The sequence below is a fragment of the Meriones unguiculatus genome, chromosome 2, assembly GCF_030254825.1.
Source record: "Meriones unguiculatus strain TT.TT164.6M chromosome 2, Bangor_MerUng_6.1, whole genome shotgun sequence".
Taxonomy (NCBI): domain Eukaryota; kingdom Metazoa; phylum Chordata; class Mammalia; order Rodentia; family Muridae; genus Meriones; species Meriones unguiculatus.
Window position 1 is genome coordinate 18496467 of NC_083350.1, and position 144179 is coordinate 18640645.

Genomic DNA, 144179 nt, shown 5'->3' on the forward strand with positions numbered 1-144179 from the left:
TGTGCACCCAAATCTCTTCTCAAAGCTTATCTGTCATTAGCATTCCAGGACACTGTCTCTACAGATTCCAATTCAATATCTTATTCTGTCCTTGCTACTGAAACAAAAAGGTTTAGACTGGGTAAATTATGAGCAACAAATTCATCCCTCACAGTTCTGGGTAACAGCAATTCTAAAATCAAGGTATGGGCAGATTCTGATAAGGGTTAAGCCTCTACTTCCCTGAAAGATGGTCCTTTTATGTGTGTGTCCTTATAGTACGAAAGATGAAATGGGCAAATGATGTGTCCACACAGGGCTCATGAGATGGGGGAGCCAGATCTATAACACCACTTTAGTAAGCTCATTAATTACATCTTCTCACAGAAATCATTTAAACTCTTCCACTGCGGGATATGTCCGCCTGTTTGCTTTGTGCTGTTTAACGCCCAGCTAGTCCTAAAGCAACTTAACTGAAACTGCATGCTGGTAAATTTGCTGAGTGGCTTATAACTTTTTTCTCTCATCACCATATCAAGCCAACATGCTGAGTTTGGTATCATGTGTATTTGGTTGTTTCTATGCTTACTAAAACTATTCAGGTTTCTCTCCATTACTGGAATTTCTTCCCCAGAGAAATGTGCTTCTGTTCTAGAGTAATGCTCATATTTATCCTTTCTCTAAACCAGTCAGCAGCTTCTAAGATAAAACCCATTTAATGCTACCTGTCAAAGCATAATGGAGAAATGTGGTTTAGGACCATCATGGCAGCAACAAAGAGCATGGCAGGGAAGTCTGAAGTAGAGAGACTGGACAAAGGTAATATAGAACAGAGGTCAGTAGAAAAAAAAATACAAACATCCTAAGGAAAATTCTGACAAAACTCACAGAAGAGGATCCTTTCAGAAGATGGGTCAAGGTGACCAGAAATTGCCTGGGAACTCCAGAAGGGTGAGGAACCTGATCAACTAGGGATGACATTATATAGCAAAAGCCGAGGGTGTGGCTCTTGCTAAACTGATATGTCAGAATCCTCTGCTGACAGGGATTATAAAGAATTATGCAAGTGCTCTTTTTTTTTTTTTTTTTTTTTTTTTTTTTTTTTTTTTTAGTGTTTCTTTTTTTTCAATGCAGTTTATTCAGGAACATTGAACAATCCTCAGACCCCGGGGAAAGCCAGCCCACAGCTTAAATAGCCTCTGGGTAGCCAACCCAGGCGTGCCACGGGGGCAATGCAGATAGGTCCACATACATGGAAGCAAGCCAGATCCTCGGCCTTAGCCAAATGTGGAGTTGTTCGTGACAGAGAGCACTCACCATCGGGAAGGTGGAAGGCGGAAACCAGCTCCATCTTTAAGGCATAGCATTCCGCAGCTCTCTACAGTTCCCCCTTTTTGTTTTAGACGCATCAGGCAAGAGTAGAGGTCTGATCTCTGATATTAGAAATAAATTGGAACTTTGTACAGATGTTCATTTAGGTGTCATCCACCCAAAGAGCATCAGACCCGTCCGATACCTTTTTCTCAGAGGCGGGACCTGGGGCATCAACCCGCATGCAATCAGACATGCTCTTCTCTGGGTCCAAAGCGGCTGACCCTGAGTGCAGTGCTTAGCCTCCCATCCTGAGCGTATCATTTTAGCTTTTTATGGTATCCAACCATGCTTGGGGAGAATGTCCTGCTTCAATGGCTGTAAAGGCCTGAATGATCATGGCTGCATCACACTGTTGTGAGACTCTAATCTTGCATATATACCACAGGCAAACCAAGGAGACCAACACCAGAAGGCCTGCTAATACTCCCATGCCCGCCCATTCCTTCAGACGATTCATGGCTGCAGCAATCCATGTTGATAATCCTGTGGCTAGTCCTGCGTCCACTCTGGTAGAATTTACCGTGACAATGGCCACTCTCAGCTGCTCCATTGTAGTATCGAATTCTCCAGTCCAATTACCTAAAATATAGCTCGACAATTGTTTAGACAGATTTGCAACACAGGAAAAATTCTCATGTTGTATGCTAGTGACACAAAGTCCATGAACGCAAATGCTCTTAAAAGAATGTTGAGAATGCAGATTAAATTTTGACCAAAGACACTTCACAGGCTAAAAGCTGTATCTCAGGGTTCCATGTTCCAATTCAAGCCCTCCGAGGCTGCACAAGGCGAGCTGTCTCTCCCACCTATCTTTCACCTCTAATTTGACAGAGTAGTTTCTCACTCACAATGTTGTCTCTTCATTCTCTTAGTTTCTGGCATCTTCCACAGGCAATTCACTTACATATGAATTGTTAAGTGAAGGCCTTCATGCCTCTCCTTAGATGATTCTCTGGCTCAAAAGACTTCAGTATGTTTAACTAGCCGGATGATAACATAACTTTTCTGAACTGTTAGCAAATGTCCTTTAGAATCTTCTTTTCCATGTGTATTTCTAATCTAACCTTTCACTGAAACTCAGATTCATTTCTACAACACAATGTAGATCTTTCACCATCTATTCACGTCAGTGTAAGTATCTGCTAATGTGTGACCCTAATGAGGACATCAGATGTTAGTGGCTAATCACAAGAAGTACAGTATCAGGGCAATGCCTCTCAGCTTAAGGAGATATGAATCCTTACTGCAGCATACATGAGTTTGTCAAACTTTCCTCATGTCTCTTTAAACTTATCCTTAGCATCACTTTTTTCTTACAAAATTGCCTTTGATAACCCAGTAACAAAGTCATATCTAATAGAAGTGTGAATTTCAAATGTAATTCTTATTTTGAATATAGGCTCTAACAGATTGTTCTAAAAGTCAAAGTTATCCTCCTAATAATAATTATAATTTCCCCTCAGCAAGGTCAGTGGTTGTAGTAAGGCTCTTTGGGATCTGCTGGAGAAGGAACAGCCCTAACATGCGTGCTAATGACTCCTGTGCTAGAGTATAATTTGATCATTAAGGCATCAGAGAATTCAGAATATGTAATTAATTACAGGAAATTGATTTTTTATCACTAATAATATGACTCAATTTCTTAGGACAACTAGAGCCTCTAACCCATAGAGATGCACTCACTGAGTTTACTACCGCTAACAGAATGTTCTAAATCATAATTGATATGAGGAGAATAACAGAAGACCATTTTGTCATCACCATGACCACTGACACCCTCAAAAGAACATTTCAGAAACTGAATGCTCATTTACACTGATAGTCACGGCATTCTTTTATTCAGAAAAGGCAGAAAAAGCGTAAGAGCCAGAGGAGATGGAGGACATCCAGAAAACAAGGCCTTCTAATCCAACACAATCAAAGCTCATACAAACTTACAGAGACTGAGGCAGCAAGCACAGATCAGCACCAGGTCCTCTCCCTGTACATAAAGGCTTCCAGTTTAGTGTTTTTCTGAGCATCTGAGTGAGCAGATCTCTGATTCTTGGGCTTTCCCTTGGGTTCTTTTTCTTCTGTTGGTTTTATCTAATTCTGATGTGTTATGTTTTGTTTTTTTCTTACTATATTTATTTCATTATTATTCCTCAGAAGCCTCTTTGTTTTCTAAGGAGACAGAAAGGGATCAGGATGGGAAAGGAGGCAGGGAGAATCAGTGGGAGGATCAGAGGGAGAGAAAACCATAATCAAGATATATTATATGAGAAAAATTAATCTATTTTCAATAAAGTAGAAAAAGTTAAAAATAAAATGAATGATTTTTTTGAAAGTTGCATGACTATCCCATTTCACCCTAAACCATTTAATGCTGATAACCAAACTTTTTTTTTCTTTAGTTCTCACAATTATATAATTTATTCTTTGGGGGGAGCTTTTATTTTTTAATTTATATATTTTTATATTAATTATAGTTTATTCACTTTGTATCCCAGCTGTAGCCCCTTTCCTCATTCCCTCCCAATCCCACCCTGCCTCCCCGATCTCCTCCCATACCCTTTCCTCCATCCCCTGATTAGGAAGGTCCTTCTCCCCTTCCCTCTGATTCTAGCCTATCAGGTCTCATCAGGAGTGGCTACATTGTCCTCCTCTGTGGCCTGGTAATGCTGCTACCACCTCAGGGGGAGGCGATCATAGCAGTTTATTCATCCATATCATTTCTTGGTACCAAGTCTCAATCAAATACAAACTTGTCTCCTCTAAAGATATTTCTGAACCTCTTCCTGACATTACAATTACCCAATTCATTATACTGTTATTTGCCAATGTCAATGTGTTCAGAATAATCATATCAGAAGACTTTTTTTCTCGTGTGTGACACATGCCACGCGTTCCTAATTAAGCACCTGTCTCCAACTGAACATTTGAGGACGGGGCTCTGTCCATACCATGGAACCACCCTTTCAGTAATACCTTCCGAGCATGCTGTTCCTGGAACCACTTATACAGAAAGGAGTAAGTAGGGAAAGTCTTACAGTGTCTATGGTTTCTTGGTACAAAGAGAACACTCATCCTCTGTTCATAACCCATTTGTGAACCAAATATAAGACATGGCAAAAATACAGTGCACAACTGGGCAGTTGTTTCTTTGAGACAGTTTTATACTCAGAAGGAAAATATACAAATTTTTATAGCTATTTTGGTGCTACTTTCATTTCAACTTATTTTTCCATGATTTTTGGACTAATCTTCTGCTCCGATATCTCTATACACATTTTTTGTTTTGCCACCCAACGTGAAACAACTCAAACTCTTCCTTTAAGCTGTCCTAAATGCTCCGTGTTATAATCTCTCCTGTGATTTACCGTGTGCTTTCTCTCTTTGGATGTATTTTTGTTGTGACGTGTCTTAGTTTCAAGAATGTGTCCATTAATAATTCTCAGAAAAATTATGCACAAAAAGCATCTGAAAATGAGACTTGAGTCTTGGTGAATTGAATCTCATAAAAAACTAGTGAAATGAAGTAAGAAGTGAGAACCAGAGTACCAGTTTCTTAGAATACAAATAAAAGTAAACATTAAAATAAAGGCAAGAGTAGAAATCATTTCATGATCTAAAGAGTTAAAAGAAAAACCAAAGAAAACTAACTATAAGTACATACTTTCAATGTTCTCAATAAAATCAAAGATAAGATTTTAATTTATCAGTGGTTTAAGTCAGTTCACAAAAAAAATTATTTTTTTTTACAGTTTATTCATTGGTTCATTTTAATCTTGAGCATAGTCAGGCTTTTGTATATTTGTATTAAAATAGAAACATGACAGGGTATGGTAGAGAAGAAGAGAACAGTAGAGAGATGGGTAAGTGAATAAGGAGAGATGACTAAGACATAGATAGATAGACAGTAGATAGATAGATAGATAAGATAGATAGACAGTAGATAGATAGATAGATAGATAGATAGATAGATAGATAGATAGATAGATTATTGATAGATGATGGATGGATGGTAGGTAGATGAATGGACAGATGGATGGATAAATGGATCGATGGATTGATGTATGACAGACATCATTATGGGATATTCATATGAGACACTTGAAAGAAAGAAGTCTTTGTTAGGATTTAAAATTTTATTAGGATTTTTGCTTCACATGCTTATTGTATCAAACATTAAGTAAGTAAAGTTTTAAAAATTGATAATGAATTGTGTAACTGTGTAACACTGCCGTATAAAAACCTGTACCCCTCCACATCTGCCCTCATTAACATGAGACCATCTCTTTCTTCTCTTTCCTTCTAGAGTTTTCTCTATTCTTCAGCTACATGATTAATAATTTCTGTTAAGTTCTTCTGCTGGTGTCTAGAATTATGAAAGTCTCATGACTGGTACACAAGCCCCTGATCTGAAAATTCAGAGGTTGGTTCAGAAGGTTCAAGAAACTCCATTCATCAGAAGTACCCTTGGAGCAAGTTTCATTTAAACTCAAACATGCATTGTATGACACCATATTTTCTACATTCAGAGAAGATACCCAGGATTAATCAGAAAATGTTACAATATTTGTTATTCAAGTATTTACAAATTAATGCCTCTCTTGGTTGTAAAAATCCAGACTTTCTAATAAAATTTAGGTAAATAGAATTTCCCAATTGGAACTGAACTTTTAACTATTCAAGTCATAAAAGAAGCTGCCAGAATTCTGAAGTTATTCTCAACTGAAAGCCTCAAAGGAATGTAATTGTATTGAGTGGAATCTTTGGCTCCAAAGCCAGAGCGTATAGTCATTTTAAATAACAAACTGGCAGTATTTTCAGGAAATTGATATTTCACAAATAACAAACAGTGCCATTCCCTCCATGAATTGTGGACCAGCTATTATAAATATTGAAATTAGACCATATATCACTATGGCTATCTTCTGTTTAAGCTTCTCTCATCTGGTAACAAATCGAATTATGTTTGTTGTGTAAAGCTACAAGTGAGAGAAACTGCTCTGTCCTTTCTTTTTCTGGATGGAGTTGTTCCAGCATGAGAATATCAGATTTTATGTTGTATTAAGTTAGGTGTTGATGAAGAAAACAACAGAGTCCTGAGATACCAAAAGATGCTACAAATGCAGTCACTGCAGGATTAGCACCAAATGGCGTGTTGTCAGAGTGAGTGAGGGAAAAATCCCCCTAACACATAGAATCAGCACAGATGATCTTGCCAATATTAAGATGGATCTACGTACAGATTTAGTCTGGCCAAATTTTTACCATGATTTTAATTTTCTGAGAGCCTTTATTTATTCATATATCAGCCTTTATTTTGCCATGCAGATGGGTTTGTTTTTTCATCCAATAATCTTGGCAAAAATTAACGTCACTTGTATACATGGAATGATTTTATTAGTTACAGCACCATTTGGAGCTGAAGAGATCACCCAGGAGTTAAGAGAACTTACTCTTCTTGGGGAGGACCTGGGTTGTACTTCTAGCAAGCATATGGTGCTTCATGGCTAATACCAGTTTCAGCAAAACCAAGACCGTATTCTGATGTACCTCGGCTCCTGCATGCACACGGTGCGTGTACATACTTGCAGACATACATATATACACAATAAATAAACAAATAATATTTTTAAAGGTGACAGCATCATGGTAATGTTTACCAATAAAGAAAGAAATAGAGAGCATGCTCAATTGCGCAATTATTTTCCTTTACACTAATAGCATGTTTGCTTATCACTGGATGTACCATGTTACAAGGTGAGCTGAGATGGTACTATGGAACCAACACAGTGAAATGGTCCAGCTGTGGATGTAAAAGCTACCTATCAAACTGTCTGTCAGAGAGCTCACTGGCCATTATTATCGTGACGTTTCCCTGACATACCCACCTTCTTTACTAAGGCGTCATTACGTTCTACAATTACGAGGCATTTGATTTGCTTCTACTAATGCTACCGGTCTTTATTTTGTGATGAAGTTTGCATCATATACATACATATATATCATGTTCAAACCGAAGGTATTTAGCCCTCTATCACCACTCCAGAAAACCTTAGAGGGAAAGTGTTCAGTCTCTCCTCAGAGATGCCCTGGGCCCCCACACTGAGTACAGGAAACCTAAGCTAAACCACACTAAGCTACAAAAGGGACTGCTGATTCTAGCGAATGAGAGGATGCAGCCTGGGTTGGACAGCCAACCAAAGTGCATCAGACACATCCTGGGGACAGCTGTGTCACTGGCTCTCCACTTGGGAAGAAAAGGAGAGACAGATTTTTAAAAAATGTGTAAAAGAAGAACGAAAATGTGAATCAAAACATTATTTATGTTGCTAAATTTCAGGTAAATTGAATGAAAAATACATAGCCAAAGTGAATGCATAAAACACTGAAATTCTTACCCATCTCATTTTGTGTAATCAATGTTGCTGCAGTGCTCACATGTCTGATTTGTCCTCATTCTTTTCTCCAGGAAAAGAAAACTACAGCCAGGTCAGCAAGCAGACTGCGCAGGTCCTTCACAGAAGCGATGGAGAAACTGACAGGCAGGTTTGCCTTTGAAACCTTCCAAGTGAACCCAATGGCAGACTTGGTCCTCCACCTGCCTTTCTCCGTTTCTTGACTTCCGTGACAACATCTAAAGCCTCTGCATAGGAAGTACCAGCCAGATACCTATGTGGCCAGTTTCATATTTGTCATATCCAAAAACTATCGGTTGTATATAATATGCTATGCTCTGGCTACAAAATCAGTTCTTTAGTGTGAAAAAATACACCTCAGTTTCAACATTTTCCAAATTGTACCCTAGAAGCAATAATATCTTCCCAGAGATCCCTAGCTCCTGCTCCATCTCAAAGAATGATCAGACCTTCTGTAGAACTGAGTGAATCAGAAATTTGTGTATCATCCAGGATTGCTCTTGCCTTTAATTCCTGATCCATTCAGTCATAAATTCCTTTAGATGCTACCTTACTCACTATTGCTGACTTGCTTTCTTGTCTCCACGGAGAATTGAGTACCTCCTTTTCCAGAGGCTCTTCCTTATACCTCCCTCACCAGGCCTTACAGTAGTTAATGAATCCACAGGCTTAGCACTGGAAATGCTCCTTTACATACTGTGCTCTTCAATACTGTGGGACTGAAGACATTGTTCAAACTGAAAGACACAGAACAGAACAAAACAATGAACCAAAATTAGGTTGGATTATCTACACATGATGCAGAGTGGGGCAGTCATTCAAGTAAAAGAATAGTATTCTCAGAGACAAAAGAATGTATTTACAATAAAGAAAAGAGCATTCTCTACATATCCTTTTAGGAAACAATTAATTCAGTTGGATTAAAAGTGAATGTCAAGAAAATCTGCCAGCAATGAATGTCAAGAAGAAAAAAGGGAAATAAGACCAGCCCCACAGTACTAACTCACAGTAGCCTCGAAGAAGGTATCACTGAGAATGAGTGATATCATAAGACGATGCCCTCCAAACCCAAAGTGATGAGTTCATAGTCCTAGGAAGAACAGACTGGAACCAGTGTGATGAGCAAGGCTGAAATATACAGGGGATATCACTGTGGAATTTCAGAGTATTCCACAAAGGAGAAGGCGGGAACTTCTGGAGAAGGATGTAAACTGCCACCTAAAGATCACCTCCCCAAGCCTCTGCAGCCTCCACAATGTTCCTAACACTTGCAAAGTCAGAGATTCCTTCAAAATGCTAAACAGAAAAGAGTGATTTTTCAGGCTAGAACATTTTTGTCCAAGACAAACTTAGTTATGGAAGGTTAAGTAAACAATACTGTTTAGACCTCCAAAGTTATTTTGAAACATTTTCTTTGTACCGATATTTGGAAATATATTACAAGAAAATTTCAACATAAACCAAAAATAAAATATGAGGAACCAGGGATGATAGTTCAGGGCTATAATCCTAGTTACTCTAGAATCTGAAGCAGTCGGATCTCAAGTTTAAGGCCAACCTGTGATTCTTTAGCAATACCATATCTTAAAATAACAAAAGAACCAATGTATTTCTGGATATGCTAAGTAATATGCCCAGCATGAATTGAACCCATTCCCATCTCCCATCGTGAAAGAAAAAAAAAGAATAAAAGAAAAAAGGGAGAGAAGGAATGGAGGAAGAAAGAATGGGAAGAGAAAAGAAAGGAATGAATGAAAGGGAAATTTTAAAAAGACTGACACCAGTGAAAATGTACAGGATGTGAGCTTGCTGGTGAAGTGAATTCTGTAGCTGTCAGACTCCCACAAATCTGAAAACAATCAATTCAAACAAAAGTTTATGTTAAGACATTTGAAAATATTTGTTCCAGTAAAATGATAGAATAGCCAAAGTGTTTTCATATGTAGAAAGGAAATGTCCTGTGAATTTTAAGTCTCACACCAGGTAGCAATCAACAGTTAATTCTGGGCAAGGAAAAAGAGGGCACAGCAAAAGCTCATATGCTGGTATACGCCATGTCCCACTCGGGATGCATTTGGTGTGTGAGTATTGAATACTACTTTAAATTTTACTAAAACTTGTTATTCTGAAAATATCAATGGAGCAGTGATTAGAAATGTACATGTGTGTGTGTAAGGAAGTTAAAATGCAAAAGAAAGTCAAGGGCAGTACCTAAAACTACTGTATTCTTCAGTAGTAATACATCCACGTTATTCAGAAATACAGAGGAAATACAAAAACAATCAGAAAAGAAATAAAAGTAACTGCTTTCGGACACAGAAAATGATGTGGACAAGAAAGTTATGATTTTTTTAACTGGGTCCAGAGAATTCTATGACTATGTAAATGTATAATTTTTAGAAAAAAAAAATAGAGACTAGCAAAAATGGCCACCATGAAACATTCCCAGGTTTGCATTCCACCTTTTCTTTTTCTCCATCTGAAGCTGCTACTGCTGATATTGCAATTGAACCTTTAAAACATTTTGGTTAGGGCTGGGAAGATGGCTCAGTGAATAAAAACCATGTAATATAATTATGAGGACTAATGTCTTGATCCCAGCACTCACATACATGCTGGGTGGAGATGGCTGTCCCCCTTCATGCTAGTGCTCTGATGGCAGACTAAGTATTCTTGGGAGCAGTTGGCTAGACAGACTGACTCTACAGGAAGCTCTGGGTTCAACTGAGACACCCTGAAATGCCTCACCAAATACAATGGAGAATCACAGAAGAAGAGTCACCAAGATCTGAAGCCAACACACATGCAGACAGGCATACATAACCCATGCAGAGTCATGCATGACAACAATATGTATTTGCTCAGCGATGCTTATTGCCACACTCTTTACACTAACTAGGAAAGAGAAACAACCTTACTGTCCTTCAACAGACGAAATGATAATGAAATGTGGTTCAAGAAAAAAGAAATTTGCCAGTAAATTTATGCATGAGCCTAGGAAATATTTAATAGGGTAATCCAGACCCTGAAAAAGCCTCATTTTCCTCTTTCATCTGCATTTCCTAGCTCCACATCTCTAGGTATGAGTATACAACAGGGAGAAGCCACAGAAACAGTTTAAAGGGAAGCCGAGAGAGTGGCTCATAGGGGAATAGCAGAACCAAGGTGATACAAAGCAGAATACTGAATGCCCAGGAGTAGGTTCCTCTGCAGGGTGTTAGAAAAGGTTGATGCAAAAGAAGAGGAGGGACAAAAAGAGCTGACACCTGGTACTAGAAACCTAGTCAGCTTCCCACGGTTATGAGGTCATTGATCTTATAAGAAAATCTACCACTGACCCTTTGCTAGACCAGCACAATCCCTGACTACACTCAAAACCATATACTTATACCCACTGATAAGTGTAGTGACTACCCTTCATCAAAGAAGCTTTTCCTTATGGCAAATGTAGACCATCACAGAAAAACAGTACTGGACATAATACGGAGATCAGTGGGACTTTGGGAGCCTATCCCAGCTATGGCTCAGAAAATGTCATGGAAGGGGAGGAACGATTATAAAAGTCAGAATACCAAGATGTCTGCTGCAAAGTAGTCTTTAATAGAAACAGCTACACAAGACCTGAACAATGCCAATTATTAGTAGACCTGCAAATTCTGAAGGAAAAAAAACACATGGGGTCACATCCCTGTACAAGAAACTATAGGCAGCTGTGTCTGCTGAGGGAGGCAGAGGAAGCTTCTCCCAGGGATGGGCCCCTAATTGACTGTGCAATACAAGTGGTCAGTCCTGAAACCACCTGCACTCCAAAACAGAAAACAGAAACCGACTCAGCAGGTTGCATTTACAAACTTATGCATGCATATACATGTATACATATGTCACAATAATAATCTAAGAAAAGGATTACATTTGCAGTTTTGCTAAAAATATATAGAGAACAAAACAAAACTTACATTAACTCTTCCATATTTCACTCACTGTGTCACTGCGTCCATGTGGTGAGTGGCAGTTGACAGCCTGTATTTAAATTGGAATGTTGATAAAGACAAGAAGCACATCAATAAAAATCACTTGGAGACTAACTCCAGGCACAAGATCACAGGATCATATGACTCCATTTTTATTCTACTTCCCAGCTAAAATTGCATGCAATGATGGTCAGAGAGTTATAACTATCCGGAGGGAAATTACAAGCAAAAGTAAATAAATTCCATGTGGCAAGAGCCAAATTGTTTTATTAAAGTGATTGGTAGGGAGGATGGTTTCTTCCATTTGTTGTTATGAGGATCAGATTTTTCAAACCCATGAAAATAATTTGATTTCTGAAACCTAGTTTAAAAAGAGAAACTAGAAGAGAGCTGTCCATGGTACAAGAAAAATTTATTTCTTTTTCCAACACGTTGTCAGTGCTGTCTTCTTTGAAACAATGTGTTTTTGATTCTCATATTTGGAGGAATGGCATTCTGCTTAGGGAATCACTCGCATTTTGATCCTTCATTCCTTTCGGGATAGCCTGTGAAAAGTGTTTTTATAAGTTATGGTTCTGACCTTTTTAGGATTCTGTTATTTGATTAAAAAGCTTCAGAGGTCTGCTGGCTGCCAGTGTTCATGGCCTGTGAGTGCACAGTCGGAAACGCAACCGAAGCACACTTTGTATGGGGTTATGGATAAATCCAAAACAAACATTTTCTGTTATTTATGAAATTCCAAGCTGAGATAAAATACACCAAGGAAATGTTTGTTTTTCTTTCTTGGGACCAATGACACTCAACAATTCCTTAGGTGAAAACAATTTGTAAATACGCCATTTGGGTCCATTTGAGTTTCAAAGCCCTTGAGTAAGACTCAAATGAGACATTTCTGACAAACCTGTTCAGGGAAAGCAGTGTGTTGCACTGTGCATGGAGAACTCTGTGTAACAGCTTGGTTTTCTGTGTGGCCCTTAGATGCCTGGAGCTCCTCCGAGAAATCATGAGTGTCTATAATTATCACATTATTGTTTGTTCTTGCTGTGTTACCTTTTATATGGATGCTACAAAAACATGATGTGTAAAACCTTAGTGCATGAGAATAAATCAAGGCAATGGCACCAAACAGCTCTAAAATAAAAAATGAGGTCTGAGGAGTCACCAAAATCAGATGCAGAGAAAGCCAATGGCAATGTGTAAAGTGGAGTGACAATAAAGCCCAACAAAGAGCTTAAGGCACTCTGAAATTCAGGGAGTCCAGGGATAGCTTGCTAAGAAATCTAAGAAATTTCCAGAGGGGTAGGAAAAAACTGGAGTTCATAATGCCATGCAAGAAGCAGCTCAGTATTTGGCAATTATAATGGAGAGAGCATCATCAATGAATATGGCAACATCTCCTAAAGAAAAAATAGAGCTACTAATTTCATTACTGATGGCAGTTCCCAAACAAATCTTCGGTTTTTCAGTTCATCTTCAGTGGCATCTTTCATCTTCTGCCACTTAGAAATTAGTCTTTCTGCACATGCACCCTTACTATACCATTCAGATGTCATGAATAACTAACCATATTCTATCTCTTTGGATGCATTGAAATATGTGCATACCATCTCTGAACCCATTAAGAATGACATTTTTAACAAAGAATATTTAATTATTGATTAATTGTCTTACTTTTTATATCCCATACTCAAGTCCTCTTAATTCAATATTCCACACAATGTCCGTGAAACTCATGTCAAATCAGGATGAGTCAGTTTTTTCATGCACCTTTCAATAAATTCAAAATACTTGGAAGATTACATATTTCTTAAAGCCATTGTTAATACTTTGCAACATAATAATGTATTAGTTTTTAGAATTCTATAAAGCAGTAAAGTATGACAGTACCCTGACAGCTGAGTTATGAAGTCTACCCATGCTGGAAGAATTTGCACCTACTTAAAAATTATATTAAAAATAAAACCTGCCAGAATCCCTAAGATATTCATTAGTTGCCAGAGACCTTTTCCATCAACTGCTCTGTTAGTACCTCAAGGCAAAGATCAGGTTGCATCTAACTTTATTTAAAAAAAATACTATCTTATTAAGTTAACTATCCCACATTAACTAATCCAAATAAAACGCTGATAAAATCCTGTAATGTCTGATAATAAATTAAGAAAACACTAAGAAGATAGAGAACTTATATTTCCTAAGAGATTTTTTAAGTTGTATTCTTTTTAAACTGGGGTGCAGAAATGGAAATGGCGTGGTTTCAAATATTAACATCTGCTAAGCACAAGTAACAGTCATCATAGAAAATATGAAACACAGCCCTGGAACAAAATCCTCAAGACACAAAGCTAAATATAGGTGTTGAATTAATGGTACCAGTAGCGGTCTTGTCTGGTACTCACGGTAGTTTCTAAACAACAGAGACCTCTCAGATTTATTCAACAAGCTTTAAGCACTGTAACTGGGCAGATAATCATCTATTCTTGCCTAATTATGCTAGTCTGTCTACCTCCCAGCCATGTTCCTTTTTACCTGTCATCTAGTCTCCTCTTGGCCTTCCGTTATATGCTCTTCTGGTCTCCTCTTCTGGTCTCTGTCCTCGTGGGGAACTCCTCAATGCACCATCTTCTCTTCCATACCTCAGAATTCCTGACTGGGAACAGAAGAAGTACAGCCTTCCTATTTTCTCTGTCCAGTTATTGGTGACTCAGATTTTTATTAGCCAGTCAAAGATAATTGGAGAGCATTCTTTATACAACCTTGAGCAAGGAGATTATGACAATGTCCACAAGTAGATTGCAACCTGATGCCAGGGCACAGAAATCAGCATCAGAATACATGGTGCACAAGATCATCCCTCAACACAATTTCTTTTTAGTTCCCGGATAGTTAGACCATGCACAAAGAGTTCAGAATAAGAGATCTGGGCTGCCAATACAACAATGCAGCATTTGGTGAACCTTGAATAGAAGTCCCCTTATCAAAATACAGGTAGAGCACTGAGTACTTTCTATGAAGTGTATAGGCCTAGCAGAGGAAACTGTCTCTGTTTCAAGTCTAGCTATCATGCTTACAAATAATAATCCAATTTGCCGAGCTGTATGCCATAGTCTGTGCATAATAAATATATTTTTCCTAGGAGACAAAACAGTTTGTGAACTTCTGCGGGGCATATTTTACCCAAACTTTAAAAAATGATACTCCTTTATCTACGCTAGTTAAATAAATGCATATATGTTAATCTGTGTACACGTGATGTGTGTGTGTGCATATATGTCTGTATCTCTGTCAGTCTGCTTGCCTGTTAAAATCCAGGTTGGTGTTATAGTTAGTATTAGAGCACCTACCCAGAGGGCACAAAGCCCTAGGTTCAATTCCTAGTGCTATTAATAAACAAAACAAAAAGGTACAGAATCTGAATGTGAATTCACCATGGCACCTCCTGGTAATAATGTGGGTTTGCAATGAACAGGAGGTGAAGGGGTTGATTTTGCATGTTATTATATTCTTGGTGAAAATCAGCATCATGACATTCTACCATTTACTTCAATGTCTTTTAGTATTTTGGTTACTACCAAACTTCTGGGCAGCAAGAATTTTAGTCTTTGGACCCTCAATATGAAGGACCAGGACCATCCTGGTACAAAATGGTAAGGTGAACTCTGTCCCTTAATTAGTGTACTTCATACAAGATTACACTACAGAAGTGGATTAATGGGTAGCATGGGTATTGTTTTGTGGCTTCTTGAAATACGTAGACTTTCCTCTTTACTTAAATACATTACTTCTGCTTCAACACAGTGGTGTGCTCATATGTGGACCCAGTTTTTCTCCTCTCTTTCTCTTTTTCTCTGCTCTCTCCTCACTCCTCTTCCCATTCCTCCTCCTCCCCTCTCCCACCCAACATTTCAGGTTCCACTGGACTAATACTCTCCTAACTTCTCAGTTGACACCCCACTTGGATGTCTAATGAGAATCTTACTATTCATAAGTCCCAAAGATAATATGTCTTTTCCATTCACAACATAGTTTGCCCCAGAGTTCCAAATATTATTTTTCACACTTTGGAATGACAGTTAACCACTTTCCAATATCCAACCCTTCTAATGACGTTTTTGCCTCCACATTATCCCTCATTGTACCTACTGTTCCTCTTTACTCAGCTGAGAATGACTTTTTTAACCTGAACTAAGCCTATTCTCTTACTTTCTAACCCATCCCGTCTAGTTTCCATCCTGCAGACAAACCATGACCCCATTTATAGACTGCTCCTTCCTGTAAAAGTTTCCATGACACCCCATGGGTACACTGATGACAATTCCTTATCCTTATCATTTCTGACCAATTCCACCTACCTGGTAAGCACATTGTTTTCTTCTGTTTCTCAAAGCATTCACAGGTCTCACCCACTTAAAAGTCTTTGTACTTGGAATTTGCCCACCTCAAATCCCTTTCCCCAGATAAGCCACACCCTATCCTAATAACATTCATCATCACCACCTGACACATACTTTTTGTTCTTGTTGTTTTTCACCTTAGAATGTAGTTTTGTGAGAGCACAAATCCATTCTTATAGTTTTTATTGTTTAGGTCTTCCACTATTAGCCCCAAATCAATTATTTGACATATAGTAAACACCTAATAACTATTTACCAGCAAATCAACCAATCAAATTACTGATCATTTATGTATGTTGGTTTCTTAAACTTTTGTGTTTTCATTTCAGGGGACATTAAAAATAATAACATGCAAATAAGTACCTTTGAAGGAAGTGGTCAGTGTGGCTCACCACAGGTAGAATTAGCTAAGCCCCACTTGAGAGATGGAGACTGAGGAACTAAACTGCCATGAGACCTAGCAGTTTGAGAGTCAGTGCCATGATTTTCTGATGCTTTATTTTTATGGTTGCACCTTCAAAGTCAATTGGTAAAGACATTAAAGAATTATCATTCTTTAGCTGACAAACTGTCCTCAGGGTGGAGTGCTGTGATCTTGTAAAGCAGTCATGGTAAATTGTGACATTTGCTTTAAAGTAATGCCATGGACCTCTTCTGGCCTCTCCAGGTACTGCATGCACATGGTGTACAAACCTCTGTGTAGATAAAACATACACACATATACAAATTACAATAAATTTTAAAATAAGGTCATGGAATATGGAAAGGGTTTCTGAATAGAAATTTGTCTGATGTACTGTTAGAGGAACTGTGAAAACTTCAACCTAATGTTAAATTTCAATCATTTTAATCAAAATTTTGCTTATCAAATCAAAGTTAATTCCTATGGCTTCTTAATATCTTTTCTATAGAAGAAAATGCTGGGGGATGAGGCTGGAGAGATGTCTCAGCAAGAGTAAGAGCATGGACTGCTTTTCCAGATGACCCGGGTTCAATTCCCAGCACCCAGATGGCAGCTTACAACTATCTTGTCTGTAACTCAAATTCCAGTTGTTCAGACACCCTCACATAGACATATATGTACGCCAAATACCAAATGTACATAAAAAACAAATTTAAAAAAATATTGGGGGGCTGGAGAAATGGCTCAGTGGTAAAGAGCACTGTCTACTCTTCCAAAGAACCCAGGTTCAATTCCCAGCACCCACATGGCAGCTCACAACTGTCTCCATTTCCAAGGGATCTGACCTTTTCACGCTGATGCACATAAAATAAAATTAAATAAATCATTTAAAAATACTGGAAGAATAAAATTGGGTAATAGGCATAAACGCTGAATGTGTTCCTTCATGGTTACAGCTTGAGGGGACAAGGAATTGGTGTTTTTTGGTTTTAAAACAACACATATAGTCACTCAATCTAATTGATATAGACTTTACTGCCATTGTTGATTGTGATAAGAGAATAGGTGATTGGGCATGTCATGGAGGTCTACTGATTCAGATTTCTCTCAGCACTCCACCGCTCGTCTCTCCTGTAGGTCAAGGTCATGTAAAGTTTCCTCCACTTCATCAACTGGGTTTATGCAAATGCAGCTGGAGATGCAGGTAACAAGTCCATCAATGAAAGGTCACTCAGACACAGCCAATTCAAAACTAATTTAGACACCACCTCCATGTGACCAGGATGGAGGATCTGAATGCAGCCTGCCTGTAACGGCAAAGCAATAATTAGAAGAATCAACGTAGAAGCATGAAATGGAAGCTTCTGGTTCCTTTGAAGCTTCCATTGTGTTGTGTGATATTTTGCTGGAAGCTGTCTTGTGTCCTAGAGGTGTGACTTTAGCCAGCTGAAAATATCCACGGGTGGACTTTGAGGAGAGAAGACCTGTAGAAGCCCATGGACTGTAAGACAACGCTTATTGAATCGACAGTGGCAGATTCATTCATTCAGTGGAGTCTCGCTGTTTCTGCCAAGTCATGCTGAATCATGCTGATTCCTGTTGTTGTTTGGTGTTGGCATTTGGACTGGACTGTTGGCATCTGGATAACAAAGAATGGACTCGCACCAAGGAACAGCTTCTAAAAAGGTCTACAGCCCCATTTTTCTAATAATCTTTCTCTTTTACCGCTGGTTATTGGGTGCATGGAAGGTTGAAGTGTCTAAGAACCCTAAATAACTGTTAAAAAAATCTAAGCCTACAGAGGTATTGCACCTGTTTTATCTGTACAAATACAAAAAAAAAAAAAAAAAAAAAAAGAAAATCTCCCCAATGGATTCAGGTGACAATCAAAACTACTCCACTTTGAACACCATTGTATTCTTGAAAACTCTTTATAGTAGGATATTCACTCTCCCCTCCATTGACCAAAAATTTAATCCTTGTGTTGGTGGATGGTTTGTTCACTGTGTATTCAGATGCTGATTCCTGTACCCAGAGATGTGGTTGCAGTAGGATGTTGTCATTGTTGTTATTATTGAAGTATCTCCTGGCTCAATGTTGTATAAAAATTGTTTTCTATCATCTCTGATTGGTTACTAAAGAAATCAACAGCCGATAGCTGTGCAGAAAATGAGATTGAGGTGGGACTTTCAATTCCAGTTAGTGGGTCCCAGGCATAGCAGAGAGAGAGAAGGAAGAAGGAAGCCATGAGAAGGTAAGGAGATCACCAGGAAAGAGTCACCATGAGGAGCAGCCAGCAAGACTAAGAAAGCAAGTAATGAGGCACATGTCTGGGAAATAGACCAGGTAGGCATAGGTGGGTTAGAGAACCTGAGAATCTGCCCAGCTATGATGCTTAAAGCTTATTATTAAATGTAACAGGAGCTAGAATTGGCATAGGAAAAGCAATGATTTTTATTTTATATCCCTTAAAGGAACTGCTCTTTATCTCAAACAGCCACTCTGCCAGTTCTTCCCTATAAATATCTGTGTCAGAAAAGATGTTTTTCTTTTAAAATTTTTAAAATGTTTATTTACTTGAGTGGGGCATAATGCCATTTCCCATATGTGGAGGTCAGAGGCTGGCATGCAAGAGCTGGATTCTCATTCTACCTTTGAATCCTAGGAGTCAAATTCAGGTCATTAGAATTGATGGCAAGACTTTGGCCCACTAAGCTGTTTTGCCAGTCCAAAATATGTTTCTTGAAAACATCTTTTTCTCATTAATAACCATTAATTGTGATGCATCCAAACAGTGTCTGAAATGAACCCTCACTGACTAACAGGTAAAGAACAGGTACATTTCTTCACAGCCTGCCTGAAGTTTCTGACTACAAGCATGTAAGAATTCTAATTAATTTATACACTTTGTGGTGCTTCTTATACCCTGGAAGTTTTTAAGTTCCCACTACTCCAGCAAAGCTATATTTGTTATTGTTAGTTTCTTCACTCAGGGAATTCTAATTATAATTACTACAGCAAGGCAACTCACATATTTGTGCCACCTTCTGGACTTAACATTTCCTAAGATAAAAATAACTAGATGTTCCACTCTGCTATAAAAAAAGGCAAATTTTTAGATAGGCATATTCTCAAAAGCTTTCAGGTTGTGTAAGGACAGCATTAGGACTGAACATGCAAGGTTCTGTTGTTTTCAACACCAAAACAGAGATACTCTGTTAGTATTTATTTATTTATTTATTTATGGTCATCTTTTAAAAAAAATGTTTATTGAAATTCTGACACATTTTCAGCATCTGTAGGTGGATAATCTTGAACAAATTAATCTGACACCTGGCACACAATTGCATTAGAATTTGAAAATCGACATTGTCAGAACTGTGCTACAATCTGAGGGGGTAAAGTGATGTCACAATTTATCTTGCAGTCTTGACTTCTCTGGCAATGGACTTTAGATCTCAAGTCACACCGTGGGCTGATCAGGGACCCTGAACATTGTTCCCAGCTCAATAGCTAAGCAACAGTAAGGAGCCAGATGAAAGACTGAATGAGCTTCTCCGTGTCGTTTGGGGAATTATTTCTGCAGGGAAAGTTTCTTGTTTCTTTGAAGACTCCATTTTGTCATGTAATGTTTTGCTGCTACCTGAGCACATAATGTTTTGCTGGACGTTGGCTTGTGAGAGGATACATGATATTTTGCTGTGAACATCTATGGTCGATGGACATTGAGGAGAGGAGATACATAGAGGCCCACACACAGTGAGGATTCGCTGTTTGTATCAACATTCCTGCACTGATCCCTGGCCTTTAGACTGAACTGCTGGTAATCTGAAGACTGAGTTTGGTAACCACAAAGGACTCATCGGCCTTAATCAGCAAGAAGTAGATAAAAAATGTCTACAGCCCTCTTTCCTACTAATCTCCTATCTAAGTGGGGGAATAGGGATTGGAAGGGAGGTAAAGCTATTTAAGAACCCTAAATAAAGTAGGTCTGGAGAAAAATCTAAGCCTACAGATTTGATTTTATAAAACAGAACTTTGAGTTCTGAAAATACCAATAGCGATTCAGGTATTAAAAAAAATCACCTTGTTCTCAATATCATCACAACCAGTTATTAACTGTGTATTAAGATAGGCATCAGTACCAGACTAAGAACTTTCATAGGAAGCTCTCATTTATATGCAAAAATGGTAAAAATTTCAGGAAGTCTTTTTTAAATGCCCTTTTTCTTTCTCTTTTTTAAGAGCAGAAGTTTGGATTCTCCTTGTACTTAGTCTTGTCATGCGCTGCCATGCGCTTGTCTCATCAAGGTACAGGTGACTTTGTGAGACCCCCCCCAAGCCTCAAACATATGAAGCCTAATAGCTTCTGCAGTTCCCGTTATTCATCTTTGCTACTCTGTGTCCATCTTGTAAATGGACCACATGTCAGGAGAGGACCAGATAACCAACACCAGAAACAAACCTGAGGCTCTCTTGGCCACTCAGCCCAGCAAAAGAAGAGAGCAACCACACAAGTAACCATAGGTAAGGTCATCAGAGAAAATACCCAGCTGATTCCAGTTTAAATTTATAACCCATAAAATCGAAGCAGAGAAATGGCTTTGGCTTTGGAATGCTGTGCATAGATAGGTAGAATGTGTCTATTTCCTGATTGACTATCCAGTAGGACATTGAACTCTCAATTAATTCTGTTTGATTTAATTTAATTTGCTGAGACAGAGTCTCCTGCAGCTCAGGATGACCTGGAACTCACTGCATAGAGCAAGCTGACCTCAAACTCAGCAATCCACTGGCTCATTCTCTTAAGTGCTGAGATTATGAGCTTCAAGTACCTACCCCTCTTGCGCTCTTTTAAATTCATCTGCCACACTGCCTCTGTGATAAATCTGGAAAATGCTGATTATATACTTGGAAGTCCAACATTATATAATGTTCTAATTTGGTAAGACAAAACGTATGACATTAACTTTAAAAAAATGAATGGAAGAAATGATTGACATCAAACAAAAAGCTATAATTCGGTTTTCTGATTTCCCCCCTAGCCTGTAGGCAGTGGCTAGCAAAGGGATCTAGAATTCATGAATATCTGTGGTTTAGGTTTGTATAGATGTATGTGCCAGGAAGTAGAAGGACAGGTGAAACAAAGGCTCTATGTCTGCAGGCTACTGTTTCCACTTACCAGTTTCCCATTCCTGGAGCTTTCCTGGACACTGTCCATTGAAGGGGGCATTCTCTGAATAGAGATATATGATATAGGCAGAGTAACCCTGGGTCAAGAAGGGCCCATGTCATGTTGCATAGACACTGGTCCTACGAGGTATCGGCCCCACTGATGAGCAAGGGAATGAGAACACAAATCCCAGTCACAGCTGATTTGCAGTATTCATATGACTGAAAACTTGATCTTCCAAGTAGAGACTAGACAATACCCAGAGTTCAGAGCTGGACACATATTCACTCCCATACAAGACACAAACTTGGAAACCATAATAGATAAGCAAAAGAAAAGGTAAAAAAAAAAAAAAAAAAAAACCGCACTAACAAAACATTATGAGGCAAGACACTCCAAAATTACCAGATAGTTCGTTTTATGTTGCCCATCTACTGCTGGGCCTAGGGCCTTCCTTAAGTGGGTTTTTTTGTATACACAGTAAAAAGGAGAGTTTCGATTTTGTTTGTTTGCTTGCTTGTTAGCTTTTGCATGTGGCTGTCAGTTGGAGAGGGCTTTTGGATTAGAGATGGGAAGTGGTGTCCATCTTTCTTCTCCAAACGGCCTGACAGTCTCTGTGAGCTCGTATGTGAATCAGTCCCTTTGTGTCTGGAAGGAACTGTTTCCTTCACATTCTCCATCTCCACTGGCCTTTACCATCTTTCTGCCTCCTTTTCCACATAGTTTAGTTCCCTGAGCGCTGGAGGCAGGGAGGGGTTCCCTCTTGATGGAGATGAGAAGACTAACCCTAAAATGTGAATCATTTGAAGTCTGAAGGTTCACCTTAAATCTGAACCACTCCTGCTGCTGGCAGCACACATTAAAAGAAATGGGAAAAGGAGGCTTTTTGCCTGTGTCCTCTCCCTCTCACTGGCAAGTTTATCTATTCTGTTGTTTAGGCATTCCTCCCCTGGTATCAGTACCTACATTTTCAGGATTCCAACAAAGACTGAGATACCCTGTCCAGTGGAATAAACAAAAGTAAGATTCTTGGTCTTTTCATTGGGAGGCAGTTATTGTTGGATTAGCAGGATCACAGCCTCTAAGGTACTCTAGTAAATAATATATACATATGTGCATGCATGCATATATACATATATACATATGTGCATATGTATATAAACAAATAAATATGCATAATATTCATTCCTATTGTTCTTATATGAATACTCTAGAAAACCTTGACTAATACATATGTATGCATATGTGCACATACCTATATATTTATATGCATTCAGTTACTTTAATATATAATATGTAATATTATATATTAATGCAAATGCAAATACACATAAAAATATCACTATTCCAGAGTAAGGAAACAATGTTAATCTTCAACTGAGGCTGGATTAGAACAAGGATTCTCCTGGTCACTGACAAATGAGTAGCAGCAGTCCATAAGCAGATGCCTCGTAGGAGCCTAAGAAGAAGCTCCCTGCAAAGCAGAGGGTGCAACAGAGTCTGAGGTTAAGGCTCTCTAGCAAACCAGTCCCCAGGCTGAGAATAGAGGCTCAGGTGGGAATCTGAGATGAGAATACACTGAAGGTAACCAGAGCTGCAGGAAAGCTGAAGCTATTTAAAACTTTTAACTTACTTTTCATAAGATTAATTCCACCCTCGTTTTAGTAGATTTGCAGAAAAGAAGTTGGTCCCTTTTGAAGCCCCAATACTACATATACCCATAGCCACTGTTACACATGGGGTAAGCAAAAGACATGAGACACTCACAAACTGTATACACTCACCTGCAGGCGCGTGCGCACGCGCGTGCGCACACACACACACACACACACACACACACACACACAAATGTCAAGAGATAAAACAACCAATAAAACTATGCTCAGGAATGGACCAGATGTTACCAATGGATAATTAAATTAGCTTAAAATACTTGCAGAATCTTGAGTGATAATGCCTTTAAACTCAGCACACAGGACCAGAGGCAAGAAAATTTTCCTAAGTTCAAGGTCAGCCAGATCCTGTTTGTTAATAAGTAAGTGGAGAAGATTGCCAACATAAACAAATGGGGAGGTTCAGCATGGAGGCAGAAACGCTAAAGAAGAATGACATGGAAATGTTCTGAATAAAATAAGCTTCAAGTCATAAAATCATTGGAATAGAATCTCAGGTTGATGGTATGTTTTCAGTAAATTAAAGATACCACTTTACTGATTTCTGGTTTTACCAGATCTTGTTATCATCAAGTTTAGGAATGACGTATGCTCTTTCCTCAGCCCTTGAGGAAAGCTGCTTGAGGACGTGGCACACACCTTTTTTTTCTTCATTGACTAAATTATTTATTTACTTTCCATTCCTATCACAGCTTCCCCCCTCATCTTCTTCTGGTCCCTCCTCTCACCTTGTTTCCCCTCCTGGATCCACTCAACCTCCCCTTTTCCTGTGACAAGGTGAGGCCTCCTGTGGAAATGAACCAGCCTTGCCTTATCAAGTTGCAGTAAGATTAGGTGTGCATCCTTTTCTATTGAGGATAGACAAAGCATCCCAGTTAGGGGAAAGGGTTTCAAAGGCAGGAAATGTGAGGGAATGTAGTCAGAGACAGCCCCAGCTGCACAACTGTTACATATGTGCAGACAGACTAGATCTGTCCCATTCATGTTCTCTGACTGGCAGTTCAGTCCCTCTAAGGCCCCATGGGTCCCAGTTAGTCGCTTCTGTAGGTTTTCTTGTGGTGTCCTTAACTAGTCTGGCTCCATCAATCCTTCCTCCCCCTCTTCCACGGGATTCCCCAAGCTCTACTTAATGTTTGGCTGAGTCTGCATCAGTTTTGGTCAGTTTCTGAGGGAAGTCTCTCTGATGACAGTTACACTAGGGTCCTGTCTGCAAGTATAGCAGCAGAATATCATTAACAGCGGCAGGGGTGGGCTCCCTCTCATGGCATAGGTCTTAGAGTGGGTCATGGTGCCCCTTCCCTCCAATCCTGCTCCATCTTTGACCACTTCGTATCTCATATGCAGGACAAACTGTGGGTTAAGGTTTTGTGGCTGAGTTCGTATTCCAATCCATCCACTGAAGTCTTGCCTGGTTATAGGAGATGGCAAATTCAGGTACCATATCCCTCATTCTAGGAGTCTGAGCTAATGTCACCCTCATAGATTCCCAAGGGTTTCTATTGCCCAGGTTTCTAGCTTGTTCCAGAGATGCTGCTGCCAATCCAGTTGTCTCTCCCACACAGCACTCACCAGGCAGAGGCAGAAGTGGGAGGATCTCTGTGTTCAAGGCCAGCTTGGCCTACAGAGTGAGGACAGTTGGACAGTCAGGGCTACACACACACACACACACACACACACACACACATACAGAGAGAGAGAGAGAGAGAGAGAGAGAGACCTCTGTCTTGGTAAAACAAACAAATAAACAAACCATCTATTTTCTATTTGGAAACAATTTGTATATGTCATATCTAAAAGCATGCTTGTATGTTTTCTGTTTATAATGCTTGGAGTGTTCTAAATTTCATAGACAATATGTAAATATATCATGGCAAGCAAAAACATCTTCCTAAACCAGGGGCAAAATAGAGATTTAATTTCCACAGACTTGTATTACCAAAACAAGTCAAAAGAGTTCACAAAGCAGAAGAAATTTGATATCAGACAGATTTGAATTTGCGTCAAGAAAGGAGATCCTGACAGCATAATTGAGGGTTGATGGGATGGAATCACTCTCTTTAGTTTTAATTGCTAGAACAGATATTTGACTGGCTGGAATAAGAAGTACAGCAATGTGTTTTGTGTGCTGGTCATATATATGGTAAAACATACGAAATTCGTAGAACAAAACTAAAGGAGGACATTGAAGTTAGATGATTGTATGATTCATATTCTACAGGAGAAGCGGTTCAATATCATAAGAAGTTGGGCTATGCTTAATTGAAAGAATACACACAAAGCAACCACAAAACATTTTAAATAGTCCTTAAAGAAGGGTGAAGTACAATATTTAATATGAACACATAAAAATGGGGAGAAATGCAATGATAAAAAAATGAAAAATAAGAAACAGTAAAAGCAAAAATTATATATTTGATCTAGTCATACTAATAAAAGAATGTTACAAATCAAATAAATAACACATCAGTCAAATAGCAAAATGTCATTTTCTAAAACATAGTGTTTTTCTTTTTAAAAATTTTTAAATTTATTTCTTATATTAATTATAGTACATTCACTTTGTATCCCAGCTGTAGCCCTCTCCTTCATTCCCTCCCAATAACACCCCTCCTCCCTCATCTCCTCCTAAGCTCCTCTCTAAGTCTACAGATAGGGGTGGTCCTCCTCCCCTTCCATCTGACCCCATCTGACCCTAGCTTATCAGGTCTCATCAGTACTGGCTGCATTGTCCTCTTCTGTGGACTAGCAAGACTGCTTCCCCCTCAGGAAGAGGAGGTCAAAGAGCCAGCCACTGAGTTCATGTCAGAGACAGTCCCTGTCACTCACTTGAATACTGAGCTGTCATGGGCTACATCTGAGCAGGGGTTTTAAGTAATATCCATGAACGGTCCTTGGTTGGAATATCAGTCTCAGAAAAGACCCCTGTGTATTTTGGTTCTGTTGCTCTCCTTGTGGAACTCCTGTCTTCTCCAGGTCTTACTATCTCCCCCTTCTTTCCTAAGATTCCCTGCACTCTGCCCAAAGTTTGGTTATGAGTCTCAGCAATATACTGCTGGGTAGATTCTTTCAGAGGCCCTCTATGGGCCTGTCCTGTTTCCTCTTTTCTCCTTCTTCCAATGTCCATCCTGAGTTAGGATTGATTGTCTTACCCAGGGTCCCCCTTCTTGCTTGTTTCTTTAGGAGTACAGATTTGTGTAGGTTTATCCTATGTTATATGTCTAGTATCCACTTATAAGTGAGTATATTAATGTGTATATATATGTCTTTCTGCTTCTGGGATACCTCACTCAGGATGATCTTTTCTAGAACCCACCATTTGCCTGCAAATTTCATGATTTCCTTGTTTTTAATTGCTGAGTAGTATCTTTAAGTATGGCAGCATGTGTTTATATTTCTAGTGCTTTCAATGTATATGTTGTTCTATTAGGGTATATTGATTGCAATTAATCATAATTTCATTGTGGTATTTCATACAAGTAAATTTAAAAGATTGAAAGTTCACATCATATAAATACTTATTAAGGTAAATTTTGACTAGTCATTTTAGTATTAGGTAAAGATACCTTGAAAGTAGGAAATTTTACAAAACAAAAAAAGAACTTTTATATTATAGGAAGGTGAAATAAAGTTCATGCATCTAGTGAGGGACATTGAAACACATGAGACAAAGCCTAAGAATAATGATTGCAGAAAAATAGAGAAATAAAAACACCCACAATTACAGCAGAGTTCAATACTTCTTAGTAATTGATTTTGATTATAATAAGTGAAGTTTTAATTTTCTCATGGGCCCACAAAAAAAGAGTCTGGTATGTTTGAGAACCAAACAAATATTATTTTAAAAAAATGTATACTTTTACATTTTTAAAAATATATATTGAATACTAGGATCTCATTAAGTAATTTGTTTTAATAGAGTATAAGTAGAATATTTTGACTTTTTGTGGGCGATTTAGCCAAAAGTATGAATTTCTAGAGGACAAATAAATAATATTTATTATGTCAAAGTAAGTTCTTTGCTAGAAGTAATTGCTCATACCTATAATCTCAGCACTAAACAGACTGATTTAGAAGGTTTTATAATTTGAGGCTTGCCTGTGCTATATAGTGAGTTTGAAGCCATCCTAAGCTATAGGAGACCCTACCTCAAATGAAACAAGTAAACACAAAAAGTCAGTTCTTAATTTTTCACTTGAAATTGACCAAGTTCTTACCAAATAAATATGTTCAGTGACTTGTCCCAACCTAAAATATTAGACCTGCAGTATCTCTGAACCATTTAGTACAACTAAGAAAAACTGTATGCCTTATCAAGTTGTCTTTTAAAAGTAACTAGCAACATGGCATTCTCCAGGGTAGGTTTTTGCTTATTTGGCCACTCAGAAAAAGCAATTTTAATGCTGTATGTCAACTACTGTACTCGTGGCTGAGGAGTGCAGGCTCCAAAGACATAACCAACATCTGTACAGGCATATCACTAAAGCACAGTAAATACTATCCCATCTAGTACCCAGTCTCCCCCTTTTAGAGATTATTTTGCTGTTTGACAAAGAAGGAAAAACAACTAAGACGTTGTCACAAAGCCATGATAGCATAAGTCTAAGTACAAATATGTCTTTTGACAAAGCTTGCATTCTTAACTGTTCCCAAAGATATTATCAGTTTTCTTAAGGACCTGGCATTACAATTTAGTTTATATCAAAATACACACATACACACATATAAACCAGCAAACATATTCACACATACATACATACACACAAAGGCATACACACTCATGCATCACCATAATTATGCCACATGAGATTCAGTAAGGACAAATAAATAGAGAAAATTCTTTGGAGACAGAGAAAAATATGCTTAGTGGTTAGGACTACCTGAGATAAAAAATTACTTCAACATTGAGATGGTTCCTGGCAAGCCATTTGACTCCATTAATCCTTAGTTATCTCAAGAATAAAATAGGGAAAAAGCAGAAGCTGAAGAGAAAGTTTCTGGTTTCTTTGAAGACTCAGTTGAGTCACGTGTTGTATTGCTGGAGGCTGGCTCGTGAGTGGGCACATGATGTTTTTGCTGTGAGCTCTCTCATGTGAGGGCTGTGACTTTGGTCAGCTGAGAATATCCATGGATGGACTCTGAGGAGAGGCGATATGTAGAAGTCCACTGAGAGTGAGACATCGCTTTTTGGGTCGACATCACTGCACTGATCTTTGTGTGCTTCCATACTTGACTTACAGAGAGAAACGTTCCAGAGAATGTCTCCGGGCAATCCAAATGAGTCTTGTGGCTTTCACTGACTTGCCCTGATCTTCTGTTTCATGCTGATTCATGTTGCTGCTTGGTGTTGGCCTTTTGACTGGACTTCTGGTATCTGGACAATGAAGAGTGGACTCATCCCATAAACCTACTGAGCTATGTGGCTTTCAGTGACTTGTCCCAATCTTCTGAATCATGTTGATTCGTGTTGCTGCTTGGTGTGTGCCTTTCAACTGGACTGTTGGTATCTAGACAATGAAGAGTGGACTCTTCCCAAAGAACTACTTCTAAAAAGGTCTACAATCCCCTTTACTTCATAACTTTCTTTCTCCTCTACTTCTGGTCAGTGGATAGAAGGGAGGCAGGAGCATTTAGGAACCCTAAATAAAGTAGGTTTGGTTAAAAGTCTAAGCATACAAGAAGCTGCCTCACAAACTATAACACTAGGTCGCATAAAGCTATTGTAAGTGATTAACCCAAAGTCGATCACAGAAAGCCCTTGCTACATGTCACACAATTTAAATATTAGTTGAAATCTGGCAACTATATGACAGTTCTCTCCTCCACTAAATTAAAATTCCACTGTGGGCACAGTTAAGCTTGCCTGATTTCCTCATCATGTATCAGGACCACTTTCCAGCTAGTATCAGGACCACTCTCCAGCACAGAGGAAGGCTTAGCTACAGAAAAGATTTTAGACTTCCATAGAGGAGGAGAAAAAGAGAAGGAGAGGAAGAAGGGGAGAGGAAAAACTGCTTAATTCAGGCAGGTGGACTTCACAAAGAAGGCAGAATGGGAGCCAGCCCCTGAAAGATTTGGTGATGTGAATAAGAAGAAAAGAAAGTAAGCAGAATACCACTTGGCAAACTAATACAGTGAGAACAAGAAATTTGGGTTTGGAGAGCAAAGAACAGACCTGTCTTGTTGCAGCCCACAATGTATGGAAGACAATAAGGAGAGAGTGTTAGATAGAAGGGGTGAGGATTGGGGGCCATGGAACTAGATTCCAGGTAACACAAGCAATCCCTATACTTTTTTTTTTCTTGCACGGTTTGTATTCCAGAAAGGGCATGCATTATGTGCTTCTTCATTCCCTTGAAGGAAAATATAAGGCTTCAATCATCAAGTTTTGTTTGATGCATATTAGCTATCCAGTGCTGCTGGAACCAAGAAACATGGGTAATTAAGTAGCACATATTCTGGTGTCACGGCTAATAGGCTCTACTAAGAGCATACTTCTGAGTTCCCCATGGACCCACGGTAGAGTATTAGAGCATTCTCTTCCATTTCCTCTGAAAGATACAGGATTTATACAGCTCTGTGGGAGTGCAAATAAATCTCTGTTTCATGATGCTAAAGATGAATAAGAGGCCGATGCCAAGAGTTTATTAGTCCTATTACATGGGATTAATGATAATACTCAAATGTGTATCAAAATTGCATAAGAAAAAGGGAAGACTGGAGTCTTTACAGCATCTGTAAATTATTTGGGGCATGAAAATTCAAATGATTTTAATGAATCATATCTGACAAAATTAATACTCTCAGAATATAATCTATGGCTACTAACTAAAAACAAGAATTGGAAAATGTCCCTTATATGCAAGAGTTCACTTGCAAATCCATGGAACATGGAGTATACTCAGCATGAGGATTGCTCTTTTCAAAGTACAGTGTCTTCTACTCTATACCCTTCTGATAGCAAAGTGACTGTTGTTTTTCCCAAAGATAATTCTCTAATGAAGCTCCATGTTCCATTAAGACTCTCTCTTTGTATTCCCCTATGCCACTTTTTTCCTATACAAAGCTTTCCAGAGAATAGTCACATGTCACTTAAGAAAAAGAATGCATCCTGAGAAGCATATCATTAGTTGATTTGGTAGTTATTCAAACATCATAGCGTGTACTTAGACAAACCTAAACAATAGAGACAGTGTTTTATATATTATGGCACAGAGTATTGTTCCTGCTACAAAACTGGGTAGCAGTTTGTTGTACTGGATACTGTTTTAAAATGCTTTAAAATAAGGTAATGCTGTAAAAATAAAGTAGCAATATAGCATTTTTGTTTTCAAGACAGGGTTTCTGTGTAGTCTTGGCTGTCCTGGACATGCTTCATAGACCAGGCTGGCCTCGAACTCACAGAACTCTGCTTTCCTCTGTCTCCCTGAGTGCTGGGTTTATAGTTGTGCACCACCACACCCAGATCATTGTAATATGTTTTTAAAACAGAAAAGACACAGCAAAAATACTTGTCTATGGAAATTTTTCAGTCCCATTGTAATTTTATAAGGTCTGTCTTCAATGTGGTCCATCATGGGTGAAAACAAATTCCTCCCCTTAGTTGCATACCCCATGCCTCTAGGCAAAGAGGTACACTGTTAGACTGGGAATGTCCCCCGTGTTTGCCTCTTGCCATCATAGCCTTGTTCTTGTGCCTCAAATTAAAGAGAGATTAATACTATTACACCTCCAAAGTCTATGCTCCATGTTTAACATTCACTTTAAGACCTTTAAACTTTAAGACTTTAACCCACTTTAAGACACCATCTTTGATGATTAATGATTTTAAAATGTTTTTTGAGAATTCACATTTTTCATGCAAACCTGAGTAAGAAGAAAAAGTAACCCTCAAAAATGGAATTACTACAAGTGCTTCAACGAGACTTTCTAGACACTTAACTCATTCTCTGTATTCTTTGCATCTTTCCTGACTGTTTAAAAATAATTTCCAAAGATCAAAACAGTGTATAATTTTCTACATTATACCTTTTCCATAAAAGTTGAAAATCTTTGTAAAACGTCCTTTCATTCAGCCACCAAAATATCACCTAAAATTCCAATTGCTTTGATTACTAAATGTATGAAAACAAAGACAATATTTTAATAAAAGGGAATTCAAGTTAGGCTTGAGAGCAGATAATTGAACAGTTCCAGTACTGCCCAGCAAACAAAGCCATGGGTGCCAATATTAACAAAGGAGCTTTCAGATATTAGGAGGATTGGGGAAAAGTTTAAGGATGGAAAGAAATTAGCTGATGGAAAGGGTGAAGAAAAGAGTTGCAAACAGAATAAATACAAGCAAAGCAATGTATACATATGTTATTTTAACATGTCCATAGAGACAGATGGCAGGTAAAACAACAGCATTTGGTATTTACAGAGAATGTAGTTTGAGAGGACAAGAAAGCAGAAAGTAAACAGGGAAACGATTAGACTTCCATCAAGCTCTGAAAAATCTTCTATTTATAAATACCTTTACATAAGTTGGCTAAAAGGTTAAATTTACACGAAACAGTGGGCAAACTTTATAGCTCTTAGATACAAATGAAATATAAAATCACCAACTGCCATGTTCATTTAGAAATCTGCTCCAAATCTGAAAAGTAATGTCAACAAAACAGAATGAATGAATATCCCAACCAGCTTATTCTTCTCCAGAAAGATCCTCCTGTCACGCATGGTGGCATTAGCAGCTGCAAAACTTAGAGTAGCAATTGACTGCTATCTTCACTCATTATTGTCTTCCAAACCATTGGGAAATTTGGTATATGCTACTCTTCAGCATTTATTCACAGTACAACAGCTCCATCCTGTAAAATATTCTGTTTCCTGTTTTCATGCATGGATACAATCACAACTTCACAACAGCTCCTTCTTTCTACTCCCCGGCCCCATCTCTCCTCTTTATCTCTTTCTCTTTTTGCTTCCCACTAATGAGGTTTTTAATAATATGAACAGATCAAGTTTGGGCTCACCTATGGGTCTCACTTTAAAGAGAAAACTCAGGGCACTTTCTCTTGGTGTCATTTAACTAAAATGAGCAAAGATGTGGATTCTCTACCTCACGCCCCCATGTCTCCCGTTGTCCTCTCTATGATTATGAATCTGTGCCAACCAGACAGCTAGCTTGTTCTCTGTGTCTATCCCTAACAAACAGCTTTTGTCTCTCTTTTATTGAATGACACAAAAAGTGTCACATAGGCAAAGAACTGCACATCCTACGGAAATCTTTGAAATGTTTACAAGGGATTAAGTCACTGAATCCAACTGACCCCTACTGACCCAGATAACAAACCAACCAATGTTATCAAGCAATACCCATATATTGTGTTCAGCATTTATGGTGGATAAGTGTTTTATAAGGTTCCTTTCCTTTTAACCTATATTTACTGTTATCAGAGCAGAGGTACAAACACACTTGCAGCATGTAAGGGCATGGCAAGGTACATAATTTTAAGTTGGAGCTATACTTTAGCTTGATTATAAAAGCTGATTACATGAAAATCCAAGGCAAATGAGGTTGCCTGTTAGAGTATTATCTTAAAGTCAGGTTAAACAAATTGAGTGCACAGTAGGATGTCAGTCATAAGCCTTAACTGGCCTCACAGTCTATCATTAACCATGCCCGTGTAGCCCAGCAAAGTTCTGTTGGGATCTAAGAGAAACCTCTACAATATTTTATTACCACAGATTTTCTCCACATAATGCCATTATCTCTGAGAATACAAATCAAGCCATTTATTCAAATGGTTAAAGGCTTCCATGGATCCCTTCAATAATCTCTCCCTGTTGGGATTTATGCTCTCCTAGAATGTTGGCCAGGATGATATCAGCATGGGGATTTAGTCCTACAGATCTTGGATCCTAATGGGCTTAACAGGAAAAATAACTAAAACCCCTTGAACAACATTCATTATGTATTCTGCAAACCTTCTTAATATGTCAATAGTCAGCTTTATGAATGATTCTGTTGTAGACCCTAACCCTCTGAAGCATAACAGAAACGAGTTAAGGAAAATGTAGATTGTATAGCCATGTTGTTAGTACATTCCATTCTCTCCTAAAAGTTTGAGTTTCTGAAGTAATCATTTCCACATATTATATGAGAAACTGGAAGAACACTGTATCACTGCAACAGAGTAGGAGGTTATTGACATAAGCTCTCTCTCTATGTATGTGTATGTATGTGTGTATGAGCACGCCTGCACGTGCGCACAGTAGTGAACTCCCTCTCTACATATACACATAAAATACATAAATAAGCTGGGATTTTCCAGGTGTGCCTACCTTGTAATGGCCTTTCTAAGATGGCTTTTAAAGGGATATTCATTACAAAGCTAACGTTGTTTTTCTTTCCAATCCTCAAATGATTTGTTGCATTTGATTCTATCACTGGGGAAATTAATTCAAGAACTGTTCACAAATCTGTGTGGGGCTGCCTCTGTGTTCTATGACCCTAAGGAACAATTTGGCAGCACACCCAGTGGGTTGATCTTAAACTTAGAATAGCAGATTCTACTACTGTTTGAATGTTACAAATATCACAAATGAGAGTGATGGCTTGACACAGCTTCATAGCATTTCTCTATCACTGAAGAAATACTGGCCTAACAAAAACATCAATGCTCCAAAAATTTGCTAATGGACTGTGGGACCTGTGAACAGAATGCAGACCCAAGTGGATTCTAATACAGAACAAAAATACCTTATTTTAAAAAAAAAAAAGCTACATATAGATTGTACTGAAATGCACCATCTACCTTTCTCATTTTAAGAACTGATTATTTTTCCCCAAGCCTCTCTCTGGGGATGGACTATAATTTTAAAGGTCAAGTGTAAGCTTGCTCACCTTGACAGCTGTCCTTACAGGCTCAGGATTGCACTTTCCTTAATGAGTGCGAAGAAACAGCCTTTCCATTACAGTGCTTGGAAAGAGCTCTCTTATTGTTCCCCAAAAGTAATCCTACCATCTACTCACAAATAGTAAGAAGGACCTTTAACAGCTAAAGAAAACATCATGCAGCCTATTCATATTGCTCAATAGATGGTAAAAAAAAATTATAAACATGGGCTTAAATCATCCCTTTGGGTTATAAGCACTATTCCCTACAGTGGAGGTTGTTCACGTAATCATGAATAAATTAAGGTCTTGCTTATAACATAATAAAGGAGACAATATGGAAATGTAAGTAATACATGAGCCTGCAGAGCCATCTGTTTGAAAAGGAAATCACCTAGTTGTGAAACCTTTATCCATGAAGTTTAAAAATCATGTCATTTGAAGCAAGAAGGTTTATGTAATTCAGAATACCAATTTCTTTGAGATCCTCCCAGTTATTTAGCAGGCCAATGGAGGTACAGATTGAAATTCCATGCTTGCATTTACAGAGAAAATACTCTTGCCATGATTAATCTCAATGTGACATTTAAGGGAGGGGGAGGAGGTCCTCCCTAACAGTGGAAGGACACAGGAGGCGAAGAGGGAAGGAGGGAGGGGTTGGGGGGATATGAGGGAGGGGACCACAGCCTAGATACAAAGTGAATAAATTGTAATAAATAATTAATAAAAAATTTTAAAAAAAGAAGAAGTGTATGATACAATAGCTTGTAAAATGTGTTCAGAAACATTTGGGGGTTTCATAGTTTGGGGGTGACTGAGAAGTAAGGAAACAGGCTAGAAAGAATCTATTTTGTTCATTTTAAAATAAGAAAGTGGGGTAACCAACCTGGGAACCGCAGCATGCCCAAGCACCATCTTCTGTGGCACTCCATTTCCTGGAAACAGTGAGGCCCAGGGAACTGCAGCTCCTGCAGGCTAATGGCCAGCTGCAGAGACCTGCAGGCACCATTTGCCTAGGGTCACCCACGCCCAGCTTCCCTCATTGTGCTCTGAGTTCCACCTAAGGGCTGCTCCATTTCCCTGGACCAGAAACCACCAGGGAACAGCAGCGCTCTCCAAGCACCATCTCCTGGGCCTACTATGTTCCCCAGAAGGGCAACTACAAGTGAATTCCAGGTGAGTACCTCCCCCCTACCCCACCCCGTCCTTGACCTGCTAGAGACCAGCTGCAGAGACTGCAGGCTTGGTCTGCCTCCTGCCACTTTGGCAACTTGCACCCAGCCATTCCTGGAGTGTCACTTAAGAGGCTCCCCCCATTTCCCAGAAAGGTAACCGCCTGGGAACAGCAGGGTGCTCCCCCCAGCATCTTCTGGGCCCTTTCCATTTCCCGGGCGATGTGTCCATCTGCATACAGAGTCCAGCAACCAACAGGGGACAGTAACCATCAGGAAGCAGCAGAGACCAACTCCCATCAGGGATCAACAGCATCCAGTGTGCTCCATATTCTGCTCCCCATATAGAACTACTGGTTCTCTCTATATTCCCAGAGATCTGCTATCACCCAGGAAAGCCAGAAGACTGCTACCATCTGGGAGCAGCAGCTAATCCTACAATCCTAGTGGCCAACTACAATCAGACACCACCAGGTTTGCTAACAACACAGACAAACAAATGGCTAGAGGCCAGCATAAGAAACAAAACCTAGGGTCATATGACACCAACTATTTTACGTCATCAAGGAATCAAAGGCAAACAAAGGATGCTGAGGTCAGAAGAAAATAGTTTTACCCAAGGAGGAGCTCGCAAATTGGTTATCCAATATCAAGTGGTCAGCCATGAAAACATATGTATACAAATAACATTATACAGAATGAGAAGGTTGATTTTTATATTTAGGAATATAGATATACATACATCAAATATATAAACAATCAAAGAAAATGAGTCCATGAATTTGACAGAGAGCAAGAGGTGAAACATGGGTGGGGGGGTGTAGGAAAGAATGAGAAGACGAGAAATGATTATATTATAAATCCCATAAATAACATATTATAACAAAGTTGAGTACAGTAGCACATGCCTGTAATCCTAGAACTCTGAGAGGCAGAGGCAAAAGGATTTCTCTGAGGAGGACCTCCCCTATCAGTAGACTTGGAAAGGGGCTGGGAGGAGATGAGGGAGGGAGGATGGGATTGGGAGGGAATGAGAGAGGCTGGGATACAAAGTAAATAACCTGTGATTAATATAAAAAATAAAAATTATTAAAATTAATAAAATAAAAACTGTGAGTCTCTGCATCTCCTTTGATCCTCTGCTGGTAGGAGTCTTTTACAGGACACTTGTCTTTTAGAGGAAGCAGATGCAGAGACTCAGAGCCAAACTTTGGACAGAGCACAGGGAGTCTTATGGAAGAAGAGGGATATAAAAGGACCCAGAGAGGACAGGAGCCACACAAGGAGAGCAGAAAAGCAAAAAGAATAAGAAGAAAAAAATAAAACCAAGGGAGACTGCAGAGACTGATGCATCAACCAGAGACCATTCATAGAGAAGATCTAGACCCCCTGCTCAGATATAGCTCATAGACAGCTCAGTCTCCATATCTGTTTCCTAGTAAGGGGAGAAGAGACATTCTCTGACATGAACTGGGTTGCCTGCCCCTTGATCACTTCTCTCTGGGTGGGGGGAGGGGACAACCTAGCCAGCCCACAAAGAAAGAGGATCCTGGCAGTCCTATGGGACCTGATAGGCTAGGGTCAGACAGTAAGGGAGGGTGGGACCAACAGGAGATGAGGACAGGGGCTTCAACTGGGATACAAAGTGAATAAATTGTGAAGAATAATAATAAAGGATTTAAAAAAAAGAAATGAAAACTGATTTTTAAAACTTAAACTTACTAGACCCAGCCTCTCAGAATATGGTTTAGATTGTCAATGTAAGTAGAGAGAAGAAAGTCCCAGTAGAATAATGGGTAAAACACGGGCCTCCAATTCCTCAGACTCACTCCTATTATTAACAGCACATGAGAGGGTTAACCAGAAAAGCAAGTGAGAAATCCCAATTTCACCGGAGAGTTATGGTCTGCCTCTGCCAGAAAGTAATTCCAGAGAGTCATTCACCACAGAGGCGAAACAGTTGGTGATTAGTTTTCTCCTTTGTTTTCCCCTTTCCTCCCTTTTGCTGTCCACGGGATCTTTTAGGTTTATCTATGGTTGTCAGATTTTAAGTTGTTCTTTTATAGTTGGAAATTAAATCACAAAACAACCTTCCCTTCTGTCATTACTGCAAATGTTTGAAATGTGTGACAAGGTAATCTTTTAAAAATCATATTTTCTCTGGTGTGACTTATTCCAAATGATTTCTCCAGTGACAGAAAGACCACTCAGGTCCTTTCCCTGCTGTTTGAAAAGTCTTGGCTAATAAGGATACTTGAAATGACCTTGGTGTCAAATAGCAGCTGCTTGCTGTTGAACATTTCCTATGACCTGGTTCTCAGGAAAAAGAGATGGAATGAGCCTGGGAGACTTTCAACTGGTAATACACACTTCAGAAGCCAACATAAAAAATCTGAAGTAGCCGGTTCATTCAGCCCAGTTTGAAACCCAAGTGCATCTCATACGTCAGAGTCTGGCTCTTTATTTTTATAATATAAATGACACTTCAATTCTGAAGGAAATTCAAAATAAACATCTATAGTTGAAAAAAAAGTTCTCAGTGATCACTACTTCTGGTTTTTAAATTTTAATTGTAAAACATCCAAAAGTAATGGACATCTTCACAGGCTGTGAGATATGGGACAGTTAGTTTAAAACGAAATTGAGCTCCTACACCCCTTTTTACTTTCTTTAAGACTGATTTTTATTTATATTTTTAATGTGTGTATCTGTGTAACTCATATGTGTGCAGGTAGCAGAGAAGGCCAAAAGATGAGGCTGGAGTTACAGGAGTTTGAAGTACAGTTACCAAATGGAATCTGGAACCTGAACTTGGGTCCTCTGAAAGAGCATTGGTAGCTCTTAACTACTAAGCCACATCTCTGACCCCTTCTTGTCAATTTTTGACCAAACAAATATTTATACAATTGGTGATAGGCTCTCTACAAAAGATGAATATCTTTCATAAGTTACAATCATTACCTTGAAATTCATGTAATAATGCAAATTACTGAATACCATCTGATATAATGAGGACACTGAACTAGCCAGTAGGTTACTTAGAAAAGCTTCTCACAGAAATCCTATCATATAAGATAGCACTAAGTAGCTCACAACACCTTCAGCCAGAAAGTGTTACATGGAAGTCACTGCTCTGTCCTTTCCTTTGTGATCACTTAGCTGACTAGGAACCGTACAAGCTGCTCCTATGCTGAATCAAGGAGAGGCTCCTAGCATATATGGCCAGTCTTGGACAAGATCAAAGTTCAAGGCACAGAATCTGCTGAATGCAAATCTTCAGCATCAGATAAAGTAAAATGAAATTTAAAATCCTAAATTAAAACCATTATGAACTGAGAGTTGTCAGTATGTAGAGGTACCGGTATAGTTTCTGGAGGAATTTACAGGGATGGTCAAGAAATACCCTGTCTTAGTTAGGGTTTCATTGATGTGAAGAGATACCATGACCATGCCAACTCTTATCAAGGAAAACATTTAATTGGGACTGGCTTACAGTTTAGAGGTTTAGTCTGTTATCATCATAGTGGGAAGCATGGTGGCACACAGGCAGACATGCACTGCAGAAATAGCTGAGAGATCTACATGCTGATTCACAAACATCAGGAAGAGAGAGAGAAAGAGAGACTGGGTCTGGCTTGAACATTTGAAACCCCAAAGCCCACCCCCAGTGACACACTTCCTCCAAGAAGGCCATGCTTCCCAATGGCACCACTCCCTGGTGACCAAGCATTCAAATCTATGAGCCTATGAGAACAATTCTTATTCAAGCCACTGCATTTCACAACCTGCACCCTATGGACTTGTAGCCATATCATAATGCAGAATTCCAACTTTAAAAGTCCTCATAGACTGTCACTGTCTCAATACTGTTTAAAAGTCCAAAGTTCGAAGTCTTTTCTGAGACCCATGGCAATCTCTTAACTGTAATCCCCTGTAAATCAAAACCTAAAAACAGATCACCTACTTCCAACATATTTAATTATGTGTTATGCACAGAACATGCATTACCGTTCCAAAAGGGAGGAAAGGGGGCATAGTGTGAAAATACTAGACCAAAAAACAAGTCCTATAGGAAGCTGGCAAAACTCCAAGTTCTACATCTCCATGTCTGATTTCAAAGTTCTCTTCAGATCTCCAGCTCCTGTCAACTTCAATAACTGCTACACTTTCTTCTCTTGGGCTGGTTCCACTCCCTGTTAGCAACAAGCCTTGGCAGGTATCCCACGACTCTGGCATCTCCAACATCCTAGGGTCTCCAGCATAATCCCATCTTCATTTTCCAAGCAATGGTCTTTCTGGGCCTCCATGCAGGAAGAGCCCTTTTACAACACTGGCCTGAGTAGCTTTCATTAACCGTGGGGAGAGCTTCCACAACTCCTTTCTTGTATCCTTGACTCCTTGACTCTAAAGTCAGAGCCACGTGACTGAAGCTGATAAGGTCTTCTGCTTGCTGGGGCTAGAACATGAGTCCCTTGTTCAAATACATTTTCACCAGCTTTCTGTTTTTAATGGTTGTTTTCATTGCTAAAGACTAGCTGTATTGGAACTTGCCCGGCAGAACAGGCTGGCCTCAGACTCAGAGATCTTCTTTCCAAGTGCTGGGATTAATTGTGTGTGCTATAACACCTGGTACTAAGATTTTCTTTAATTCCTTTTCACAAATTGGAAGCTTGTCTGGGTGGGGTCTTGGTCTAAGGTCACCACTCTCTTTACCCCACTTAAGATCAGACTTTTCTTTGAACTTTTTATCTCCTTGAGCATTCGACTTTGCTCCATTTCATTTCCTGGTGCTTCTTTTCGCTTCAAACTGTACACTTTTTATTTTTCCTTGTTCAACTTGCTCCTTTTCTAGACTGACGGGAAATCTCCTCTGCTAAAGCTGTTAATCCATAACTCTTCAATTTAGCCTCAGGCAAATATTTCTGGATAAGGGCAGGAAGCAGCTACATTCTTCACCAAAATATCACAAGAACAATCTCTAGGCCACTTAATAATATTCTTCTCTTCTGAAACCACTTGAGCTGGGCTGTCATAATTTATGTTGCTCTTACCACCACTGTCTTCCATGTTCTCACTAGTACGGACCTTTAAGACTCACTTAAAGCATTCACTGCCTTCCTAATCCAAAGCCTACATTCTGCCAATAAGCACCATGGCCAGGCCTACCACAGCAATATCCCCACTCCTGCTACTAAGTTCTGACAGAGGTAGAGCTTCTTTGGCTGTGGAGACCACATGATCATGGCAAATCTTACAAAGAAAAACTATTAATTGGGCCCAACTTACTGATTCAAAGGGTTAATCCATTATCATCATGGCAAGAAGCATGGTGGCATGCAGGCAGAAATGGCACTGGAGACAAAGCTGAGAGTTTTACACCTGGACCTGCAGGCAATAAGAAGAGAGAGGTAAGGGGGGCGGAGAGTGAGCTCTGGGCTTCAGTTGAGCTTCTGAAGCCTCAAAGTCCACTTACAGTAACACCCTTCCTTCAGAAAGGCCTCACCTCCTAATAGGGCCACTCCCTGGAGATCAACAATTCAAGTCTATAAGCCTATGGAAAACGTTCTTATTAAGACCACTATACACATTAATCCCATATTAAATGAATTGAGTGATATGGGTGTGTAAAGCCAAGAGCATCTGGAAGACAACTTCATCAGATAATGGAAAAGCAGGAGGCAAATAGCAAAGTTCTCATGGAAATGAGAAAAATATGAAGCCCAGAAAGATGGTTAAGTTTTGAATTTTTACAAATCATAACTCTGAACAAGGAAGGAAGATTAACAGTTTTGCAAGACTGCTAAGCAAGGCTACAACCCTCCTTTGTTGTATTTCATTGTTGGTTTGGCAATCAAGGCTTAATTTTTAAGTTATTGATTTTTTTTATTAATTACAGTTTATTCACTTTGAATCCCAGCTGTAGCCCCCTCCCTCATCCTCTTTCAATCCTGCCCTCCCTCTCTCATCTCCTCCTATGCACCTCCCCAAGTCTAATGATAGAGGAGGTCCTCTTCCCCTTCCATCTGACCCCAGCCTACCAGGTCTCATCAGGACTTGGCTATATTGTCTTTCTCCGTGGCCTGGTAAGTCTGCCTCCCCCTCAGGGGGAAGTGATCAAAAAGCCAGCCACTGAGTTCATGTCAGAAAAGACCCTGTTCCTGTTATTAGGGAACCTGTTACTAGGGATACTGAGCTACCATGGGCTACATCTGTGCTGGGGTTCTAGGTTATCTCCATGGATGGTCCCTGGTTGGAATATCAGTCTCAGAAAAGACCCTTAGGCCCAGAATTTTTGGTTCTGTTTCTCTCCTTACAGAGCTCCTGTCAAGACTTTAAACATTTTAAATTTGTCTCACATTTTAATGTCTCCAAAACTGAGGTACAATCTCTAATCAAGGGAATGTCACAATTCAGTTGGCATTTGCTTTTTGTGATAGTACACAGTGGCACCCAGTGGCTTTCCCCTCAGTTAATAGTGAGTTATGCCTGGAGATGTAGAACATAGACATCCTTAATCACAGAATAGATTGGACATTATTCCCAGAAATGGAGAACCTCTGAATTACACTATGAAACTACAAGGTTCTAGTTTGTAAATTTTATGCATGCTTCCTCTGTATCCACATCTGTCTTCAATATATGATACAGGCAGTAATATGCCCATTATCAGTTTATCATCTCCCATTTCTGAAGCTATCTTTCATCATCTGATTATGAGACTGAAATATTTCTCTCCTGGCAGTTCTCAGGATGTTGACTCTTGTCAGCAGAGGACACAGAAGAAAGGATTCCCAAATGCTTAAATTTTTCCTGTTCCTGAGCCGCTCCGGATGCCCAGAGATTTCCAATGAGTTCAACAGTACCTGCATGCCTAGGTGTTGACCTACTGGTTCTGCACATGCTTTGGCCTGAGCAACTCAGCAGGTTCTGTGCCCTCCAATGTGCTATAGCTCACCTCACAGACCTCTGATATGTGCCCTGCAGAGAAGCCTTTGTGTTTTTTCCTTCCTGGCAATCTCTTCAACCATTGACTGTCAAGCATTTCTTCTTAATCTACTGTGGATATGAGTATAAAATCTTTACTTTTCAAATCATTATAATGTCACTAGCTCTTGAGTGACCCCTAAGAGAGTAGGGAGAGAATAGATAAATGAACAGTACTTACACATTTTTAATGGATATTAAGATGGATTAAGATGGATAATTGGGGAACCCTAATACACTGACTGACCAAGGACAAGTATACTTGCCTGGGTTGACATTGGGGGACTAGGTGGAATGGGTGGATTCCAAACAAGAAGTTATCAGTGAGTTTTTCTGTCAGTGTTTCCTCCAACCTCTGTTCTAAGTGATCAGTCCTATTAACTGAGATGCCGGTGTCTCTTAGAACACCAGGAAGGCTTTTCAGCACACCAAAATGCATGCCCAGATGTCTCCAAACACCAGCTTTTTAACAAGGGAAATAAATCAGTTTCCTGACAATTGACTTAATGTTTCGCTTTCTCATCCAGATGTTTTAGTATTGTGTTCACACTTTCCAACTATTTGGGTGCAATATGTCTTCATGCAGCATGGCATTTGGGAGAACACATTGCCTTAAAACTGAGAGCAGTTAAGTCACAAAATAGGACAAATTAAAAGTTCAGACCTAACTCCAAACTGTAGTTAGCAGAATTTGTGGTTTTACAAAGACTGAAAGGACCAGCATAAGACAGCAGCAACGTCATTGGGGAGATTCACTTTCTAAGACTGTAGTTCAGTTTTCATCCAGTCCTCTCCCTTGCATTTGCAGCTATCAGTGCCTAATATGGGGAGTCCTCCAGAAGGGCTTCATGAGCCGCACTACATCATTAGTGGACCATGCCAAGACACCTCCCTCTTTACGCAGGATTTCTTTTTTACCATTTTATTGAAAATTGACACTTTTATATAATATATCCTGATTATGGTTTCCCTTGTGAATTCCTCTCCACATCCTATCATAATCTGATCCATATCCATTCTGTCTCTCATTACAAAACTAACAGGTTTCTAAGTGAATAAGATGTGATATGATAAACCATAATAAGGTAAAATTAACATATCATAATAAGGCAAAACAAACATGAGGAAAAAACTCAAGAAGAGGCACAAGAAACTGATTAAAACCTAGTGTCCCATTTCTTCACACACTCAGGAATCCTGTAATTTATAATATATACATATTATGGAAGAAATAATATATGTTCAAAGGATCTGCCATGTAGAGAAAGGAAAAAAAACATAAAAATTAAAAAATTAAATTAAAGAATTGAGTTGGTATTTTGATGGGAATTGCATTGAATCTGTAGATTGCTTTTGGCAGTATGGCCATTTTCACAATGTTAATCCTACCAATCCATGAGCACGGGAGATCTTTCCATCTTCTGATATCTTCTTCGATTTCTTTCTTCAGAGACTTGAAGTTTTTCTCAAACAGGTCTTTCACTTGCTTGGTTAGGGTCACACCAAGGTACTTTATGTTATTAGTGGCTATTGTGAAGGGTGTTGTTTCCCTAATTTCTTTCTCAGCCTTTTTGTCTTTGGTATATAGGAGGGACAAACATGGGATATACTCACTTATATAGACCTATAAGATATGATAAACATAATGAAATCTATACACCTAAAAAAGATAATCAATTGAGCAGACATGGGGTAAGATGATCAATCCTCATTTAGAAAGACAGATGGGATGTGCATTGAACGTATGACAGGAGTCTACTGAGCGCATCTGAAAGACTCTAACTAGCAGTGTTTTCAAAGCAAAGACTCATGACCAAACCTTTGGCAGAGTACAGGGAATCATAAGAAAGAAGGGGAGTTAGTCTGATGGGGAAAGGATAGGAGCTCCACAAGGACCAAATATATCTGGGCACAGGGTCTTTTCTGAGACTGACATTCAACCAAGGACCATGTATGGATATAACCTAGAACCTCCACTCAGATGTAGCCTGTGGTAGCTCAGTAACCAATTGGTTTCCCAAAGTGAGGGGAACAGGGACTATTTCTAGCAGGAACTCAATGACTGGCTCTTTGGTCTCCCCACCCCCGAAGGGAGGAGCAGTCCTGTTAGGCCACAGAGGAGGGCTTTGCAGCCAGTCCTGAAGATACCTGATAAAACAGGATCAGATGAATGGGGAGGAGGTCCCCCCTATCAGTGGACTTGGAAAGGGGCATGGTGGAGATGAGGGAGGGAGGGAGGGAGGGACTGGGAGGGAATGAGGGATCGGGACACGGCTGGGATACAGAGTGATAAAATGTTACATTTTATCAGTTACATTTTATTTACAAGGCTATACATTTTTTTTTGCTATAAACTGACGTCAGAGCCTCATTGCTGAGGACAACACCTGCAAAACTCATTGAACATGGACAAGTCACTTGTGCCTACACAGAGCCTCCACTCCTACATGCTAGTATCTTTGTAACTGATAAAAAAAAATAAAATGTAACTGATAAAAAAAATAAAATTAAAAAAAGACAAAAAAAATTAAATTAAAAATAAAAGTGTGACATGACATGATATTATGAGGCAAGGAATCCCCAAAGATGCCATTGAGTTCGTTAGCTGTCGGTGTGAGGGATACACTTAATGGCAGTTTATCTCTCTGCCTATTGTCCAGCTGTGGTTCTCTGTATTTGTTCACAGCTGTGTAGAAAGAAACTTCTCTGATGATGGATGAGCAAGTCCCTGATCTATGTGTACAGCGGAATGTCCTTAGGTGTCATTTTATTGTTATATTCTCTTAGAAGAGCAGTGGTATTTGGGTTCTTGGTCACCCAAGCAATGTCCATTATGAGTTATATCTCATGAAACAGGCCTTAAGTCAAACCAAAGTTTGGTCCCACAAGCTTTGTGCCATCAACTGGATTAGCATACCTTGTAGACAGAGAATCATGGTATATCAAAAGGTTTGTAGCTGGTTTGGAATTTATGTTTCTTTTTTTTGGTAGCACGCAGAGTGCCTTCTTGCACTAAAGATACTAGCATGTAGGAGTGGAGGCTCTGTGTAGGCACAAGTGACTTGTCCATGTTCAATGAGTTTTGCAGGTGTTGTCCTCAGCAATGAGGCTCTGACGTCAGTTTATAGCAAAAAAAAAATGTATAGCCTTGTCAATAGCTTGAGTTTATTGAAGGTTCCCAGGTGACCCCTTTGGCCAACAACTCAATCAGTTGTAAACCATTTCTAGTAGTGGAAGCTTCATTTGATGGCAAGAGATGGCTAGCTGGGCTCTGTCTCCCCCATTATCTGTCAATTTCACTTAGGCCTCCTTCACTTAGGTAGGTAGATAGATAGATAGATGATAGATATAGACAGATATAGATAGATATTTGAAAGTGTCTACTAAATTAAGTTTCCATAGTGCCTCTCAAAGGGCTCTTAATTTTAGCTATTTCCCTGTATTTTCTCCCTTGTCCCTCTTTTTCTTCTCTACTTTATCCTCCCATTCTAGTCTCTCTCTTTCTCTCTCTCTCTTTCACACACACATACACAGTCCATCCATAATTATCCATTTTGTTTCACTTTTTTAGAGGTTTATCTGTCCCCCCCTGGTTCCTTACTCTATAACTAACATTTGTGGTTCAATGGACTATAGCCTACTTATCATTGACTTAACAGCTAATATCCACACAGAAGCAAATAATGCCATATTTGTCTTTCTGGGTTTTGGTTACCTCACTCAGGATGATTTTTTTTCTAGTTATATCAATTTACCTGCAATCTAATTCATGATTTCAATTTTTAGCAGCCAACTAATATTCCATTTGTGGAATATTATTCCATAATATTTTCATAAATGTGCTATATTTTCTTTATCCATTTGTCTGTTGAAGGGTATCTAGGTTGTTTTTAATTTCTGTTTGTAATAAATAGAGCATGGTTGAACTAGTGTCTCAGTTATAGGATGACACATCCTTTGTGTATATCCCCAAGAGTTGTACAGCTGGATCTTGACATAGATAACCGACATCTCCCTAATTAACCACCACAGTGATTTCCACAGTGGCTGTAAATTTTGCGCTCCCACCAGCAGTGAGTAAGTGTTACCTTTATCCCACATCCTTTCTAGTATGAGCTGTCAGTTGTTTTATCCATCTTAGCCATTCTGATGCGTGTTAGATGAAAGCTCAAAGTACTTTTGATTTGCATTACCTATGACTAAAGATGTTTTACATTTCTTTTAATGCTTCTTGGACATTTGATTTCCCTCGTTTGAGAATTATTATTATTATTATTATTATTATTATTATTATCAATGTATTCACTTTGTATCCCTTGTAGCCCCCTCCCTCATCTCCTCTCTGTCCCACCCTCCCTCCTTCTTTCTTCTCTATCCCTCTCCCCTAGTCCACTGATAGGGGAAGTCCTTCTCCCCTACTGTCTGACCTAGCCTATCAGGACCCAACAGGGCTGCCTGGATTCTCTTCCTCTGAGAGCTGGCTTGGTCACCCCATCAGGGAGAAGTGAAGAATGAGCAGACAACCAAGTTCATGTGAGAGACTGTCTCTTCTCCCCTTACCAGAGATCCCATATGGAGACTGAGCTGACAATGGACTACATCTGAGCAGGGGGTCTAGGTCATCTTTATTTTATGGTCTTTGGTTGACATTGTCTACAGGCTTGCTGTAAACTGTCTTTATTATATTGAGTTATGTCCCTTGTCTCTAATCTCTCCAGGTTTGTTCTCATAAAGGAGTGTTAGATTTTTTTTTTTCAATGCAGTTTATGGAGTGTTAGATTTTTGTCATACCTCTTTTGTTACATAATGACCTAATCATATGGCTTTCATCTTTCAGATTTTTTATATGCTATATTATATTTATTGACTTATGTATGTTGAGCCATCTCTGTATCACTAGGGTGAACCTTACTTCATCAAGGTGGATGATCTTTTTGATGTGTTCCTGGGTTCAAGTATTTTGTTGATTTTTTGCATCAACATTCATAAAAGAAATTGGACTTTTACTCTCTTTGTTTAGTATTTATGTGGTTTAGGTATCAGGATATCTATGGTCTCATAAAATGAATTGGGCAAATTTTCCTTCTATTATCTATTTCTCAGAATAAGTTAAGGAGTATTGGCATTAATTCTTTGAAAATGTGATAGGATTCTGCATTAAAACCTTCTAGCCCTGGGCTTTGTTTTGGTTGGAAGATTTTTAATTACTGCTTCTGTTTCACTAAGGGGTATAGGTCTGTTTAAATTGCTTATTTTGACCTTAATTTAACTTTGGTAGATGGTATGTATCAAGAAGGTTATCTAATACTTTTATATTTTCTAATTTGTTGGATTACAATTTTTTGAAATATATTCTTATGGTTCTGTGGATTCCCTTCCTCAGTGTCTGATGTTATGCTCCCCCCCCTTTTACATAACTAATTTTGTAAATCTGCATCATCTATTTCTGCCTTTTTTGTTAATTTTGATAAGGCTTTGCCAATCTTACTGATTTTTCTCAAATAACCAATCCTTTCTTATTGAATCTTTTTATCCTACCCTCCCCCCATTCTACCGGTTTTGGCCCTGAGTTTCTTTATTTCTCTCTGTTTAATACTTTCGGTGTGACTTTTTTTTCCTTTTAGTTCTAGAGTTTACAGGTGTGCTGCTAAGTTACTAGTATGAGATCTCCCAATTTTTTTTATGTAGACAGTGCTATTAACTTGCCACCTTCGTTGTGTCACATAAGTTTAGCTTGTCTTTTTATTTTCATTCAATCTTAGAAAAGCCTTAATTTTCCCCCACCCCCTGCAGTCACCAATTTATTCAACATAGCTTTTAGAAACTACCTTGAAGAGCAAGCTTAGTTCAGCATACTGTTTCAATGAACAGATGAGGTATTGCTCGGAATTTTATGCTATACATAAATGGTAATAGCCAATGTTCACTTCTTTAGTGCTGTAGTGTAGACAGACAAAGGCTGGTGCAGAGCCTTTGTTTTTATCTACAAGGTGATTTTCTCTCATATTGGTTATTTATACCTGCAACTTTTCTTTACTCTTCTCTTATTCAATATATCCTGACTGCAGCCTCCCCTCCCTCTCCCTTCACTCTTCCTGGCCCCACCTCCTCCATCTTCTGTCTTGATCCATTGTTCATTCAATGGTGAATGGTTCATTTTCATTGAGTTTGTAGGCTTTCTGTTGTTTTTTGTTGTTGTTGTTGATATCCAGCTTTAATGTATGGTGGTCAGAAAGGATGCAGGGTCTTATGTTAATTCTCTTGTATTTTTTGAAGGTTGTTTTGTGTCAGAGAATATGGTCAATTTTGGAGAAAGTTCCATGGGGTATTGAGAAGGTATATTCTTTTGTGTTTGGGTAAAATGTTCTATAGATATCTGTTAGGTTCATTTGGATTATAAAGTCAGTTATCCTCAGCATTTCTGTTTAGTTTTTTCTGGATGACCTGCCTATTGATGAGAATGGGTTACTGAAGTCTTCCCCTATAAGTATGTAAGGGTCAATACGTGATTTAAGCTGTAGTAGTGTTTATTTTACAAAATTGGGTGCCTATGTGTTTGCGGCATAGACATTATAGATTAAAATATCATCTTTGTGGATTTTTCCTTTGATGAGTACACAGTTTCCTGCCCTATCTCTTTTGATTGGTTTTGGTTTGAAGTTTATTTTGTTCGATATTGAACTTGCTACACCAGCTTGCTTTGTGGTTTCATTCCTTTGGAATATCTTTTTTCTCCTTTTACCCTGAGGTTTCTTGGATGCATCAGAAGGACGGATCTTGTTTTCACATCCATTCTGTTGGTCTGTGTCTTTTTATTGGGGAAATTGAGGCCACTGATGTTGAGAATTGTCAATAAACAGTGTTCGTTTACTTCTGCTCTTTTGTGGTTGTGATGGTAGTAGCGGTGGTGGTCATGCAGGATTTGTTCTTTTTTCTTTGTTCTGTACAATTAGTGTGTTGGTTATTATCTGCTGAGGGGACGTATTACCCTCCAGAACTTCTGGTGTTCTATGCGCTTCCTGAAACCTGATGACCTCTCCTTCTTCAGGTCAGAGAATTTTCTATGATTGTGTTGAAGATATTTTCTGTGCCTTTGACCGGCATTTTATTCTCTTTCATCAATTCTTCTTATTAATAAATTTGATCTTTTCATAGTGCCCAAGATTTCTTTAATGTTTTTGTGCCAGGATTTTCTTATATATATTTAACATTTTCTTTTACTGATTTATCCGCTTCTATTCTGTCTTCAAAGCCTGAGATTATTTTTTCCACCACTTATACTCCATTGGTAAGACTTGGCTTTGAGATTCATATTTGAGTTCCTAAGTTTTTCATTTCCAGATTTCCTTCAGTTTGGGTTTTCTTTATTTATTCTATTTCCACTTTCAGGTCTTGAACTGTTTTAGTTTTTTGTCTTCCACCTTTTGTGTTTATATACATATACCTTCAAGATTTACTCATTTCAATTTCATATTCATAAAACTGGGGCCATTGGAGATTCCAGGTAAAATGGGTTTCTGAGCATTTGGAGCTGAGTCTTAGGAATGGCAATGGGCAAGAATGGGGGTAGGTTTTTAGAGGGTCCATAGGAGGGAGGAAAGTAGGGTGTTCCATGGGGGTTTTAGTCTCCTAGTAATGGGGACAGAGAGTGAGAAGAGGCCACAACAGGTAGAGTGTTACAGAGCTGGGTGTGATAAGGAAGGGATTGGACCTGCGAAAAAGAAGAAAGGAGAAAATCTGCAGTTAGCCTGTCTGTTTCTCTGGCCAGTGTGGCCTGTGTGATCTTACATATGACTTGTAGAACTGTATAAAACATTAAGTTCTAAAGTTTGTAAATATGCAAAACCTGTCCCTTGTGTGAGAGGTGTTTTACCTTAAATATAAACCTCACATAATTCTCATTGCTTTGCTTATGCATTAAATTGTATCTCTTCAACTTTTTTAAAAAAGGTTTTGTTTGTTTGTTTGTTTGTTTGTCATTTTCTAAATATATTTTGTTGTAGTCTCATATGAGAATATTATCTCTGGGATGTCCATGGCTTTCTTTTCTTTTCTTTTCTTTTCTTTTTTAATTTTTGAAGTCCTGGATAAAAAAAATTAAAAGACAAATATGAGTTTGAACAAAAGGGATTTCTATGCTGAGCCAGAAAGTCTTCATTCATATCCTCTAACAGTGAGTTCTGTATGATTATTTAGCTTTAGTGTGTTTTGCTTCCAGCCTGGGACCAAGAACCGGAAGCATCAGGCTCTTGTTCTGGTTTTGATGTGTGCTCTATATTTTGAATGATCCAAAACAGTGAAATACAGACTTCTCTTTCCCAGCTGGAGCCCATTGAATTGTTCATAACTCAGACATTTATTTTATACTCACACACACATCTATTGCACTCTGTGTATGTATTCACAAAATTATTCACATATATAATTCCCTTTGGGCCTATATTATATTATAAATCCCCTTAACAACACAATATAGACACTTTTATGGTCTCAAAATGCAGGAGAACACAATCTTCCTCCACTGCCTTCTATAGAAACAACAATGCTGGTAATTCTTTGAGTGGGTGACTTGCAAAAAGCTTCCTACCATCTGCTGCACTTGTTAACCAGCAAGCTGCCCTCACGAATATAGAGCATAAGAGAGTACCCCGATGGAAAAAGCTTGAGGACTAATTGAGAACTAATTCCTCAAACAAGAGAAATAAAGTAAGCAAGGGTGGAAATTTCTCCAAGGTCCCACTAGAGAGCCAGGTGCAAAGCTAGAAACTGTGTGTCTCCAATCATTTGAGCACAACACACCTTGGTTGTCTTTAGTTCTCAGTAATCAACCTTCCTCCTTCTTTTGGTAACATTAAAATCATTCAAAGATCTTGTCCTGCTCATCTCAGAATTATTCTTTTATGAAAACCATATAGATTCGTTGTCATCACTAACACAAAATGAGTGGGATGGACTAGTCCTTGTCAGCTTCATGGAAGATGGAATTCAGTGGAGGATCCCTGATAGTTATGTCGTAGTATCAAGGACAGGCATGAATTCACATACGCAGAACTCTGAGAAGCCTAGGCCACTGCCTCCTATGCAGCCTGACTCCTGAGGTAGAGATCTCACTATCTCTGTCTCTCTTGAGATATTTGGTTCAGGTCCACTCTGCAGTCAGAAATACTTTCTTGTTGGCAGGAAAGTTGGTTATACAGTGTTGTTTGATTTATAATCACTGCATTCTTAAGCAGTTGGGTATTGATGTACTATTTATACCCAAATATAAGAAATAAAAGGCTACAGGGCAGGGTCACTTTTTTAACATGTGTCACCTATTGATAATTTAAAGAATCCTCTCCCTACTCCCCGCTCCCCAGCTCTGTAGCAGACCACTTACTGCAGCTTTATCTTCCTTTGTCCCCATCTCCATAACACATATCTCCTCCAGCTTTCTTTCCAACTCATGTGTGCTTAGGTTGCAACCATCCTTTCCGACCCTATCCTATCTTATAAACAGGTTCTATTTAAATATCAAATAGCCAGTGAGGAAGGCCAGAATTATTTTGCCTTGAAATCATCATCATAGGAGCACCGATTTACAAGATCAAGCCTTGTAGAGGCCTTTTTCAAAGTGTGAATCCAACTGTTGATCTAGTCCAAGTATTACTGTGAGAACTAGATTCAGCTGTGACACTCCCAGGGCAAATGTGTCACCTTTATATTAGCCTTATGTACTTTTTTTTTTTTTTTAATTAAGAGGATGTTTTCAAATATCACTAACAGGATGTATGTTTGGGATTGTTTTTGAGTAACGCAATGTATTGCAGCTCATCTCTTACTGTAAACTGGCCTCGGGATGCTGTTGAGGTCGTGGTTCACTTCCCTGCTAATGCATCAGGTGCAAATCCAGGGCTCTCTGCCCAGTTCAAGTATCTAGCCATTGCAATCCTGCCGATGTTCTTTTTTTTCTTTTTTCTTTTTTTAACAGAGGAATTTCATGATTCCAATAGATTGAGATAGCACCCATACAGGACCCCAAACTTAAAATACAGTCAACTTAGGCATATTTATATTAAAAAACTGAACATACTAATTTGCAATTCTTATCAAGAGGAGGTGCTTAAAGAGCAGAATTATGTTCCACTGCATTTCTCCTTGTTAAGGTACCAACATCCTTAGCTTGTTAACATCACTGTTAAGAAGGGTCAGATGGAAGGGGAGGAGGACCCTATCAGCAGACTTTGAAAGGGGCACGGAGGAGATGAGTGAGGGAGCGTGGGATTAGGAAGGAAGGTGGGAGGGGGCTACGGCTGGGATAGAAAGTAACCTGTGAGTAATATTAAAAAATTATATATATATATATATATATATATATACATATATATATATATATATATACATATATATATATATGAAGGCAATTCACACGGAGGATCCAAGGTGGAGTGTTGAGTTGAGCGAACACGATTTCTGAGTAGCAGGGCCGCTGTGACTGCAAAGCAAATGACAGGCTGTGCTGCAAACCCCAAAATGCCAGCTTCTGTGTTTTTCAGGTGAGAGGGGAGTCCACTGGTGCTGGGAATGTGAGGTTTCAGCCGCTAGCCATCCAGCTAAATCTGCCATTCTGGGGAAAGCTCCCAGGTTCCCTGATGCTCCGTTCTAGCCTCTACCCACCTGGCTTTTCCCATCTTCCCTGGTCCAAGGGGCACTCAGTTCCAGTCTCCACATACCTGACTCCTCAGATCCAGGGCATAGTCCCAGCCTGGTCCATGGCTCTACCTGTCTCCTCTGAGGAGACCAGCCAGACCTCAGGAGCATACTGAAACTCACTCCAAAATGGCAGCGACCAGCCTGCAAGATGTCAGGGAAGCTTGAGCTCAGAGAACTAGGCTGAGTGAGCTAGTCTAACTGGGTACACCCACCTAAGGAGAAGAGCAGGCTAGTCCAGAAGATCCAGCAGCCAGTCTACAACCACGCCCACAATCCCAAGGAGGGCTGCTCCAAGAACATCCAGCCTCATGCCCAGGACTCTTCTCATACCCTAGAGAAATCCAGAGGAGAATCAGGAACAACCAGTCAACATCAGAAACAAACAGATGGCTAAAGGCTGTCGTAAAAACACCATCAACAAAAGCCAGAAGAGTATGGCACTTCCAGAACCCAGTAATCCCACTGCAAGCAGTCCTGGATACCCAACACACTGAAACACAAGAAAATAAACTTAAATTTATGCTTTTGAAGGTGATTGAGGCATTTAATGAAGAAACAAATAAATTTCCTACAGAAATACAGGAAAACACAAGCAAACAGATAGAGGCCCTTAAAATAGAAATGAATAAATCACTTAAGGAAATAGAGGAAAATATAAATAAACAGGTGAAGGAAATTAATAAAATGGTTCAAGACCTGAAAACAGAAATAGGAGCAATAAAGAAAACTCAAACTGAGAAAATTCTGGAGATGGAAAACTTAGGGAAGAAAACAGAAACCACAGAGGTAAGCATCACCAACAGAGGAAAGAATCTCATGTGCAGAAGACACAGTTGAAGAAATAGATATAGCTATCAAAGAAAACTGTTAAATCTAAAAAATTCCTGACATAAAACATCCAAGAAATCTAAGATACTATGAAATGAGGAAACCTAAAAATAATAGGAATAAAAGAAAGAGAAGATTCTCAGTTCCAAGGCCTAGAAAATATTTTCAACAAAAATCATGACAGAAAATTTTCCAGTCTAAAGAAAGAGATGTCTATAAATATACAAGAGTCATATAGAACACCAACTTGATTAAACTAGAAAATAATAATCAAAACACTAAATGTACTGAGCAAAGAAAAACATGAAAGTTGCAAAAGGAAAAAGGCCAAGTAATATACAAAGGTAGACTGATCAGAATCATACCTGATTTCTCAACAGAAACTATGGAAAGACAGAAGGGCCTGGACAGATGTCCTGCAGACCCTGGGAGAACACACATGTCAGCCCAGGCTACTATATCCAGCAGAACTTTCAATCACCGTAGATAGAGAAAACAAAATATTCCATGACAAAAACAAATTTAAACAATATCTACTCACAAACCCAACCTTACAGAAAATACTGGAAGGAAAACCCCAACTGAAGGAAGTAAACTACACCCAAGAAAACACAGGAAATAAATAAAGTCACTGTAGCAAAACCAACAGAAGATAAACACACAAACACACTATAACCACCCAACACCAAAATAGCAGGAGCTAACTATCATTGGTCATTAAGATCAAAGGACTTAATATAAAGACACGGGCCAACAGAATGAATGTGTAAACAGGACCCATCATTGTGCTGCAAACAAGAAATACACCTTAACAACAAAGATGAACATTACCTGAGAGTAAAGGGCTGGAAAAAGATTTTTCCAAGCAAACAAATTCAAGAAGCACTCTGGAGTAGCCATTATAACATCTAATAAAATTGACTTTCAACCAAAATTAATCAAAAGAGATGAGGAAGGCCATTTCATGCTCATCAAAGAAAAAACCCCACCAAGATGATATCTCAGTTCTGAACATCTATGCCTCAAATAAAGGGGCACTCATATTTGTAAAAGAAACATTACTAAAGTATAAATCACACATCAATCCCCATTCATTAATAGTAGGAGACTTAAACACCCCACTCTCACCAAGGACAGGTCATCAAGATAGAAACTAGGCAGAGAAATAATTAAACTAACAGATGCCATAAATTTAAAAAAAAACCTAATAGATATCTATAGAACATTTCACCCAAACACAAGAATGCATATTAGACTCAGCACCTTACAGAATGTAATCAAAAACTGACCATGTATTTGATCACAAAGCAAGCTTCAAAAGATACAAGCAAATTGAAATAACCCTTTGTATCTTATTCTGATACGTCATGATAATCCACCATGGGTTAAAGCTAGATTTCAACAACAATGAAAACAAGAGAAAAAAATCTACAAACTCATAGAAACTGCACAACTCTCTACTCAAAGACCACTGGGTCAGAGAAGAAATAAAGAAAGAAATTAAAGACTTTCTAAAATTCAATGAAAATGAAGAGCCAACATACCCAATCTTATAGGACACAATGAAAGCAGTACTAAGGGGAAACTTCATAGCATTAAGTGCCTGCATAAAAAAATTGGAGAGTTCTCATACTAGCAATTTAAAAACATACCTGAAAGCTCTAAAACAAAAGGAAGCAAACATATCCAAGAGGAGTAGATGGCAAGAAATAATTAAACTCAGGAAGACAATCAATAATTAGAAACAAAGAGACCAATACAAAGAATCAATGAAACCAAGCACTGGTTCTTTGAGAAAAATCAACAAGATAGACAAACCCCTAGCCAAACTAACTAAAAGGCAAAGTGACAGCATCCAAATTAACAAATTCAGAAACGAAACTGGGACATAACAACAGACACTGACAAAATCCAAAGGATCATTAGGTCTTACTTCAAAAGCCTGTACTCCACAAAATTGGAAAATCTAAAGGAAATGGTCTATTTTCTCAAGAGATTTCACTTACCAAAGTTAAATCAAGATCAGGCGAACAGTTTAAATAGTCATATAACACCTAAAGAAATAGAAGAAGTTAACAAAAGTCTCCCAACCAAAAAATAAATCCTAGGGCCAGATGATTTTAGTGCAGAATTCTACCAGACTTTCAAATAAAAGCTAATGCCAATACTTCTCAAACTATTCCACAAAATAGAAACAGAAATATTATTAGCAAACTCATATGAAGCCACAGTTAACCTGATACCCAAACCACGCAAAAACTAAACAAAGAAAAAAAATTCAGAGCAATCTCCCTTATGAACATTGATGTAAAAATTCTCAATAAAATACTTGCAAATGAAATCCGAGAGTACATCAAATACATCATTCTCCATTATTAAGTAGGTTTCATCCCAGGAAGGCAGGGGTGTTTCAACATATGAAAATCCACCAATGTAATCCACCATAAAACAACCTTAACGAAAAAAAAATTGCATGATGAGGAAAAATCTTTTGACAAAATCAAATACCTCTTCATGATAAAAGTCTTGGAGAGAACAGGGATACAAGGCCCATGTCTAAACATAATAAAGGCTATCTACTGCAAGCCAATAACCAACATCAAATTAAATGGTGAGAGAGCCAAACGCTGACACCATTAACAATATTCTGCTATGTTTACAGACAGGAGCCTAACAACCATTCTCTGAGAGCCTGCCACCCTTTCCCCAGCTAGCAGCTGATCTAATCAGATGCTGAGACTCAGAGCCAAGCATCAGTCAGAGCCTGGGGAGTCCTGTAGAAGAGTGAGAAGAAAGGATAGAAGGACTCTATGGGGAGAAGAATGCTGCAAGACGAGCAACAGTCAACTAAACTAAACCCATGGCAGCTTACAGAGACAGAAACACCAACTAAAGAGCAAGCATGGACTTGACCTAGAACCCCCACATCTATGTAATTGATAGGCATTTTGATCTGCATGTGGGTTCCCTAGTTAGTTGACAAGGGGTTTTCTATGACATGGACTCTGTTACCTGCTATTGATCACTTTGCTCTAAATAGGCTGCCTTGCCTGGCCTTAGTGGATGAGGGGATCTCAGTCTTGATGCAATGTGATGTGGTGGGTATGGGTTGGAGTCAGGGGTTGGGGGAGATTCCCTTTTCTGAAGGGAAGGAGGATTTGTAAAGAGGGTAGGAGGGAGGGGCCAGAAGGAGAGAAGGGAGGGGTCTATGATCTGAAATATATATATATAAAATAAATTTTAATAAAAGAGGCAGTTGACTATCTGCCCCTAATGTCTAATGTGTCTGCAGTAACTTCTTGTTTACCAGATTTTTTTTTCTCTGACTTCTTAGACTCAGATTTTGGATTTCAGCATTCTCCATTATGTGGGACTAAAAAGTTATGCAACCTGGGGAGCCAGTCCAGAGCAGGAGTGGGGTTGAGATGTGTCCAAATCCCAAAAATCTTCCTGAGACTAGCGGGAGTAGGAGTGTTCCCTTCTTGCTCTGGGCATGCAAATAAGCTTTCCGGTCCTCGTCTCCATCACCCTTGAGGTAGTCAGGTAGCCTGGTGGCCTGGTTTTAGGTTAAACCTCCTCTCTCCTTATAAAGACATGTCCATATAGCACCCAGAAATTTTCATACAAATGAAACATTTCTAGTACCTTGGCCCCAGCCTCTATCCAGTCCCCAAGGTTTATATTGCCCTAAATCACCTTCAATAAGCAGAGGTGTTTCACTGAAAACCATCTCAGAGAAGGCTGTTCCTCCTGCACTCACCGGGATCCTGCTAACCCACCTGCTGGGTTAAGCTTCATTCCTTCCAGACACTGTACAATAGTGTCTGGCCACCCTGAGTGCGGAAGCAGAACCGGGCCTACAACATTCTGATCAGTGTACTGTTCTGTCTGAACTGCAGCAGACTGCTCATGAGCCTCCACACTGACAACAGCTTTGCTGTCTGAATCCTATACTCAGAAACTCGCCGCTCCACCTGCTCTACCCAGCTCTGCATTCATTGTCTGATTTACACTGATTCATTTTCCAACCTCCTTTTATTTGGGGTAAGAGAGTGAATTCCAGAGGAAAAGTCCAAACATAAAAACTATCCATTCCATGAACAGAAACAGCCCCACATTTTGCCTCTCATATGAAATTATTAAACACTCACAATGACACTAAAGACTAAGACTTTATTTCACACCCAATCTAGCAACATAAAAATTCTCTCTCATCCTTTAAAGGCACAGATTATAAAATCCAGGAAACACTTTGGAGTCAAATTTGCAGCTGATTACAGCTGTCAAGTTAGCAACAGATGGACTCACCCATCAAATGGCCATATGGGCTGACAAGTGACCCATAAAAGCTTCTCAGCCACTAGAGACTCCACAAATGTTATAAAGGGAGAATAAAAAACCAAAGAAACCATGGATGTTCTAGAAACTTTAACTACAAAAATGTCCATTTACCTCTTCATGCTCAATTAACAAAGCAACATGCAAGAGGCTCATCTATTAATTCACTTAGTCTTCAGCTGTTTATTGGTTTCTTTAACAATTATTTTGTGCCATGGACTATGATTAAAAGCATTTTCATATACATATTCCAAACTAGGCAACAGTCCCCAAATTATTTTTCTGAAATTATATTTTCTAAAATGTATACTCAGAAACGTGAATGGTGATTAAAAACTCAAAATGTTGAAAAATGGAGGGTCAATCCCAAAGGCTGCATTTCGATGAACAGAGTGAAGTGATCTTCCAGTGAATCCCAAGAGCCACCTGGGATCCTCCTCTTCACTTCTTGATCCCAAGTTGTCCCAAGTGTTCAGGACACAATCTCACTATGGCAAGTGTGAACACTAGTGGAATGAATAGGAAGGAAATCAATTTAAGGCAGGGTCATGTACTTATCCTGTGAAGATCCTTGTGTCACTTATAAATTGTGAGTCCCTTCCATGTGACAACCCTTCCACTTACATTTTAAAAATTTCATCTAGGCATAATAAACAAGTTACTCTTGAAGCTCTCAATTGTTAATTGGCACTTTAAATGAAGCAATGCTCAATTCCTATGGTTGCTTCTCTATTTGAAAGGCATTAGCATTCATTTTTAAAGGCTTAATCATGCTGAAAGTTTCTAGTTGAGGAAAATGTCAAACTCAAAAAGAAAAGAATATTTAATTAGTTAAGTGCCTTAAGTTTTGACAAATACAAAGCGGACTTGTGGAACCCTTGCTGCCAGAACTCAGAGACTTCTTCAATATGGAAATGGAGACAATCAGCACCTCTCAACATTTAGTTCTCCATGACTCAAGCCAAGCTCTTCCTTTTTTTTTATGCTACTGTTACAAATTGTAATGTAAATATTTTAGAGAATAGAGGTTTGTCAAAGGGGTTGTGGCCCATAAGTTGAGAACCACTGATTTAAAACAATAAACCACAGATGTAATGCGTAGAAGCAGAAAGAGAGAGACAGAGACACACAGAGAGAGAGAGAGATCCAAGGAAGTATGCAAATATGGAGGACACACTTCACAATCTACTCTGTAAACTTGGGACCCAATAAAACCAATGGTGTGCCTCGGTGATCATTCAAAGGTGTTGGAAGCAGAGGAAGTGATTATGCAGTCCTAGTCTGAGAGCATGAAAAGATGAGGTGAAATGTCTGAGCTAAAGCAATGAGGCAGAAAGCCAAAGTAAGTAAGCCCCTTTTTTCTCTGTCTTTTCCTTACCTAGGGCCTTTCAGTTCTGTCCAGTCTTTGGACAGTAGAACAGAACACTGGCATCTATAACATTTATATTCATAAACTGTACAGTTGTCTGACAAAAACATCTAAAATACATATTATGATGTTTCAAGTAAAATTACCGTTTTATTTTGGGCCACATCCTCAGCAGTCTTGGGACATGTTCAGACAGTAGGCCACAAACTGTGTACACTTGATTACCTTCACCAGATGGAGGCCATTGTACAAGGTCCACAGGTTCAATTACAAAAGTAGGGTCTAATGTGGATACCATGTGACCTAGTCAAGCAGATGCTTGAATTAACCGAAGTTTTTTTTTATTAATTAGAGTTTATTTACTTTGTATCTCCCCTGTACCTCCCTCCCTCCTCACCTCCCAATCCCACACTCCCTCTTCCCCACCCATGTCCCTCTCCCAGTCTACTGATAGGGGAGGTCCTCCTCCCCTTCCCTCTGATCCTAGTCTATCAGGTCTCATAAGGAGTGGCTGCATTGTCATCTTCTGTGGCCTGGTAAGGCTGCTCCCCCCTCAGGGGGAGGTGACCAAAGAGCAGGCCAATCATTTCCTGTCAGAGACAGTCCCTGTCTCCATTACTATGGAGCCCATTTAGATACTGAACTACCTCTGTGCAGGTGACCAATGTTTTAAGAACATTTTCAGCAAGGATTGAGAATGTAAAGTCATCTTTCTTCCTTCCTGCTTTTCTTTCTTAATTTGGGAAATATTTTGGAAGAATAAGTTGTATCAATTGATTTTTTTCATAAAAGCTATTTGCAATTTACCTGCCATCAATTCACTTAATTAAAAGCACATGAAATGACTCTTTCCCAAAAGCTTAGCTAGTCCAAGAGAAAGATCAGCAACCTCCTCAGTGCCAATAAAAAGGCTGCAAAATATAGTGGCCTCACTATATTTTCATCAAACTAACTTTTAAATGCTATGTTACCTTCTATCTCATCTTCCTAAATATAATTAGCTGCATTTGACAACTTTCATCAGGATGAAATTTCCCTTGCACCACTGTTCATTTGAAGTTCCCTGGAGCTTTCCTTTAAGTTTGTGTTCTCAGTAAGTTCTTTACATAAAACTCTACATGCTGACTTCTACTGTTAACAATCAAATACTTGATAAACAAATACTAGCTTCCTTCTGAATGAGACTTGCCCTCCAAGGCTTAGAGACTATCAATGAAGAGGATGAATAAAGAATATGAGAGCTTCGGGCTGGACATAAACAAACAAACAAAAAAAATTCCTGGGCTTTGCGCTCAGGAATGCACTGCAGCTGTGGTTATTCATGCAAGACCTGAGTGCATCAACATTTGTTATGTAGAATTGTCCTCTGATACAGAAAAGGTTTCAACATGAAAGGTCAACATCTCACAAGTTTCAGGAAGTCCCTCACACTGAACCACCAGGACCCTCCCTCACAATATCGAGTATTGTGTACTGAGCAAAATATTGTTGAGTATAATATAATATAATATTACATAATGTTGAGCATAACAGTACTATTGTTGAGTATACAACAGAGGCTCCTGATAGCCACCCTCAGACAAGCCAAACTGCTGAGAAGACTCTGAGACCAGACCAACCACCTAGAAGAAGCAGAAACAAGCCAAGATGCTTGGAAGAGGTTTAGAAACACTGAGTCAGTTGTAGAGGATACTCTCCAGCCATTCAAGGTGACTAACTGAAGACTGTTTGGTATGCTCCAGGTTCCAACACTGTAAGCTGCCACAGGTTGGCTTTGGTGATAACAGCTGTTGTATGAGGGGCAAGGATGGGGTGAGAGAATAATGGGAGAAAACCAACTATTTACACATGTATGAAGCCATTGATGAATAAAAACAAAACCAGTAAGTTTTAACAAGACATTTAAACCTTATAAAGAGTATCATATAAAGAGTACAAGAAGAGTAGAATGTTCAGATTTACTCTAATATATTTTATAAATACTTATATTTGAGTAATCTGCTCCCATCAACTCTCTGTAACTTTTCCCCCTGAGCTGATGATATAATCTTTCATCTTTTGAAGCTGAGCGATCATAGGAGCTGACACCAACCCTCATGGAAGAGTGGATTTAAACTAGCCAGGATCCCACAAACGTGCATGCTTTCCTTGTCAGGAAAACACATTACATATAAGGTTCTGCTGAGGGCTCCTCCTCCCACAGAAGAGCACCTAAAGGAGGTGATGCAATGCAAGAACATGTGGCCTGGTGCGGGGAATGTTTCCCTGCCTAATTGGCCTGAATTTATGAGTGCATAATAACCCTCCATGCAGTCTCAAACCCAGGCAGCATTATAAAATAAGCCTGGGTAATATCCAGGCTGCTTTGTTTTATGGGAAACTTTACAGCATGAGCATGTCGTGCACAAATGCATGAGCTGTGCACAGATGTTTGCATCCATCTATGCTTCTTGGGCAACAGCAACAGTATGAATGCAGTTTGGACAGCATCATTAAGAACCGCACTTGGATTTGCTTTATTAACTTAAAAGAAAATGCATGTTTATTCTTCCAATTCACTTTCAAAGTCAAAAATTCACTTGGCCAATAGGTGACTACCTCTCCTTTTCCAAGTTCTTTTCCAAATTTAATATTATATTTGCATCTATGGGCTACTCTGCTGTTTTGGATATTAAATAGCCAAGTATCTCCAGGAACAAAACATCAATGCTGCCTGCTGACCTTTTTTTTTTTTTTTTAACTGTCTGGTTACTTGAATTAATGCTATAATACTTGAGATGCCATTACATTCTGACAGAGCTACCTTTCCTTAGCTATGAGTATCAGTTTGTAAGCAATATTGTGCTTTCCTGATTCCGTAAGTGGGTAATTTGTTCCAGTGAGCAAACCTGCATGACTTTCTTATTATGAAAATAAATGAAATACGGAGCTCATCTGCTTTCCAGATCTCTACTGCAAGTTTTGTTTTAGACTTTGAAAGACATTAGGAAAACAAGGAGGTATAAACTTTGGAAGTGATGTGAGGGCCCTTGATGACATCCTGGCAGGAACCTGTGGAAAGTTGGCTGTGTCAGTACTGTAACCTGACACCTTCCTCACAGCTGTCTAATTTATTAGCAATTCAAATGAGCCACACAGAATTAGTGTGGAAGGATGGCCACTCTTACCCTGACTCCTTCTAGGCTGGAATAAGCCCTGGAGGGGACTCTTTACAGGAAGTTCATATATGCCAACATTTCTGAGTGTGCAGCAGAACTGGGGACTTAGGGAATCATAGAATAAGATTAGTTTTATGTTTTTTTTCTCCTAAAATTCTATCCTAGTCACAGATGGATCTTAAAATATATTTAGCTAAAACTGCCAAACCAACCTATTTAACCATATAGCATGCTTTCTAAAAATGACTTTAAATCACACTTTTTCTACTTCCTCACTACTGACATCTGGAGCTACACAATTCTTTGAGGGAAAAGATTTCTCAGGCACTATAAGGTGTTCAGGAACATCCTTGTCCTCTACCCACGTGCTTCCAAAATCATGACAGCCAGAGCTGTTTTAAAATGTTGCCAAAGGTACCTTGGGACCAAAAATCACACCTGGGTACTACTGCTTAAATAAAACAAACTCAATTTCAGTGGGAAACCAAATAGTAGGGGCTCAGGTGAGAATAAATGCAAGGATTTGGAATTGGCCAGCCTGAGACTCTTTGCTCATCTGTACAACAGCTGCTGTTGAAGGCAACTCTTTTATTATGTTTGAAAATAGCATAATAACTATTTAAAATAACAGCTGCTTTATTATGGAAAAGTAAAGTCCATTTAAGAGGAAGATGACTTAGCCAGCCTTGCTGAGACCTGATAAGCTAGAGTCAGATAGAAGGGGAGGGGGTCCTCCCCTATCAGGGGCTGCAGTAGGGATACAAAATGAATAAATTGTAATAAATAAATATATAAATAAATTAAATTTTTAAAAAAATTTACAAAAAAAAAAAAAAAGAAGAAGAAGAGGTAAACTTTAACTGTAAGCCTCAACATCATCCTTGGGATCCATTTTGAAATCTGTTTTCCTTTTTCAATGAAATGCAATGTTGTACTGGTATCCATGTACATGGGGAGCGTGAGAGCCGAGAAGCGAAAGTGAAAACAGTAAAAGTAGATCTGATCTACACAGGAGCAAGAGCAATTTCTAGAACACAAGAACACCAGGTGCTATGCTCGATTTCAAACTCATACTCCAAAATCCCAGTAGGGCATTTTCATGACTGCTTTAACATAATCCAAGATACATCAATATTAGTGTCCCTACAGTTCTTTGGGGCCACCACTTTCCAACATGTTGGAAATGAGTGCAATAGCCTCTTTGTCTCTTGGAAAAAGCAGAAACTGCGGACACAAATAATTCAAAACACATATTCTTTCTAATAGCAGGAAAGGAGCCTATAAAAGTGAAGAATTCTGGTGATTTGTGGGCAATTCTGGTGTGTCAACACATTAGTGCCTGGGCTACTGATTAAAGCAGGAGTCCCAGTATCTGCTCCAATACCCAGAGGCCCTCTGTGGAATATGAATACATTCTTATTTGAATTTTAAGTCAGAGAGTGCTTTAATGAGAGTGAGGAACAAACAGTAAACAACCCTTGTTGGAAGACAAGGAATAGAGAACATACTGCAAAAGGTATGGGAAGGGTGACAAAAAAAGTTACTTACAATGTTTAACTAACAGTTGTAAGAAACTGTTCAACCTCAAGAAGCTTTAAGGAGCTCAAACCCAAATGTCAGGAGACTCCCTCTTTCTTTGCCATCAGCCATCTCACAGTCAAGCCTTACTTCTAGAACTTTGTTCAAATGTTGTGAGCAGATTACGTTGAAAGAAACAATCTTTTCTGGGTGATTCCAATACAACTTTTACTGTCTTACAAGATAAGACCAATTTTCCTTCAAAATAAGCTCTTTCAACATAAGGCCCAGTAGAAAATGAGGAGTATCCTCAAGGGAAAACCTCCAATTTCATGTAAAATACTAAAATTGTTGCTTCTAAGGTGAGGAAAAAGATAAGGACAGCTAGAGAATCCATTTCTATGTTATATACTAATGGAAATCTTAGGTAGAACAATTAAATGAGAAAAAAAATGCATTCAAGAAAAACAGAATTAAAATTATCTCTGGTTGCAGACAATGTGATATCTTATGTAGAAGATATTAAAGAGCTTAAACTGTCAGAGATGACAAATTCAGTATGTTTTTAGGATACAAAATCCACATATAGATGAGTCAACATACTGAGTATTATACTCCAACACTGACACAGACGTTAAAAGAATACCTCCAGTTATGATAGCACCCATAAGGAAAGTACTGAAAAAAAAATTAATAAAAGGTCTAAAAGACCTGTAGACTGAAAGCCATGATATTCTGCTAAAAGAAACTGAACCGCAGAGGAGAGGTAATTATTCCTTACTCCTGGATTAGAGGATAAAGGAAGGAGATCCAATATCATTCCAACCCATGTGTGCCCCAAAATTAGTTTTTAAATTTAATGCAATTCTTATTTTAAAAAAAATCTCAGTGATTATGTGTACAGATGTTGAAAAACCTTTTAACAATTTACATGGTATCTTTAGGTTTCTGAAATAACCAAAGCAATCTTTGTTTCAAAAATGTTTGATAACAGTTCAATACATGTATATAATGAATTTCAATCATTTTTACCCCAATTCCTCCCATTCCTGCTGAGAACCTTCTTCTCGACACATTCGTTTCCTAATTTCCTGCCATCTTTTTATATGCGGTCACTGAATTTAATTAATTTCTTGCCAGAGTGTTCATGAAAGCTTATTTCCTGAAGCAAAGGTAACAGATCAATGACTGTATGAAGAAAATGACACCCCTGTTGGTGTAATGTTCTTGTGGAATGTGGAATTTACCCTTGTTCATTCAAATGCTGATTTCTTTACCCCACTATCTAGCTTCAATCAGACATTGCACTGTGATGCTTATTCTAAGCATCACCTGTCTCAAGTTTGTGTAAACATGCCACCATTTGTTCTCTGTGTTGCCAATAAAACAACCAGCCACAATGCTGAATAATGGAGAAAATAGGGTGGGACATCCTGGTCCAGAGAGGAGGAGAAGGAAGCGAGTGGGAGAAGAAGAGCAGAGATCAGATATCGCAGGAGAGGTCTTGGAACCATGGAGAGAGATGAGCCAGACCTCAGATATGACTGAAAGCAAATATAATGTGGAAAATCTGAATGGGAAGAAACTATCCGGGCTTGGAGGTTCAGGATGAAGTAGCGACTGGCCAGCATTGTACTCTAGGTTAACTAAATACATCCTAGTCTCTCTGTGGTGATTTGGGTACACAGCTGGTTTAGGAATAACTGCCGTTTAACTAAAAGATAAATCAACAATAATTAATAACCAACAACAGATCTCCAACCCCCAAAAGTCCAGCCAGCCATGCTTTGAAGGTGTGGGACCTCATGGGCCTCCTCCCATTCACGATAAAGTGTGGTTGGGCCCAATCATGTGCATATCTTGTACACATAACTACACAAGCGCCTAAGTACATAAGAGCAATGGTTACATCATGTCCAGGAAACATCTTTTTCTACAGAGCTCTTCATCCTCTGGCTCTTATATTTTTCACACACCCTTTTCCACAATGGTTCAAGAACCCCTGAAGTGGTGATATAGCTGTCCCACTGAGTGCCAAGCATTTCTCCAACCCTATAATCAGTCTTAGATTTCTGCATTAACAACTGCTAAGACAAGACTGTACATAGCCATTATTCATAGCTGCTCAAATGAATTTATGGTGAGACTCTACTGTTAAAGTCACACACTTAGATCATAAGCCCTAGAAAAATTAAGTTTAAAGTTTATTTCTAGCACCTGTTACAGTGGCAGAAGGTGTTACGCAGACTGGAAGAGAAATATCACCAGCAGTTTTACCCAACTGTGAATCTTGTGGTATTTCTAATATGTGAGACAATTAGAAGTCTTTTGTGGCAATAGTGGCATGGTGGTTATGGGAACAACCAATTGGTTTTAACTGAATTTGAATCATCTCCATGGTAGAGAACTCATTGCTGGTTCTATAAATCTGGTCAAGAGCTTTTTGCTGGGGAGTTCACAGGTTCTTGAGAGGAACTTACTATTTTGTTTTGATAAATGACCATGCTTTCTGACTGCTTCCTAAACACTTATTTCTATATCCATAAATTAGTTCTGTAAAAAAATATATCAAAAATAACTCTTTGTGCCAAGGGAAGCCTAAAATCACTTGTTTATAATACCAGCCCTCTTCTGTCCAGATGGAAGATAGAGAGAAAATTTTCCATGAAAGTTCACAGGCCAATTTACATTGAATGTGCTACAAAGCAGTAGAAACCAGAGAAAACTTACCTTGAAAAAGTGAAGGTAAGAACCATCTCCCCAAACTTATTCTCTGTTTACTTACCTACAATGTGACACATGAACACTAGTATTCACAGGCACACACATTCATATACATGCCCACAGGACTACACACATACCACACATCTACAATAAATAAATGAATTTTAAAAAGAAGTAAATATATATTGTATCTACTTCTTAATTTCAAATTTTTCAATAAAGTTTCAATATATCAAAGCTTAAAGCACTGCCATGAAGACATCTATATGCAAAAAAGGAGAGTAGAAATAAACATTCACAATATAAAGTTAAACAACTTTCAACAATTGGGCCAACCCAAATAGAAGGACATTTTTTTCTCAACAAATGATCCTGGGAAATAAGATATTACATATAAAAATAAGTTAATTTGGACAGATACCTTATGCAATAAAAAATACATTCAAAGGAGATGAAATAAAAAATAAATACAATTCTGGAAACTATACTTTCAAAACCATTCAAATTTAAGTTCAACGCTTTACTACGTTGAACTTAATGACTTTTTTTTGGCAATGGCAATAAAGTCATAGGTAACTAAGTAAAATAAATTAGATTACGTCAAAGTTGAAAATGCCTGTGCATCAAAGGATACAATCAGCAGTATGTGAAATTGGCTTACAGTGACAGTATATCAAATGAAAAAAAGAGGATTCATATTCAGAATACATTAAAAATACTCCTATAGGTCTTGTAGGCAGGATAAGTTTTGGATTGAAGTTTTTGTGGGTGGGTTGGTTGTTATCCTCCCTCCACTAGGAGTCTTGTCTGGTTAGAGGGTATTTTATTCTGTCTCCATGGCTCCTGCTACTAGGAGTCTTAGCTAGAGTCTCCCTCAAATCTTCTGTGAGGCCATTTCTGATTTCAGTCTCCAGCTTGTCTCAACCTCAGTTTCTTTCTTTCTTTCCTTTTCTTTTTTTTTTTTTTTTTTTTGAAGGCCTTCTGTCCCCCTACACCTCCCTCTCCCAAGGTCTGATCTCCACTCTTATTTCTGTCTGTGCTCCCTCTTTTACCTTGTTCCCACTCTTCAGCCACTACCTCTGTCTATTCTGTTTCCCCTTCGGAGCGAGATTTAAGCATTGTCCCTTGGGTCCTCCTTATTACTTTTCTTCTTGAGGTCTATGCATTGTAGTATGTTTATCCTGTACTATATGACTAAAATTCGCTTAGAAGCGAGTACGTACTGTATGTGTCTTTCTGGGTCTCTGTTATATCACTCAGGATGATCTTTTCTAGTTCCCTTCACTTGCCTGTAATTCCATGATTCCCTTGTTTTTAATGGCTAAGTAGTATTCCATTGTGTAAATGTACCACAGTTTCTTTATCCATTCAGTTGAGGAATATCTAGGTTGTTTCCAGAATCTAGCTATTACAAATAAAGCTGCCATGAACATACTTGTGCAAATGTAACTTGGCCTACAGGTACTTCAGAGACAAAGATAGAACAGATAGAGCAGAGATTGAGGGAATGCCCAACCAATGCCTGGCCCAACCCAAGACCCACCCCATGGAAGAAAGCCAACCCCTGACACTATTAACCATACTCTGTTATGCTTTCAGGCAGGAATCTCTCAGAGTTGTCCTCTGAGAGGCTTCACCTAGCAATGGTTCGAAACAGATGCTAAGACTCAAGCCAAACACTGTATGAAGCATAGAGACTCAGTGGAAATGTAGGGGAAGAATAAAAGGATCTAGATGTGACAAGAGCTCCACAGAAGACCAACATAGTCAACTAATCAGGGCCCAGAGGGACTTATGGAGTCTGAATCACCAACCAAGTACCATGCATAGAGTTGAACTAGGTCCTCTGCATATATGTCCACTAATAAGGGGAGTAGAGGTTGTCTTTGACATAGGCTATGCTGCCTGCTTTTTGATCACTTCCCCCTGACAGTATGGCAGTACCAGGACACAGGGGAAGAGGACAAACTCAATCCTCATGCAACTTTATGAGATAGGGTAGGTCGGTAGAGGGGAATTTTTTTTCTGAGGAATAGGAAATGGGAGATTAGGGAGGGAGGATGAGACTGACAGGAGAAAAGGGAGAGGGCTATGATACCATGATGTAAGGTGAATAAATTAATTAATTAATTAAAATAAAAAATACACCTACAATTTAACAACAACAAAGATTAAAATAGGCAAAGGGGTCAGGCATGGTGGTACACAGCTGTAATCTCAGCACTCAGGGAGGGAGAGCAGGCAGATCTCTGTGAATTCGAGGCCAGCCTGGTAGACAGCCAAAGCTACAACAGAGAAATTCTGTCTGGAAAACAAAAAATAAAAATGAAAACAAAACAAAACAAAAAATGGGTAAAGGATTTGAATGAGTAGTTCTCCAAAGACAATATGCAAAATGGCCAACAACATGTGGAAAGATGCCTAACTGTGCTAATCATTCCATCAATGCAATGAGAAATGACTGCACACTCATTGTGACAGCCACTGTTGCAAAAACCCCAAACAAACAAGAAACAAAACAAAACCACAAAACCGCAACATGAATTTGAAGAGAGGAAAGGGATATATGGTTTGAAGGAAAGAAAGGGACAAGAAAAATGCTGTAGTTAAATTATAATCTCAAAAATAAAAATAAATATTTTCAAAGGCTATACACTATGAGTCTCAGCATCTGCTTCCTTACCCTGATGGGTAAAGTCTTTCAGAGGCCCTTTGTGGAAGGCTCCTATCCTGTTCCCTGTCTTCTCTCACTTCCCATGTCTATCCTGTTTGTCCTTCTGAATGAGGATTAAGCCATTTTCCTTGGGTCCTCTTTGTTGCTTAGCTTTTTTAGGAGTATAGATTTTAGTATGTTTATCCTATATTATAGGTCTAATACCCACTTATAAGTGAGTATATGCTATGTGTGTCTTTCTGCTTCTGGGTTATTTCACTTAGAATGATCTTTTGTAAATTGCCTGCAAATTTCATGATTTCCTTGTTTTTAATAGCTGAGTAGTATTCCATCAAAGCAGATGCTGGGATTCATAGCCAAACTTTGGGCAGAGTGTAGGGAATCTTATGGAAGAAGGAGGACATAGAAAGATTTGGAGGGAACAGGAGCTCCACAAGGAGACCAACAGAGAAAAAAATCTGGGCTCAGGGTTCCTGCAGAGACTGATGAATCAACCAAGAACTATGCATGGAGAAGACCAAGACACCCTGCTGAGATGTAGCACATTGGCAGCTCAGTCTCCCTGTGGGTGCCCTTGTAAGGGGAGCAGGGGCACTCCCTGGCATGAAGTCAGTTGCCTACTCTTTGATCACCTCCCCACGGCAAGGTGGTCTTAGTAGGCCACAGAAAAGAGGATTCAGACAGTCCTGACGAGATGTGATACAGTAGGGTCAGATAGTAGGGGAGGAGGACCTCTCTGATTAGTGAACCATGGGAGGGACATAGTGGAAGAAGAGGGAGGGAGGGTGGGACTGGGAGATGAGGGAGGAAGCTACAGTCATGATATAAAGATAATAAATTGCAATTAGTAGTAGTAGTACTACTACTACTAATAATAATAATAAATTAATAATAATAATAAATTAAAATAATAAATTTAAAAATAGAATAAAAATAAAATGCTTTCAGGAACCCTTGGAAAAAAAAAGTTTTTAGTGTGTCTTTCCGTTTACAAGAATAGTTGGGTTAATAAAATCAGAAAGTTCCTAGAGAGCAGTTCTGGTTATAGAGAGCAGTACATACAGAATTGCTATGATACATATAGATTAATTTCACAGAATATGAAAGTACTGAAAACTGCTTTCACAGCACAATTACCATCACACTACTAAACTGTTTCCTTGGATATTATTTAAAAGTAAATTTCACTCAAGGAGCATTTTGTCACAATTAAATCTTTTTTTTTTTTTACAAAGGGTGAAGTCTTTCTTAGCAGAGAGAAAAGCTTCTGAATGAATCCCAGCCAAAAGCAACCTTTCCCATTTGAGTTTTATATCTGACACCCAAGGACTCTCAATGTCTGTCTAAAATCCACCACTCAATCAAAGTTTTCATTTTGTCTTCAGGTAGTTTTATATCCCAGGAACACTCCCACACTAGTGTATAAAACCACAAGACTTCAAGGAGAGCTTTAATAATCTCTTCAAAAACTTTAAAACAACACTAATAATAAAACTTGCACTATTAATACCTCCCAAATAAAGAAGGAATCATTTGGCCATTATCTATAGGACTTCACCTTCCTGAGGTACTATTTCTCAAACACACCAGCTTCTTTCAAGCTAGATACTCTCTGTGCAATTATCCACCTCCTTCCTGGGTATAAAATTGTATCAGTGTTTTTAATGTTGCCGTTGTAACTCCAAGAAATGATATGTTCTCTAGATCACAAACACTGCCTTAAAAATCTGTACATCTTCACCACACCCACAGGCATTTTAGGAAATGTCTTAAACAAGATACCGCATGATTTATGAAGTCAGTTCTTAGCCAGTTTTCCCTCGCTCATTAGCCATGAAAGCTATTTCAACTCTCTCACATCCCGCTTCAAATTTCACTTGCTTAATGAAGCCATTCCAAAAAGGCAGTGAATTGGGCTTCTGGGACATAACAATGAAAATTGAAAGAAGCTGCCAACCACGTCACTGTTGTGTAAATCATTCATCCTCCACTGAGTACTTTTTACCCCAGCAATTTCTCAGTCTTACCTTGATTGTCAGCTCATGAAGCTCAGATTATGTCTCTATATTCATCTTTTCATCTGGGGCGGGATAATTGATAGCAGTTGTTACATTTGCAATTTCTCTCACTGTAAAGATTTCCCCTCATTCCTACCTCTCTGGACCTCGGAGCTTATTTATTCAGTATTATTAGGTACACTGGCCATGAGTTATATGAAAAACGGGAGTTGGAGAGGTCATTTAATTAGGAATTTTAACTCTAGTTTTGCTCACTCTGCAGTTATGTGGAAAGCCTTTATTGATCCCAGGTCTCCATTTCTTTATCTATTAAAAATAAATGTAGGAGAGGCTCCCAAAGATCATGTCTTCATCTCCTAGCACACACTCAAGCCTCCATTAAAGCAGCCAAAATTATATATATATATGTATGTATGTATTCAAATAGAAGTTTCTAACCGTACTCTCAAAGAGAACCTAGTAAAAGACTGGCTCTGTCACTTTTAACATTTGGCTTCTATCCCAAGGCTAAAATATGTGGATCAGAATGCCACCATTAGGCCAGCTCTTCCTAAGAGGAAAAAAAGGTCAAGGATCATGTGTGTTCATTGTCTTTATGAGCATGATACCAAAGTGTTATCTGGCCCCTTGGGGCAGAAATGGATCATATGCTAATGAAAAGGCTTGTGGGAAATGCAGTCTCTACCAGAGTTCTCATGCAAAAGCATGTGGGAAATGCAGTCTCCATCAGGGTTCCAACCCAAAGTCAGGTGTTCTTTTTTTTTTCTTAAGATAAACAGAAGATTCCCCTTTCTCCACAACCTCTCCAGCATGTGTTGTCACTTGAGTTTTTCATCTTGGCCATTCTGATGGGTGTAAGGTGAAATCTTGGGGTAGTTTTGATTTGCGTTTCCCTTAGGACTAAGGATGTTGAACATTTCTTTAAGTGTTTCTCTGCCATTCAATATTCCTCTATTGAGAATTCTCTGTTTAGCTCTGTACTCCATTTTTTAATTATTTGTTTTGTTGCTGTTTAACTTCTTGAGTTCTTTATATATACTGGATATTAGCCCTCTGTCAGATATAAGGTTGGTTCCTTTCCCAATCTGTAGGCAGTCATTTTGTTCTGACAACAGTGCCCCTTGCTTTACAGAAGCTTTTCAGTTTCATGAGATCCCATTTATTGATTGTTGCTCTAATGTAAACTTATACAAACACTCTGGAAAGCAATCTAGCGCTTTCTCAGACAACTAGGAATAGCACTTCCTCTAGATCCAGCTATACCACTCCTAGGCATATACCCAAAAGAGTCTCAAGTACACAAAAAGGACATTTGCTCAACCATGTTTGTAGCAACCTTATTTGTAATAGCCAGAAACTGGAAACAGCCCAGATTCCCCTCAGTGGAGGAATGGATGCACAAATTGTGGTATATCTACACAATGGAATATTACTCAGCAATAAAAAAACAAGGAAATCATGAAATTTGCAGGTAAATGGTGGAATCTGGAAAAGACCATCCTGAGTGAGGTGTCCCAGAAGCACAAAGATGCACATGGTATATACTCACTCATATAGACATATAATATAGGATAAACCTACTAAAATCTGCACACCTAAAGAAACTAAGCAAGAGGGATGACTCTTGCTAAAATGCTCAGTTCCTATCCAGAAAGGCAAAGAGGCTGGTCATCAGAAGAAGGAAAAAAAAGAGGGAACAAGTCAAGAGCCTGACACAGAGGACCTCTGAAAAGCTCTGCCCTGCAGACTATCAATGTAGATGCTGAGACTTATGGGCAACCTTTGGGCAGAATGCAGGGAATCTTAGGAAAGAAGTGGAAAACAGTAAGATCTGGAGAGACAGGAACTCCACAAGGAGAGCAACAGAACCAAAAAATCTGAACACAGGGGTCTTTCCTGAGACTGATATTCTAACCAAGGACTATGCATGGAGATAACCTAAGACCCCTGCACAGATGTAGCCCATGGCAGTTCAGCATCCAAGTGGGTTCCATAGTAATAGGAACAGGGACTGTCTCTGACATGAACTGATTGATCTGCTCTTTAATTACCTCCCCCTGAAGGGGAAGCAGCATTACCAGGCCACAGAAGAAGACAATGCAGCCACTCCTGATGAGACCTAATTGACTAGGATCAGAAGGATGGAAAAGAAGTCCTTCCCTATCAGTGGACTTGGGGAGGAGCATGCATGCAGAGGGTGGAGGAAGGGAGAGATTGGGACAGGAGGAGAGAGGGAACCACGGGGGGATACGAAGTGAATAAAGTGTAATTAATAAAGAAAAAAAAAGGTAAACAGAAGAATGTATAGGCTGCCTCTATAAATATTAAGAACTCATAAGATTCTGTTTTTACCTAGCCACCCAGAAAAGATGTTTGCTTAACACGGGTACCTCAATACCGGCAAAGACCCAGGACCCCTGGTTCAGCATGAAAATTGTATTCCTCACTACACTGCAGGCGGTGTTTCTGTCGGCTACACTTGGCTCCCACCGTCACTCACAAGGCGTTGCAGATGCTTGCATGTGGACTCTGTCAAAGTCGGTTGTACTACAAGACAGAAACTTTCAATTCAAGGAACCCAGTTTTTGTATAATGACAAGAACATGCCTGACTTTTGCTCTAGAGTGAAACATCATCTCTAGTTTGCAAGGCTTTTGTGATATGAGCATCTCTGAAAAGACAGTCCAGAAGCCAGGCATCATGGTGCATCCTTGTAATCATCGTCCTTTGGAGGCTGAGGCAAAAGAAGAACAGCCTTAACCATTCAGCAAGATCTGATAGCAAAAACATGGGGGGGGGGTGTTAAGGTATGGGAAAGAGTAGAAGAGAAATCAGAATGTACTTATTACTAAATCATAGTATGTACAAGTATGCAAGCGATCCCTGGGCAATTATTTTCCAGTGTAGAACACTATTAAAGAAATGACATGATGCTAGCACTGAACTTGGCAGAAATTTCCCAGGGAAATTGGGTTGCAGGTTCACTGGCAGAGGCCCTTTGCCACTGCCATATCTTCTAATTCTATCATACCTAGTATCTGAAAGGATGGGTACCTGTTGGAGGAGCAAGATGTACGTAAAAAAGAATAATACCTAAATATAGACATTTACATTGCTGACAAACAGTTCCTCAAATCCAAGCCTCAGTCTCAGGGTGATGAATGAATTTAATGTGTTGGGATGTGAAAGTTATTATTTAGTCTGAGGGCCCTTGACTGCTACACCAGCCACTTGACATCTAGGTTCAGATTTCCTATTAATTTGATTTCTGATCTTGAGCATGCCACTTAACATTTCACCTCAATTTGTTTATTCTGTATAATGAGCTGCTAATGTCTTTTTTTCTGCCTCTCAAGTTCAACTTGAATTAAACCGCTGATGACAGTCTGAAGATTTGGTGAACTGTGATTACTGGACAATGCCTCTGGCTGCAGGGCCCATAGATCCAGGTCTCTGAGCTCTTCTGGCCTTCTATAGGAGATTTTTTTCATGTGTTCCATAGGATAAATTAAAAATCTTCTTTGACTTAAACCTATATAAAGTTTGCTGTAATTGTGAGGTAAACTCAACAGGGGCGGAGTTATTTACTGACAACTTGACAACTGGTCCCATCTATCTATAACTTATTTTGTTTCTTGTCACAAGAACAGTAGCTGCTGTCCTGGGGCATAGAGGAAGTGTTGAAGGTGATCTCCATCTGGTCACAGACAGAGAGGTTGGTTGCCCTGCTGCGGAGTCCTTGCCATCTTTGATATGAAACTCCCTCCTGCTATTTGATTCTTTCCTTTTATCTAATTGCTTTAACAGACAATTAACGTGTGTGAATCCCTTTTATCCCATCTTCAATAAAAACCTACAAAACACTTCCCCTTCTATATTAGCTCCTTTTTATCGATGATCTTCTGTCAGTGCCACTAATTCTTAGGTGCTTTCATGTTTTAATTAGTTTTCGATATTGGTTCTCATGTTATCACAAAAGGCTTATAAACTCCCCAGCAAAAGCAGGGTGAGGCCATCCCAGCCCATGTGCTTCCTTCCTGGTCTGCAACTTTGTACTGTTTTGATCCTCGTTTTGTTTTCAATAACATTGTTTTCTTAAAAATTAATGTCTTTTGCAAATTAGTCTTATAGAATTGTAGCTTCAAATACACAAGTTAAGCTGAATCTTCCAATTGTGTTTTATGGTTTTTCTTTCTTTAAACAGATTTTAGGTTTCCTAGGCGGCTTTTTTTTTTCTTATAACTTTTTAGTACCTTTCTAATAAATGTTCTTATTTTATAACAATTTTGTGATTATAATTTAGTTTTTATTTTATTGTTATTTTTATTCAAAGGAGCAAATATGTATAGTTTAGGAAGCAAAAACAAGATAAGGGCTCATGGAGAAAACCAATAATTCTCCTTTCTTTGCCTCCCGCCCTTTGCTTCTCCATCTCTAGAGGCAAACTCTTTAACTGCTTGCATTTTGTTTTTCTAGGGCTCAACTCCAAATACTTAATTAGCACATTTATACTACTATTTCTTATCTGTTGGGCTCCCACAATGACAGGTGAAACTTTCTTTCACACAAATGACTCCACAACTCCTCAACTCCTTCTATTTATAGTTTTATCACCGTTTTTTACCTCCAAACAGCTTTGCAACAACAAAAATATTTTACACCCCACTTGTTGGTTCAGACAAACTGGGCTGTAGATGTTGTCTCCTCACATTGTAGGACGACCGGAAAGGAGAGCGACCTCCCCTCGTCAGCAGTCCCTCCTCCGTCCCTTACTTCTCTCAACAGTATGTACACTTCAACTGACAGCAGGCTCCACCATTGCACTCTGTTCTGTACTCCAGTCTCCTACTCTCTATCTCCAGAGACTCCGAAAGATAAATGTCAGTGATAATTAAATTGCTAAGGTATGTTAATGATGTAGGTAATAAACTAACTCGCTTTCATATTCTTCCTTTAAATACCATTTCCATTGAATTTTTTTTAACAGTTCGGCAGGCATTTCTAAATTGATGCTCATATTTTCTACACTTGTGTTTTGTTTCCCTTCCCTTCCTCCAGAAGAAGGACATTCCTTCTTATTCTATAAAATACTTAGTGTTTTACAGACCTGAGGAATAGGTTTCCCTTTACCACCAGTTGGTTTGACTCCTCTGCTTCCTGCCACTATCATTATTTGCATGATGCAGGGAGGGATGGTACACACACACCCACCTCAGTACCCTTGGAAGATTAGCGCTCAACGTTCTGGAGTCAGTTATCTCCTCCCGTCTTTCTGTGGGTTCTGGGATGGAGCTCACGTAATCAAGCTGTGTGGCATCTCTCTAGTCTCTGAGTTCTGTGTTTTCTGCATGTTATATCTTCTTCCTTAGATTGTTCCCTCATTTTATCTGGAGAACATCCTCAAGCAACTTCTTAAGAAAAGGTAGCTCAAAAACTCAGTGGGTGGGTCTGAAAGCAGTTTAATTTTACTAAGGCATTGGCTGTACTAGTTTTCAAGAATTCAGTGCTATTGGAAAATGTATGACAACACAGCCGTGTGGACAATCATTAATTTCTCCATGCATGCTCATGGCGCAAGTTATCAGTTTCTTTTATATGTATAAAATTCCATTGTGATGTCTCTACTGTTTCTTTATGCAGTCTTCGTGCTTAAAAACCATGTGTGATGTCTCAATCAGAACAAGTGCTCTTATTCAATTATGGGAATTATTCTTCTGAGTTTATCAATTCCAAAAAATTTGCTAGATTCTACCTTCTTTCTAACCTGAAAATTTAGATTCCATTCTACCGGCCATTCATTCTCTCCTTAGAGATAATTCTACCACTCCCCATGGCCAATATCCATATTGTGGTGACTCATAAATGTATTATCTCAAGCTTACACTCTCTCTGTAACTATAGATTAATAGATCTATATATTTAATTGCCTATTAAACCTGCATATTGAAATTTAAGTCATCTCAAATTCAGAAAAGGCCAGATGAAAGTCTCAGTTTCTCCAAAGAAGAGTAACTCTATCTCCTATGAGGGGCTAAGGCCTGGAAACCACTCTTTCATCTGTTTTTCAGTTTTGATTTGCTTGTCTTTGTTGAGGTAACCACAGCTGATGAAAGTTGTGTGCTATACCCCTGTCATCTCCAGAAGTCACCATCTTATAGCTTTCTTCCTTAGCTGCCATGAAATTCCCTGAGACTTGGACTGTGGGCAGCTGATATAAGTGACCCATATACACCACTCAGAGTTATTTGCACTAAGCAATTTGACCAGTTATATGGCCACTGGTAGGTTAAACATGTCCCATTGGATGGCCTCACCCCAAGTTGCCAATAGGGAGCAAATGTTCAACTCAGGTTACTATTAATAACAATAATTTTTAATTGCATAGAATTAGGAGGAAGATGGCAGGTGTTTTTTATGATATCAACAGGAGAGCAAATTAGAACATCTCCTTTCTTTTCAGCACTGACTGTTGTCCTCTTCACAGCACAGTTTAAACTGAGAACCTGCAAGACAGTAAACAAGTCACAACCACAAAATATATATTCAACATCTGATTTCATTGTTGTGAGGAAGTTGTTTTTAAATTTTTAAATCTTTAGGCTTCGACATGCATTTTAAAAATAGATTTGGGCATGATAGTACACAACTGTAACCTAGTACCCAAGAAGCTGATACAGGAGTATCAGGGGTTCAAAGCCAGCCCTAGTCACAGAGCAAGGTCAAGGCCAAGTTGAAAGGAAAAAAAAAAAAGTTGTCATTTTTTAATATAAATTACATAACTAAATAATAAGAAAAATGTAAAACTTTTAGGCAACTCATAATGGGAAAATAAGTTATTTAGTTGGAGTAAAAGAACAAAAAAGAAACAAGAAGAAAATATCAAAGTCCACTCACTATATTAATGATATATGAATTCTAGATTTACATGGAAACTTAGCAATCCCCAGAACCACAAAAGCATTTGATCAATTTAAGTGTGGAAAGATTCTTAGCTTCCTTAAAGGTCAAATGAACATGAGTTACAATATGGGGCTGTAATATGTCATGCTGATAACAATTCAAAGTAACAGTATATGTGAAAATATTGGGAAACAGGTACTTATAAATTGTTAGTGTGAGTAAAAAAAATAAAGAATATTTCTTAAAGATAATTGATAAATATACATCCAACCTAAATTTTTTTCTGTACCATTTGAATTAAAAGATCCACTTTAAGGAAATTATCCTACGGAATTTTTCAAAGTTTACCAACATGTTTAAGCACTAATGTTTGTATAGCCTGTCAGAAAATATCACAGAAGAGGAAGTGAGAAGATTGTAAGAGTCGGAATCCCAGGAAGTCTGCCATGAAATGCTCTCTCCTCGAATGTGCTACATGAGCCAGAGCAGAACAATGGAAACACTAATGGACATGTTGACTTGAAAAGGAGACATTTCATGGGGTCCCACTTCTAGATGAAGAAGTACAGGCAACTAAGGACACTGATGTGAGAAGGTCAATTAGTCTGTCTCACGGAGAAGCCCCTTTATTGGCTGTCTAACACAGAGTGATCTATATGCATGTGAAACCATATATAATTAAACAACAAAAATAGACTCAGCAGGTTGTATATATATATATATATTTGTAAATACACATGCAAGTGTAAATAACAATAACACTCAAAGGAAAAGAGGCTATAAAATTAAAAGTGTGAGGAACCTCGGAGGCCTTTGAGGGAGGGTCGTTGAGAGGAGCTGGAGGGAGAAAACAGAGGATGGAAAGTGATATAATCCATTTCAATCAAAAATATTTAAAAGTAGAAAAATGTCATTTTAATTTGCATTTTCCTGATGACTAGGGATGTTGAGCATTTTAACTGTTTCTCTGCCATTTGATATTCTTCTATTGAGAATTCTCTGTTTAGTTCTGTACCTCATTTTTTAATTGGTTACTTAATTTTTTGCTGTTTAACTTCTTCAGTTTTTATATATTCTGGATATTAGCCCTCTGTCAGATATAGGGTTGTGAAGATACTTTCCCAGTCTGTAAGTTGTTGTTTTGTTCTGATGACAGTGTCCTCTGCTTTACAGAAACTTTTCAGTTTCATGAGGTCCTATTTATTGACTGTTGATCTTAGGGCCTGTGCTGTTGGTGTTCTGTTCAGTAAATTGTCTCCTGTGCCAATGAGCTGTAGGCTCCTCTCCAGTTTTTCTTTTAAGAGGTTTAGTGTGTCTGGTTTTATGTTGAAGTCTTTGATCCACTTGGACTTTAGTTTAGTGCAGGGTGATACATATGGATGTATTTGCATTTTTCTACATGTAGACATCCAGTTAGACCAGCACCGTTTGTTAAAGATGCTTCCTTTTTTCCATTGTATGGTTTTGGCTTCTTTGTCAAAAATCAAGTATCTGTAGGTGTATGGCTTTATTTCTGGATCTTCAATTTGATTCAATCGATCCACCATTCTATCACCTTACACTCATAAGAATGGCTACAAAAAAATACTCAAGTGACAACACATGCTGGAGAGGATGGGGAGAAAGTGGAACCCTCCTCCATTGCTGGTGGGAATGTAAACTTGTACAACCATTTTGGAAATCAATCTGGGACTTTCTCAGACAATTAGGAATAGCGCTTCCTCAAGATACAGCTATAGCTCTCCTAGGCATATATCCAAAATATTCTCAAGTACACAACAAGGACATTTGCTCAACCATGTTTGCAGCAGCTTTATTTGTGATAGCCAGAATCTGAAAACAACCCAGACATCCCTCAACTGAGGAATGGATACCAAAATTGTAGTACATTTACACAATGGAATACTACTCAGCAATTAAAAACAAGGAAATCATGAAATTTGCAGGCAAATGGTGGGAACTATTTAGGAGCATCTGGGAAATTAAGCATAGACATAAAATGGAGTAATCCACAGCCACAAAAACAGTGAAGTAAATATATATACCAACAAGGACAGATGAAAGTGCTTTACTAAGTTGTAAAAGGAAATTAATGATAACTGTGAATTTCATATCCGTTGTGTTAAAGAGGGGAAACACAGGAAAAAGAGCATATCACACTATTCTTTTCCACAAGGTGTCCAGAAACAGCAGGCACAGAGAGACAAAGCACTCATGTTTTCTTGTTGCAGGGGCAGGGAGAGAGATTGACTCTTGGTGGCCACAGAGCATCTCTCTGAAGAGATGGGAAGGTTTTACTTGGAATGGCAGTGATCATTGAACGGCTGACTCACTGTATGAAATTCATGCCTCAGTAAAAATAGCGTTCTTAAAGCAACTGTCATATCATTACAATCATTTCATGTGTATGTGCAAGTATATTCAAATTACCACAAAGTCCGCCTTGGGAAATGTCAACATTGTCTGAATTTTTACTAATAAATATTAATTTTGCACTCAGAACAGTTCATAGACAGGACGGCCATGGAGATGCAGACCCACAATTCCAGCACTCAGACGGCTGAGGCACAAGGCTCACGAGTTCAGCCTGGATTACATACTGGATTTGAGACTAGCGTGAGCTGCAAAGCAAGAGTCCACCTCCAAAACAAGCAAACAAAACCACTGAATCTAGACATTAAATTTCAAAATCTTGAATTAGACATCATCCAAGATGTCCCCAAAGCACAACGCAAACTCACACACTCTCACTATGAGATGAAAGATTGGTAGATGGTGCCAGTTGAGGCAAATAAAGAGTAGGCCATTTGTGCTCTCAATTCACAGAACACAATTCAACAAAAATAATTAGTCACTGACACGGAATACTATGCTAGGTGCTTAAGCAAATCCACATACTTAATCCATGTAGCTTTACAATCCAACTCTGCACTTGATGGAGACAGTAAAGTTGGTGAATAAAATTCAGAGGTTGAATCCAAGCAGGTCACACTTCAGTATCAAGATACTGAAAACAGTATCAAACACCCACACCCAGGACATGGCCAAATCATCTACTATCATATTATACAAACCAGTTCTTTTCTGGTAATCCACACTTACTTCAATAACACCCAACTTACATTCTATTTCTATGTGGTTAAAGCTTATGTATAATAATTACATACTTAACATTTTTACAGCTTAAACATAATATTTGCATATGTTCACAGATATATAAATTCTTTCTATGTGCCAATTCAAGCTTGTCTGGTAATCTGTGATTGTTTTTTATGACGATTGTCTCTCCTTTTTTTTTTTTTTTGGAAATGTAACAGAGAAGGTGCTTAGGCAATGCTGATCAAATGACAATTAATGCTTTCTTTCTGAGCATTAAATTTATTTATTTATTTGGGACATGCACAAATGTCATGCCAAATGATCAGAGGACAACTTGGAGGGAGTCAGATCTTTCCCTCCACTATGTAGGTTCAGGGAGTAAGCTCCGTCAGTCTTGGAGGCAAGTGCGTGTCTCTGCTGAACCACCTCACCAGGCCTGTCCTGTTTTCCGTGTTTCTCTCCACAGTCCAAATTGGCCAATAGTTTTTGGAAACCATGTTTTTTTTTTTTTTTTTTTTTTTTTTTTACATTTTTATGATTAATAAAAGTTTATTTCAATAAATTTTATCAGCAGAATTTTAATAGTGATAATGTACCATAAAGATACAACATAGATTATTTGCATAAACATTTATCTATCATAATCTTTCATTTTACTTGCCTACATTTCTAATTTTCTTTTTTTTTTCAATGCAGTTTATTCAGGAACATTGAACAATCCTCGGACCCCGGGGAAAGCCAGCCCACAGATTAAATAGCCTCTGGGTAGCCAACCCAGGCGTGCCACGGGGGCAATGCAGATAGGTCCACATACATGGAAGCAAGCCAGATCCTCGGCCTTAGCCAAATGTGGAGTTGTTCCTGACAGAGAGCACTCACCATCGGGAAGGTGGAGGGCGGAAACCAGCTCCATCTTTAAGGCATAGCATTCTGCAGCTCTCTACAGTTCCCCCTTTTTGTTTTAGACGCATCAGGCAAGAGTAGAGGTCTGATCTCTGATATTAGAAATAAATTGGGACTTTGTACAGATGTTCATTTAGGTGTCATCCACCCAAAGAGCATCGGACCCGTCCGATACCTTTTTCTCAGAGGCGGGACCTGGGGCATCAACCCGCATGCAATCAGACATGCTCTTCTCTGGGTCCAAAGCGGCTGACCCTGAGTGCAGTGCTTAGCCTCGCATCCTGAGCGTATCATTTTAGCTTTTTATGGTATCCAACCATGCTTGGGGAGAATGGGCGGGCATGGGAGTGTTAGCAGGCCTTCTGGTGTTGGTCTCCTTGGTTTGCCTGTGGTATATATGCAAGATTAGAGTCTCACAACAGTGTGATGCAGCCATGATCATTCAGGCCTTTACAGCCATTGAAGCAAGGCATTCTCCCCAAGCATGGTTGGAAACCATGTTTTAAAACAGCAACAAAAAGCACAACTGAAGGCATGTACCCTCTTTTCTTTCAAGTGGTATGGAGCCAGAAAGCCAGAGTCAGTAGGAATTGTGCACAACAGATGATTACAACTCATCAGAATTCAATGAATTCTATACCTTTACTGTCAAGTAATTACAATGCTTTCTTTTCCGGCTGTCTTTGAGAACAAAGGAAAAACAAATCTTCAGATGCGATGGTTTTACATAACATCTCATCCATCATGTTTTGCAAATACTAGGGGAGCTTTGATCAATCTGATATAGAGCTAGGATTTTACTTTGCTCACAAACATTGCTATTCAACTCCTGCTGAAGATGTTCTAATTTTCTGTGAGCACACTTAAAGCAAAACAAACAAACAAAAACATGTGAATAAAATGCAAAAAGCAATAATTATTTAGGCAAGTTCTCAATGCTGCTAATCATATGCCAAATAGGCATGGCATGCTCCTATACACCTGCCCAGAGACAGGTAATATGGTAATATAGCCTGATAGCACTGCTAATAAGATGGGAAAACCCATTTATAGCTTACGTTGTTAGATAATGAAAACAAATCTGGACACTTATACCTGGTTATTTCCTTAAAATGATGTTGATTCTTGTATGTCAGCTATTTCTTCAGTTAAAGGTTACAAATATTTGTTTCACAAAATGAAGTAGTAACCTGGATTTCATGGGTCTTAAATTTTAAAAATACTCTCTTTATTAAATAACTCATACAATCTCAAATAAATTCAAATATCAATGAATACTGGTAGATTTCTCTCCTTATGCTCTGTTATGTATATTCTCATTTTTGTCAAGCTGACATAAATCACACTTCCTTCAAACAGCTGGCCTCACAATTCAATTTAAAGACCTTCATTTTCAAATAGCTTCATGCATTAATTTTGAAATTAGGCCCTATTAGTTCTTGACATGTCAATGCTAGAGTCCTCAAATATACATGAAACAGTTATTATCTTATTCTTCTGCAGTGTTTAAAAATTAATAATAGTGAAAATCCAATTTCAATTGGCCACATTGTAGAATCAGTCAGTACATTGAATCAAGGTCTGGGTCCAAGTATTGTTAGTCATTTTAGTCCCAGTAAAGTTAGACCCAATATTTATAGCCCAATGATGGTATGTTATTAAAGCTTACGTGAAGAAGAACTCCATTTCACTGCTGGGCATCGACAGTGTTGGAGATATTTCCATTTTAAGCCATGGAAATGAGGAGCCTCTTCACAGTAAAACTTTTCGTGAGAAATTTAACTTTCTGGAAACATCAGTTTCTATTTCCAGAACATTAGTATAAGCATCTCTGTTGTGTTTTGTTTCTAGTTTTGTTTTGTGTATTCTTTGTTGCTGTTTAATTATTTCTTTTATATTTTAAGATTCTAATAAGTATATCATGTCTTCCCCCTCTCTAAACCAGTGATCCTCATCCTGTGGGCTGTGACCCCTTTGGGATTGAACAACTTTTTCACAGGGGTCACATACCAGACATCCTATATATCAGATATTTACATTATGTTTCAGAACAGTGGTAAAATTATGCTTAGGAAGTAGCAATGAAATAACTATATGGTTGTTGTCACCACAACATGAAGAACCGTATTAAGGATCACAGCTGTAGGAAGGTTGAGAACCATATGAAAATCCTGCCTTTCGGCTCTCTTCCAAATTCAAAACCTCTTTTTTCATTAATTGCTGTTATTTACATATATGTATGTACATACATATTCATAAACACACTTTTACACTGTGTTTCTGATTTTAGTTTTTTATAAAAAAATCACACACTTCATGCCGTTTCTGCTAGAAAACTGCGATTATTAGCATTACTTTTAAGATGTACGACTTGTCCATACCTTCTGATTTGCACTTACTTGGCAAGTGAGCTTAGTTTTCAGAGTTCCCATAAGTCACCGTACAGGAAAACTAATGTTTATAATCCTATCTGAGTAGATCATAGCTAAGTCAGGGTGTGGAGGCTGGAAGATGGCTCAGTGGATGAGACTCCTGCTACTCTATCTTGAGGACCTGCATTTGGATTTCAGTGTCTATGTCTGAAAGCTTGTGAATGCCTAAGACTTCAACTTCAAAGAATCTGATTTCCTATTTTGGCTCCCAGGACAAGGTATGCAGATATACACACAGACATACAGAGACAAACACTTGAATAAAATAAACCTAGAAAGAAAGAAAGAAGAAAGAAACAAAGAAAGAAAGAGAAAAACACAACAAAAAGAACCCACAGGGGATCAGAAAGGTGGCTGAGCAGGTGAGAGTACAGGCTGCTCTTCCAGAGCGACTTTGGTTCCCAGCACTTTCATTTAACAGTTCACAATTACTCCCAGCTCCAGTCCCCCAGACTACCACAGACACATAGAGATAGATGATAGACAGATAGATAGACAGATAGATAGATAGATAGATAGATAGATAGATAGATAGATAGATAGATAGATACACAGATGGATAGATAGATAGATAGATAGATAGATAGATAGATAGATAGATAGATAGATAGATAGATAGAATCTTTGTGAAAAGGCAAAGATTTATGTTTTTCTCTAACATAAAAAAAGTCTAATCGCATTTAGTCTCTTCATTTTACAGAGCAGTTCTAGTTTCTTTATTTTACAGCGTAGTTCCTAGTACATATTAAGTATGTACTGAGAGGACAAAATGAAGACAAAGGTGAAGGAGGGAGAGAAGAAAGGAGGAGGGGAGGGCTCACAGAAGGGAGGAAGGGAAAGAAGAAAATTCTTGAAAATAACTTGACTGAAGTGTCACTCATGTGTTAGAACTCTGGGTTATCATCATCGTTCTTACTGTGCTCACAGACTGACCGGCCTTATTATGTAATTATTTTCAGGAGAAGGGTGTCGCCCTCCTCACACGGATGCCTCTTCTCAGTAGAACAATTCCCCTGTTAAGGCCTGAGCATTCTGAAGGGAAGGCTGTCTTCCCTTCTGTTCTGATTTGTTTTGTTCTGTTTTGCTTTGATTTGTTTTGTTTTACTGTGGGTAGAGACAAAAAGAACAATTGGTCCTAACCTGGCTGAGTTTACAAGGAAATAAAAGGCTCCATTCAGATTGTCTTAAAAAAATCACATCTGTTTCCTTTCAATTTTCACATTCACTCAAACTTGCAAATTCTCCCAGAAACCAGATGAACAGGCCAGGGGTCATCTAGGTAAATGTCACAAAGAAAAAATAAATCCATGCAGTAAGTACCACTGCATTTCTTGTCTTTATACAAATTTATATTGCTGTTTTGATCACAGAGCCATTCCCTGAGTTTCAAACGTATTTTAAAATTATATTTTCAAAAAGACAGCTCTGTGAAAAATGTGACAAGGTGTGCTTGTTCTAGTTATAATCATTAAGTTTTATTAAAAATAAAAAAAATAACCTTACCTTTCTGATGTGAATGAAGAGGCACTTGCAAGGAATACGTGCTGAGTGATATACAGATCCAAACACACATACACACACACACACAGAGGTGGGGTAATAAATGTAACCCACTTTTTCCAGGACATAGTAGACAATAACAGATACATGTTAGTAGATATAACCCTAGTTGTCAAATTTTGAAAGCAGCAATTAGATTTGCATATTTTACATGAAAGGGTACTTATAGAGAAGAAAGTGAGCAGTTTCTGATTTTTGGTATGTGAGGACATATGAATGAAACAGATTAATTAAACCTGGATCCTAGGGAATTTGGGAGGAATAGGGAATAGCCACTTTTAACCACTGTGGGTTTTCACCAATTGAAGAGTTCGGTGGCAGCTTTCCATGCCGCTTGTTGACAAAAGTAGGACTCATAAATTCAGCCTTAAAAATACAAATATCATGAGCTTTTCAGTTCCAAACCACATCGAAGGAAATTCAAATTTGTCTTAACAAGTGAAATCTTGGGATGCCTATTAGACATCTAAGTCTAGATACCAACCAGATAGCATTTCTGGATACTTCCAAGTGATATTTAATATCTTGAAATTCATGAATTCAAGTTGGTGATATATTTTCCTAAGTAAATGAGCCACAGACTGAGATGCTGTGTATTTTAGCATTAGACATCCAGAGGATGAGGACTGAGGAAGCAACTGAGAGGTGTCTTAAGTTGGGTCATCCCATAAGCAGACACCAAGGCCAGTTTCTAAGTAACAGTCATTCGTTTATGATGACCTCTAGCATACTAGTAGGAGGACATTACCAGAGGTGGGGAGGTTGGCAATAAAAGTGCATCTTCAGCATGGTTGTCACTACAGAGCAGAAATTTATTCACTGAGAAGCATTGTCAGATTATGGACAGTGTTTGTTTTAAAGTAATCCTACTTTGATAACTTGCTGGGTAGTCTTTCAAAGGCCCTCTGTGGTAGGCTCCTTTTTTGTTCCCTGTTTTCTCCCTCTTCTGATGTCTATCTCATTTGCCTTTCTGAGTGAGGATTGGTCATCTTACCCAGGGTCCTCCTTCTTGCTAGCTTCTTTAGGTGTACAGATTTTAGTATGTTTATCTTATATTATATGTCTAATATCCACTTATAAGTGAGTATATACCATGTGTGTCTTTCTGTTTCTGGGATACCTCACTCAGGATGATCTTTTCAAGTTCCCACCATTTGCCTACAAATTTCATGCTTTCCTTGTTTTTAATTGCCAAGTAGTATTCCATTGTGTAAATGTACCACACTTTCTGTATTCATTATTCTGTCGAGGGACATCTATGTTGTTCCCAGATTCTGGTAATTACAAATAAAACTGCTATGAATATGGTTGAGCAAATGTCCTCGTTGTATACTTGAGCATATTTTGGATACATGTCTAAGATTGGTATAGCTGGATCTTGAGGTAGCATTATTCCTAATTTTCTGAGAAAGTGCCAGATTGATTTCCAAAGTGGTTGTACAAGTTTACACTCCCACCAGCAATGTAGGAGGGTTTCCCTTTTTCCACATCCTCTACAGCATGTATTGTCACTTGAGTTTTTATCTCAGCCATTCTGATGGGTGTAAGGTGAAATCTCAGGTTTGTTTTGTAATTGGATTACTTGATTTGTTGTTTTTTAACTTCTTGAGTTCTTTATATATTATATAATTATATAATATGAGTTCTTTATATATATATTAGCCCTCTGTCAGATATAGGGTTGGTGAAGATCTTTCCCAGTCTGTAGGCTGTCATTTTGTTCTGATGACAGTGTCCTCTGCTTTACAGAAGCTTTTCAGTTTCATGAGGTCCCATTTATTGATTGTTGATCTTAGAGCCTGTGCTGTTGGTGTTCTGTTGAGGAAGTTGTCTATTGTGCCAGTGAGTTCAAGGCTCTAAGGTAATCCTGCAAAGGAAGGGCAAACCTGGGGAGTTAGACCCCAATAGCTGTCAGTCTTTTTATATATTATTTTAAATTTATTCTTAAAAATTTTTGTAACTGTATATAACATATATTGATTGTATCAGACCTCAGTCTATTCTCACACTCTTCATTACCCTGTAGCACCACTCCATTACAGTTTCATGTCTTATTCTTTTTCTTTCTTTTTTTTTAATATGACCTGCTGGGCCCAGTTGCTCTTCATACATGCACATGGTGTGGGGTCAGCCACTAGGACACAAGCAACCCACTAGTAAACACAACACAAAAGAAAAATAACTCTCCCTCCCCCAAATGCCCAAAGGTAGGCAACTAGACCCAGCTCTCCAATTCAAAAACCTCCCAAAGAGTCAATTATGCTCCTTGACTCATTCCACATATTTCTTTTTGAAATATTTGCTTCACTATTTCAAAAGTAAGTGTAGTTACTCTTTTTGAATTCTTGAGTGCATGCAAAAGAACCAGGAGAAAGATTTATCTGTTGGAAAATAAATAGGTGAATAAGATTTTTTTTCAGTTCTGCTTCATGTGGCTTTAACACAGAAAAGGCCTCAGACAGCAAGATAATTTGCTCTATGAAAAGTGCCTTTGGCATGAGTATTTAGCACACATATCCTGAAATATCCCTTTGTAGGTAACTCAGAAAAAAAATACTCAGTATTCCATCACTACCATTTGTGTTTACAGATCAGTGCTTCAAAATGACTCTATGGCTCAAGAAGGTAGTAGAAGATATTTGAATATTGGACTTTTACTTTGAAGGTTTTTGTCACGAAAAAGAATTATGTCTGATGATTGACAAGAGTGCATGTTTTCTCAACTGTTTGGCTGTGAGCATCATTTAAAAGATGAAGATAGAAAAGAGAAAAGTAAATTAAATGTCACAAGAAAAGGGTTGTCATCTCATATTTAATAATGTCATTATTGAAAGTTAAACACCAGGTAATTATGAATATGTAGCTATGTAAGAAATCTACTGCAAAATATCAGAGACATAGATAGAACTCTCAGAGCTAAAAATACAAGATTCCATGATGACCATGATGAACCCCAAGAGACGGATGCTTCGCATTCAGCCTGCTGTCAGCAGCCCATTAGATTTTTGTGGCTAGAAAGACCCCAAGTTGAGGACAATGTTCCGTTCAGTTTTACTCAAAGGCAACAAACAGATTGTTTTCTTATGATTTACTTTTCTCCAATGTTTTAACTTGGATGTGGCTCTGCATGTTACTGGTGTATTCCTTGCAAATGGTCCCCTCTTCTGCACAAAGCTTTTCTGATTGTTTTCTATTTCACATGTATAAAAAGTCCACTCTCAGTTTCTCCGTTTTCACAGGAATCATTCAAGAATGTGCAGCACAAAGACTCATCCCTCAACTTCATCCCTGTGTCCCTATTCTAATGTACATCAGCAGAATGATGACATGCAGGGTCATATTTCATCAGCACATGTCTTCTTCCTAATGTATTGGGCTTCATGCCATCACTTTTAGACTGACATAAAATTCCTGGTGAGTGAAAACTCATAAATAATATTACAATTAAAAATAAAAGATTACTTATGGGGTAGCAAGTATATTTAGATGTGACTTTTAAATGGCAGGTGCATGACATTTTTCAGATCCCAGAGAGATCTATCATGTGGGTCAGGAAGGGACTGGCACATACTTTTTTTTTTAACTGTTCTAGCTGTTCTTAGTTCTTTCAGAAAGAAACACATTCTCAGAGTGACAAACTTCCATCCAGACTTGTTGGATGTGGGAGTTTGCTGAACTTGTACTTTTTAGATGATAAATGCAGTTCTCAGTCTTTAACCTTCTCAGAGTGTCAAAGGAGACATGTGATAATCTCTCTTTGTTTGATGCCCTTTCCCACCCCTCGATCTTCATTTCTGTATGGTCAGTTTCTGAACCAGGACAAACTGAGGCACGAGGAACAGCATCAGGGAAGTGAGGGTTAGGCAGCTCTCCTTCAGCCCAACCCTAATTACCATCACTCCAAACTCTACAAAAGATGCCAAAATCCTATGCCACAGACCGTGAAAGAAAGAAAAAAACAACCAAAAACCAAAAAACAGATACTAGTATACCAGTGACTACAGAACGCATAGAAACCAACTCAGGCTCAATGACTTAGTTAGTTAACATGTGCTTTAAATGTCTGTTTGTTACAAAAAAAACAAAAACCTGTGTGCGTTACTGAAATCACAAACTATCAAGGGCTAAATAATATTATGTAAACCTTTACCTAATTTTAAGTCACTAAGAAAATGTAAAGAATTCTATCCTTTAAACGTACTATTCTAAATGGTTTCTCATGTTTGATGCCTCACTACTACCCCTGTTCAAGTACATTGCTAGCCATGCATGCAGCGCAGAGTATTTTAGCAGCAATTAATTTTCAAATATTGAAAAAAATCAAATTAATTTCAATAACATTTTTAATTCAGCAAAAAAGCAATGTTTTAATTTTAATATGTAACTAACATAACAATTGACAGTTTTCCACACTGAAAGCAGAGCTACCAAGGGTGATAGCCGATAGAGCTCCACCAGTAGCTACTGAGGCCATGGGTTCAATCCCCAGAACTGCATAAATACACAGGTCAGCACAGCCCTGGCCAGTTCTCTCCTCTGATGCAATCAGATTTGACTCTCAACATCCCATGTCCTGACTTGAGTCAGCTCTGTTCTGATCCTTGCTTCTCTGCATCCCATGTGAGTTGTGGCACTCCATAATCCTAGCTACATAACTTCCTTCCCTGAAAACTGAGGTTTTGGACTCCTGTCCTGTGCATGTCTGCCTTTGGTAGGCTCTGACGTCATCCCTGTGCCCGGGGCTTCTATGACCCTGAACCCCTGCCCTGCACAAACAAGTGAAACCTAATTTGTGATTCTGCATTGTTCTCAGTTCTTATGAGCAGACACCCCCCCCCGTAAGTTCATTTTAATAAAACCAATAAATTAAAATTGGACACTCCAGATTTTGCTCGGGAAAAATGTTATCACCTGCTGCCTGCCTGTATGATAACATGATGCGGAGATACTTTCGTGGCGAGCTAAAGCTTGGGGAAAGATTAGAAAGTCAAACTGTAATGCCGGTTACCCTTCCCTTCCTCCAGAGCCGAAGATGACAGGCCGTCTCACTAAAGTAATATTCTTATCTCAAAGCAAGAGCAGCCTGCATGAGTCTTTGTTTCCCCTGGAATGTAATAAGAAGTAAACAAAATGAAAGTAAAGAAGAACAGGAAGAAGCATGTTTTAGCCTAACAAGAAACAAAACCCTGCTATCACATTAAGTACAAAGTCAGCCCAGAGGTGTTTCCATACAACTTCAAACAGTGTAGAAAGGACTGATGAATCTCTCCGCTGATGAAGCAAAAGAGCTGAAACTGTCTCTGTGAATGTCATTAAGGAGGTGAAACCCACGTGAGTGCAGGTCTGTCATCCAGCAGAGCTGCTCTCCCATGTCATTCGCTGCCACCTCCCACAGCCTGGCCATCACTACTGCCAAACAGCAACAGCTGTAAAAATTAATGTGACAGTGGCAGATTTTGAGGACACTGTCCCTATTGGTCAAAACTGGAAAAGGAAGAAAAAAGAAGCAAATCCAACGAAAGAATACTCAACATATGCATTGATTATGCTCTAATATCTCATTTGTGTTTCACACAGGGATGTAACAATAACATATAAGCCACGATCTTTACATGGAATGTAAAAACAGAATGACTCAAGAAGAATGAATACAACAGAGCTGAAAAGACTTAAATAAGACATCACAATGTTCAAACCCATTTAGAAATGAGGCTCTAGCAAAGGTAAGCAGATGTTCCTTTAATGTGTGTAAATCACAGCCAGATAAGAAAAGAACCTGAACATTTTTTTAAGTTTTCTCATCACATTTTCCCCCACCCTGACACTATAAAAAAGAGTTTGAAGTATTTTTCTGTGTATGGAGGAGGAGGGTGGGCTCTCTCTACCTCTCAACTTCACAAATGTTCAATTACATTTGTACCCCCATGCCCACACTAAAATATTCTTTCTGTACACACAGTTGCCTTCTAAGATAAAAGTTATGGTAGATATATTCCATTTCTCTAGAACAACCCAGAGGAAGACAGTGACTTTCCAAGGAAAATAAATTTCATGTAAAAACACAAGTTTTTTAATAAACCAAGTTAAATTAAATCAATAAAATTAATGTTTATTTATTTCTGTTGTTATGTGGCTCCTAGAAATTTTTAATTACAATTTTAATTGCATTGCATTTCTATAAAACACCTCTTCTTTGAGGGATTATTGGGGTAAGTGAAGTTATGGAATCGGTGTAAACACAGAGAGATTTATTAACACGCTGTTTTTTGTTTAGTCTTTACAATGAAGCAAAAGCATGAAACATGAAATGGAATACTCACTGCTGCTCCCTGGGTGTGCCACACAATGATAAAACCTGAAAACTGGTGATCGTTCTAAAAGCATAAACTGAAGTACCAGTTTAAAAACTTTTATACAGTTAGTATAATTTATATCATTTGATCCAATACCATGTGTGCATTGTGTGTATGTGTGTGTGTGCAAGCATGCTTTTATGCATATGTGTGCTGTGAGCATAGGCATGCGCATGAAACATTTGCATGTACAAAGGTCAGAGGACAGCCTCATACTGGCTTTCTCCTTTCACCTCATGTGAGATAGGGTATCTTTGGTGTTTTACTAGATACACCACACTAGCTGGCTTCTGGGATTCTCTTGTCTCATCCCATCATACGTGTGCTAGGAAGCTATGTGTCCAGCCTTTACGTGGACCCTGGAGATCTGAGCTCGTGTCCTCACACTTGGGTACCACATCAGCAAGCCATCTCCTTAGCTCCCTGATGTACTTCTCGCAGGAATGCATTCATGTGTATTTAATCTGTCACCTTATTAATTTATTGTGATGGTATTTTATAAAATGATTACATTGGAATCTTGGAAATAGAAGCTTTGCCACAGAAATCTTTTTTGTGGGAAAAATGTGTAGTTTTATTTCTGTAGAAACAGAGAGTTGTTGATTTAGTATATATTTAATAAAATCTAGTAAAGGAGAATAAAAACATTAAGCTTTCTAGCCAAAGGATAACTTTATCTAAATATCTTTAAATGTATACCCAAATTATATATAATTCAGGTAACCCTCTTAATTCTATAAATATATTCCATTTTCTATAAAATGTAGACATTGGAAACACTTGCACATGGCCAACTTCAAGGCTATCTAATTTGGGAAGAAGGTGGGCAAGGAGCTGGGAGCACCCTCTATTGCACTGAGGGCCATCTGGGTGGGTCTTTTACTGCCTGAGTAGGTGTGACAAATGGGACCTGGATCTGTGAAGAAGAAAAGAGTTAGTGACATCTGGTAAATGAGACTAACGTGGCAGTGAAGTGGCCTTCCAGGGTGGCAGCTCACTAGCAGCTCAGCACTCATTCTGCCAATGGATGAAAACAAAAGCAACAGTCCTGTCTGGAGAGTAGACAAGCACTCTGCTTTCCACTGCAATGGTAAAGGTGCTCCCCACAGGCCCGCTAATTGCGATCCCTTCAGAAATGTACCAGAAGGCCAGCTGATTCCCCTTACACAAAATCTGGCAACATCCCAATCAGAGAAATTTCTAGAACATCACATGAGCACTTTAGTATCACAAGATATGTCCAGATAAGTGTTTGGAGCAAAGACATATCCACAATGTAATAGCTGAAACTTTTGAAAATGAGGGCATTTTCCTCATGCACCTGAAAGTCTTAGGTTTAGCAATTCACTCAGCTTCTTTTCTATAAAATCCATTTAAAAAGGCACAAACAGCCTCTCGATGATGTTTTCCTTTTCCACCCTTTATGCTTGCAGCCAGAACCCTTAATCTGATTTTTCTTGATTCTGCTCACATTTTATTTGGCAAAAGACATAAGACAGTTCAAGCACTTGACAGACCTGGAGACACAGGGAAAGTATTAAACAGAAGAGTTGAAAGTTGCATTCTAGATTTCAACTATTGTGGCCAGGCTCATTTCACTTATATTATGTGGGGTAAACAGCTGACATTTAGAAGACACACAAATCTGTGACTAACTAAAGGTAGAACGGTTGCATATGTGTCTATTTAAAATTGTTTTGTGATAAAACAAATTGAAACTAAGATGTTAAGTGACAAATTCTGGTCATCACTTCCCCCTTTGTGCAAATATTCTCCACACACAGGGAATAGCGCAAATCCGCCCCTCAGGTCATCTGTGCTGTGAGTTACCATCTTGCTCTGACTCAAGGGGATGGCTAAATAGCTATAAAAATCAGGGCAAGTTAAGTGGCACACCTCAGTTTTTTCTGTGCCTTTGACTTTGCCTGTGAGAAACTAGGACCACAAACAGAAATATGAAAATGCACCACATCATATATTTGAGATGATTTCTGGACACCATATTCCAAAAAGCTCATGCATCTTATTTCTTCTCATGTTTATTTTTACTTGCTGCCAGACAATATTTCAGTTTTTAGTTCCAGAAAAAAACATCCCATGGTATACTTCATAAAAAACTCTACAAAAACAGACTTATGCTAATAGAAGGTAGGCTCCCATCTTTAAGAATGTCTTCTTCCGTACAATAAAGTGATTGCCTGGCTGAATCTTAAGTAACTTACAAAAACAATAAAAAGTATTTTCTTCCCCAAGGAGGTTTTCTTCTGCAATTAGAAGGCAATGCCTAAAGGCTGTAACTTGCATAATAGCCTCACCACTTAATTATTCTGTGACTAAAAAAAATTTCACCAGTGTTTAATGGTAAAAGCTAAAGCAATCATGAGACTCATAGGAAAAACAGCATAAGTTACAAGATGACTAGAAGGGTTAGAACAGAACAGAGGTGACAATGGTAGGTAGCAAAATCTGAAACTCAGAGACATCAAGAAGCCAGGAGTCATTGCTGAATCCCACACTGTGCTTCTACATCTTGCTGCTAGGACTTTCCCCAGGACTCTCCACTCTACCTTAGTTCTTCTCTGAGATTGTATGTCTGTAGACTAGAGAAGACAGTTACTAAGTCCCTGTTCTTCTCTCTGTGACTATTCACATCTAAGCCCCAAATGACTAGTAAGGAAAAAGAAAGCAAAAGGATGTGGCATCAAATGCTCCCGAGAAACAATTTAAGTGAGAGGCTCATATTCTGCTCTCCTACCCTACAAGAGGGGACTTCATATCCTTACTTGAAAGCCAACTGATTCTTGTTAATACCCCCAACTTGCAGCCAGCCAAATGTGTATCTTTAAAGCATTTTTACCATGTAGCTGATTCCTCTAGCGCAACATTACCATTGTATATTTGCCTAAAACCCTAACAACTTTTCATTTATGTAGTGATGATGACAATGACGATGTTTTCTGTGTTTCTGGCATTTTGTAGATACTTTCCATTTCTTTCCGATAGCAGAGTAACAAGAAAACACACCAGGCCATCTTCCCACACTGTTGCTCTGTCTTCTTTAAACTCCCTCCCTGCCAAAGTTGGTAGAAGGTCTCATCTTCAGATTGGAAAAGTGCCATCCAGAGCCGGCGGGCTTCGCCTTTCTCTGGTTATCCAGTTATTCACTGAGGCAAATGTCAGAGCAGCTGAGGGGTGGCCATTGCTGATTGACAGGGAAATCAAGCTCCTATTTTTCATAGTCTTGATCTCTCCATGATACTCTTTAGGAAGCATTTTCTAAAAGTAGACACCTCTTCTTTTTCTGATATTTTTGTGTTGATTTTCAGCCTCAATCTGTAAGGAGATAGGGGCTACCCTTAACTTTATTCCTATTATCTGAGTAAGTATAGAAAGTAACTCTCTACAATGACTTGTTGGTTCATGCCTCACATTCTGTCCAACTCTCTATGTGCCCAAATACACAGAGACCCCCTTGTCCTGTCCCTGTATTTTGCCTACACATATTTATTCCAATCACAAGAAAAATTAATTTTCAGCTACCTCTGATTCATTTCAAACATTCATTTTAACATTGGTGAACTTCAGTACATGACTATGGTTTAGGATGTATGTGACTCACATTGAAAGGAGCAAGGCCTGAGGCAATTCAAACACAGTCCAGGAAAGACTTTGTATCTGTACAGTTTGTCCACCTTTCAAATCTCCATATTCACTAAATCATTTCCCCAAAGATGGAAGCAACTAGACCACATGTTGATCCATCTTGGATTATATTGAATTACTATGTGTGGATTTCTCATAAATGAGAATACAATCCACACAACAAGGTACATCAACCCTTCAGGTATTGCTGACAGTAGCTATCTGGGTAGAATTCACATTACTTAAATATTGTAATAATCCAGTAATTTGGAAACCAAAAGAAATAAAGCACTTGCCAGTGCCATTCAAAAGACAAGCCTCACGTTAACGAGATCATTTCTATTCGGGTCCTGGACTAGAGGCTGACAATAGTACAAACACAAAACAGACTTCTGACCTGTGTGACTTTCAAAGACTAAGAGCCTCTGTCATTACTGTCCTATGGAGACACTAGACATTCTAGATTTGCTTTTGTATGGCCAGGGCTGACTCTGAGAGAAATGGTCCCCATGGTTCCAACTCTGCCTCATTGTAACCACTTGACAGCCCAGTTTGTGTTTCTCACATCATTGTTGCTATAAGGTATTTCTCCCATACCATGTAAAATCTATCTATAGCCAGTTAAACCTCTGGTACTGAAAGTATCTTTGCATGATCTCTCCCCTATCCTGAAGATAGCTGCACAGAGAGCAACTGAAATGAGATTTCACCAGGAACCTAGAAGGTCAGGTCCTGCAGCAAGGAAACAAAATCAAGTCTCTCCTGAGAGAGCCATGGAATCACACTGTGCGCGCAATGGTCAAATCTACCTGGGAAACGGCCAGCCTGAAGTTAAGAATAAAGCTTGAGAAAAATTACAGCTCAAATGGACCTGTTTTTCCCACATGATTGGCATTCATTAAATGTTATACAGCTTGAACACTCTAAAATCTCACCACAGTGCATCCTGGAAGAAAGGAAAAGTTTGTCAGAGTTATGTAAATAAAGACAGCTGGGTCTGAACTACATCTGTGTAAAGGTCAAACTAAGCATATCCACATCGCTTCTGATTAATCAGACAAGTTGATACAAGCTCTTGATTCCCCCTTCTTAACAGAGATTTCACCATGACAAGCAGAGTGCCATTTATTATACTGACTTCAGATAGATAAATCCACTCAAATGTAACTAATTACAGGATATGCTCTGTCCAGAAACTTCACCAAGAAAAGCATCGGTAATTGGTCGAAATGTGGCAGGAACACAGTCTTTTAAGAAAAAAGGTGCCCACCAATGGCGCCTCATACAACAATGTATCTGTTCCTAAAACTTTCGCTCAAACACCGAAACTATGTGAAGCCAAGAGGTAGCAAGAGAAATAAAAAACCTGTCTCCATGAGTGAGGTTTGTGAGTGCATCTCCATAAGATATGCATGATTCAGAAGATAGCAAAGAACTTCACATACAACATGAAAAGATAAGGGAGAGGAAAATACTGAGGTGCAGTGTTCAGAACCATTGAGCAAGAATAGGCAATAAAGAGGTTATTGTGTCCTTCTGTACCCACAGGCACTCTTACACCATTTTCTGCTGGCCACTGGACACTAGAACACAGTTATAACTAGATCTTTCTCTAGTAATTCATGTACACGAAAGTGATATGGTAGTTTTTAATCTCCTACACAAATTGTCATGAAAGGCTACTCAATGTTGGGAAACCAATCATAGAAATCACCTCAGGAAACTGAGGCACATATCAAGAGAACATTGCTCAATAAGTAGTGAGGTTATCTACAAGCCAGATATCCATGAGTTAGGTGTAAGGGAAACAAATGAGCAAGCGTGGTACCTATCAAAGTGGTAAATTCAGTGGCCCAGGGCAGTCTGAGAGCTGAAGGTCGAGGTAGATAAAGAGCAATCAATTATACCCTAGGTCCAATCTACCATTCTGATATGACAACAGAAACTGCAGCATCAGCTCCTTCCATGCCCAGGCTACTCATTCCCACTCCACTTAGGTGAGTCCACGTTTGTCATGGGGCCGGGGCTGCAGGGAGACCACTCCATTTGCAGAAAAATCTCAGAAGAACTTTTTCTATCTGTTTATATTTGCATCCGAGTCATCACACTCACCCTTCAAATGCCTCCAGATGACTGAGTCACAAACACTCTTGTCAGTGTACTTGACATTAACTAGATTGATTGCATCAGGATGGAAATCAGCCGCATGATGAGTGATGATGTCTTCTCCACTCTGGAGGAGGCAGGGATCTCACTATGTCCTATTCAGACTTTCAAAGTCAGGAGGGGACAACAGCAAAACTGGTGTTTTACTACCACCTTCCCTTCCACTTGACAACAAACACCGCAAATGAATTCAAACTGAGTCACACTATAATTACACTTCCCATTTTATTAGAATTGTTCTACTTAAAATCTCAAAAGCTCCCCAGATGTATCATAACTTCACAGCAATAGATTACTTTTCATATTGTTTAATCGGGTATTTATTAAGAATCTACTTTATGCTTGGGGTGAAAAATAGACTTCAACATAATCTCTGACCTTAGGAATCCTGTAATTGGTCTGGTAAGAGCAAGTAAATATGTATGAACTAATTTATAAATGGTAAAGATTATAGTACATAAAACAGCGCTCCTAGAAAAAAAATTAGCAGACACACTGAAGTCATAGGATTTATAGCACTTCATAAGGTTTTAATTGAGAGGTAGGTGAAATAAAGAAGATAGTGATCAGGTAGCTGACGTTTCATCAGGAAAAAAAAATGAAAGACTTTGTGAGAAAGGAGATGTGATTTCAAAATTCTGTGATGTATATGTGAAGCCAGAGTCAAGGCTTCACTGTGAGCTGGCGCCAGGTTTACTTGACTTTATACTTCCTCTATAGTGAGGCCACTCATGCACAGAGGGACCACAGATAGCCATGAGAGTGTGGCCTGCATCTAAATAAACACTTAGATTTTATCGCTCGCTATATGACTCTCTTTAATGCACAGTGGTTGAAGATTTGGGATTGTGGGTAGAGGAGAGGATTTCACCTATTTTTCTCATGCTCATTCTGCCTTTCCAGGGTTCAGTTGCCACGCATCCATGAACAATCCTATTGAAGACTTATTAGTCAGATGTACTATCCTTGGCTAATTTCTATCTCCTTCTTAAAAAAAAAGGTAGAAACGTTGTTATTACTTGCAGTTCCATAAATCTTTAGAAACAATTTGCATGAAAACAGCATTGATCCTATTGCCTCAGCGGCTGAAAATGATTTGTATTGTTGTAATGTTGGTTACGTCATTACTCCTGGTGCTATATTATCTTTGGATACTGGCTTCATACGACTCTCAGCTTAGTACTGTGTCCCATTGATGATAAACTCAAATTCAAGCCTTATCCAAAGAATACAGGAAATGTAAATAACTCATTATCCATTCCTGTTGAATTCACAATTAAAAATCAACAGGGTGACTATAGAACAACACATATTTCAATCACGCTTTCTTGTATTGTCTAAGAAAAAAATCACTGCATCATCCCGCCTCCAAAGTACCAGCACTGAATACAAGAAAGAAGGCAGAAGAGTAGTTTATTTACATAGAACCATACTACTTGTCCATCATTGCATGAGACCGATCCATGTCACCTCACAGATAAGAAACAATTAAGAGCTAACACGTGAGCCAAAAATGCATGTTGGTTATAGAAAATACTGGTGTCAAAACTCTCCAGCCAGAAATGGAGAAAATAGGTATATCCACCTCCATGGGTCAACCTGACATGGCACGAAGATGGAGGAGTCTCCAAGTTAACTACCATGGGAAACAATGCTGTGGAACGACTATCTTTGCCACTCCCTCCACCATTAGTCGGTTGCTATAATTGTGACAGCAGCTCGGTGGGAACTTTGATAGGAAATACTGACAGGATGGGGGGGGGTTTACAGGGCTCAAACAAATGGGTCATCTGTGGAGCCATTGTGTCTGGTGTGAGTAAGAATCATTTAAACCATCATCATCCTTACCTTAAGCAAGTCCATGAACAGTATTCTGAATGAACTATCAGATGCAGTCACTCTGCTAATGAATGGCCCTCCAGAAACATAGGCTTATCTTTAGAGTCCCAAGAAATCTCCCTCCATAGTGACCAATATGGTATTGCCAGCCATGAGCAGTATTAGGCATCATAAACCTCACAGTATGTTGAATTAGAATGGTCCCTCTAGGGACCAGATGCCCCTACAATCAACTCTGAGCTCGGAGTCGTTATGTAAATGGCAGTGTAGACACCAGCCTATCCCACACCCTGGAGGAAGACTTAACAAGACTCTCCCAGAAGAGGCAACTCTAAGGACCAGGATCTTGGGTAAGGACCTCACTTTCTCAATTTCATATTTAACACATGATTAATACTGAAACCTTAGCATGTAATTCAAGGTAAGCATAAAATACACAGAATTGCACCAAGTGTCAAACAATTCTTATACATATAGTCTAGGAGAAAAGACAAAGCATCCTCTTCTCTTTTTCACTCTCTCCACATAAGTAGATTGGCTTTCCTCTTGCAGCCTCTTTCAGAGCACAGATGCCACTGACCATGGTACCAATCCTGTCTTCCCATCCTGGCAGAAACAAGTAAGTCCTTGGTGAAGTTCTAATTTTATCCAGTTGAGGGAACATACGGGATTTGTGGTGTATGAGGGTCACATGATTGCGAGACAATTTTAAAATATCAAAATAAAAAATTAAGTAGAAAAGTGAATATTCATTTGTAATTAGAAAAGTCAAAACATAAAATTTTTTTTTGAAAAGCTGATATACAACTTCACATTAGCCGAACTTACTATTTATACTAGTGCTTGATGGCTCTACTTCCTAACAACACAGGAGTTATGAAAATTCCATTTGTTCAGTCCTTGTTTTAAAAATATATGATGGGTAGCCAGTTACACACACTGCATTGTCAATTGCTCCTGGGAAAGAGAACTTCTGTACTGACAAATTGTTGCAGAGAACCCAATCCTTTGTTTATAACAGTTTACACAGCTGCTCCCCAGCTGCAGCCTCCCACATCCACACTCCGGCTCCCACTGGCCACATGTTTACCCACACCATGATGTGACCTCTGGACCCCCACTCCTTTGACACGACACTGGCCGAATCCACACTGTGGAGGAGGGTTGGCAGTAATGGCGCGAGGCAATCTTTCACTGGCATTGTCGTACTGTAACTGGATGCATGAAATACTATTCCACCTACATAACTATAGCCCAATAAGCCCAAATTTAGTTACATAGCCTGTATCTGTTTTCTTGTAAGATAATTTCAAAAGACCATGGCTATATTAATCCATGGAACATGAGAATAACATGACATGAAAAAGCCTTAACCATGAGGCAGTGAGGTCAGAATAACGTGTTACAAATTCTACAAAAGCGTGTGTACACGTTGTCAAAGCTCGTCTCCGCTTGTTGGACTACAGCCAGGGACCACATGATGTTTTGGCCAGTAATAAGTCACATGTATATGGGATCATTGAGGGGAGTTGAGACAGGGCCGTCACCGAGTGTCTTCAGAGCCATCCTAACCTGATGCCCAGGCCACATGCTGATGGTGATGCCAGCACACACAAACGTGTTACACTTCAAGTAACGTCAAACTACAGCATATGGCATTCGGTAAAGTACATAATACTTAATGATTCCGATAAACAGCCATGCTGTCAGTTCACGCTCTGCCTTATCCGTTTACTGATATTTTATTTATAAGGAAACATTTATTGTTGAGACGCATGTTGTGTTAGACACACAGCAGGCCCAGACATGTAATATTTACCGTGTCTCCTCATTTCATAGACGCCACACTGAGAGGATGACTTACACCAGCTGGGGTTGTGACACTCTGTGATGTGAGGACAGTGTGAAAATACCTAACAGTGCGCTTTCAGAACGCCGTTATCAAGCCACAGGTAACTCTGGTCCAGAAAAAGCAAAGGCCCCTGAAGCTCCAGCTCCATTCAGCTGCTTGTGGAGGTGACCACCTCTGCCGCTGAGACAAGCAATCTTCTGGAACACAGACCATAATGGCGTGAAATTTTAAAGTTTGAGGTCCACAAGCAGATAGAAAATGCTAACGACTAATGATGGTATGACGTCAAACACAGCCACATCTACCATTTATGTTTTTTTTAAATGTGTACCTATTCACTTTGCACAAAAAAAAAAAAAAGTAGGAAGTCAGTCACGTATCTTTTTAATGCCTCTGGGCGAATTACTGGAAATTGACCATATGCCAGTGGAAGGCTGTACACAAGAAAAGAAGACACAAATTAGAGTTGGTAAGAGGAAGGGGGGACATTCAAGAGGGGGTTGGGGAATATATATAAAAAAGTGCATTTTTAAAAATGTAAAGAACCATGTTTTTCAGACAGCAGGCCGAAACCTGAGCAATTGGTGGGGACGCTCTTTCTGGCCCCAGAAACAAGACTTCAGTATGACACCTTCAACTTCTTTATGATATCTAATGTTATTTTTAAATATAAACTTCTCTTGCAGAATCCGTATTTTTCTAAACAAGCATGGCTGATTTTTTTCTAATGAAATTATGAATTCTCTGTGGCCAAGAGAAGCCAAGTTTCTCCTATTCTCCCCATTTTTAAAGCAAAATTATGATGTTTTACATATATAGCTTCCAGATTCATCTTTCTTTTTCCAGAATCCTTTTTATTTTAAGCCTGGGTAGATTATGTTATAACATCTTTATTAGTCATCTATTTGTGCTTTCTGCATTATTGATATCTGCTTCTCAAATGCTAAGGCTGATGGAATACTTTATAAAGAGTTAATTCCATCAGTGGAAGATGCTTGGGTCTTACTTTTTTCGCCTGATTTCCAAAATCCATCCAGAAGATAATAAAAAGATGAAAGTAATAATTTACAGTGGAACAAAATCCCAAGTGACAAATAAAGGTTCATGTTGCCAAGAGTCACTGCCAGTTATCTTTCAGGGAACCTCAGAAGACACAGTTACAGAAAAGACACGGGAACGTGGGGTACAGGGCCTGCTGCCATTAGCCTTAAGTAAATGAGAGCAGTCTAGAGACAAGAGTTTCTGGACAGGCCCGGCACAAACTCTTCTGTTGAAGGGAGGGAACCTATTTGAAATATCCTGTCTATGCCTCCTGACAGTCATAATTAGTAATAGATCCCAGTGAAATAAGGCACTGGTAGAAAACTTATCCTTAAGAAATTAAAGCTTGGGGTTGGGGATTTAGCTCAGTGGTAGAGCACAAGGCCTCAGCTCTGGTCAGGAGAAGAAGAAGAAGAAGAAGAAGAAGAAGAAGAAGAAGAAGAAGAAGAAGAAGAAGAAGAAGAAGAAGAAGAAGAAGAAGAAGAAATTAAAGCTTGAAAAGATTATGGCAATAAGACTGGCAGAGGCATTGTTTGTGGAGAGGGCTACCATCAAAACAAGAGAAGAGAGGTTCTTATGGGTATCATTACTTCCCATTGCTATCATGGTAGTGTTTCCCCATAAATACCTATCCAGGCAGGCTCACCACATCTGGGTACAGAAAAGAAAAATCAAACATGCAAAGAACCCATGCACAAAGAAAATAAATGTAAGGAAGCAAGCTTTGTCATATGTGCAGAAACTCATTCACCAGAAAATAAGGAAAGCTTTTTAAAGAAAATCTAAATGAGGGGAGGGGGGCTGGAGAGATGGCTTTCAGGTTAAGAGCACTGGCTGCTCTTCCAAAGGTTCTGAGTTCAACACCCAGCAACCATCTCTAATGAGATCTGGTGCCCTCTTCTGGCATGCAGGCATACATTCAGGCAGAACACTGTACATAATAAATAAATCTTTTAAAAAAGAAAATCTAAATGGAAATTTATTATGTGAATCTTATGAATAGAGTTTTTATCTAAGATTTAAAAATCTTAGAGTTTGACATAGAAATACAAAATTAGATGATAATAGTGAGTGGAGACCAATCCATGATATTTACATAAAAATACATTAGCATTTGCTCTCTTTATGGTTGTGGGAAACACACTTAAATATGTTAGTAGTCCAGTATGGAACAGCAACAAGAAAGGAACAATATCAACCAAACTCATAGAGTCCACACTCATGTTCCATACTTCCAATTTTACCCACTGCACATTTATAAGTTTTTGTTTTGTTCTAGAAATTGGCCTGTGTCAGCAGATTTTCTCTTGCCATCTCACTGATTTCAGTAAATAGGAGTCCCAGAGAGATGCAAGTAAAAAAAGGCCACAGTATCTCCATTCCTCCATTCCACATTCGGGCAGTCTCCTCATCTAATGAAGACAACAGCTCCTACATCTGCAGCCTGATTCAGTGACTACAGCTCAGAAAAGGAGTTGGTATTTATAAGAAGGACTGATCATACTCTGTTCACTGTCAGAAAACAGAAATCGGAGCCAGTGCCTTGCTGGATCTCTCCTTTTCCTCTTTGAGCCAGTATGGGATGCCAGCACATGGAATGCCACCCACATTCAAGGTGTGCCTTTCCTCCCCATTGAAAACTCTCTGGAAACACCCAACAGACATACCCAGAGGTGTGTCTTTTAGGGGACCCCAAAGCCAATCAAGTTAACAGTGAAAACTGACCATCACATATGCATTGCCACCTAAGAAACCACTCCAAACTCTGTGTCTTCAAATAATTGTGGCTCGTCAGGAGGCAATTGTTTCTCTACTGTGATCAGTGATTCAGTTTCTCTGCATTGTTTCTATTTGACTATAATCATTCTGTTATGTCATCTATTTTAGTCAACCAAATGTTTCAAGTTCAGGGTTTACCTTTATGTGATAAAATATTTATATTCCCTCATTTTCATTTTATTACTCTTGATTTATATAATCTGATAGCCACCACATTGAGAGGAACATTGAGCTGTGAACTTGTTTTCTGCAGTTCTTATGTTGGTATATTTTGAAATCCTACATGTCACCATAGCAACCCTGTCTCCTCACTGGGTTAAAAGATCTATGATGGTGTTACTGATAGATCTGGCAAGTGATATTGATAGGTCATGGTTCTCTTCTGTGATCTTCCATTCTCCAAGCTTACGCTTGAGAGCTTGAGAACCTCAGGGCTCTAAGAGATTGACTGGAAAAGCAGCAAGGCCTCTATGTCTTAGTCTGTGGAATTAGTACTGTCATCCCTACAGGACTCGGTGAATGAATGTAATTGACACACCAACCACACTTGACCTAAATAAAAATATCAACTCTTGAAAACCACCCATAGTGTTACATTGTAACAGAGTATGAACCGTGACTTAATTAACCATTATTGTAACAACCAACCATAGTGATGCCAAGAATGATATTAAACAGAAGCAGGAAATAGTCCCAGAAGGTTATTTATATATTTTGGATGTTGCTTTCCATCAGTTGTATGGCTGGTAAATATCTTTCCCAATTCTGTAGGCTGAAAATTGTGCCTTTTTTTTTTCCCATGCAGGAGCTTCTTGGATTCATGAGGTCACATTCATTGTTTATCTTAGTGCTTGTGCTGGTAGTTTTTTGTTCAGAAATTCTTTCTCTATGCCAATGAGTTTAAGGCTATTCCCCACTCTGTCTTCTATCAGATTCAAAGCATGTAGTTTTATGTTGGGGCCTTCGCTACAATTAGAATTGAAATTTGTGCAAGGCAATAGCCATGGAACTATTTGAGTGGGAGCAAATACATAGACCCACAGCCGGACGAAATGCAGAGAGTGAAAGACCTTAGAACACTTAGCCCTTCTAAACACAACAGGACCAATACACACATGAACTCACAGTCTGTGGTATCAGGCATAGGACCCGCATGTGTCTGAGCCAGACAGGGTCCTAGAGCTGAAAGCAGAAGAAGATGCATGCCACATCACTAACCCAGAAGCTATCTCCAATTGATGAGCACTTACAAAAGCAAATTTAGTTTCTTGCAAAGGAGTCTTCCTAAGAAAGCAAACTACTCTTAAAGGTAGGCTGAAAGCCCAGCAGTAGATGGACAACAGAAAGTGAGCTCAAAGGCATCTCTGAAAGTTTCCTTGTCGCATAATCTCATAATGCCATCATGTCTCGGCTTTTTTCTCCTCCTTTTAAGTTCTTATCTTTTCTCATTTAATTTTAATTTCTCTCTCTTTGTATGCAGATATATAATGGTCCTTTGTAAGCATACTATGGCTTACAGTTTTGTTTTATGGTATTTCTGAGTGTAAGAATGAGTGGACCTCTGCAGTTATGTTGTTTGTGTCTTCTCTTGGGGTCTTTTTCTTCTGTTTGTTTGGCTTTTCTTTTTTTGATTTTTTTTTTTGCTTTGGTCTTATCATATTATATTGTTTATGATATTATTCCTCAGAAACTTGTTTTCTTTTGTTTTTTTAATTCTTTATTAATTACACTTTATTCACTTTGTATCCACCCTGTGGTTCCCTCCCTCCTCCCATCCCAATCCCTCCCTTCCTCCACCCTCTGCATTCATGCCCCTCCCCAAGTCCACTGATAGGGGAGGTCTTCTTTTCCTTCTTTCTGATCCTAGTCAATTAGGTCTCATCAGGAGTGGCTGCATTGTCCTTCTGTGGCCTGGTAATGCTGCTTCCCCCTCAGGGGGAGGTAATTAAAGAGCAGGCCAATCAGTTCATGTCAGAGACAGTCCCTGTTCCTATTACAATGGAACCCACTTGGATACTGAACTGCCATGGGCTACATCTGTGCAGGGGTCTTAGGTTATCTCCATGCATAGTCCTTGGGTGGAATAGCAGTCTCAGGAAAGACCCCTGTACTCAGAATTTTTGGTTCTGTTGCTCTCCTTGTGGAGTTCCTGTCTTCTCCAGATCTTACTGTTTCCCACTTCTTTCCTAAGATTCCCTGCATGACAGACAGAAAGGGGTACATCTGGATGGGAGAGGAGGTGGGGAGGAATTAGGGAAACAGAGAGAGAGGAAAGTGTAATCATGATATATTGTGTGAGAATTAAATATATTTTCAATAAAAGGTAAAAAAAGAAAAAAAAAGGCCCAAGGAAGAGAGGCAGTTTATGAAATGTTTATGAAATGTTCATGGATGCAGAAATGCAGAACTTTCTTGTTTACCCAATACTCATTCATGGGTGCTTTAGCCACATATTATTATTATTATACAATTATTATTGTATAATAATTATAATAATTATTATACAAATTATTCTTTTTAATTAATTAATTTTAATAAATTTTTATTTAAATTTTATTAATTACACTTTATTCACTTTGTTATCTTCCCATAAACCCCTCCTTCCTTCCCTCCCAATTCCACTTTCCCTTCCCCTTCTCCATGCATGCCCCTCCCCAAGTTCACTGATAGGGGAGGTCTTCCTCTCCTTATTATTCTTACAGAGCAAACTGAACAGTCAAATGATTGAGTATAGATCTGAGAAGAGAAACAATTAGAAAAAAAAATAATATAAAAGAAGCTCTTTCAAAACAGAGATGATCAGGATGAACATACATTAATTTGTTTACACCAAATTTTGTTATTAAAGAGCTGGTTTCAGTAAGAATGAAATGCAACAGTTTCAAAATGCAAAGGAACCCAGAAGTCAGTGGGATGCAGCAGCTGAGAATGCAGTCTCATGTCCTGCTGCTGAGTGGTCAGCGTATCTACAGGAATCTGAGGACACCATTCTGGGATCTAGTTGTGAGAGGCCATCTCAAGAGCTTGACCTGTTTCTACAGCATTATGGATATTTTCTCTCTTTTTTTTTGTCTTATATATTAAAATATTTTCCACCTTTAAATAATCATCTGTTATAGTGTCAAGAAGTTATCATTTAAAAAGAAAGTACATAAAAAGGAAAGTACATGTATACTGACACATATAAAAGCTCTGTATTATAAGAAGATTATAAAGTAATCAACGTTTAAGCAGTGTCTGGAAATAAGCTGATTCTATTCAAGAGAACGCAAGACATTTCAGAAAGATTCAGCCAGTTTCTGTCTTATAAACAATACACGAATGCTATGTGGCACTCTTCCTCAATATTAAGTCTAAGTTGTTAGGTTAAAAAGTTAAAACATTTTATGTTCCTATCATAGTGAAACTGAATTTTTCACTGGGTATTGTGCTTTGATATTATTCATTTTTTTTCCAAATAAGATACGATTGCACAGTTTGGAGGGTAGTCTGGGGAGGAAAGGGTTGATGCACCCTTTCTCTGTCCATTTTATTTTCAGAACCGTAGGCAGCTGAGCAGACTAGCCTTCAAGCATCCTGGCTTATCAATGTTTATATAGATGGAATACATAGCTTTCTTAGTGTGTTTCAGTCTACTTAACATTCCAATGTTATAAGCAATGTTATGTCCTAAGTTAGTTGTGTTCATACTTCTCAATATTTTTAATAGAACAAAATTCTTTACTTGTACACATTTAACTAGTTACCCCATTACAATTGTTAAAACAGCTTTTTCCACTGTCTCAAAAATGTCTTTTTGATGTATGACTTAACTGACATGTGCTTTCATAACAATGTAAATATTCTTATCTCTTATTCCTTGTGTACATGTTTTAACTGTTCTCAACCACTTTTACCCAGTTGGCTTTAACTACTTGGCCACTGTTTAAAAGTGGTGAGTACAGCCGTGTACAACCAGTGTGCTCTCGATGAACTTGTCAAGGTCACTCTGCACATTAGTCTCAGACTTGATTCATTTCTAACACACTGTCTATGGGAGGGTTGATCTTGAGTACACAGCAATGCATTGTTTAATCGTGTATTTGAGCGACTTAATCATTGTCTAGAGAGCATAACACAAACTAAAGAACCTCAGGCATCCATAGGCAATATAATCTGTGGAACCTCCATAGTAAATGCTCTCTGTCAATGATTGAAATGTCATTACATGGTGTATGACTGTACATAAATGTTCTCCCAAGGCATCAACGTCCACACAAGTATTCGTTCCACTATGCAAAAAGTAGCTTTTCAACTTCTAGAGTCACTAGCACCATGGGAGATGTTCTTGTCTTCATAAGAGTACAGTGTAAAACTGGGGAAGAAAACAAAATTGATAGGCTGTTATTCAATTCAAGCTTTGAATTCCACTTCACAGGAATCCCTTGAGTTAGTTATTTTTTCAGCTACTAGTGTAGCACCTGCTCAAAATTTCACAATGATGCTGGATAACAGGCCCTCTAGTAGATGTAAAGATGGTTTTCACCATTTTTCAAATAATTTTCAGAGTGAAATTATTTTCACATGTTCAAGAAAGCTGAAGAGAAATGATAGAGAGAGGTAGCATCTAGAAAAACCTGTGGATTCGGGTCTTAAGGACCCACTAAATGTACAATGTTACTGAGCAGCACGGAAGCTGCCTTCACAGTTCTCTACACTGGAGTACGGGTCTCTACCATTAAAACTTTTCTGTGTTCAGAGCTTTCGGGGGTCAGTGACTTCAGCACTTTTTCCTGTGAATCCATAACTAGAATATAAGTACTCTTTGGATGTTTAATTCTTTCATCCATGAAACAGAGAATTTGTCTTTCATAACCTTGACCTTCCATTAAGGTTTTCCATTCCAAATTATAGTTTCAAAGAGATAATTTATGCTATAGAACTACAAAAGCCAATCAGAACTTGCAGTTTATTCTTGCTATAAATACCCCATTCAATACATCACATGATGTTTTATTTTGAGATAAACCTAACCATGTGACCTCAGAGAGAAAATGGGAGGCTGATTGAAAGGCTAATGTTGTGATCCAAATCCCACTATTTCCCAGATACCCAAAATGCACGGCAACTTAACTCATCTTAATCCTCAATTTCTACTTCTTTCAGCTAAGTAGAATGATAGCTGTACTCCACATCCTATGCTCTTGGGAAGAACAAAATAAGACCTTGAGAGTAAAAAAAAAAAAGGCTTATCAAACAAAATGCAATACTAACATGAATTAACCAATGACATTCATTATATAATAATTACCACATCTGTTTCTCGCAAATATACAACATGGAAATAAAATATGATATCATGCATTCTCATGTTAAAAAAAATATGCAAGTAGGTAGTTTGATGGGCAAGGACCCTGCCCATCAAACCAACCTCCCTCTCCAGATCTGACAGTGGCTTCATGATGCCTGGACTAAGAACCTTGTCCACAACTTTGAAACAAAGTTTCAAAGGCAGCCAGAATGCCTTTCTCATATTTATCTTATCAGGCACTAGTCTTTATCTGCTTTTATTTTATGTCTCTAAATGTTTGCTTGTATGTGCAACAAGTGTATGTTTGTGCCTGTGGAGGCCAGAAGAGAGACTCAGAACCACTGGAACTGAAATTACAGATGGCGTTGAGTCACCATGTGGGTACTCAGAACCAAACCAAGTCCTTCTGCAAAAGTAGCAAGGGCACACAACTGCTGAGCCACGCCTTCAGTCCCAGAATCACCTCTCTATAAACCCAGAAAACATTGTCTCATCTTCACATTTGAGGGAATCCAAGAGACAAAAACAAAAAAAAAAATCCCTTTTTTTCCCTTACTTGAAACAGATAGTTTAATTATGCAAACTCAATAGGCGTTTGTCAAGCAGAATGACACAGTAGGCAGCAAAGGGAAAATGAATGATTGCCCTCCAACAAGCTACACCAGGTCTCCTTTCTCCACTCTGAGAAAAGCCTCCCAGGCCAACACAGTAGGTTTCCTGTCACTTCAGGTTTGCTCTCATCTCCTTTGCAGATTTTGCAAAGCACAGTTTCGTGGTAATCAGAATACTGAGTGACCTGTAGGGGAGTTCCTCTTCTGCCCACACAGCTCAGGTACTGGAAGCCCACCACAGGGAAGGGCCAGTTCTTTCCTCCTGGCTCCAGCTCACTGCCTTCTGCTTCTGGCTGGTTATCTCACACCATGTAATGAAACACACCAAATTCAGGGAGATAGAATACCAGATGTTTTGCACAGGATTGTACCCTACCTTCTCCACATGGTTTCCCAAGCTAGCTCAAGGATTGCTACTGGGTTCCCCAAAGACTTCTCTTTCAGATGTCTGGAGGTTGACTTTTATGTTTGAGACCAAAACGTGGGCACAGTCTGTGTGTTCCTGCATAAATACTTGCCAGTGGTATATGTTCAGCTCCCATGCAAAAGAATGTCACTCACAGTCTCTCCCAACAGGTAGCCAAGCTACCCTCATGCAAGTAGGTCATGGCATGAACTTCTGAATCCTTCCCTGGTCTATTCTCGATCACAATGCAACTCAGTGTTCTTGCTCTAAGTGATCACAAACAGTAGCTGCCTCTGAATGTCTTTTCACAGTGTTAGCAGGAGCAGTTCCAGCCAGCCTTTACTGTGCCTTAACCTGTGCCTGCAAGACAGACAGACACCATGCAGTACTACCCAGACATGCCCCTGAAGTCAAGGAGAGACTTTTCAATGATTTTCTTTTTAAAGTGAACCCTAGATACCCTGACCTGAGCTGTAAGACTCAGCAACCTTAAGCCCCAAAGGGGGCTGGTTACAGTGGGATGGGTCCATGTGTATACAGCCTCCTCACAAGTGGAGCTGTTCTGTCTGAGGGGTGTTCTGAATTAGGGTGACATACACCCATAAGCTTGTGTGTTTGAAGGCTTGATCCCCGACTGGTAGCACCATTTGGGAAGGACGTGCAATGCTTATGAAGTGGAGCCTCTCCAAAGAAAGTGGGTCACTGGGGGTGGACCTTGTGGCTTTGTAGCTAGCCTCTCACATTCCATTCTCTCTTTCTTCTTCCTGTGTGTTGACGGAATGTGCTATCAAGGCCCCCTCTCCTGACATCTGCTGCCATGTCTTTTCCACAGTGAGGGAGTGATCCCCAAAAGTTGTCAGCCAAAATAAGCCCTTCTTAAGCCCTTCTGCTCTTAAATTGCTTCTTGCCAGGTATTTAGTAACAGCACACATATATCGGATTAAATATATTAGATAAATAAAAATTGTAAACATTAGTGGGGAATCAACTCCACCTTGATATTCTGCAGGCCTTGGAGGTAGATGATGATGGTATGAAGCCACCTCTTGCTTGCAGCCCCATTTTCAGGACATAAGAAAACTTGTCTGTATTAGTCGTGGTTGGAAAGCCCTATCCTTCAGGAACACTAATAGTTAAAAATAGTTCATTTAATTACAACATAGATATCATAATCATCTTGATCAGGAGCATGGACTCATAGGATAATTACAAACCAAATCCCTCGACCCTTGTCACTTCTGATAATTGCTTTACCTGTTTTCCGAGGAATACCAATATTCCCTTTAAGATTTCCCCCCCACAAATTCAAACAACCTTGGATGTTTTGTTTTGTTTTAATAAAGTTCTTCAGGGCTATTATTGATAATCTATCACAGAGAAAGCGTCAGAACTATTCAGGTTGACTTCCTTTCCCAGATGAACAGATCTGCATTCAAACATCATCTGGGGACAGTGGCAGGACTTGTGTGACTAACTGCTGATGTTTTTTTCTTTACGCTTCCTTCTCCTCGATTTTGTAACTCAGTTCCAGAGCACTCAATATCACAAAGGACAGAAAAGGATGGTAAAGTAATTACTTGGAAGGACTGTCTTGAGCACGCGCTGCGCTCGCTTTGTCTGCTTGATGCTGAAATGGGCCTTTGTCAGATCAGTAGTTGCTAGATAAAATACGGAACACTTGTTAAATTTGAACTTCATAAGATCAAAAAAAATACTACTTCAGTGTAATTTCCAAATCATCTGTTATTTACTGAAGTTCAAAGTGAACTTAGAATCCCTGAATTATTTTTCACTAAGTCTGCTGAAAAGGCCCTCATGAAAAATCCCTAGAGGTTTCACAAGCAATTGCTAGTGTTCTTCCCCTACTCCTTGGTAGCAATGGCTATGTCTGTACAGATATCTCACTCCATAGAGGCCTTCCAGTCCTATTTGCTGGGGTCTGTTCTCCCCACAGAAGACTCTACACATCACTACCAACAACAGCTTAGCAACGCACTGACTGGCATTTGCTCTGCGCTCATAGCATTTGGGAAGTTTAAACAGAGCAGACATGGATCCACCGCTTCTTTCAAGGCCAACAGGGTATACAAACTTTTCCAGACAGTCTCTTGGAAATCTCATTTTTCTGACCTTGACTTTCACCTTATATTCTGATATAGTCAGCCGGAATACATAAACAATATATTCAACACACTTCGACACACACACACTTTCAACATTGGCTCAGGAGAATAAAAATGAATATGACCTATGTTGTATAAATACACACTCACTCCTAATCAGAACTTTAAAAATCCTTATTTTTAAAGCTTCATTTTACTGCCTGTGGTTATGCAGAAATACTGGGTGGAAGAATTGACAAGCCAGGTTTTTATTCCAATTTACTTAATAAGCTAAAAGAAAAAAAAAACAACACCAAATGTAAATTAGTAGTGAGATGGCTGATTAAACTGGACCAGTGACAGCACTGAGTTGGCATGCAGGCCCACCCTGCCTGCTTAGATGCTTTTTCTTGGCAGGAACCTTCGAAGAGGTTGGGATGTTGACAGGATAGAATTTGTATACTTCGAAATGTCTGCACATCTATTCTGTGCGGTCACACTTTCGTAAACACAGAGAAGTGAGGCTGTGCGGTATCACTATCTTTAATTCCAGCCTACATGCTTCATAAAAGGCAATTCTGCACAAAGAGTAGGACAGCACATTCACAACACTGAAACCTAATCAGAAAAAGAAAATTCAAAACATTTTTTCCACTTTAAGCTGAGATAGAGTGCAACACAGGTCAGCTTTTTTTTTTCTTTTTCTTTATTTTTCCATTTTAATAATGATGTCCAGAGATGCTTTAAAATAATAGAAATGCTTATAAAGATCTTTGTGCCTGTTGCCAAGAAACTGCATCTCCTTATTGAGCCATAAAATCACATTTCATGCATGTAGGTTGGGCTCTCCAAACCCAGGGAACAATACCATGAGCAAAAGCCTCTGCTTCACCCTCTGTTTAACTCTCTGGTACCCACCTCTGCCTTCAGGGGCAGCCCTACCTCTTTGTCCCTTCTGTGTGCCCAGGTCTCAGGAACCAAAAGCAGCTGTCTTACCCCACTGAACCTCTCTACTCAATCAAAACCCATCCAGTCAGTTTCTCCATGCAGAAGGGCATTATGATAAGAAAAACTGGCTTTTTAATAAACTAACCTCAGCTTCAGTGAGTCACCAACTGTATCCTGTGTTACTTTCAATTAATACTGCTTGTCTAAAGCAGCATTTTAATTTGCCTAATTCCTTGACAACACTGATGATATTCTTGAAACTTTGGCTCTAGAAGATCCCTTGTCACCTGACTAGTGACTCAACCTACTCACAGCCAAGTGTTTCCAGAGTTCCACCTTGGAGTTCACACCGAGTGAACTCTGTCAAGCAGTGTCACACAGTTGTTAATTAAAAAGAGAGTAAAATGTTAAACTTCATCAAAGTACTTCTTAAGAAAACAATTCATTTGCAAGTTAAATGGAGTATTCTTTTCTTTTTTTCATTTTTTATTAGTTACAGTTTGTTCACTTTGTATCCTATCTGTAGCCCCCTCCCACCCCTTCCCAATCCCACCCTCCCTTCCTCTGCTTCTCCTATGCCCCTCCCCCAGTCCAATGATAGGGGAGATCCTCCTCCCCTTCCATCTGACCATAGTCTATCAGGTCTCATCAGGACTGGCTGTGTTGTCTTCCTCTGTGGACTGACAAGGCTGCTCCCCATTCAGGGGGAGGTGATCAAAAAGCCAGCTACTGCATTCATGTCAGAGACAGTCCTTGTTCCCATTACTAGGGTACCCACTTGGAGACTGACCTGCCATGGGCTACATCTGTGGAGGGGTTCTAGGTTATCTCCATGCATAGTCGTTGGATAGGGTATCAGTCTCAGAAAAGATCCCTGTGCCCAGATATTTTGGTACTGTGGCTGCCCTTGTGGAGGTCCTGTTCCCTCGAGGTCTTTCTATCCCCCCCCTTCTTTCATAAGATTCCTTGCACTCTGCCCAAAGTTTGGACATGAGTCTTAGCATCTGCTTTGATATGCTGTTGGACAGAGTCTTTCGGAGGCCCTGTTAGGCTCCTGTTCCTTTCCCCGTTTTCCCCAGAAGCAAGCAGGAGGGTATTCTTTTCTTTTCTTTTTTTTTTTTTTTTCAATGCAATTTATTCAGGAACCTTGAACAATCATCTGACCCTGGGGAAAGCCAGCCCACAGCTTAAATAGCCTCTGGGTAGCCAACCCAGGCGTGCCACGGGGGCAATGCAGATAGGTCCACATACATGGAAGCAAGCCAGATCCTCAGCCTTAGCCAAATGTGGAATTGTTCATGACAGAGAGCACTCACTATCGGGAAGGTGGAAGGCGGAAACCAGCTCCATCTTTAAGGCATAGCATTCCGCAGCTCTCTACAGTTCCCCCTTTTTGTTTTAGACGCATCAGGCAAGAGTAGAGGTCTGAGAATTTTTCCTGTGCTGCAAATCTGTCTAAACAATTGTCGAGCTATATTTTAGGTAACTGGACTGGAGAATTCGATACTACGATGGAGCAGCTGAGAGTGGCCATTGTCACAGTAAATTCTACCGGAGTGGACGCAGGACTAGCCACAGGATTATCATCATGGATTGCTGCAGCCATGAATCATCTGAAGGATTGGGCGGGCATGGGAGTGTTAGCAGGCCTTCTGGTGTTGGTCTCCTTGGTTTGCCTGTGGTATTTATGCAAGATTAGAGTCTCACAACAGCGTGATGCAGCCATGATCATTCAGGCCTTTACAGCCATTGAAGCAGGACATTCTCCCCAAGCATGGTTGGATACCATAAAAAGCTAAAATGATACGCTCAGGATGCGAGGCTAAGCATTGCACTCAGGGTCAGCTGCTTTGGACCCAGAGAAGAGCATGTCTGATTGCATGCGGGTTGATGCCCCAGGTCCCGCCTCTGAGAAAAAGGTATTGGAAGGGTCTGATGCTCTTTGGGTGGATGACACCTAAATGAACATCTGTACAAAGTCCTAATTTATTTCTAATATCAGAGATCAGACCTCTACTCTTGCCTGATGCGTCTAAAACATTTTAGCTTTTTATGGTAGCCAACCATGCTTGGGGAGACTGTCCTACTTCAATGGCTGTAAAGGCCTGAATGGTCATGGCTGCATTATGCTGTTGTGAGACTCTAATCTTGCATATATACCACAGGCAAACCAAGGAGACCAACACCAGAAGGCCTGCTAACGCTCCCATGCCTGCCCAATCCTTCAGATGATTCATGGCTACAGCAATCCATGATGATAATCCTGTGGGTAGTCCTGCGTCCACTCTGATAGAATTTACCGTGACAATGGCCACTCTCAGCTGCTCCATCGTAGTATCGAATTCTCCAGTCCAATTACCTAAAATATAGCTAGACAATTGTTTAGACAGATTTGCAGCACAGGAAAAATTCTCATGTTATATGCTAGTGATACAAAGCCAGCATACTTTCATTGACAGCCAAGTTGAGGGATTTGCCATAGGGTATCTATTTGCTCCTGCACGAGGTCCTCTGATTGAACACCATCAAGCCTCCTTTTAGTTGAGCATTAATTCCTTTTTGTACATCTAAGGCATGAGCTACATTGGCTAAAAGATTATTCAGGGTCTGAGCAGTCTGCACAGTATAACTCATGGCTAATGCCACGGTGGTAGTTCCAACAGCCGCCAATGAGATGGCAGTAACAATGGCAGCTGTAGTTCCAAGATCCCTTTTCTGTCTGAAGAGAGTCATAGCGTGAGGGGCATCAATGGGCACAGGCACCCAGCAAGTGAGTAACCAGGGCATACCTAAATTCACTAGCATTCCAGCATTGGGCAAAAAAGCAAGTATCATTACCACAATTACTTGGCTCTATCTGGCTAATAATGAATAAAAATGGGGGATATAAACAAACAGGTGTGGGCTCATAGGAAATATTATGAGAAGCCTTAACCCCCTCGTTGGAACATCCTGCATCAGTTCTAGAACTAGCAGTGGTGGTGTCCGAGGTCTGAGTAGGTTCAGAAGACCATTGCCCCTAGGGGCGAGACGTGCTCCATGTAAATTGACTAACTCCATGTTTTCCTCCACTTTTGAAAGTCATTTAAGGTTCTTGGTGGGATCTGGAAAGGATCATACTGAGTGAGTTGTCCCAGAAGTAAAAAGACACACATGGTATATACTCACTCATATAGACATACAACATAGGACAAACCCACTAAAACCTGTGCATCTAAAGAAACTAAGCAAGAGAAAGGACCCTAACTAAAATGTCCAATCCCCATCTGGAAAGGCAAAGAGGATGGACATCAGAAGAAGAAGAAAACAGGAAACAACCTAGGAACCTACCACAGAGGGCCTCTGAAAACCTCTGCCCTACAGACTATCAATGCAGATGCTGAGCCTGATGGGCAACTGTTGGGCAGAGTGAATGGAATTTTTTGTAAGAACTGGGAAATAGTAAGAGCTGGAGAGGACAGGGTCTCCACAAGGAGAGCAACAGAACAAGAAAATTTGAACACAGGGAACTTCCCAGAGACTCATACTCCAACCAAGGACTATTCATGGAGATAACCCAGAACCCCTGCACAGATGTAGCCCAGGGCAGTTCAGAGTCCAGTTGGGTTACATAGTAATGTGAAGAGGGACCGCCTCTGACATAATCTGATTGGCCTGCTCTTTGATCACCTCCCCCTGGGGGGAAGCAGCCTTACCAGGCCATAGTAGAGGACAATGCAGCCAGTTTTGATGTGAACTGATAGACTAAGATCAGAAAGGAGAGGAGAACCTCCCCTATCAGTGGACTTGGGGAGTGTCATGCAAGCAGAGGGAGTAGGGAGGGTGGGATTGGGAGGGGAGGAGGGAGGGGCTTATGGGGGGATGCAGAATGAATAAAGTGTAATTGATGAAAAATTTAAAAAAAAAGGGAAAAAAATAATTTAAGAACCTTAAATGACTTTCAAAAGTGGGTATTCTTTTCTTAAATATGACCTGAGTCCATGAGAACTAGGCTGATGCGGAGGCATGAACACATGGAGTTGATGGCAAACAATGCTTCTGTACAGTCCCACCATCACTACTACCAGCCGTTGTCCCTGAGCAGGACCCTGTGGGCCACCTGCTTCTGGTTCACTGCAGACTCTGCCCTATAGAAATGAACCTGTTCTCTCTTCATCAGGAATAGATTTTTTTTTCTGTTGCACAAGTGAGAGAGAGACTCTAACTGCAATATCAAGGCTTGTGGTTTGGGGAACTGATACAGATAGTCACTCCAAATATTAGCATAATTTCTCTCCGGTTTTCCTGAAAGTGACACACATGAATGTCAATAGGAAAAGATAACAGAACACATTATCAACCATCTCAAAACCAAACCTCCTTAGATGAAATCAGCTGATTGGAATTTAGTTGGCTTGCATCCCTTATATAAACAGTGCCATCTGCATTGTGCCTTTAAGATAGAAAAAGAAACTAGACTGGGCCTAACAAAAACCAGTTTCTTTGTTTATCCATTCATCTATTCATTCAAAATGTGTGTGGGGTGGCGGGGGTGGAAGAGAAAGAGAGAGAACTGAGTAAGTTAGACACTATTCATATTTGGGTGAATAAAATAGAAAAAAAAAAAGACCTTTGGAAACTGTCACTCCCAACGGAATCCTTCTCTCGTGAAACTGCACTTGCCAGAAGCCAAGTTATTAATTAGACTGAGAAAGTTAAAGGTCATTTTTCAAGGATATTAAATGAGTAACTTACTTTGCAGAGCACAAGGAATCTTATGGACTAGGGGAAGGGAACGAGGGGAAGAAGGAGAGTGGGACCAGAAGGAGATGAGGGAGGAGGCTACAATAGAGATATAAAATGAATAAATTGTAAAAAAGAAAAAAAAAAAGACTTTAAGGTAGAATGATGGATTAAAAGTGGCCTCCATGTGACCTTAGTGTAAGATTCTGTCAGAAAGAATAGAGCATTTTCCACACGGAGAGAGAGGAAGCTCATCAGAAACTCACAGAAGTGATGAGAAAACATTGGGTACGTGCTGAAAAAGGTTGAAGCACAGAAAAAGAAACAAAGCCAAACAGTGTCAACCACCTGGCTCCCCAGTAGGAGGAGGGAAGCAGAAGCCTCATCCAAAAAGTAAGAGATGCAATCCTAGTAAAAACTGGCAGTCATTCCTATGCACAGGACAAGCTCAAATCCAGCTGAAGGTTTTGGATAAGAGTGATTGCACCACTGGACAGAGCCACAGTGAAGATAAATCCCATTCTGAACTGCACAGTGTCTAGTGCCATATTGTGGGGATGTAAACTAAATTGCCTGAGAACAGGGAAATACCCCCAAGTTAGGAGACAGATCTGTGAGGCAGTTATAGAGAGTAGAAACAATGCAGGTGGAACAGGAAAGACTTTAGAAATCTGGGAAGGGGAGTGGTCCACACACCTGTCTTCCAGTAACAAAGCCCAGCCCTTTACCTGCATGTACTGTGCGCACAGACCTCTTTCAGGAGAGTACACAGCAACCTCAACGCCCCCTCAAGCCCCACACACTGCATCAAACTACACCTTTATCCCTCTCTACACAATGGTACAAGTTTCTCTGCTTCAAGCAGCAATCAAATGTCTACAGTTTCTGTTCAGACACATCCCCAATGCATCAAGATATAAAAAGTAGAAAGGATAACTGACCCTGAGCTAGTTTCAGACTTATTTTCTGTAGCGCAAAATTGTGGCCTAGAGTGAACACTTTAGGAAGAATTACCACTTCTCATCATACGTCTATGCAAAATTGGGCATCTGTATGAAAGGAGGGACATGCATAGTAGAAATATGATCCTATGACCTAGTCTATCACTAAAATAGAGAAATGCCCATGCTATGCTTCTTAGCAACCAAATTCCTCCTTCTCCTGAAATTTATAAATGATGCCCCAAACAGTAATTGGGGACCATGAGTACCTTCACTTATGCGGCCAGCAGTCAGTCTTGGCAAAGTATCTTTTTCTAATCTATGCTTTTGTTTGGCTTCAAAGAAAGCCAAATACTTTTGGGAATAAAACAAACAAATAAATAAATACAATAAATCCTAATACTTTTGGGAATCTATGTGAGCCATTATTATTTCCTTTTTAGTTACTCTATTTTATTTTCATTGAAAATAGATGTTTTTCATAGAGTATTTCCTGATTATGGTTTATTCTCCCTCTGCTCCTTCCAATTTCTCCCCTCATCCCCTCCCATTGGCTCTACTATCTTTCTGTCTCTCACTGGGAAACAAACAGGCATCTAAGTGATGATAATAAAATAAAACAAGATCAAATCAGAATAGAAAAAAACAAACAGAAGGAAAAATGACCAATGATACCAAGAAAAGGTACAAGAAACAAACAGATGCAGAGACCCACTCATTCTCACACTAAGGAATCCCTAAGATCCACAAAACCAGAAGCCATAATATATATATAAAAAAAAAAAACTAATAGTGTGAAATAAAGAAACAAACTATAAGACTGAAAAAGAAAGAAAGGAAGAAAGAAAGAAAGAAAGAAAGAGAAAGAAAGGAAGGAAGAGAGAGAGAGAGAGAAAGAAAGAAAGAAAGAAAGAAAGAAAGAAAGAAAGAAAGAAAGAAAGAAAGAAAGAAAGAAAGAGGGAAGGGGAAAGGGAAGAAGGAAGGAAGGAAGGAAGGAAGGAAGGAAGGAAGGAAGAAAGAAAGGAAGGAAGGAAGCAATAGCCCTGACATGACATTATGAGATAAGAAGCTTCCAAAGATGCCACTGAGTTCTGTTGGCCATCTCCTGAGGAGCAGGCAGCCTACCCATAAGCGGGGTTTGTTTCCCCAGGAAGACTCCCTTGGAGGAAACTAATTTTTCATTTGCAGGTGGTTATCAGCTGTAGATAGTTTCTGGGTTAGGGGTGGGGGCATGTATCCTCTTCTCTGTTTAACTCTAAGACCCCATCTGGTGCAGACCCATCAGGACCTGAGCATGCTGCCTTAGTCTCTATAAGGTCATATGTGTGTAGATCCTGTTGTGTTTATAAGGCCTTGTTGTTTGTTTGTTTGGTGTCCTCAATGTCCTCTGACTCTTAGACTATTTCCACTTCCTCTTCCATAGGGTTCCCTGAGCACTGAGGAGAAGAATTTGAAGGGACAAAGAATTTAAGGTTGAGTGTTCCAAGGTCCCTTAGTGTCTCCATAATTGGTTGGCTGTGGGTCTCTGTGTTTGTTCCCATCTGCTGCAGGGGGAAGTGTCTCTGATGACGTGATCCAGTATTTTTAATTATTTGGATAAGAGAACAAAATCTTGCAAACGATAGACCCCAGGTTCTACCACCAGTAGCAGAAAGACTGGACACTGACAAACTGAAGGGTGTAGGTGGCAGATGGCTCAGCTCAGACAACAGCAACACACACAAAACAAAGTCATTCCAAGGTCAATGGCCAGGAGGAAAATTATAACTGAGAACAGCTCTGCAATTTGATAGCACTGAGTGTGAAGTCAGTGGGAAGATCAGCTCCGGAACCACCTTTCTACAACCTACTGTTGTAGAGTCTGAGAACTATGACGCTCTCGAGGAATACCTGATTCCAAAACTATCTTTCCAACAAGGAGATCAATACTTAATAGAGCTTGAAAAGTACAAAGACCGGCCCCTCCTTCTGTTAAAATCTTTGTGTCTCAGTAGTTTTCACCATTCCCAAAATACCTGAAATGCCCTATAGCTACAAAATTAACTACACCAAGGCAAACTGGGGAGTCTCAAGAGGGTGGGAGAGCCTGCTGAGACTCTCAGCACCACAGAGACTGCAAAGCTGAATGTGAGCAGCAGATGCCCTGGTATAGTGCCCCTGGGGGCCACTATAGCAGTGAAGATAGCTTAGGAAACTTCGCCAATACCAGCTCAGCAACAGCATGAGCCACAGGGAGGAAACAGCCTCCAGGTCTGGCTGAGCCTTACTCGCCCTGTCCCATGCAAACAGTATGGAGGAAAAAGCTACTGCTCTGCCATTTCACCATTTTCTCCTTTTGCTTTCACTCCCTCCTTTGCCTTGGGCTAATTTTCTCTTACTAAGCCTTTTAGTGTGCTTTCATTTTATTTTATTAAAATATTGTTTTTTATATCCTTTTACTCTTCCGGAGAGATTTGAAAGAAATGCTCCTATGCCCTGTAGGTATGATGTGTGTGTAGCACACGTATGTCACAGTGCATGTGCAGAGGCCGGAGGTCAGTGCTGTGGAGTTGGTTCGCTCCCTCCACATTTTTGTAGGTTCCAGCAGTCAAGTGTGTGTGGCACGTGTTTAACAGATGAGTCCTCTTGCTGACCGCTGCTCTACTATTGTGTCCCTATCTTACATTTATCTAATGTGCTTTTGAACACTCTCAATGAGAAATTTCTTTGTCCTTTTTGCTACTTCTTCTGTTTATTTATTTTTTCATGTTTCTTGCTCTGTTCTCACTCTCTCCATTCCTCTATTCCACCTTTCCTATTCTACCTTTTTCTTTTCCTTTTTCTTTACCTTTGCTTCTTTTGTTCCCGTTACCTGCCTCTTTGTTACACTTCATTCATTTACCACTTCCACAGTCACCTTACATAATTTTGAATTTCATAGCACATTCTAAATTTATTTTGTCATTCTTTTCCTTTGGTGGCCATTGGTGATGGATTTATACTTCTTGTGTGATTTAATGTTGTTGCTGTTCACATTGGTTTCTCCTCTCTGCTTACATTAGAGATTGGATCTTCAAGAGCCATCTAAATCCAAACAAAAACAAAACCCAAAAAACAAAAACCAAACCCTGCCGACTGACAGTGGAAGACAGATGCACCAACCACAGCAGACTAACATGAGGAAGCAAAGCAAGGTGATGTGACTCCACAAAAGAACAGAAAGCCGCAACCACGCAGCTCAGTCATTCTAAGGAGGCAACGAATGCCAGTCAAACATTAGTGGCTAAAAATTATCAGTGATCTGAGAGAAGATACACATGAGCGTGTGAGTTCAATACAAGACCTTAAAGGAAAGTAAGCAGTACAGAACAAGGTTAGCAAAATGGGCGAGGAAACTAGCAATGTGGAAAACCAGTGGTGAACAGGAATGCACTGAATGTTGGGGAATTCCAATTTCACAAAACAAATACCAATGGGTATGAAAATGTAGATCAATCGATTGTGATACAAAAGTGGGTGATCTGTCACACAAACTAAAAATCAATGACAGCACTTCATCATGAGAGTACATCAGATACCAAATTGTCTTAACAGATGCTTAGAAAATATTGCAGCCAACAGGAAATATCTGTAGTCCTCAGCAACTTATAAAACCTCCACACACATTCTAGTCCACAATCAAGTGTTAACAAAAAAAAAAATAATCTAAGTAATTTCTTGAATCTTATCAAATCCAAGTGGACTAGCACAAAATGGAACTACACATATACTTGCAATCGGAACAATACCCTCCAGAATGGCCGGTGGGTGTTGGAAGAAAACGTAGAGGAAATGATAAAATTCCTAGAGTGAAATGAAAATTAAAAAGCACAGCTTATCTTAACCTCTGGGATACAGCTTTGGCATTGCTATGGGATGTTTATGAGTCTTCACGTGGAAAATCGGAAATAATTTTAAGCATATAATCTAATGATGCACCTCAGGGTCTTAAAAAACAAGAAGCCAAAGTTCAAAGCAGTGGACAGGAAGAACTCATAAAGAGCAGAGGAGAAAGTAATGAAGTGGAAACTATTCCCACACAACAAAGGCCAAGTGATGCAGAACTTGTTGACATTCTGACCCCTCTTGTATTCGCCATTAGCATGTTAGCTTGAGAAAATATTTCAAAGTTTGGTGTCTGAATGTTTAGCATTGCTTTCAATGAGGTTTCTATAGAATACCTAGAAATCTACTTTCAAGTCACATTGCACTATTTCACAGGTACTTCAAGATGTTACAGCACTAAAACCTCCTGATTGTGCTCTCTTGTTCCATGTAGCCTTTGTTATTATTATACCTGCTGACTCATGAGCACCCATACCCAACACTGTGTAAAGTTACCATTATTTTGAGTGGTTCTCAGATTAGTTAAAAATGGCAATATAAGTTTGTACTTTACTTACACTTACTCACTATCCAGTGATTATTATTTTAATACAGAGACATTTCAAGCCTATCATTTGCTTTCTTCCTGAAAAAATTCTTTCAGCATCATTTTTTTGCAAGACAGATCTGTCTCCTGGCAACAAATCCATTTTCTTGTGTCTGAGAAAGTCTTTGCTTTCCCTTCAGTTTTGAAACATAATTAAAAATAAAAAATAAAAAATAACAACCCTGGGTTTGATTTGGCTTGGGGTACGCTTGTGCTTTTGTTGTTTTTGTTGTTGTTGTTGTTCTATTATTGTTGTGAAGTTGGGAGTAGACTAGGCATTTCTATGGTTCTGAGATATGTCCCATTACTATGGTCTGAGTTCTGTTCTGAGATATGTTAGCTTTTGGCTTTGGGTTTCAACTCACATTCATCCTTTTTGTTGCTCTTGAGTTTCCTGAGTCTGTGGTTTGCAGTCTAACATTAGTTTCATTTAAATTTTCTTTCTGGTCCTTTCCATTACAGGTGCATAATGCCTTTATACTTGGACCATCATTATTGGATCCTCTTTCACTTTTCAACCCTGTTTCTATTTCCTTTATAGCTTTTGACATTTTGGTAACGGTGTCACCACAGTTTGAGATTCAGCAGCTCAGTTCATTCTGTTAATGAGCCTAAGTATATGCTTAATCCTTATTAGTCTTTTATTTCTGCCAATTATTTACAGCATTTCTTATTATTTCAATTTAACCAGTGTCATTTGGATAGCCCTTGAAGTGTAACTATCTATTGGGGTGCAGTAGGGTAACCAATGGGCATGCAACTAAAGACAACAGCTCCCTATTTCCTTTAATCTATGAATAGCAAACATCTCAGAAGTGACGTTTGGAGGATCCCTTCCTACGCCCATGCCTGACTGTTGATGAAGACCAAGAGCATAGAAGAAACCCATGTTACTTGATATGCTGCACTTAATGAGGCAACACTGCTCTGCACAGGTTCAAATAAACAGCAGCCACAAATTTCTAGGCACTACGCCTTAAAACTTGCCACTGTGACAGCAGCAAGTACTATGGTGGACCTTTCCTTAGTTCTAGCTCCTTTCCTCTTCCTAGTTCTCACTTTCTCTGTCACTATTGCCGTGTTGGATTCTTCTCATTGAATCATTCCTCTCCTTTTACCCTATCACCTGCTCTAAACAGGCTCAGTTCAGAGGGACATTATTTGCTACAACACCCAGGAGTATACACATACTGAGGACCTCCACAGTGTCAGCCTCCTTGTGACTGCAGAAACCCAACAGGTTATCTGAGATCTTTCCTTGTGTCTTGTGGTTTTATGTCCAGAAGGCTGCTTGAGAACACAAACTCTGAACCCAGGCTGCCTAAATTCAAATCCCGGTTCTGTCATGCACCATAAAGTCCTTTAACTTCATCATGCCTCAATTAGTGCATTTTGTACAATGGGAATAATAATACCTTTGTCATTGTTTTTGAGAAAATTAAGTGTGTTTAGAGATATATAGCTTTAATTCCAATGAGAACTCTCAGAAGACCATAAGAGACTCATGGAGCCTGGAGCACTGTGTAATAATACCTAAAATATTGATCCTTTACCTCTGGTGACAAGCAGGGAACAAGACTAATTATCTCTGGCCAAAAGCGACCAGGTGTGTCATTAAAACAATTTAAAATTTCTATGTGAGTAGATGTGGAAGGAGACTGAGAATCACTGTATTTTTCTATTTCCCATAACAATAGTGTATATTTCTGTAGACCCATAATGTCTTTTCCATTCCATTTTCTTTTACCTGAGTGAAAATAACCTAGAATCAACCTCTGACTTTTCCATTCTAACACATTTACTAGAGGGCCCATGCCGACTTCCAAGCCAAGACCCAAAAAAAGCTGAGTAATTTTATATTAAGTAATTTTAAAATTACTTAATTTTATATTATATTCGCACCTCAGCTTACCGATGGTTGATTGGGAATAGCACTGAAATTATTCACCGGTCATTTTGCTCAGGGTCTAAAGCATTAACGTTTATTTCAGTAAAGACTTCTTTTGTTTATCCCTTACAATGGCATAGGCCTTGCTAACATTGCCGTAACTCTATTAGGCAGTATGTTTCTGACCCCTTCAAAAGCCAAGTTATAATAGACCCTGGTTGAAAGTTGACAGTGAAGGACCTGTGTGAAGTTCAAATATACTTGCCAAGTTCCTGTTCAGTGGTACATTCTCAAGGAACTCTCCTCAAAATAATGATGATACTTTGTATTGCTGGTGCATAAATGCAGTGTTGCTTTCATGATGCTGAGCTTTTATCCTTAGCAGTGTTGTGTTAGAAGTATATTGGGGAGATAAGGGACTTCAGCAGTGTATTCCTTGTATGCCTTAAATGAAAACAGATTTTAAGCTCTCCTCAAATTTAGAATTCTTTGAGTCTCATATGTAAACAGTGTATTCAGGGTTTTTTTTCCCCTAAAATATAGAATTATAGGTAGATAGAGAGATAGAGGGTAGGGAATATTTTAGGGAATTTTCTCATAGAACTAGAGAGGCTTAAAAAAATCTCCAAACAGGTCACTTGCCAGCTACAGCATGAGATGCCAATATCTTGGTTCAATCTAAGTCTGAACACCTCAAACCAGGGATGTTGCAATTCTCAGTCCAAGACCAAAAGTCTGAGAAGCCAGGAAATGCCAGAATAAATTCCAGAGTGCAAAGGGTAGAGTTCTGATAGCAAGTACAATATGACCCAGGATCCCACTTTGGGCTCTACGTGGTAGAGCATAGCATGCTTATAAACATGCTTGTAAGTCATGTCATTTCAGTCAGTATTCCTCATGATAGTCAAAAAGTGGACCCCAATGAGACATGAGGGATGAAGTCATTCCTAGTAAACACCCAGTAGAAGACCATTCAGCCATGAGAAAGAAAATATGGCTTATGCTACAAACATGGCTAGGATTTGAAGAAATTGAGTTGCCAATAGGCTGCATCAGAACAGGGAGTCAAGTCTTCTCCACGCATAGTCCTTGGTTGGTGCATTAGTCTTTGCAGGGCCCCCTGGGCTCAGGTATTTCAGCTTTGTCTCCTTGTGGGACTCCTGCCCCCTCTGTGTCCTTCTATTCCCACCTTAAGACTCCCTATGCTCTGCCTAAAGTTTGGCTGAATCTCAACATCTGCTTAGATTCCATGTTGGGTAGAGCCTTTCAAAGGACCCTCTGTAGTAGGCTCCCATCCTGTTCCCTCTCTTCCACTGCTTCTGGTGTCTATTCTATTTGTCATTCTGAAAGATTTAAGCATCCTTCCTAGGGTCCTCCTTGTTTTGCTTCTTTAGGTCTGTAGATTTTAGTATGGCTATCCTATATTATATGGCTAATATCCCATTTATAAGTGAATGTATACCATGTGGGTCTTTCTATTTCTGTGTTACCTCACTCAGGATGATCTTTTCTAGTCCCATCAATTTGCCTGCAAATTTTGCAATTTCCACATTTTTTTATTTTTTCTTCACAATTTATTCATTATATATCCCGATTGAAGTTCCCTCCCTCAACTCTGCCATTCTCACCCTCCAGTTTCCTTTCCCCTGATCTCCTTTCCCTAGTCCACTTCTCCATTATTGCCATAGCTTGTTAAGCCTCATCAAGACTGTTTGGATACTCTTACTCTGTGGCCGTGACCTGGCAAGGCTACATCAACAGGGACAAGTGATCAGAGAACAGGCAATGGAGTTCATGATAGAGGCAGCCCCTGATCCCCTTACTCAGATAGCCCCATGGAGACTGAGATGCCAATCAGTCACATCTGAACAGGAGGTCTAGATCCTTTCTGTGCATGGTCCTTCCTTGGTGCATCAGTCTCTGAGGACCCCCTGGGCTCAGACCTTTTAGTTTTACTGGTCTCCCTGTGGGGCTCCTGTCCCCTCTGTGTCCCTCTAATCCCACCCCTCTCTTCCCCCATAAGACTCCCTACGCTCTGCCCAAAGTTTGGCCCTGAGTCTCAGCATCTGCTTGGCTCCCCCGTTGGGTGAATCATTTCAGAAGACCATCTATAATACACTCCCACCCTGTTTCCTCTCTTCCACTGCTTCTGGTGTCTATCCTGTTTGTCATTCTGACTGAGATTTAAGCATCTGCCCTAGAGTCCTCTTTACTGTTTAGCTTCTTTAGGTCTGTAGATGGCTGTCTTATATTATATGGCTAATATCCGCTTATTAGTGAATGTATACCATGTCTATCCTTCTATTTCTGAGTTACCTCACTCAGGACAAAACACCAACAGCTCAGGCTCTAAGATCTACAATTAATAAATGGGACTTCATGAAACTGAAAAGCTTCTGTAAAGCGAAGAACACTGTCAGCAGAACAAAACGACAGGCTACAGACTGGGAAATGATCTTCACCAACCCTACATCTGATAGAGAACTAATATCCAGAATATATAAAGAATTCAAGAAATTAGACACCAACAAAACAAATAATCCAATTAAAAAATGAGGAACAGAGCTAAGCAGAGAATTCTCAACAGAGGAACATAGAGTGGCAGAGAAACACTTAAGAAATACACAATATCCTTAGTCATCAGGGAGATGCAAATCAAAACAACTCTGAGATTTCATCTTACAACTATCAGAATGGTTAAGATCAAAAACTCAAGTGACAACACATGCTAGAAAGGATGTGGAGAAAGGGGAACCCTCCCCCACTGCTGGTGGGAGTGCAACCTTGTACAACTACTTTGGAAATCAATCTAATTTGAAATAGCACTACCTCAAGATCCAGTTATAACACTCCTGGACATATAACCAAAAGATGTCCTACCAATCAATAAGAACATTTGCTCATCTATGTTCATAGCAGCTTTATTTACAATAGCCAGAATCTGGAAACAACCTAGATGTCCCTCAACAGAGGAATGGATACAGAAATTGTGGCACATCTACACAATGGAACACTACTCAGCAATTAATAACAAGGAAATCATGAAATTTGCAGGCAAATCAGTGGGACTACAAGAGATTTTCTTATTTTTAATAGCTGAACAGTATTCCATTGTGTAAATGTGCCACAATGTCTGTATCCATTCCTCTGTTGAGGGACATCTAGGTTGTTTCCAGTTTCTGGCTATTACCAATAAAGCTGCTATGAACATAGTTGAACAAATGTCCTTGTTGAATGGTGGGGAAGCTCAGTCTCAATGTGGGTGCCTGAGTATGGGGAGTAGGGGCTGCCTTTGTCATGAACTCAATTGCCTGTTCTTTGATCACTTGCCCCTGGTGATGCAGCCTTGCCAGGTCACAGAGGAAGAGTATCCAGGCAGTCCTGATGAGACTTGATAACCTGAGGGCAGGTGGCAGAGGAGGAGAACTCCCCCTTCAGTGGACTAGGGGAAGGGGATAGGGGGAAAAGGGAGGCAGGGTGAGACTGGGAGGAGTTGAGGGAGGGGGCTTCAATTGGGATGTATAATGAATAAATTGCAAAGAATAAAAAATAAAAAAATTCAGTAAAAAAAGATTTGTGGAAATTAAGTGTAAATGAACATCACAAAACAAATAATGTATGGTTCCTATTGTATAATGATTCTAGAGTAGTTGGTTACAGAAAAAAAAAATGTTAGGTGTTATTTTCCAGAAGCCAGAAAGAATTTGGAAAATGCCTTTATAATTTATGAGAGCAGACTCAAAATTTTACAGGATGAAATGAGTCCTCAGTATTGGATATGCAATTATGCAAACTGCAGAACAGTACAATATGAAATAGCTAAGGTGGCAAATTTTGTATTGTGTGTACTATCACAATTAAAGGTAAAATGAATATTTTGTAAAAATATTTTGTAAAATACAAATTTTAAAGCTATCTGACTAGGTAGAGATAAAATAACTAGTCTACAACAAGAGAGTATAGAGGAAAGCCTAAGCCACTTCCTGAAAGTGCAAATGAACTGAGACATTATTCTTTTACACACCATCACTTTGGCCACTCCTTCCACCAAGAATTCTTTATACCTTGGAGCTTTGGAAGACAGTTGAAAGATAAACCCTAGGAATGAACAGCTGGCTCAGACTTTATTTCCTGCCAAGGCAGAAACCCTAACCCAGAAATCCTTGAATAGGAATAGGAGCCCCAAAGTCTACATTCTGAAATAGTTTTTAGGATTTAAAAAGTTCAGAGCATCGCTTAGTGACTGGCAAAATCTTGACTTTGTTCACACATAGACTTTAAGCAAGGACTTGCAAATTCTTGGCAGAGTTCATGAGCAGTTCTTTCTGAAGAATGTTAGCACTACTTTAGGTACAAAATTTGTAAAATTTAAGGGCATTCTATGCCAGCTGTCTGCCAAATAATGACACAGAAGCCTATTATATTTATTAATAAGCTTCAAGCTGGGAATATTCTCATTTAGCTCAACTAAATTAACACAGCTAATCCTAACACTGGCTACTTCCCAACCATGTGACACATTATCTGCCATCTTAGTCTTACCCTGGCTACTCCTGCTCCATCTGAATCCTCATGGTGACTTCCTCATGGTGACCTTTCATAGTGAGCTTGCATGGTGACTCTTTCATGGTGACTTTCTCTACACTCTCAGTTCTCCACCTGAGACCCCCTACTGGGATCAGATAGCCTGCCTTAGCTATCCTGCCCAGCTATAGGATGTTCAGCTCTTTACTAACCAACCAGAGTTGATGGAGACCGATTTTTACACAACACTCAGACAGGAGATGCTTCAATAATAATGACAATGCCAGTGTCAGGACAGCAGCAAGATCTCTGGGTATAGAAATCAGCATTTGAATACACAGTGCACAAAACATCCTCCAGAAAATTATATTTATAATTTCTCAAATAAATGATTAAAAAATGTTCCCATCTGGATTAAAACAACATTATCAGAAGCCAATAGAAACATCAAGGATGGCTGGGGAAACACCTTAGTGATTAAAGTACTAGCCCCACTAGAATGAGAACCCATGTTCAGAGGCCTAGCAATCATTCATAAAAATCAAGCTCCAGGCACAGTGTTGTAATACCTAACAACGTACCTCTGGTGGAAATGAGACAGACAGATCTTAAGGGTTTGATTGTCAGCCGGTTTAACCAAGACAGTGAGCTACAAGTTAAAGAAGAAACCCTGTTTCAAAAAACAAAAGACATAGGAATATATATATATATATATACATACATACATATATACATATATATTATATGTATATAATATATAATATTAATATATATACATATATATTAATACATGGCTTATATGCCTTCTCTTTCATCACTTGCCCATGGAGATATAACATTGCCAGACCACAGAGTAAGGCAGTCCTGATGAGACTTGATAAGCTAGGATCAAATAGTAGGGGAGGAGGACTCCCTCTTTCAGTGGCCTAGGGGAGGAGGAGGAGAGGGAAGCAGGAGGGAAAGAGGATGGGACTGGGAAGAGATGACGAAGGGGGCTACAATCAGGGTTTAAGGTCAATAAATTATTAAAAAACAAACAAACAAACAATAAAATATATACAAAAGAGGGCAAAGCAATCTTTAATATGAATGTGCTTTGTAATAGAATATTAAAATACGAAAGGGAAATAGTTAGATCCAAAACAGAAAATAACTGAAAGTACATTAGAGATTTTCCTACACCCTCTATTAATATTCAATAAGGTGATGTCTCCTCCTGGTTTCTCAATGTCAAGGAAAACCAGGTAAAACAAAGTTTAAGTAGAATATAAATGTTTAAAATACAATACCCAAATTAATCAAATTTTAAATGAAAAACATTTATACATGAAAAAGAAAAATCTCACCTTTGATTTAAGAAAAGAAAATCTATAGAGTTCAACACCAAAGACTTGTCAAAATTTCTCAAGCAGTCATCTAAAATATTTTAGTGATCCATTTATAATATGCTCAAGGGGGAAATGTGATTAGAATATGTTATATGAAAATTTTCAAAAAAAATGTTTAAATATTTTAATAAATAAAATGCAGTTAAAAAAACCTGTGAAGAAAAGGGAGTCTCATTAAAGAAATGCAGTGTATAAAGAACATACCTGATATTTGAAACAATTCAGTTAATGGGCTCAACAGTAAATCCGAGATTACAAAGTAAAGTGTCTGTGGGTTTGTAGTCAGAGAACTTGGCAGATTCTGAACAAGGCAGAAGACAGAGTGGGGATTAAAAGAGCGGATCTTGGAAACCTGCTTGACTGTAACAAAGGACCCATCATTTACATCACCAGAGTTTCAAAATGGAAAGGATGAAGCACGCAAGACTGAAAGTGCATTCAGAGAATAATGGCTGAAAAGGTCCTCAAACATGACAAAAGGGAAAATGCTACAGACTTATCAAATGTAGATAATCCCAGAGAAATGTTTGCTCAAATGCATTGTAACCAAAGGTTTATTTTTACAATATAGAAAAACTGGAACTCTCATTTTTTGTTGGTGGGAATGCCAAATAGCTGGTCTTTAAACCACAGTTTTACTGTTGCAAAGCAGAGCGTAATCTGACTATCCAGTTTTGAACATATGTTCCTACTTACTTTTATTTCAAATTAAGTTTGCAAGCAAATTTTTGAAAATTAAGAAGGCATATCTGCTAAGCAACCACAGAGGAATAAAACCTTACCAGAACTATGAAAACTATTTATATGACAGTAAATTTCTGATCAGAAACCACGAAGTCATAATAAGTATCACAACATTTTTTTCCAGAGCTGGGAGAAATGCTGTCAACCCAGAATTTTTTAAATAACAAAAAAAAGGTATTTTTGTAGTAATTAATGGGAACATTTTATAATCATGGCATGTTCTATATATAATGTGATCACCTGCTTACATTGTTCAAAATTGGCTTAATTGTAATAAAGGCCATCTTTATTGTCAGTCAGTTACATCTTAGTAAGAATAACTAAAGCCTAAGAAACAAAATGAAATGAGGTTCCTTGAGTCCGCACAATGGTTACCACTGGTGAGGAGCACAGGGCTCAGTGGGTTTGGTCATTGGCATTCATTGAAGGTATGCGGAGTTCGGTTTACAACTCACCAGTATACATTTTATTCTTTGGATCTAAAACATACCTCACTGGTTCACGTTTTTAATGCTTTTTCCCTAGGTAGTGGCACTATGCTGGGAGGCTAGAGCCTTTAGGAGGTGTCCTCCTGATAAGTAAAGTAGGTTACTGGGAGCAGTTTGGTGGTTGCAGCCCAGCTGCTAGCTCTGGCCATGCTCTCTGCCTCTTAACATGTTGTCATGTAAATAGCCTCCAGCATGATCTCCTTTTGTATTTCTTCCCTTAGGCTGTTTCTGGCAAGTTTTATGGTCACTGTGACAAAAGTGATCAGCCTTAGAAACATACATGGAGTTAACACTGACTTGGATCAGCAGGTTGTATTTGTATACATATTCATTTATATGTCTATGTAACAGCAATGTTTATAGAAGTGAAGGCTATGAATTAGGAAGGGAATAGGGAAGAGTTTGTATGTGGAAAAAATATTAGGGAAGAGAAGAAGAGGATGATGTAATTATATTGTAATAAAAATTTTAATACAGGGAAAAGACAACTAATTCAGAAAAGTGGTGTCTCAGGGCAATGTCCTTGACATAGTAAGATAACCATGTGGTTTTTAAACCTTTAGAAATGGTTTGAAGACAAATTTTGACAAGTTTGGAGATACAAGTTAGAGAAGCCACAGAATAATGTAAGCTGAGCCTAATGAGAGATTATAGTAATAGTTTGTAAGGCCAGAATTCCAATAGGAAAACAGACATTGAAAATCAAGCTAATGAGGATTCAAGAGGTACTGGCTTAGTGGTCACTCATGTTTCATTTGTGAAAAAAAAAAATTCTCTCCTTATCCTTAAAATTTTGAGTGACACTGAAATAAAAAGTAATGGATGAGTTAATCTTGGAGGAAAAATGTCATGATATCATAGCATTCAACTTGTGACATGGTTATGCTGGCTACTTTATAAAGAGAGATTTATAGAGAGGATCAAGAACAAAAAGCAGAGCAGAAAAGTGTTAAAATGATCCAAGAAAGGAATAAATTTAAAGTGGCCAAGAAGAAGAAAGTAAGAACAAAAGGCCCTAGTTTTAAAGAGATGAAAGTCATTTTTAAAAGGCCCAAGCAATCAGGAAAGCTACTTAAAAAGCATCTCAAAAATTCCTTAGGCACCATCATCCCCAAACAGCTGGCTTGGTGCAACAATAATGTTTTAAAGATAGAAACACAATACCAACAAGGTGGCAGTAATTTTTGTGTCCTGGGCAAGGTTTTGCAGAAAGTGGTGTGTGCCCAGAATCATCACTTCTATTGCTGCCACAGACAAAATTTTAGGGTTCCAGAATCAAGGATGGAAATGAAAATGGACCACTTACCATCACGCCTAGTGACCCACTAGCAGAATTGCTGTCTCCTGCTGTAAACACATTATGGTCTGCTGGCCTAAAAGTCTTGGTTCCATGAGGAATGGCACAACAATTTCATTGAGCTGGAAACTAAGACTTCTCTCTGGTCACTTTTATCTCCTCATGCTCTTGAGTCAACAGACTAACAAATGAATCACAGAGTTATTGGTGGTAACTGATCTAGACTACCAGTGGGGAATCTGACTACTACTCAACTCATAATGGAAGACTATGTTTGCACTGTAGGAGATCCTGTAGTTCTACTTTCTGTGAAGGGCTTCCGGAAAGGAAAAAAAAATAGACTAGGTAGCTATAAATACCAATAAATACAACCTGTGACTATGTGTGACTAATTATTGGTGTTTCTTTCATAGTTTTTAAAAGAATATGTTTTTCATATGTACATATACATTAAGCAGATATCTATATTTATTTCATCTCTGAGGTGGTTTGAATGAGAACGGGTCCCATACACTCATTTTTTTTTTACTTGGTCCCTACTTAGTGGAACTGTTTGGGAAGTATTACAAGGAATGATCTTGTTGGAGGAGGTATGTCATGTGGGAGAAAGTACTTTAAAACTTAAAAAAACTGCCCCATTCCCAATTTCCTCTTTCAGTCTCTCTGTGTCTGTCTCTGTATCTCTCTTTTTGTGTTTATGTGTGTATGCCAGTCATTCTTTTTTGTTAATTATTATTATTTATTACAAATTATTCACTTTGTATCCCATGTACGGCCCCCCTCCCTCTTCTCCTTCTATGCCCCTCCCTATGTCCACTAATAGGGGAGGTCCTCCTCCCCTTTTCTCTGATCATAGCCTATCAGGTCTCATCAGGACTGGCTGCATTGTCTTCCCCTGTGACATGGTAGGGCTATATCCCCAGGAGGAGGTGATCAAAAAGCCAGCCACTGAGTTTATGCTCCCCTTACTAGGGTACCCACTTGGAAACTATGGGCTACATCTGAGCAGGGGTTTTAGGTCTTCTCCATGCATGGTCCTTGGTTGGGGTCTCTGCAGGGCCCCTAAGGCCAAAGTTGTTTTTTTTTTTTTTTTTTTTTTTTTTGTCGTCGTTGTTTTCATTGGCTCTGTTGGTCTCTTTTTGGTGCCTGTCATTCTTTCTGGCTCTCTGTGTGTCTCTGTGTTGTATCTTTCCCTGTCTTTCTTTCATCTCTCTGTCTCTCTCTCCCTCCCTCCTACCCCATGCTTATAAATCAGCTACTACTCCAACATCATACCCAGCCTATGTGGATGTTTCCATGCTCCTAATATAATAGTCAATAGACTCTAAGCCTCTGATGCTATAAGCACCATACAAACTCTTTTGTAAGTTGACTTTGTTATGGCATCTTATCACAGCAATATAAAGTAACTAAGACAATCTATTCTCTTATAAAGTACCATAAAAATGATTAAATTAATATAAGTACTTAATTATTTTCATTTTTAATTAATGTCTCTCAAGAACACAAAAGAAGTGTGCTTCAAAAATCTCTGTCACCTATTCTGGGAAATGAAGTAGCATGTTTTGCTTGCATGAGGAGAAGCTTATCTCACGGTCATTAGCACATTAGAATTAAGGCATATTATTGTGTTTATTACCTAAGGAGATTTGATTGGGTGTGAACTTGATGATTGCTGGACTTGTGACTGCTGGCCTTGCTTGTCTTGCTTGCCAATGTGAGCACATGAAGAAATATCCAATGATATGACGCAGATCATTGGGCATACATAGGAATTATTTCTGAAAAGGGTGACATATGGCATAGTGACCAGAAGAAAAAGACTGTTCTAAACATGGGCTAGGATAAGAAAAAGATAGAAGAAGCTAGCCATTGTATGCTAACTCTGTTCTTTCTAAGAAAATGCATTAGTTGTTTCTGTGCTCCTCTGATAACAAGACTCCAGAGTCTTCAACCATCAAAAGCAACTCAATTCTAATGACTCTCCAAGGAGGACTGGGAACTTCAGCATTTTAATGGAATTGTGGGGCTTCCAGTTCCTTGAACTGAACAGCCACTTGGTTCTCTGTCTATCCAGTGTGGCAAGGTTCTTCTGCTGATCCCTGTATAGTATCAATCAGTCCAATTAATCTGCATGTTTCTTAATCCCATTCTTTTATAAAACCCTAGCTAGCCTCATCCCCTGTGCACACCATTCTGGGTCCAGTGCCCATAGCTGTAGGCCCTTGGTGGCCACCTGGGGACCACAGGTGAGATCTTGAAGTACCAGCCCCCTGCTTGAACCAGGCTACTGGTCAAACATAGCAGCAGTTAGCTATGCCTGGCTCCCTCTACCCTCCATCTACTTGACCTCATCCCTTCCTGTATTCCCAGAGGCTAGTGGAGTCCAGGGACCACGAGGGGTCCTAGACCCCCTGCTCGAAAGTAGCCAATAGGCAACTCAGTCTCCAAGTAGGTTCCTGGGGATCAGGAGCTGTTGTTGACTTGGACTCTGTTGCCTTCTCTTCAATCACTTCCCTTTGGCGGTGTAACCCTGTTAGTCCACAGATGTAGAGGATACAGGCACTCCTGATGAGACTTGATGGGCTTGGGTCAGTTGGTAGGGGAGCAGAGCTTCTGCCTTTCTGAGGACTAGGGACAGGTGATAGGGGAAGAGGGTGGGAAAGTGGGACCTGGAGAAAACAAGGGAGAAAGCTATGATTGGGATGTAAAGTGAATAATTAAAAATAGTTAAAAATTAAAAAAAAATAATAAAGAGATATAGAAAAGACAATCAAATGGGTGAAAGAAATGAATAAAACTGTCTAAGACCTGAAAAAGTGGAAGTAGAAGCAATAAAGGAAGCACAATCTGAAGAAATTTTGGAGATGGAAAAACTAGAGAAGAAAACAGAAATAACAGTCACAAACATCTCTAACAGAATCTATTAGATGGAAGAGAGAATCCCAGGCATAGAAGATAAGATATAAGAAATTGATACATCAATCAAAGAAAATATGAAAGCTAAAAAAATTCCTGACACAAAACATCCAGAAAATCTGGGATACTATGAAAAGACCTAAACTACATATAATAGGAACAGAAGAAAATGAAGAGTCCCAGCTCCAATGATTATATTATAAATGATGATATTATAAAATATTTTCAACAAAATCATAGAAGAAATTTTCCTCAACCTAAAGAAAGAGATGCCTATATACATATAAGAAGCATATAGAACACCAATTAGACCGGACCAGAAAACAAAATCCTCCCACCATATAATAATCAAAACACTAAATCTACAGGACAAAGAAAGAATATTAAAAGCTGCAAGGTAAAATGTCAAGTAACATATAAAGGCAGACCTATCAGAATTACACCTGTCTTCTCACCAGAGACTCTGAAACCCAGGAGGGCCAGGACAGATTTCTTGCAAATCCTAAGAGACCATAGATGTCAGCCCAGGCTACTATACCCAGCAAAACTCTGAATCACCATAGATGGAAAAAGGATATACTAAGATAAAAGCAAATTTAAACCATATCTATCCATAAAGCTAGCCCTACAAAAAATACTAGAAGGAAAATTTTACCCCCAAGAGGATGACTATATCCAAGATAACACAGGAAATGAATAATTCCACCCCAGCAAAAGGAAAAGAAGGGAAGCTCACACAAACATACTCACACTAACCCCACCAACATCAAAATAACAGGAATTAACAATCTTTGGTCATTAATATCTCTCAACATCAATGGTCTCAATTCGCCAATAAAAAGATGCAAGTTAGAGTGCAAGGAATGTTATGGAAGAAGAGGGAGATAGAACAATCTGGAGAAGATAGGAGCTCCACAAAGAGACCAAAAGAGCCAAAAAGTCTGGACTCTGGGGGGTCCTGCAGAGATCAATGCTCGAACCAAGGACCATGTATGGAAAGGACCTAAACTTCCTGCTTAGATGTAGCCTATAGGCAGCTCAGTCTCCAAGTGGGTACCCTAGTAAGGGGAGCAAGGACTGTCTCTGACAGGAACTCAGTGGCTAACACTTTGATCACCTCCCCCTGGGAAGGTACAGCCTTGAAAGGCCACAGAGGAAGACAATGCAGCCTAATGAGACCTTATAGGCTTCGGTCAGATAGAAGGGGAGGAGGACCTCCCCTATCAGTGGGATAGGGGAGGGGCATGGGGAGAAAATAAGGAGGGAGGGTGGAACTGGAAGGAGATGGGGGAGGGGGCTATAGCCAGAATACAAAGTGAATAAATTGTAATAAATAGTAAATAAATATTTTTAAATGATGAAAAAAAATGATGCAAGCTAACAGAATGGTTGTAAAAACAGGGTCCATCATTCTGCTGTATACAAGAAACACACCACAGCAAGAAAGATAAACATTACCTCAGAATAAAGGGTTGGGGAAAAAAAAGGTTTTTCAAGCAAATGGACACAAGAAGAAAGCTCAAGTAGCTATCCTAATATCTAATAAAATAGACATTTAACCAAAATTTTTCAAAAGAGATGGGGGAGTTTACTTCATAGGAAAAATCCACTGAGATGACATTTCTATTCTGACCATATATGCCGCAAATGCAAGGAAACCCACATTCGTAAAAGAAACATTACTAAAGTTTAAATCACACATTGAACCCCACCTATTATTAGCAGCAGACTTCAAAACACCTTTCTTATGACTGGTCAGATAATCCAGACAGAAACTACACAAAGAAATAAAGAAACAAACTGACATTATGAGTCAATTGGACCTAACAAACACCTATAGAATATTCCATCTAAACACAAAAGAAATACTTCCTCAGCACCTCATGGAACCTTCTCCAAAAATGACCACATATTCGACCATATACTTGGCCACAAAGCAAGCGTCAACAGATTCAAGAAAATTGAAATAACACCTTGTATTCTATCAAACCACGGATTAAAACTGGACTTCAACAACAACAGAAACAACAGAAAGCCTACAAACTCATGGAAACTGAACAACTCTCTACTCACTGACAACTGTCTTAGGGAGGAAAGAAAGAAGACCATTAGAATTCAACAAAAATGTAGGCATAACATACCCATCGCATGGGACACAATGAAAGCAGTGCTTAGAGAAAAGTTCATAGCACTCAGTGCCATCATAAAGAAATTGGAGAGATCTCACACAAGCAATTTACAACCATACCTGAAAGCTCTAGAGCAAAAAGAAGCAAAAAGCAGTAGAAATAATCAAACACAGGGCTGAAATCAAATAATAAATAAATAAATAACAGCACAAAAAGAATCTACAACAAAAAAAGCTGGTTCTTTAAAAAGATCAACAAGATAGACAAATCTTTAGCCAAACTAACTAAAAGGCAGAAGGAGAGTATCCAAATTAACAAAATTAGAAATAAAAAGGGGGACATAAAAACAGACACTGAGGAAATTCAAAGAATCATAAGGACATACTTCAAAACCCTGTATGCCATAAAATTGGAAAATCTAAATGAAATGAATGATTCTCTTGATAGATAGCCCTTGCCAACATCAAATCAAGATCAGGTAAACAATTTACACAACTTGTAGCCCCTAAGGAATTAGAAGTAGTTCTTAAAAGTCTCCCTATAAAAAAAAAAAAAAAAAAGCATAGAGTCAGGTGGTTTCAATGCAGGATTCTGCCAGACTTTCAAAGAAGACATAATACCAATACTCCTCAAAATATTCCACAAAACAGAAACAGAAGAACATTGCCAAACTCATTCTATGAAGTCACAGTTACCCTGACACATAGACCACACAAATACCCAACAGAGAAAAAATAATTAAGCCAATTTCCCTTTTGAACATTGATGCAAAAATACTCAATAAAATACAAACCTAATCCAGAAATACATCAAAAGTATCACCTACCATGATCAAGTAGGCTTCATCCCCGGAATGCAGGGATGATTCAACATACAAAATGTAATCCATCAATGTAATCCACCATATAAAAAAAAAAAAACTGAAAGGAAAAAAAAACATATGATCATCTCATTAGACACCAAAAAAGCTTTTGAAAAGCTCTTCATTTTTAAAGTTTTGGAAATATAAGAGATACAAGGCATAAACCTAAACACAATAAAGGTAATATATATCAAGCCTATAGCCAACATCAAGTAAAAAAGAGAGGAACTTAAAGCAATTCCACTGAAATCAAGGAAAAGACAAGGCTGCCCACTCTATATCTTTTCAAGTCTCTATAACTCTTTGAAGTCCTAGCTAGAGCAATAATACAACTAAAGGAGATCAAGTGGATACAAATTGGAAAAAAGGTCAAAGTATTGCTATTCACTGGTGATATGATAGTACACATAAGTGAACCCAAAATTATGCAAGGGAACTTCTACAGCTAATAAACACCTTTAGCAAAGTGGCTGGATACAAAATTAACTCAAAAAAATCAACCCTCCTGTATACAAGTGATAAATGGGCAGAAAAAGAAATTAGGGAAACAACATCCTTCACAGTAGAAACAAATGATATATCATATCTTGGCATAATTCTAACCAAGCAAGTAAAAGACTTTTATGACAAGAACTTTAAGTCTCTGGAAAAAAAAAAGAAATTATGGATGATATCAAAAGATGAAAAGATCTCTCGTGAACATGGATCAATAGGATTGACATAATACAAATGGCCATCCTACCAAAAGCAATCTATAGATTCAATGCAATTCCCATCAAAATTCCAACACAATTTTTTACAGACCTTGAAAGAACAATTCTCAACTTCATATGAAAAACAAACAAACAAATGAAAAAACAGAATAGCTAAAACAAACCTGTATAATAAAAGAAGTTCTGGAGATATCTCCATCCCTAATTTCAAGCTGTATTACAAAGCAACAGCAATAAAAAACTGCATGGTACTGGCATAGAAACAGATTGCTGGATCAATGGAATTGAATCGAAGATTCACATATATTATAGACACTTGATATCTGACAAAGAAGCAAAAACCATACATTAGAAAATGATAGCATCTTCAACAAATAGTCCTGGTATAACTGGATGTATACATGTAGAAAAATGCAAATAGATCCATATTTATCTTCCTGCACAAAACTCAAATCCAAGTAGAGCAAGGACCTTAATATAAAACCAGAGAAACTATATCTATTGGATGAGAAAGTGGGGAAGAGCCTTGAACTCATTGGTGCAGGAGGCAACTTCCAGAACAAAACACCAACAGTTCAGACTCTGATATCAACAATTAATAAATGAGACCTCTTGAAACTGAAAAGCTTCTATAAAGCAAAGGACACTGTCAACAGAATAGTATAGATTGGAAAAAGCTCCTTACCAAGCATACATCTGACAAAGGGCTAATATCCAAAATAAATAAAGAACTTAAGAAATTTAACACAAACAAAATAATCCATTTTATTGTTTAAATAATTTTTATTTTTTATATTAATCATATGGTATATACTCACTTATTAGTGGATATTAGCCATATAATATAGGATAACCAAACTACTATCACAGACCCAAAGAAGCTAAGTAACAAGGAAGGCCCAAGGAAAGATGTATGAATCTCACTGAGAAGGGAAAATAGAATAGGCATAGAAAGTGCTCAAAGAGAGGGAACAGGATAGAAGAGGGAGTGCTGAGGGAAATGAGAGTGGGGCTTTGGTATTGGGAGGGGGAAGGACAGATGGTTTGCAGGAAAAAGAGAAACTTCCCTAGGTCATCTCTGAGACAGGCAGAGTAGGTTCTTGAGAGGACATGGGGGTGACTCTAACAGAGACACCTACTAATTGAGGACATGGAGACTAAAGAGGCCACCCTCTAACCAGACAGGATTTCTAATAGAGGGAGGAAAACACCAACCTACCCACAAAAAGTTGCCTGAAACTTTATTCTGCCTACAAGATGTGCAGGGATAAACATAGAGCAGAGACTGAGGGAATGCCCAATTAATGCCTGGCCACCTCATGGGAGAAAGCCAATCCTTGACACAATTACTGACATTTTTCTATGCTTGCAGATGGGAACCTAGTATAGCTGTCCTCTGAGATGCCCTACCCAGGAACAAGTAAAAACAGGTACTGAGACAACCAAACTGGGTAGAGCACAGTGAGCCTTGTGGTAGAGTGGGGGAAACGATAGAAGGAACCAGAGGGAACATGAACTCCGCAAGAAGAGCAACATAGCCAACTAACCTGGGCCCAGGGAGTCTTGTGGAGACTGAAACACCATCCAGGGATCATGTATGTACTGGACCTAGGCCCCCTACACACATGTACCTGATGAACAGCTTGTTCTTCATGTGGGTTTCCTAGTAAGGAGAACAGGGACTGTCTCTGACAAGGACTCTTCCCTGCTTTCTGATCACTTCCCCTTGGCTGGTCTACCTTGTCAGGCCACTGTAATAAAGGATGTGCACAGCCCTGATAAGAGTTAGTGTGAGAGAATGGGTAGATGTGTGTGGCGGGGGGAAGAGTCTCTTTTCTGATGGGGGGAGGAAGGGAGCAAGGAAAGAAGGTAGGACTGGGAGGTGGGAGGGACAATGGTTGGCATAAATAAATACTCTAGCTAATATAAATTACATTTATTATTTATACATTTTAATGATCAAATGATGAGACATTTAGAAGAAAATCCTACTCTCCACATTTCGAAAGATACCCAAAAAAGTTGTCATAGCAAAATCAATTTTAATAGATATTTCAATGCATACGTTATGTTAAAGTGCAATTATATAAGTACAAAAGCCTAAGGAAATTGCAATCAAATAGATTAATTTTCCCTAGAAATAAATCAATATGCCTTAAAAATCATTATCCAGCATGATCAAAAGAGCATGAGAAAATTTCTCTCCAGCCTCACAATTATGGCTAGATCCTAATAAGCCAAGGCTAAGTTCTGATCAACTAGCAAGTGCGTCTTTCAAATTCTTAGCACATGCTCAATTGAAAATGGAATGGATGGAAGAACTGCCATTATGAAAAGCTCTATTGATTCATTTTCAGAACTAAGTGGCTGAGCTCTAGAGATTATCCATAAGATCTGTTTCCTTGGAAACCCATTTCACCCAGAGATTAAAGACAAAGTCCTATGGGAAGGAAGAGTTGCTTGTTC